This window comes from Epinephelus lanceolatus, chromosome 23 (assembly GCF_041903045.1).
Source record: "Epinephelus lanceolatus isolate andai-2023 chromosome 23, ASM4190304v1, whole genome shotgun sequence".
NCBI lineage: Eukaryota > Metazoa > Chordata > Actinopteri > Perciformes > Serranidae > Epinephelus > Epinephelus lanceolatus.
The window spans coordinates 8,592-152,770 of record NC_135756.1 but is presented as its reverse complement, the minus strand read 5'-3'; the positions used below and the strand labels follow the sequence as shown (position 1 = coordinate 152,770).

General features: G+C 43.1%; 5 protein-coding genes across 8 annotated transcripts; 2 read left to right on the top strand and 3 right to left on the bottom strand.

The window, feature by feature from the left end:
- Nucleotides 1–529: 529 nt before the first annotated feature.
- cdhr5-rs (cadherin-related family member 5, related sequence) lies at nucleotides 530–20,258 on the top strand. 3 transcript variants are annotated; one of them, XM_078165274.1, is made up of 16 exons: nucleotides 530–627; nucleotides 4,100–4,182; nucleotides 4,507–4,715; nucleotides 5,120–5,176; nucleotides 5,250–5,342; nucleotides 7,302–7,388; nucleotides 10,901–11,011; nucleotides 11,106–11,270; nucleotides 11,392–11,482; nucleotides 11,820–11,926; nucleotides 12,008–12,208; nucleotides 12,285–12,407; nucleotides 12,659–12,737; nucleotides 13,911–14,107; nucleotides 15,968–15,988; nucleotides 18,148–20,258. In XM_078165274.1, exons 2-16 carry the CDS (start codon nucleotides 4,116–4,118, stop codon nucleotides 18,595–18,597), a joined length of 2,058 nt encoding a protein of 685 aa, XP_078021400.1. In that variant the 5' UTR covers nucleotides 530–627; nucleotides 4,100–4,115; the 3' UTR covers nucleotides 18,598–20,258. The 3 variants fall into 3 exon arrangements, with proteins under 3 accessions (XP_078021400.1, XP_078021398.1, XP_078021399.1); XM_078165272.1 differs by lacking the exon at nucleotides 530–627 and having other exon boundaries at nucleotides 1,165–4,182; XM_078165273.1 differs by lacking the exons at nucleotides 530–627; nucleotides 15,968–15,988 and having other exon boundaries at nucleotides 1,165–4,182.
- A 12,136-nt stretch (nucleotides 20,259–32,394) lies between these two features.
- Nucleotides 32,395–47,169, bottom strand: irf5 (interferon regulatory factor 5). 2 transcript variants are annotated; one of them, XM_033615342.2, is made up of 10 exons: nucleotides 46,953–47,169; nucleotides 46,713–46,776; nucleotides 46,432–46,622; nucleotides 43,190–43,376; nucleotides 41,309–41,334; nucleotides 41,198–41,225; nucleotides 34,950–35,318; nucleotides 34,279–34,668; nucleotides 34,078–34,196; nucleotides 32,395–33,089 (listed from the first exon to the last, which is right to left on the bottom strand). In XM_033615342.2, the coding sequence occupies exons 3-10, from the start codon at nucleotides 46,603–46,605 to the stop codon at nucleotides 32,901–32,903; spliced, it is 1,482 nt and encodes a 493-aa protein (XP_033471233.1). In that variant the 5' UTR covers nucleotides 46,606–46,622; nucleotides 46,713–46,776; nucleotides 46,953–47,169; the 3' UTR covers nucleotides 32,395–32,900. The 2 variants fall into 2 exon arrangements, with proteins under 2 accessions (XP_033471233.1, XP_033471234.1); XM_033615343.2 differs by lacking the exon at nucleotides 46,713–46,776.
- Nucleotides 47,170–53,203: 6,034 nt separating this feature from the next.
- On the bottom strand, nucleotides 53,204–90,225 carry tnpo3 (transportin 3). The gene is made up of 23 exons (XM_078165104.1): nucleotides 89,970–90,225; nucleotides 72,330–72,530; nucleotides 68,749–68,822; nucleotides 68,204–68,360; nucleotides 67,782–67,925; nucleotides 67,481–67,656; nucleotides 67,253–67,391; nucleotides 63,894–64,040; nucleotides 63,605–63,712; nucleotides 62,191–62,282; nucleotides 61,884–62,023; nucleotides 61,210–61,401; nucleotides 60,941–61,032; nucleotides 60,697–60,773; nucleotides 60,529–60,589; nucleotides 60,209–60,349; nucleotides 59,053–59,169; nucleotides 57,781–57,875; nucleotides 57,483–57,639; nucleotides 57,070–57,237; nucleotides 56,762–56,874; nucleotides 55,323–55,406; nucleotides 53,204–53,832 (listed from the first exon to the last, which is right to left on the bottom strand). The coding sequence occupies exons 1-22, from the start codon at nucleotides 90,087–90,089 to the stop codon at nucleotides 55,346–55,348; spliced, it is 2,772 nt and encodes a 923-aa protein (XP_078021230.1). The 5' UTR covers nucleotides 90,090–90,225; the 3' UTR covers nucleotides 53,204–53,832; nucleotides 55,323–55,345.
- Nucleotides 90,226–96,438: 6,213 nt separating this feature from the next.
- On the top strand, nucleotides 96,439–101,853 carry opn1sw1 (opsin 1 (cone pigments), short-wave-sensitive 1). Its single transcript, XM_033615108.2, has 5 exons — nucleotides 96,439–96,786; nucleotides 97,873–98,041; nucleotides 98,113–98,278; nucleotides 98,449–98,688; nucleotides 101,592–101,853. Exons 1-5 carry the CDS (start codon nucleotides 96,447–96,449, stop codon nucleotides 101,694–101,696), a joined length of 1,020 nt encoding a protein of 339 aa, XP_033470999.1. The 5' UTR covers nucleotides 96,439–96,446; the 3' UTR covers nucleotides 101,697–101,853.
- Nucleotides 101,854–101,944: 91 nt separating this feature from the next.
- Nucleotides 101,945–115,322, bottom strand: calua (calumenin a). Its single transcript, XM_033615109.2, has 7 exons — nucleotides 115,174–115,322; nucleotides 113,319–113,545; nucleotides 108,648–108,841; nucleotides 108,389–108,555; nucleotides 108,243–108,303; nucleotides 107,793–107,995; nucleotides 101,945–103,019 (listed from the first exon to the last, which is right to left on the bottom strand). Exons 2-7 carry the CDS (start codon nucleotides 113,534–113,536, stop codon nucleotides 102,915–102,917), a joined length of 948 nt encoding a protein of 315 aa, XP_033471000.1. The 5' UTR covers nucleotides 113,537–113,545; nucleotides 115,174–115,322; the 3' UTR covers nucleotides 101,945–102,914.
- Between the last annotated feature and the right edge of the window lie 28,857 nt (nucleotides 115,323–144,179).

Sequence of the window (144,179 nt, the reverse complement as noted above, 5' to 3'; positions counted from 1 at the left end):
TGTCACACAGTCGGTCACAGCAGAAACAATATTTGAATAAAAAGTAGTTGAAACTTTATAAAATGTGACGAACAGAATCACAAACGTCTGTTTAACATCTGACTGAATAAAAACATTTACAGTTTACTGAAGCCGCTCTGGTGGATTTATCTTTACATGTTCAGTCAGTGAGGGACACTGTGACACCCCCTGCTGGAGCCTGGTGTTATTACATCATCACTAAGCCACAGAAACCACATCAGGTGTGTTCACACTGTGCAGGACACGTGTTTACTGGGTGGATTTAATGTTTATATTCACTAATACTTAACTAAATATTTTAGTAATATCTGAATAGATATGACTGAATACAGAAACAGTATCTGTTGCTCAGACCAACAGTGAACTAACAGTGAACAGAGGTTCAGCAGGTTTTAATCTCTGCAGCCTGTTGTCCTACTTATCCTGCTGATTAATGCCCTGTAAGCCCTCAGCTAATACGCTCTCACACACACACACACACACACACACACACACAGAGTAACAGGCTGTTCTCTGTTCTCAGAGAACAATACACCGAGACTGCTGAAAACATGATGCCGTGACGAGGACGAGAGACACCGACCGCCTGTAGACCAACAGAGAGAGGTGAGTGTTCATGTGTTCATCATCATGTAAACATGTCAACATGTCAACAGTTTGTTCGTCGGAACAAGAAGAACAGTCTGTTGTGTTTGAAATGAACTTCCTGTGGCAGCGACACGTTCAGAGCACAGAGACACTGAAGTTCAGACTGAGTCTGAGTCACTGATCGATCGATTGATTCAAGTGTGAGGAGGTGAAGAGTGTGGAGCTCCTCCTGATGTCATGTGACTCCGACACTGTGTGAGCTTTGTGAATCAGGTTTGGCGTGTTAGTGTGTAACGTTCAGAGTCAGAGACGTTCTGGTGTTTTAAACAAGCTCGTTCTCATCTCGTCAAAGGCAGACGCCTCGTCAGTGGACGTACACGTCTAAACATGACGCTCTGGTTCCTTCCTGTGTTTGATATTTCCATTCAGGGATGGCGTGTTGATCACTGCTCGGTACGTGATGTGTCTTCTCAAAATAAACTTCTGTTTTCACAGGAAGTGTTCAGTTTCTGCTTATTACAGTCTCTTTCACAATAAAGTTACAGCGTTAGTTAATCACTGCATGTTGAGTTTGGCTTCCTGAAGTTAACCAGCTGACACAAGCAGCTGGTTAGGCTTAGAACAAAAAACCCATCATGGTTTGACATGAGATAAGTCGATTCTCACTGACGTCACATCACATCATGTGACGTCACATCATGTGACATCCGTCTCTACTGTAGCATGCTACACATTAGCACACTGTGATATTAATAAAAAAACTGGACTGACCTCTGATGTTTGATGTGGGAATTAAACAGCGGGCTCTCAGGTGACAGTCCAGAGTTTGATGGACCATCCATTGCCCTTGCTGACGCTCTGTACGACCTTCTTGCACTTTAGACGTCAGTGGTCACTGGCAGTATCAGAAACAACTGTCAGCTGTTGCGTTTCATTGGTGCCTTTGTGTGTCGGTATCGTACAATGATGTCCTCTGACACAGCAGTGGTATCTGATGACTTCGCTCGTTGGACCCTGCATCAACAGCTGGTGCATATTATAACATCATGAAGGCGCTCAGATCAGTGAAATGGCGGCAGTATTTGATAAGATGAGAATGAGGACAGGCGGCTCAGAGAGTTTCTATCAGCTTGTCTCGTTCGGCACTGTTTAAATCCAACTGACGTGAAACAGTAAATCTGTTTCTGAGGAAACGTTCAGCTAAGTGAACGACGAACGTTCTCTGTGAACATCAGGAGGAAGTGATGTTAATTAATGCATCTGACATGTCGCTGAAATGTTGTCAGTGAATCTTTCAGCTGAACTTTCAGTGACATCATGTTTCAGGTGTGCTCTGCAGGAAACAGTCTGACCCTGCTGACCACAGTGTCATGATTTATTAAACTGTATCGTCTGAAAACAAACCTACAAACAGGTTGATCTCTGGAGGTGAACCCTGATTAAACTTCAGCTCTGGAGGAGCTTCATTAGAACCACCGCTGACCTGCTGAACATTAATGATGACATCACAGACGCTGCTGTGAGGTTGAACAGATCGGTACATTAGTGAGGTCACTGTAGCTGCTGTCAGAGTTAAAAAATGTGACAGATCAACATCATGAGAGTCCTGACAGTCGGACTCTGGACGTCTCTGAGGGCGTTCACAAACTGTTTCATCAATTTTAGATCTTTACAACATTTCATCACCAGGACTCTAATCCTAACCCTGAATCATCAGTGTGACGCTGTTGCTTGAAGGTTGTTGTGGTTTCCTGTAGACAAGGACAAGAGAACGCAGGCTGAAATCTGCTCAATAACCACGGTCAACACCAGGTGAGTCAGACTGCAGGTTCACAGGTGAACAACGTTAACAATGAAGTGAACTCTGCTCAGAGAGAGCGTCCCGTTCACCTGAGACCACCTCAACTGACCCACCTGGACCCTGTACCTAACCCAACTGACCCACCTGGACCCTGAACCTAACCCAACTGACTCATCTGGAAAACACCAAATTTTTCAACTGGCTTTAGACTGACCGACCAAACAACCGACTGACCAACCCCACCCACCATCAGGGGCTGTGGGTCCATGTTGGGGGTCAGTGGGCTATAAAATGGTTCCTGCATGTGACGGTCCACTGGTTCATAATGGCTCCACACAAAGTGCCCATGTGGGCGTGTTTACCTTAGTGGGCTGCAGATCAGATGCCCTTTTTGGGGCCACACCCACCTGGTACAGAGGTAGCCAGTTTGTTTCCTGTTCATTGTTCTGTTCTGTTGTCACGTTTGTTCAGGATCAACTGACGTTTTCACACAAACTACATGTTTTACTGATGTTGTCCCGTCTGATCTTCCATCTTATTGTCACTGATCTAATGTATCATTCTCTCCTCCTGTTCATTTCACCCACATACGATCGATAAGATTATGGTCAGGGTTGCTGAGTCTCATTAGAAAACTCCACTGACTGACCCTTTAATGAGGATGGATACAGACAGGAAGTAGCGGCGTGTTGTGTTTCAGACTGATCCTCAGTTTGTTCACGTCCAACTTGTCCTGACTCACTGTTTGTTTGTTTCTTTGTTTCTTTGTTGTTGACCTCCACATGTTCCTGCTGGACAACAACAAACTACAACATCTCAGTGTCTCAGAGTCCAGAGAGACGTCGGTCCATCCAACAGAGAGACTCAGTCCACTAAGAGGACGAACTGTAGAGACGATCTCTGACAATCCATCAGCTGTTTGATTTTCGTGAATGTGACAATGAAACACTGAAGTTAGTTTGTGAGTTCGACTGTGTGAATATGAATCAGCTGGTTGTCTCGGGGGGCTTCCATGAGTCACGACGAGACGAAGTCTGATTTTAGATTTCAGAGTAAAAACAAAGCAGCAGGTCAGGGACGTGTTGCATTCACTGTCTGTGGGGCATGTTAGTATTATTAAACCCGCTGTCTAACTCTGTGTGAATTTAAACAGACTGCAGTGATCTGTACCTGACCTTCAGTCACCTGAACCCACAGAGATATTCACTGTTCAAACTGATTCCATACATCCCATAACATCATCAACAGACTCAGAGACTCTGCAGAAATCTCTGCATGTCGGTGACCTTTGACCCCTCAGACATCATTGCATTACAAACTGAGTTTATAAAAGATGTTACTACATGGGCTCAGGAACAATATGGAAACCTTCGCTCAGGCACAGGTGGCATTCACCTGGTCCCGTCTGAGAGGTGTCAGTGAGTCGCCTCGAGCCATTGTCTCATGCTGATGACGCGTGACAATGATTTTACAGTGACGCTGATTTGAAATGAAGCTGAGGTGTGTTTGATTCTCTGCGGTCACACATTTGATTCATTCCTGCTGAGACACGTTAGCAACACGCTAACCTCAGAATGATAACAGTCACATGACCTCTGACATTATGGTCAAACATCACAGCCTGCAGGGGCTTAACTCTGATGATGATGATGACGATGACGATGACAATGATGATGATGTGCTCTGCAGGAGGAGGAGGAGGAAGATGTTGCAGGGCTGCAGGCTGCTGCTTTGGCAGGTGGCTCTCAGGTTGTCGTATCACGTGGTAACAGGTGAGAACTCTTCAGTCATCACGAGTCACTGCTGATTGGTTAGTACTGAACACCTGCCATTCAATCAGAAAACAGTGAGGGATGACAGGAAGTGAGGTTACCTGAGTTTGGTCAGTCAGTAACAGATCAGGTTCAGAGGAGAGTCAGAGGTTAACTGATTATTGAACCTGTGATCAATCAAATGTTCAATCAGCTGACTCCTAACCTTAACCCATTCATCAGATCAGGTGTTCAGCTCAGGTGTTGGGGTTAGGGGTTCAGGTGTCATGTGAACGCAGCAGCAGTTTGTCTGACTGACACCTTGTGGTGGTTCCTGATCCTCAGCCAGTCTGTGTCTGGGGGGGTCAGACATCTTTGCCTCGGTCAGAGAGAACAGTCCGATGGGTCAGTTCATCTCCAACCTGAGCGTCACCGCAGAACCTGGAGCCAACACCATCCGCCTCTGTCTGACCGGAGACAACGCCGACTGGTTCTACTTAGAGGGTCGGACCATCCGCCTGAACACGTCTGCCTCCAGAGTCCTGGACAGAGAGGTACACCTGAACCTGACCTGGACCTGTATCTGACCTGGACCTGTATCTGACCTGGACCTATATCTGACCTGGACCTGTATTTGACCTGGACCTTTATCTGACCTGGACCTTTATCTGACCAGGACCTATATCTGACTTGGACCTTTATCTGACCTGGACCTGTATCTGACCTGGACCTTTATCTGACCTGGACCTGTATCTGACCTGGGCCTTTATCTGACCTGGACCTTTATCTGACCTGGACCTGTATCTGACCTGGACCTGTATCTGACCTGGACCTTTATCTGACCTGGACATGTATCTGACCTGGACCTGCATCTGACCAGGACCTTTATCTCACCTGGACCTTTATCTCACCTGGATCATGTGCACTAAAGTTTACCTCAGAGATGTTTGTGTCTCAGGTTCAGGGATCAGTGCTGATTGCGGAGCTCACCTGTTATGAGGATGATGTCATACAGGTAGGTCACCTGTCCAACATTAACAGCAGCAGATAAGCAAAGTGTCTGATTGGATATAAACGTGTGTCGTCAGACTCAGTACAGGATCCTGGTGGAGATCATCAACGAGAACGACAACACACCAAACTTCCTGAAGGAGACCATTCAGCCGTTCACCATCAGTGAGGTATTTCATCTGTTTACCATCAGTGAGGTAATTCAGCCGTTCACCATCAGTGAGGTATTTCATCTGTTTACCATCAGTGAGGTAATTCAGCCGTTCACCATCAGTGAGGTAATTCATCTGTTTACCATCAGTGAGGTAATTCATCTGTTTACCATCAGTGAGGTAATTCATCTGTTTACCATCAGTGAGGTAATTCAGCCGTTCACCATCAGTGAGGTAATTCATCTGTTTACCATCACTGAGGTAATTCATCTGTTTACCATCAGTGAGGTAATTCAGCCGTTCACCATCACTGAGGTAATTCATCACCATCAGTGAGGTAATTCATCTGTTTACCATCAGTGAGGTAATTCAGCCGTTCACCATCACTGAGGTAATTCATCTGTTCACCATCAGTGAGGTAATTCAGCTGTTTACCATCAGTGAGGTAATTCAGCCGTTCACCATCACTGAGGTAATTCATCTGTTCACCATCAGTGAGGTAATTCAGCTGTTCACCATCAGTGAGGTAATTCAGCCATTCACCATCAGTGAGGTAATTCATCTGTTCACCATCAGTGAGGTAATTCAGCCGTTCACCATCAGTGAGGTAATTCAATTGTTCACCAAACAGTACCTGACAGTATCCACCTTATTTTTCACGGAAACACAGAGGCAAAACAGAACGCAGCCAGCTTCCGTTTTTTTGTGTGACACTTCCGGTCCAGCACTCTTACCACTGTGTAAATGGGAATCGCCTTGTTGTTTACCTTGCTGAGTTTAGCTATATATATGTATATATCACATTTTTCATGTCACTATATCACCGTTTAGACTAATCTGATGTTTGTAAAGTCTATAAACACAATGACTGAACAAACATTAGTATTTTCTCTGTGTGTAATTAATAACATGGTTATCGTAGATTAGCTGGGCTAACCGTTAGCTGTTAGCCGTTAGGCGTGTCTGTAATAACTCACTAAACTCACAAAGTGGCCCGTGAAAAAAATATTTTCTTGTTTTAGTTACATCATGATTGAGCTAACTGGAGTAGTTTCATGTCGTATCCGACAACGGGAGGCTTTTAACAGATGACGATCCTGATGTTAGCTTTGCTGCTAGTGTTAACGTTAGCTGTCCCTGTCAGCTGCAGCCACTGATGCTTTCTAGACATCGTGATTTCCCAAAACTGAATAAATACCACACATAGCAACACAAAACTGCTTTGCTAGCTCAATTATGTTGTAACGGCTGGATGGTTGATGCGTACATGCTGATTCAGGTGCTATCAGAGCCGATCCCAGCATCACTATGGCTTAATGATCAACTCAGTCAATTAAAACAACCCGTCCTGTGTTAGGAGTGTATGTCGCTGACAGAAGAAAGAAAGAAAGAAAAGGGAAAAAAGATAGAAAAGCAGCGTACACCTCACATATTTATTTCTCACAGTTGCGCACACGTGTGGCTGGCATGCAGAAGCACCGTCTGTGTGTCTGTGTGTCGAGGGTGTGAGCCGCAGCTTCAGCTGCTCAGGTAGAGAGGCTGTGTAGCCCGCTGTGTTTTTTCACTGATTCGGTTCTGCAGGTTCTCTGCTGGTACACTGGAGACGGGGATCAAGCAGTTTGTCTCACTCGGGATAGATTGTGCTTTTTTGGTTCATAGGTTATGACTGACGTGTGATTTATTCGCGTTTAGAGGGAATAAATTTCCGTTATAACGGAAACGTGGGCACAGTTATCTATACAAAATATACAGACTAACTAACTAATTAACTAACTAACTGATTGACTAACATAAACAACTGAAAATTGAAAAAAAATTAGCTTGCACCATTAGCTCCGGTAAGGGAAAGCATGAGGGAAAGCGGCTGACCGGAAGTCATGCACAAAAAAACGGAAGTTGATCACTATTTACTTCCGTGTTTGAAAATAAGGTGGATACACTGTATAAAAGTTGACATGTTTTTTTGTGTGTTTTCAGCTGACAGGGGTGAATTCGGTCATTTTCACGGTAAAGGCCGTCGATGCAGACGGAGACATCATCAGTTACATCATCGATGAGTCATCGGTGAGTCAAAGTCCATCCACATACTTCTGTCCACGTCCTGTGGATGTCTCAGTAAAATGTGTCCTGTTTCCTGTGGACTGTAAAGTGCTTCCTGTTTCCTGTGGACTGTAAACAAAGAGCATGGATACCAAGAGGCGAAGCTCAATAAAACGCCCCATAGCAACAGACTGGCCCATGGTTTTGTCCTACCGCCGCCATTTTGGACTGTCAGCAGACCCGCTTGCATACAAAAACACACAGACAAACTGAAGTATATCGCTATTAATTATGCTTACAATGCTACTCACCTCATGATAACTTGGTCACAGCTGCTTTTTCATGTTTTTGTAAAGCAAAATATAGACTTTAAAAAAAAACAAAACTAAGAAAAACGGCCTAGATGTCATATCTACATATTACATCCACTTATGAGAAGATTAACTTAATTACTCCTTCAAAATCACCCCATAAGCCAATCTACCAAAAATATATATACTGCACAGGCCAAAAGTTTGGACACACCTTCTCATTCAATGCGTTTTCTTTATTTTCATGACTATTTACATTGTAGATTCTCATTGAAGGCATCAAAACTATGAATGAACACATGTGGAGTTATGTACTTAACAAAAAAGGTGAAATAACTGAAAACATGTTTTATATTCTAGTTTCTTCAAAATAGCCACCCTTTGCTCGGATTACTGCTTTGCACACTCTTGGCATTCTCTCCATGAGCTTCAAGAGGTAGTCACCTGAAATGGTTTCCACTTCACAGGTGTGCCTTATCAGGGTTAATTAGTGGAATTTCTTGCTTTATCAATGGGGTTGGGACCATCAGTTGTGTTGTGCAGAAGTCAGGTTAATACACAGCCGACAGCCCTATTGAACAACTGTTAAAATTCATATTATGGCAAGAACCAATCAGCTAACTAAAGAAAAACGAGTGGCCATCATTACTTTAAGAAATGAAGGTCAGTCAGTCCGGAAAATTGCAAAAACTTTAAATGTGTCCCCAAGTGGAGTCGCAAAAACCATCAAGCGCTACAACGAAACTGGCACACATGAGGACCGACCCAGGAAAGGAAGACCAAGAGTCACCTCTGCTTCTGAGGATAAGTTCATCCGAGTCACCAGCCTCAGAAATGGCAAGTTAACAGCAGCTCAGATCAGAGACCAGATGAATGCCACACAGAGTTCTAGCAGCAGACCCATCTCTAGAACAACTGTTAAGAGGAGACTGCGCCAATCAGGCCTTCATGGTCAAATAGCTGCTAGGAAACCACTGCTAAGGAGAGGCAACAAGCAGAAGAGATTTGTTTGGGCCAAGAAACACAAGGAATGGACATTAGACCAGTGGAAATCTGTGCTTTGGTCTGATGAGTCCAAATTTGAGATCTTTGGTTCCAACCGCCGTGTCTTTGTGAGACGCAGAAAAGGTGAACGGATGGATTCCACATGCCTGGTTCCCACTGTGAAGCATGGAGGAGGAGGTGTGATGGTGTGGGGGTGTTTTGCTGGTGACACTGTTGGGGATTTATTCAAAATTGAAGGCACACTGAACCAGCATGGCTACCACAGCATCCTGCAGCGACATGCCATCCCATCCGGTTTGCGTTTAGTTGGACGATCATTTATTTTTCAACAGGACAATGACCCCAAACACACCTCCAGGCTGTGTAAGGGCTATTTGACCAAGAAGGAGAGTGATGGAGTGCTGCAGCAGATGACCTGGCCTCCACAGTCACCGGACCTGAACCCAATCCAGATGGTTTGGGGTGAGCTGGACCGCAGAGTGAAGGCAAAGGGGCCAACAAGTGCTAAACACCTCTGGGAACTCCTTCAAGACTGTTGGAAAACCATTTCAGGTGACTACCTCTTGAAGCTCATGGAGAGAATGCCAAGAGTGTGCAAAGCAGTAATCAGAGCAAAGGGTGGCTATTTTGAAGAAACTAGAATATCAAACATGTTTTCAGTTATTTCACCTTTTTTTGTTAAGTACATAACTCCACATGTGTTCATTCATAGTTTTGATGCCTTCAGTGAGAATCTACAATGTAAATAGTCATGAAAATACAGAAAACGCATTGAATGAGAAGGTGTGTCCAAACTTTTGGCCTGTACTGTATATATTTTAACTAGAAACACATTAATGGCGACGTCACATAGTCAGGAATAAAGATTTATTTACAGTTTGTACAGTAAGGGGACAGTAATAATAATAATAATAATAATGATAATGATATATAGACTATTTTAACATGATATATTTTAATCCTCCTCCGAGAACCGTCACCTTATCGTGGTGGAGGAGTTTGAGTGCCCTAATGACCCTAGGAGCTATGCTGTCGGGGGCATTTTGCCCCTGGTAGGGTTTCCCATGGCAGATTGGTTCTGGGCGAAGGGTCAGACGAAGAATGGTTCAAAAGACCCTTCATGATGGATACAAACAAGGACACGTGTACCCGGCCCGGAGGGTTACCAGGGCCCCGCCCTGGAGCCAGGCCTGGGGTTGGGGCCCGTGGGTGAGCGCCTGGTAGTTGGGCCTTCACCCATGGGGTCTGGCCGGGCCCTACATGGGCTCGTCCCTCTGCAGGCCCACCACCCGCAGAGAGATCCAGAAGGGTTCGGTGCAATGTGGATTGGGCAGCAGACCAAGGCGGGGGCCTTGGCGGTCCGATCCTCGGTTACAGAAGTTGGTTCTTGGGACATGGAATGTCACCTCTCTGGCGGGGAAGGAGCCGGAGCTTGTGGAAGAGGTTGAGCGCTACCGGCTAGATATAGTCGACCTCACCTCGACACATAGTTCCGGCTCTGGAACCCAAGTCCTTGAGAGGGGTTGGACTCTCTCCTTCGCTGGAGTTGCTCCAGGTGAGAGGCGGAGGGCCGGGGTGGGCTTTCTGATAGCCCCCAGACTCTCTGCCTGTACGTTGGGGTTTACCCCGGTAGACGAAAGGGTTGCTTCCCTGCGCCTTCAGGTCGGGGAATGGGTCCTGACTGTTGTCTGTGCTTATGCACAGAACAACAGTTCAGAGTACCCGCCCTCTTTGGAGTATATATATATATATATATATATATATATATATATATATATGTAGAACAAAACAAAACTGGCATAATAAATTGATATTAAAACACTTTAAAACTTACACCTCAGGAGTTCTTACCTGTCGGGATCCTTCGGGAAACCAGGTGCGGGGTGTTCAACTGATAGTTGTTGCAGTTAATTGCACCACACTGTTTTCTTTTACTTTTTTTTCTCCTCTCTCCTTGACATCTTCCATGTTGTCTGGGCACAACAGTCCAAACTCAACAGTCCAAAATGGCGGCAGCACCCCTAGTGGCTGTTGGCAAAAATTCAACAGAGCTTCACCCTTTGGTATCCATGCTCTTTGGTAAAGTGATTCCTGTTTCCTGTGGACTGTAAAGTGTTTCCTGTTTCCTGTGGAAGTAAAGTGTTTCATGTCTCCTGTGGATGTCTCTGTAAAGTGTTTCCTGTTTCCTGTGGAGAGTAAAGTACTTCCTGTTTCCCGCAGGGCGACGCAGCGTTCTTCAGGGTGGATCTTCCAAACAGTGGGGACGTGGTTCTGAACAAACCTCTGGATTACGAGAGCAGGACTCAGCTGCAGGTGACCATCTGGGCTCAGGTAACTCTGTGATGTCATCAACCGCCATCACACCATCAATGCTTCAGTAAACACCAATAAACAAATAAATAAACAAGTTTGTCCTGACAAACAGGAAGCGAACACTGCAGAGAAGTTCAATACGTCCACTGTCCTCATCGTCAACATCGAGGACGGAGACGACCAGTACCCTCACTTCCTGCCCTGCACACCTGTGTCTCCAGGTGTTCCTGTCTGCATGAACCCCACCTACACCGCCAACATCACACACAAACACCAGGTAAAACAAACACCAGGTAAACAATCAAACACCACGTAAACAAACAAACAAACCAAAGACGTTTACTGTAGCAGACATGTTTATTTGTCTACACCTTTATTATTGTTGTTTCCTGTTTCAGGACGGTGTGGTGGAGTTTTCTCCTGGACCTATCAGAGCAGAGGATGGAGACCGAGGAATCAACACCTCTCTGATCTACAACATCCTGTCAGGTCAGTGAGGATGATGATGATGATGATGATGATGACGATGTGTGTATACAGGTGTGTTCAGGAGTGTGTTCAGGTGTGTATCCAAGTGTGTCAGCAGGTGTGCTCAGGTGTGTGTTTGTGTGTGTTCAGGTGTTTACAGGTATATATCCAGGTGTGTGTTTGTGTGTTTCAGCAGGTGTATGAGTGTATTCAGGTGTGTTTAGATGTATCCAGGTGTGTGTACAGGTGTGCTCAGGTGTGTTTGTGTGTGTCAGCAGGTGTATGAGTGTATTCAGGTGTGTGTGTGTGTGTGTGTGTGTATACAGGTGTGCTCAGGTGTGTTTGTGTGTGTCAGCAGGTGACGACCGGGGCAGGTTTGTGATCAACAACAGGACAGGTGAGCTCAGGTTAACTAGAGCGGTGAACGACCGACGACTGGAGACGAACTTCACACTCAGCATCATGGTAACAGCACCACTTCCTGTTTACTGTTATATTTATAACAGTGATGACAGAACCAAAGGCCCTGCCCCCCTGTCCTTGCAGGTGTATCAGGAGGATGACCGGCTGAAGTACAGCGTGGCGTCAGTTCTGATCCGGGTTCTCAGTGAGAATGCGTTCCCGCCGGTCTTCAACAGAACCACCTTCAAAGGTTTCATCATCCAGAGCTCTAGCCCCGCCTCCATCGTCTCCACCTACGGGAACCAGGTGTTACAGATCCAGGTGTTGGATCGTGACTTCCCTGACGTAAGACCTCCTGTTGCTACACCTGTATCATTACCTGTCTGACACCTGGTGAGTCATCACTGCTGTCCAATCACAGGGCCTGAATCCAAACATCCACTACTCCCTCCACCCCCCGTCCGGACTGTACCAAGTCACCCAGGGCGGGGTCCTGATTGCCAGGACGGACCGCCTGCACGCCTTTGACAGACACATACTGCAGGTAACAGAGTATACTGACAGGACGCGGTGTCACACAGGTGACGACACAGGTGAGACTGAAGCTTCATCAGATCTGAACTGGAGGATTGTCACCTGACGGTTTAAATTTTATATTCAGACTCTGATCATCCTGTAGGTCGGCACCAGAGATGCAGAATCAACAGATCACTATTATACATGTATATATACACACCTGTACAGGTGTACACGTGTAAACATTACAGATACAGTAACTGTACGTGTCGACTGCAGGTCGTCGCCAGAGACGAAGAATCAGGAGAAGAAGCTTCAGCTTCAGTTGACATTGAAGTTCTGCAGAGAGGACAGACAGGTGAGAACAACAGCAGGACCACCTGAGGGTCACCTCACACCTGTCAACACACCTGTCAATGCGCTTCTTTTTTTTCTTTTTATGTTTAACTGTTTAAGGTTTGGCGTCTGAGTTTTTTTTCTCCATTGATCTCTGATGGATCACAAACTGATCAGTTCAACTGAACAGACATGAAAATGTTTCTTCAATGAAATAACAGTTGTTAACTGACAGTTTGTAAACATTCACTTAGATCCACCTGAGACTCAGTCCGACCAACTGAACCTGAACAGGTACCTGTAACCAAAGCTGTGCCTAAACCACACTCAGTGTGCAGAGGCCTTAACTCTGCTCTCTCCTCTCCTCTGCAGTCCCTCGTGGTGCGTTCGCTAACATTATCTCTCTCTCCTGGTGGTGCAATTACTGACATTATCTCTCCTCTCTCCTCTGTCCAGTCCCCCGTGGTGCGTTCGTTGACATTATCTCTCCTCTCTCCTCTCTCCTCTGTCCAGTCCCTCTTGATGCGTTCGCTGACATTATCTCTCTCCTGGTGGTGCATTCACTGACATTATCTTCCTCCTGGTGGTGCATTCACTGACCTTATCTCTCCTCTCTCCTCTACAGTCCCTCGTGGTGTGTTCGCTGACATTATCTCTCCTGGTGGTGCATTCACTGACATCATCTTCCTCCGGGTGGTTCATTCACTGACATTAACTCTCCTCTCTCCTCTACAGTCCCTCGTGGTGCGTTCGCTGATATTATCTCACTCCTGGTGGTGCATTCACTGACATTAACTCTCCTCTCTCCTCTACAGTCCCTCGTGGTGCATTCACTGACATTATCTCCTCTCTCCTCTGTGCAGTCCCTTGTGGTACGTTCACTGACATTATCTCCTCTCTCCTCTGTGCAGTCCCTCGTGGTGCGTTCACTGACATTATCTCACTCTTGGTGGTTCATTCACTGACATTAACTGTCTTCTCTCCTCTCTCCTCTACAGTCCCTTGTGGCGCAGTGTGTGCACTAACATTAACTGTCCTCTGTCCTCTGTGCAGTCCCTTGTGGTGCATTCATTGACATTATCTCCTCTCTCCTCTGTGCAGTCCCTTGTGGTGCATTCACTGACATTATCTCCTCTCTCCTCTGTGCAGTCCCTTGTGGTACGTTCAATGACATTATCTCCTCTCTCCTCCATAGTCCCTCGTGGTGCGTTCACGGAGCAGCAGTTGTTCGGAGACGTGGACAGCAGACTGGCTGGAGGCATTGCAGTGATGATGGTGCTCCTGTTTCTCTCGGCTCTTCTGTTGGTGCTGCTGCGCACCGTGAGGAGAAGGCGACTACAACCAACCTCTGGCGATCCCGCCAGTGTTGCCCTCGGGAAACATCCCAATGTGGTATGAACTACATCACTGACACTTTTACACACCTGACGACATGTAAACACCTGATGTCACACCTAACATGTATACATTCAAACACCTTACCATATTATATAGATTATATATAATGTTTGTTTATAAGTTTGTCACTGTAGAGTTTATATAATATATTCATCTACAGTACAGGCCAAAAGTTTGGACCCACCTTCTCATTCAATGCGTTTTCTTTATTTTCATGACTATTTACATTGTAGATTCTCACTGAAGGCATCAAAACAATGAATGAACACATGTGGAGTTATGTACTTAACAAAAAAAGGTGAAATAACTGAAAACATGTTTTATATTCTAGTTTCTTCAAAATAGCCACCCTTTGCTCTGATTACTGCTTTGCACACTCTTGGCATTCTCTCCATGAGCTTCAAGAGGTAGTCACCTGAAATGGTTTCCACTTCACAGGTGTGCCTTCTCAGGGTTAATTAGTGGAATTTCTTGCTTTATCAATGGGGTTGGGACCATCAGTTGTGTTGTGCAGAAGTCAGGTTAATACACAGCCGACAGCCCTATTGGACAACTGTTAAAATTCTTATTATGGCAAGAACCAATCAGCTAACTAAAGAAAAACGAGTGGCCATCATTACTTTAAGAAATGAAGGTCAGTCAGTCCGGAAAATTGCAAAAACTTTAAATGTGTCCCCAAGTGGAGTCGCAAAAACCATCAAGCGCTACAACGAAACTGGCACACATGAGGACCGACCCAGGAAAGGAAGACCAAGAGTCACCTCTGCTTCTGAGGATAAGTTCATCCGAGTCACCAGCCTCAGAAATGGCAAGTTAACAGCAGCTCAGATCAGAGACCAGATGAATGCCACACAGAGTTCTAGCAGCAGACCCATCTCTAGAACAACTGTTAAGAGGAGACTGCGCCAATCAGGCCTTCATGGTCAAATAGCTGCTAGGAAACCACTGCTAAGGAGAGGCAACAAGCAGAAGAGATTTGTTTGGGCCAAGAAACACAAGGAATGGACATTAGACCAGTGGAAATCTGTGCTTTGGTCTGATGAGTCCAAATTTGAGATCTTTGGTTCCAACCGCCGTGTCTTTGTGAGACGCAGAAAAGGTGAACGGATGGATTCCACATGCCTGGTTCCCACTGTGAAGCATGGAGGAGGAGGTGTGATGGTGTGGGGGTGTTTTGCTGGTGACACTGTTGGGGATTTATTCAAAATTGAAGGCACACTGAACCAGCATGGCTACCACAGCATCCTGCAGCGACATGCCATCCCATCCGGTTTGCGTTTAGTTGGACGATCATTTATTTTTCAACAGGACAATGACCCCAAACACACCTCCAGGCTGTGTAAGGGCTATTTGACCAAGAAGGAGAGTGATGGAGTGCTGTGGCAGATGACCTGGCCTCCACAGTCACCGGACCTGAACCCAATCGAGATGGTTTGGGGCGAGCTGGACCGCAGAGTGAAGGCAAAGGGGCCAACAAGTGCTAAACACCTCTGGGAACTCCTTCAAGACTGTTGGAAAACCATTTCAGGTGACTACCTCTTGAAGCTCATGGAGAGAATGCCAAGAGTGTGCAAAGCAGTAATCAGAGCAAAGGGTGGCTATTTTGAAGAAACTAGAATATAAAACATGTTTTCAGTTATTTCACCTTTTTTTGTTAAGTACATAACTCCACATGTGTTCATTCATAGTTTTGATGCCTTCAGTGAGAATCTACAATGTAAATAGTCATGAAAATAAAGAAAACGCATTGAATGAGAAGGTGTGTCCAAACTTTTGGCCTGTACTGTATGTCTGTAGAAGTTACTGTGGTTTTAATACATACAGATGATATGTTTACATGTTTGTGTTCCTCAGAAGTTACTTTGGTTTCACTCGGTGAGTTTAAAGCTGCTCTACAGTCCTGTGATGTTGTGATGATGTTACTGTGGACTTCCTGTCATGTGATTGTGTTTAAAGCCTCCATCAGTGGTGATTACATATGATGGACTGTCCTTCTGTATGTGTTGTCCTTCAATATGTGTTGTCCTTCGGTATGATGTGCTGTCCTTCAGTATGATGTGTTGTCCTTCAGCATGATGGACTGTCCTTCTGTATGGTGTGTTGTCCTTTAGTATGATGTGTTGTCCTTTAGTATGATGTGTTGTCCTTCATTATGATGTGTTGTCCTTTAGTGTGATGTGTTGTCCTTCAGTATGATGTGTTGTACTTCAGTATGATGTGTTGTCCTTCAGTCCTTCAGTATGATGTATTGTGCTTCAGTATGATGTGTTGTCCTTCAGTATGATGTGTTGTCTTTCAGTATGATGTGTTGTCTTTCAGTATGATGTGTGTTGTCCTTCGGTATGGTGTGTTGTCCTTTGGTATGATGTGTTGTCCTTCAGTATGATGGACTGTCCTTCTGTATGATGTGTTGTCCTTCAGTATGATGTGTTGTCCTTCAGTATGATGTGTTGTCCTTAAGTATGATGTGTTGTCTTTTAGTTTGATGTGTTGTCCTTCAGTATGATGTGTTGTCCGTCAGTATGATGGACTGTCCTTCAGGTCAATATACTGTCCCTTACTATCGTGGTCTGTCCCTCAGTATGATGTGTCGTACTTCAGTATGATGGACTGTCCCTCAGTATGATGTGTTGTCCTTCAGTATGATGGACTGTCCTTCTGTATGATGTGTTGTGCTTCAGTATGATGTGTTGTCCTTCAGTATGATGTGTTGTCCTTCAGTATGATGGACTGTCTTTCATGTCAATATACTGTCCCTTACTATCGTGGTCTGTCCCTCAGTATGATGTGTCGTACTTCAGTATGATGGACTGTCCCTAAGTATGATGTGTTGTCCTTCAGTATGATGGACTGTCCTTCAGGTTGATATGCTGTCCCTTAGTATGATGGACTGTCCCTCAGTATGATGTGTCGTACTTCAGTATTATGGACTGTCCCTCAGTACTATGTCCTGTCAGTCGGTATGATGGACCGTCGTTCAGTATGATGTGTTGTCCTCTAGTATGATGGAGTGTCTCTCAGTATGATGTGTTGTCCTTCACTTTGATCTGTTTTCCTTCAGTATGATGTGTTGTCCTTCAGTATGATGTGTTGTCCTTCAGTTTGATCTGTTCTCCTTCAGTATGATGTGTTGTCCTTCAGTATGATGTGTTGTCCCTCAGTATGATGCGTTGTCCTTCAGTATGATGTGTTGTCCCTCAGTATGATGTGTTGTCCTTCAGTATGATGTACTGTACTGTACTGTACTGTACTGTGTGCAGTTATGGATGAAGACCACCACAGTATGTATATATACATACAGTCAGGTCCATAATTATTTGGACAATGATACAGTTGTCGTCATTTTGGCTCTGTACACCACCACAATGGGTTTTAAATGAAACAATGAATACCTGCTTAAAGTGCAGACTCTTTCAGACGCTTTCATTTAAGGCTTTTTTCAAAAATGTAGTATGAACCGTGTAGGAATTACAACCATTTCTTCACACAGTCCCCCGACTTTAAGGGCTCATAAGTATTTGGACAAACTAACATAATCATCAATTAAACAGTCAGTTTTAATACTTGGTTGCAAATCCTTTACAGTCAATGACTGCCTGAAGTGTTGGACACATAGGCATCATCAGATGCTGGGTTTCTTCCCTGGTGATGCTCTGCCAGCCCTTTACTGCAGCTGTCTGCACTTCCTGCTTGTGTTTTGGGTGTTTTGCCCTCAGTTTTGGCTTCAGCAAGAGAAACGCATGCTCAGTTGGATTCAGGTCAGATGATATGACTTGGCCATTGCAGAACATTCCACTTCTTTGCCAATGTCTTTGGTTGCTTTTGCAATATGCTTCAGGTCATTGTCCATCTGCACTGTGAAGCATCGTCTAATGAGTTTTGAAGCATTTAGTTGAATCTGAGCAGGTAATGGTGCCCCAAACACTTCAGCTTTCATCCTGGGTTAGGGTTAGGGTTAGGGGGTGATGATGATGATGGTGATGGTGTTGATAATGATGATGTGATACTAAGTGTGAAATCTTTGTGACCGACAGGGGTCCGACGAGTCGTCATTCAGCAACAGAGCTTTCAGTCATCACTATGAGTCTTCATCACAGTCACAGAGTCTTCACGGCCGACAGGGTGTCTACACCAGGAAACACTCTCTGCCTCCTCTTCCTCCTCCTTCATCATCATCGAACATCATCAGGCGTCCCACAGGAAGACTCACGTTTCACTCTGACCTGTTTCCTGTCTCAGAGAGTCCACCTGCAGCTGTCCTCACTCTACCTGTCCAGTCCACAGGTGTTCACACTGATGACATCACACTACCTGTTCAGTTCACAGGTGTTCACAGTGATGACATCATCACAGCAGAGACTCTTCCAACAGACCACAACATCAAAACAGACCAATCAGAGGACCCGTACAGGACCATCTGTCCATCTGAGGACATCTCAGAGGACATGGACACATCACTGCAGCCAATCACAGAACAGATCTGACACATCTCACAGCCAATCACAGAACAGATCTGACACAACTCACAGCCAATCACAGAACAGATCTGACACATGTCACAGCCAATCACAGAACAGATCTGACATAACTCACAGCCAATCACAGAACAGATCTGACACATCTCACAGCCAATCACAGAACAGATCTGACACAACTCACAACCAATCACAGAACAGATCTGACACATCTCACAGCCAATCACAGAACAGAGCTGACACAATTCACAGCCAATCACAGAACAGATCTGACACATCTCTGCAGCCAATCACAAAACAGGAACACAGTTCCAACCAATCACCATGCAGTTGAATAAATGACTTCTGATTTCAGTTTCAGGGTTGTTTAGGATCATGTGTGTGTGTGTGTGTGTGTGTGAGTGTGAGTGAGAGAGAGAGAGAAAGAGGCAGCCCCATCCATCCTTAAGAAAGTCTGAAGCAAAAGATGCTTGAGCCAATGACTACCACACACACTTTTGATTGACACCCTCTCAATTTAGAGGGGGGGGGGGGTCTGTGTGTGTGTGTGTGTGTGTACCCCACAGCTGGCACTTCATTGCCAGTTGGGTTCCTAAAACTGTCAATCATTCTAACACACCTACCGGTGTGTCTTTCTCACACACACACACACACACACACACAACAGCGCACATAAGCCAACACTCAGACACACACACACACATACCAGCACATGCAAGCACACACCCTCACACACACTCACACACACTCACACACACAGAGACAAAGCTGCAGCGTCTCTTCCTGTTATTGCTGAATCCCAGCAATTACCTTAAAATTACACCAGCCTAATTTAATGTAACACCTGTGTGTGTGTGTGTGTGTGTGTGTGTGTGTGTGTGAGTGGATCGTGTGTGTGTGTGTGTGTGTGTGTGTGTGTGAGTGGATTGTGTGTGTGTGTGTGTGTGTGTGTGTGTGTGTGTGAGTGGATCAAGTGTGTGTGTGTGTGTGTGTGTGTGTGTGTGAGTGGATCATGTGTGTGTGTGTGTGTGTGTGTGTGAGTGGATCATGTGTGTGTGTGTCAATCAATCAATCAATTCAATCAATTTTATTTATAAAGCCCAATATCACAAATCACAATTTGCCTCACAGGGCTTTACAGCATACGACATCCCTCTGTCCTTATGACCCTCACAGCTGATCAGGAAAAACTCCCCAAAAAACCCTTTAACGGGGAAAAAAAACGGTAGAAACCTCAGGAAGAGCAACTGAGGAGGGATCCCTCTTCCAGGACGGACAGACGTGCAATAGATGTCGTACAGAACAGATCAGCATAATAAATTAACAGTAATCCGTGTGTGTGTGTGTGACTGGATCGTGTGTGTGTGTGTGTGACTGGATCGTGTGTGTGTGTGTGTGTGTGTGTGTGAACAGATCATGTGTGTGTGAACAGATCGTGCATGTGTGTGCACGGATCATGTGTGTGTGCACGGATCATGTGTGTGTGTGTGTGTGTGTGTGTGAACGTATCGTGACATCACTGTTACTCTCTGATCTGTAAACATGAAACAATCTGATCAAAGAACAAAACAATCAGCTGATCAGTCTGTGATCTGACACTGCTGTTATAAGGTCTCATTATTTAGTGATGGTTTATTGATCACGTGTAAATAAACTGAAAACAGATTAAAGTTGTGTCGATGATGTCACTTCCTGCACCACGTTTTCTCAGCTTCTGTGTTAAAGTGGTTTGTTAGAAAGCTTTACCCCTGACTGTTCCATTAATGACGGTCATTTAAAGATACAAACACGTCAGGCTTAATAAACAACCAAACAAACAACCAAACAAACAGTTGTAACTCACCTGTGAGGTGTTACAATGATAGATCATTCACAGAGTCACAGCTGATCAACATCCAATCAAACATTCAGTCCAAACACATGATAACATTCATACCCTCCACAGCTCTTCCTCCGTTATCACGTAAACATGATGACTCCTCAGAACTCAGAGTGGAGGTGAACTCCTGACCTTTGGATTGACACCTCACCTCAGCCAATAGGATGTTCTATACCTGCCCCACAGCCAACGACGCCCCACCTCCCCTCTCAGGCTACAGAGGGAGCGTTACGAGACACAGACTTCTTACCTTTCACTACGTAATGGCTGCGGCCCTTAAACAGTTCGTACTGTTGGACGCAGTCTACACCCAATCAGGACAGACGGCTGTCTCATGACATCACACCCTAACCTTTGACCCTCTGGATCACATATCTGTTACCATGGAGATAAAACAAAACACTGTTCACTGAACTCTCCAGAGATAGAGGTTGACCCGCAGAGATCTGAGATTGTTATTTTACAATAAGAAATAAGAGCGTATGTCATAGATTCGTGTTATATTAACCATGGCGACATCATAGAGAGCAAACGTTTATCTGTCACTTTGTTGTTTATATTTATGTTTATTTTATTCAGTTAAACAGTTCATATTCTGTTATTACTAATCAACTCGTCATCAGTCAGCTGGATGTGATGTCATCTGTCACCTCTCACGACAGACAGACAGACGAACAGACAGACAGACAGACAGACGGACGGAAGAACAGACAGACAGACAGACATTAAAGGTTCAATGTTGGGCGTTCAGGGACGTCTGTAGAAAATCACATTAATAAAGTTGATGATGAGAATCACTGTGTTAACGTTCCCTCACAGCGAGCCGTTAGTTGAACGTTGACATTAAATCCTCCTGATGACTGTGTTCATGTCTCAGCACAGAAAATAAATGACATCATATAAATTAAATATATCCATTAAATATGAAACATCAAACTGATGATGATCTGAAATAAGAAGAAAACGTTTCCTCCCGACGTCTGTGAACAGAAAATGTTTGACTTTATGAATTTAAATGATGAACATGAAATGACAGAAAGTTAATCAAAGGAAGGAGACACCCCCTCTGTTTTATTTTGTTTATTTATTTTACTTTATTTCATTTTCATGACCATGACGAGGTAAAAACACAGGAGACCTTCAGAGGACGAGGTAAAAACACAGGAGACATTCAGTGGATGAGGTAAAAACGAGAGACGTTCAGAGGACGAGGTAAAAACACGTGAGACGTTCAGTGGATGAGGTAAAAACACAAGAGACATTCAGTGGATGAGGTAAAAACACAAGAGACGTTCAGTGGATGAGGTAAAAACACAGGAGACGTTCAGAGGACGAGGTAAAAACACAGGAGACATTCAGAGGACGAGGTCAAAACAGGAGACATTCAGAGGAAGAGGTAAAAACACAGGAGACATTCAGTGGATGAGGTAAAAACGAGAGACGTTCAGTGGATGAGGTAAAAATGAGAGATGTTCAGTGGATGAGGTAAAAACACGAGAGACGTTCAGTGGATGAGGTAAAAACACAGGAGACATTCAGTGGATGAGGTAAAAACACAGGAGACGTTCAGAGGACGAGGTAAAAACAGGAGACATTCAGAGGACGAGGTAAAAACACAGGAGACATTCAGAGGACGAGGTCAAAACAGGAGACATTCAGTGGATGAGGTAAAAACACAGGAGACGTTCAGAGGACGAGGTAAAAACAGGAGACATTCAGTGGATGAGGTAAAAACACAGGAGACGTTCAGAGGACGAGGTAAAAACAGGAGACATTCAGAGGAAGAGGTAAAAACACAGGAGACATTCAGTGGATGAGGTAAAAACGAGAGACGTTCAGTGGATGAGGTAAAAATGAGAGACGTTCAGTGGATGAGGTAAAAACACGAGAGACGTTCAGTGGATGAGGTAAAAACACAGGAGACGTTCAGTGGATGAGGTAAAAACACAGGAGACATTCAGTGGATGAGGTAAAAACACAGGAGACGTTCAGAGGACGAGGTAAAAACAGGAGACATTCAGAGGACGAGGTAAAAACACAGGAGACATTCAGAGGATGAGGTAAAAACACAGGAGACGTTCAGAGGACGAGGTAAAAACACAGGAGACATTCAGAGGAAGAGGTAAAAACACAGGAGACATTCAGAGGACGAGGTAAAAACACAAGAGACATTCAGAGGAAGAGGTAAAAACACAGGAGACATTCAGAGGACGAGGTAAAAACACAAGAGACATTCAGAGGACGAGGTAAAAACAGGAGACATTCAGAGGAAGAGATAAAAACAGGAGACATTCAGAGGAAGAGGTAAAAACACAGGAGACATTCAGAGGACGAGGTAAAAACACAAGAGACATTCAGAGGACGAGGTAAAAACAGGAGACATTCAGAGGACGAGGTAAAAACACAGGAGACATTCAGAGGATGAGGTAAAAACAGGAGACATTCAGAGGAAGAGGTAAAAACAGGAGACATTCAGAGGACAAGGTAAAAACAGGAGACATTCAGAGGACGAGGTAAAAACACAGGAGACATTCAGAGGACAAGGTAAAAACAGGAGACATTCAGAGGACGAGGTAAAAACACAGGAGACATTCAGAGGACGAGGTAAAAACACAGGAGACATTCAGAGGACGAGGTAAAAACAGGAGACATTCAGAGGACGAGGTAAAAACACAGGAGACATTCAGAGGACGAGGTAAAAACAGGAGACATTCGGAGGACGAGGTAAAAACACAGGAGACATTCGGAGGACGAGGTAAAAACACAGGAGACATTCAGAGGACGAGGTAAAAACAGGAGACATTCAGAGGACGAGGTAAAAACAGGAGACATTCAGAGGACGAGGTAAAAACACAGGAGACATTCAGAGGAAGAAGTAAAAACACAGGAGACATTCAGAGGACGAGGTAAAAACACAGGAGACATTCAGAGGAAGAAGTAAAAACACAGGAGACATTCAGAGGAAGAAGTAAAAACACAGGAGACATTCAGAGGACGAGGTAAAAACAGGAGACATTCAGAGGACGAGGTAAAAACAGGAGACATTCAGAGGAAGAGGTAAAAACACAGGAGACATTCAGAGGACGAGGTAAAAACACAAGAGACATTCAGAGGAAGAGGTAAAAACACAGGAGACATTCAGAGGACGAGGTAAAAACACAAGAGACATTCAGAGGACGAGGTAAAAACAGGAGACATTCAGAGGACGAGGTAAAAACACAGGAGACATTCAGAGGATGAGGTAAAAACAGGAGACATTCAGAGGAAGAGGTAAAAACAGGAGACATTCAGAGGACAAGGTAAAAACAGGAGACATTCAGAGGACGAGGTAAAAACACAGGAGACATTCAGAGGACAAGGTAAAAACAGGAGACATTCAGAGGACGAGGTAAAAACACAGGAGACATTCAGAGGACGAGGTAAAAACACAGGAGACATTCAGAGGACGAGGTAAAAACGGGACAGTCAGAGGAAGAGGTAAAAACACAGGAGACATTCAGAGGACGAGGTAAAAACAGGAGACATTCAGAGGACGAGGTAAAAACACAGGAGACATTCAGAGGACGAGGTAAAAACAGGAGACATTCGGAGGACGAGGTAAAAACACAGGAGACATTCGGAGGACGAGGTAAAAACACAGGAGACATTTAGAGGACGAGGTAAAAACACAGGAGACATTCAGAGGACGAGGTAAAAACAGGAGACATTCAGAGGACGAGGTAAAAACAGGAGACATTCAGAGGACGAGGTAAAAACACAGGAGACATTCAGAGGAAGAAGTAAAAACACAGGAGACATTCAGAGGACGAGGTAAAAACACAGGAGACATTCAGAGGAAGAAGTAAAAACACAGGAGACATTCAGAGGAAGAAGTAAAAACACAGGAGACATTCAGAGGACGAGGTAAAAACAGGAGACATTCGGAGGACGAGGTAAAAACACAGGAGACATTCAGAGGACGAGGTAAAAACAGGAGACATTCAGAGGACGAGGTAAAAACAGGAGACATTCAGAGGACGAGGTAAAAACACAGGAGACATTCAGAGGAAGAAGTAAAAACACAGGAGACATTCAGAGGACGAGGTAAAAACACAGGAGACATTCAGAGGAAGAAGTAAAAACACAGGAGACATTCAGAGGAAGAAGTAAAAACACAGGAGACATTCAGAGGACGAGGTAAAAACAGGAGACATTCGGAGGACGAGGTAAAAACACAGGAGACATTCAGAGGACGAGGTAAAAACACAGGAGACATTCAGAGGACGAGGTAAAAACAGGAGACATTCAGAGGACGAGGTAAAAACAGGAGACATTCAGAGGACGAGGTAAAAACACAGGAGACATTCAGAGGACGAGGTAAAAACACAGGAGACATTCAGAGGAAGAAGTAAAAACACAGGAGACATTCAGAGGAAGAAGTAAAAACACAGGAGACATTCAGAGGACGAGGTAAAAACAGGAGACATTCGGAGGACGAGGTAAAAACACAGGAGACATTCAGAGGACGAGGTAAAAACACAGGAGACATTCAGAGGACGAGGTAAAAACAGGAGACATTCAGAGGACGAGGTAAAAACAGGAGACATTCAGAGGACGAGGTAAAAACACAGGAGACATTCAGAGGAAGAAGTAAAAACACAGGAGACATTCAGAGGACGAGGTAAAAACACAGGAGACATTCAGAGGAAGAAGTAAAAACACAGGAGACATTCAGAGGAAGAAGTAAAAACAGGAGACATTCAGAGGACGAGGTAAAAACACAGGAGACATTCAGAGGACGAGGTAAAAACAGGAGACATTCAGAGGACGAGGTAAAAACAGGAGACATTCAGAGGACGAGGTAAAAACACAGGAGACATTCAGAGGACGAGGTAAAAACACAGGAGACATTCAGAGGAAGAAGTAAAAACACAGGAGACATTCAGAGGACGAGGTAAAAACACAGGAGACATTCAGAGGAAGAAGTAAAAACACAGGAGACATTCAGAGGAAGAAGTAAAAACACAGGAGACATTCAGAGGAAGAAGTAAAAACACAGGAGACATTCAGAGGACGAGGTAAAAACAGGAGACATTCGGAGGACGAGGTAAAAACACAGGAGACATTCAGAGGACGAGGTAAAAACAGGAGACATTCAGAGGACGAGGTAAAAACACAGGAGACATTCAGAGGAAGAAGTAAAAACACAGGAGACATTCAGAGGACGAGGTAAAAACACAGGAGACATTCAGAGGAAGAAGTAAAAACACAGGAGACATTCAGAGGAAGAAGTAAAAACACAGGAGACATTCAGAGGACGAGGTAAAAACAGGAGACATTCGGAGGACGAGGTAAAAACACAGGAGACATTCAGAGGACGAGGTAAAAACACAGGAGACATTCAGAGGACGAGGTAAAAACAGGAGACATTCAGAGGACGAGGTAAAAACAGGAGACATTCAGAGGACGAGGTAAAAACACAGGAGACATTCAGAGGACGAGGTAAAAACACAGGAGACATTCAGAGGAAGAAGTAAAAACACAGGAGACATTCAGAGGAAGAAGTAAAAACACAGGAGACATTCAGAGGACGAGGTAAAAACAGGAGACATTCGGAGGACGAGGTAAAAACACAGGAGACATTCAGAGGACGAGGTAAAAACACAGGAGACATTCAGAGGACGAGGTAAAAACAGGAGACATTCAGAGGACGAGGTAAAAACAGGAGACATTCAGAGGACGAGGTAAAAACAGGAGACATTCAGAGGACGAGGTAAAAACACAGGAGACATTCAGAGGAAGAAGTAAAAACACAGGAGACATTCAGAGGACGAGGTAAAAACACAGGAGACATTCAGAGGAAGAAGTAAAAACACAGGAGACATTCAGAGGAAGAAGTAAAAACAGGAGACATTCAGAGGACGAGGTAAAAACACAGGAGACATTCAGAGGACGAGGTAAAAACAGGAGACATTCAGAGGACGAGGTAAAAAGAGGAGACATTCAGAGGACGAGGTAAAAACAGGAGACATTCAGAGGACGAGGTAAAAACAGGAGACATTCAGAGGACGAGGTAAAAACACAGGAGACATTCAGAGGACGAGGTAAAAACACAGGAGACATTCAGAGGAAGAAGTAAAAACACAGGAGACATTCAGAGGACGAGGTAAAAACACAGGAGACATTCAGAGGACGAGGTAAAAACAGGAGACATTCAGAGGACGAGGTAAAAACAGGAGACATTCAGAGGACGAGGTAAAAACACAGGAGACATTCAGAGGACGAGGTAAAAACACAGGAGATGTTAAGTCTGTCTGTCTGAGGAGTAAACAAAGGTGAGGAGTAAACAAAAGTGAGGAGTAAACAAAGGTGAGGAGTAAACAAAGATAATACACCTTGGGGGTATGTTAATCCTGAGATGAGAGAAACTCACCACGGCAACTGACTCTGTGAACCTAACCTGCTCGCTGACAGGTTTTCTTTAATTAAACTATGGGGGTGTTCAGCCACGCATATCAAATCTGACACACAGCAGACGTGCGCTCTCATCAGAGCAAATGTTTTTTTTGCCAATGGTAGCTTTTTATATGATACTGGTGATGTTTTGTGGCCTCTGCCTTCTTTCTGCTGGCTGAGTAGAACTCAAAAGTTACTCAGCAGGATATTAGGCAAGACGACACACAAGTTGAAACAGTATTTTTTGGGGGGTTTAAATTACTAGTGACCTACAGTACATAATGACATAGCCACTGAATGAGGTTATCGAAGCTACTTTGTTTAATAAATCAAATATGAATCAAACTAAAGAAAGGTACAGTCATGGCCAAGTCAAATATGTCTTACCTGCTGAGTCATAGGTTTGCTTCATGTCAGCCTGAGGCTGAGCGTGTAGCAGAAAGTAGAAACATGGCGTGTCCTTTAGTGAATGAAGTGGTGGAGGTTGAGGCCCAGTGTATTCAGAGGCTGTTGTGTAAGGAGAAGGTGATTAGAGCCTGTTTGGATGTCTCCCTGGAGGAGTGTCTATATGAAAGATACTGTTGGACCTCACACTATCATTTATCTAACAATCTGTTCCACCCACATATATCACATATTACACATCCTGGATTTACATTATCATCACAGCACATTTTATGCATTGTCCTTTGATTCTTTTCTTTATAACATCAGAGACACTGAACACATCAGAGAGACAGCGGTTTGTCGGCCCGTAAGAAAAGTGTCTCTGGCTCTGAAAAGACTTTGGACCCTTGTTGTGGTTTTGCCTGGACATAAATCACAATCCATTATTAAAGTAATTACCACGGAGCATCGGTGGCTCAGTAGATGGAGCGGACGCCCCGTGATCAGACGCCCAGTGCCTGATGCCGCAGGTTCAAACCCAGCCTGCAGCCTCCCGTGCGATTCAAAGACTCCGCGGTGTAACTGGCTCATTGATGGGACTCAACATCCCATAATAGCTCCATGTGAGAATAAAGGAGATTACATGAAGTCATTTCACAGCAGTTAAATGAACCTCAGCCTAATATTGACAGAATGAAGTCAGTAGAAACAAAACTTTTACCAGTCTGTTTAATATCTGTGTGTTTGATGTTGAGTTTGTGCCCAGTGTGTTTGGGCTCCATCACATTACAGCTGAATAACTTATATTCAAATATATGAACACTGTTAAGATAGAAACATGTTTCTGTATGTTAGACACATGACCTCATCACATGACATCACCTCACATTACCTATTAACTCTGCAGTCTGTTCCCATCACACCTCATGATGTTCAGCTGCAGCTGATGGAAAAAAATGTTCATGTCTTCATTCACGTCATTAAGATCTCAGATTCAGTTGGGATGAAACAAGTTCTGCTTCCTGTCTCTGAGAATCATGTTATCTGCACTCTACTGATGATGTCTGTTGGTGCTCGCCGTGAAGCTCAGGATCAGTCAACCTGGGGCCTATTGCACAAAACTAGGATAAGGGATTAAGCCGGGATGTCTTGGTTATCCTGGCTCAACTTTTCCGTGATCCGGTTGCACAAATGCGGGATAGTGGAAAGCGTGATATGTTATGACATAAGCAGAGCATGTGAGCGGAGCGGGAGGATTTTGTGTTGAGCGAGGAGCAGCTATTTTTTTAAAAAGGTGGAGCACAGCCTTATCTCTCCCTGCAATTTCGCTCCAGTCGCTCATGCCCCACCCAGAATGCATATTTGCACCTGCGCACGCCCACACTATTTTCGGGGACTGCCCATTTTTCCGACAGCCTATTGGTCCAACATCCCATTGTTCCGACCATATTAAACCCATTGTTCCGAAGTCCCGTTGTTCCGAAATCATCATGATGCCCTGTGGTTAAGGTCTGGTTAGGTTTAGGCACAAAAACCACTTGGTTAGGGTTAGGAAAAGATCATGGTGTGGGTTAAAATGAAAAAGAAAGTGGCAAACACATAAGCTGTGAGCCTGCTTTGCCTCAAGCCTTTCCCAGCTGACCCAGAGTCGGTCGCGGCGCACCATCAAAGCAGAAATACGCCCACCGGGAGCCATTCAGCACCGCTGAGAGCTCCCCACACAACCCCGACCCCAGAGTTAATAACAAGAGGATTATGGTGTTTCACTCTCTCCTCTCTATGGCACTTGTATCTCAACCAGTAGCCTACTTTTGTTGCGTTGCTGATCCTCTATGGTACACAAATACAGTAATAATCACCTATCGGAACAACGGGACGTCGAAACAATGAGAGGTCGAAACAATGCTACGGCACTCATATTTTCTTTCAAAACTATGGAGTTTACTGTGTAGCTACTTCAGAAAAGAAACTGAGAAGAGAAGCAGTGGTACCTTGGAGAACGGTCCCTAACTGCGGGGAGAGGCGTGAGAGCTTCCCCGGAGGTCAGCCGCTTAACCCGGTCCGTTTCCTCCACACTTTGACTTATTTCCATCCTGCCAACGGTACCGTGTAGAACGGTCCCTAACTGCGGGGAGAGGACTTCCCCGGAGAATCTACCAAGCTCATGTTTTATTTGTGAATAGAAGATTACAGGTTAGGGTAGTACGACGCAGTTTTTTTGAGCAGAGTGGTGAGAGAGTGGAGCGGGATAAAATTTATGATGGAGCGGAGCGAAGAATGCGCAGAACCAAGCGGAGCGGACGAGCGGCACAAAGTGACAGGTCTGCAAGCGAGGAGCGGAAATTTTCACCCGCTCTGCTCCGCTCACCTGCTCTGGTCTCTGCCACTGCAGGACATATTTAACTGAAATTTAAAGCATGCATTCTAACTAAAATAATTTAACACATATTGGTCCCTGACCAGCCGACCACTGCCGTCATCAGGGAAGATGGCAGGATTGTCCCAGTCCATGTGTGATGGCACTCTGGGGGCCTGTCCTTCCTCAGGCAGGCCACATTGTGGAGGACAGCAGAGGCCACAGTGATGTCACATGCCCTCAAAGGGCTGACCCTTAAGTGGTTAAGACAGTGAAAGCATGCCTTCAGGAAGCCAAAGGTCATTTTGATCCTGGCCCTTGTCCTGGCATGGGCATGATTATAGGCCTGCTGTGCTTCCTGAGGGTCTGTGTATGGTGTGAGGAGAAAAGGCTGGCAGGATACCCCCTGTCCCCCAGCAACACACCAGAGAATTCACCTGTCAATACAAAATCTCATGATCACATCTTCATAAATAGAGTGACATTCTTGACACAGCCATGATGTGTGTTGGTGGCTCCAGCAGTGTGACAGTGCTGCCAGAAACTGCAAGGCAAACCAAAGTCAGATAGTCCAAATGGATTCGATATGAATGTGGTTATGTCCCATGTAGAGATGGAAGAATGTACCTTGTATGAAGCGGGTGGCATCTTGGGAGGCGGAAAACCAGGGGGGGACAGGGGGGACATGACTCCCCCTTCAGTAAAGCTGTCCCCCCCTAGAATAATTTGAGACACAATTAATAATTTTTGAACAATGCAGTAGTATTTATTGAAGGCACAATGTAAGCGGTGCTCATTATAATCGCGCAATAATGTGCTATCTAAATCTTAAGATTTAGTCCCCCCCTCCCATTCCTAGTAGTGGTATATCCTACACTCTTTCCAACGGGCGGGGCTGCTTGGCAGCAGCAGCAGTGTGTGGCTGGACCCGGCTGTCCACATCGCGCATCGCAGGGTAAGATGTTCACTCACACAGACACAGTTTAACTTACACAAGTTACAACACATCCCATTTACTGTTACAACAAGCCCCAGGCCCAGGCTGATGATATAAACTGTCTGCAACACTTCTCCTGCATTGTTCAGAAGCCTACTCAATTACGAGTGCTGCTAAGCTAAAAGCTAATGATTAAGTTCAGAGTTTAGTGATAGAGAGGACAGGAGAGAAAGAAGAGGGAGAGGACAGGACAAGGGCAGTCAGTGGCGGAGCAATGGGTACCTGTCTGTAGGCTCTCCACCTGTCAGTGAGACAAACATGAGAGACGTGCAGTCTAACTGACAAGGAACGGTCATTATGAGCGACTATTACGCACGGTTGTGGCGGAGCGACTTGTAGCTAATGGGTACCTGTCTGTAGGCTCTCCACCTGTCAGTGAGACAAACGTCAAAGACGTGCAGACGAGGAGCGGTCATTACGCGCGACTATTACACACGGTTGTGAGGTGCGCAGAGGCAGATCTCACAGCACACTGTTTATAAACCAGTTTACCAGTTTAATTGCAGGAAATGTTTAGTTGTTAAGCCATTTCTCATAAGTATAGATATTCACTCTGCCTGTTGGAGAGATAGAGAGAAGATTAAAGCGTCAAACTGCGGTAAAAGATGCTGTATAAAAGACAGGCTACAACTATTTTTCCTTGTCCCCCCCTGGAATTATTCTCTAAAATTTTACTGTTTATTGTCCCCCCCAACTATGAAATGGGATTTTCGCCCCTGTTTGTGTCTGTCCCCCCAGGGATCCCCTCCAACACAGGCCTGCCTTTGTTTTGTGCAAAGGCTATGTCCTCTGCTGGGGTGAGGTCAGCTGATGGTGACCCACCACCTGTGCCTTGCTTGTGGGTTTTTTTTTTGACAGCTAAAACAGTACAGACAATGTGTGAGCAGGCACCTTCTGGGTACAATGTACACTTGTGCATTGTTAAGTATTAGTCAGGGCACTTACCATTCTGCAGGATGTTCTTATATTTAATCTTGACTTGCTGCCATGTCCGTTTTGGCCCAGTCATGTTTAATCTGTACACACATACACAAATATATATATATTCTTATGATCAATCAGCATACACACACACACACACACACACACACACACACTTGCATACATATAATGAAACAGCAGAGGAGCATGGAGAATGAGGAGCAAACATAAGATAAGATAAGAGGAACTTTATTTATCCCAAAGGGAAATTCAATTAGGCTAAGTCAGTGAGCTCATCTCGTTGTTTTATAACTGCGGCGGTGTTGCCTTTCTTTTTGATTTGATCCTTTACCTCTTCGTGAGCCTCCATGAGGATTTCTGCCTCTGACGGGGAAAAGTACGCCGCTCTTGTTGCCATGGTGAATCAGTGAATCTGTGCTCGATGGCGGGGTCTATTTGAGGAAGCCGCATGCGCGCACTGATCCAGGATTGGTTTCACCTGGCTTGATGAAACCGTGTCTGCTCATCCTGGCTTGGTCTTTGTGCAACCAATTAAGCCTGGACGCTCTTTTTTGGATTCATTGAACCCAGCTCAGTCATTTATCCTGGATGTCTGAATCATACTTTTGTGCAACAGGCCCCTGGAGATCAGGATCAGGCTCAGAGTTTGTTGAGCCTGCTCTATGAAATAGGGCCCTGAAGTGTGCTTAAAGAAACCCTGGATTGAAGTGTTTGTGTATTTTTGTCTAATACTGTGTAACAGTGTGTACTTCTTGGTGTGTAATTCCTGTTAGAGATGTAAGGACGACAGCACACATATGAATGAATGAATGAATGAATGAATACTGCAGTGGTGTTTATTGACATCCTAAAAACAGAGTCACTGAAATGTTCTACAGCAGTTTGTGGTCACTGATCGTTTCACAGGTTTGTTTGTTTTGATCAAAGAAGTATTAATAACGGCCAGGTAAACGTTGTCCAGGTGGTCACATGACATCGACAAAATACCAAACATGCAGTAGACATTCAGGTCAAAGTTGCCCACTCAATCAGTGGTAGTAATTTTTTACAGTGTGGGTGTGGACAGTTTGGTTCTTTATTTTTTAGAGTGTGCTTGTGGACAGTTTACATGGACATGAGTCAAATTGAAAAAAGGGAAGTTGTCCTTTTTCACTTCCTGTTAAACTGAGCTCAGGTCAGTTTTCTGACCAGAGATCAGTCTGACAGGGCGAAATGTTCTGACGTGAGCTGGTTTAAATGATGATGATGATGATGATGATGAGGATGAGGCAGGACAGCCTTCCACTGTCCATCCCCCCTGTCCGTCTCCCGGGTTTTCAGGGGACGTTAGGGGTCCAGGGCCCCTGGATGTGTTGGCTCTGCAGGAGCCTCTGAAGCTCTTTGAACTGCTCCACCGTCTGGTCCTTCACATCCGGGTTCGAGATCTGCAGACGGATGCTGTCGGTAGACCAGCTGAGTTCTCCTGAGAACATCTCTGTCAGGATCCGAGCCACCACGGGGACCACCTGAGGAATACCAGGACCACAAGTACCACGTTACAACCAGACGACCAGAATCACAAAGAGAACCAGGTCAGAACTGGACAGCAGGAGTTTGGGGACAGAACGGTTCTGTCAGTTCTCCTGAGAACAAACAAACACTTAAAGTCACCACTTTGTTTTTCGTTACCAGTTGTCTGTCTGTTGTTTACATGGTTGACAAGTTTTTAAAAATGACGGTTGGTGGAGCTGCGTTGGTTCACGTGTTGGACCAATCACTGCACGCTTACATCACTCAGGGAGAGAACCCGCTCTGAGAGACGAGTTGAAACCATCCTCTGACCTCCATTTCTGGTTCCAGCAGGTTGGACACAATAAAGAAAAGATTCTGAGAACATGAGCCGGTTACTGAAACAGCTGATGAGAACCAGGTCCCAAGAACCAGGTCATGAGAGCCAGGACAGGAACCTGCCGGACCTTCAGAACATGGACGTAACCTGAATCCAGATTCAGTTAAAATTCCAGGGTCTGTGAAAAGTTTAACTGATGACCTCACACTGTGCCAGCTTCATACTGGACCCTGACTGGCTCCAGACTAGCTGTGATGTCATAAATCCTGCAGGTATGTCCTAAGGCTTGAACTACGAACTGATCAAGGATCTGATGGTTCTGATGTGTCACTGATGACTGACTGTCACACCGTCCGTCTGAACGCTGTCACAGAGCTTCAGTCACCTCTGTTAATGCTCCGCTTACATGACAGTATCTGTAATCTGATTACAGCAGGTCAGCGTCAGTCAACACAGTGATTTATCCCTGAGTTCACCTTTAAGTTACCTCCTAACCCCACATCCTGATCATAGTCCAGATCTCAGACCTCACATCTCAGTCCTCAGACCTCAGATCTCAGACCTCTAATGTAGTAGAAGGTAAAAATAAACATCACAGTGAATCTGGACAGCGGATCAGTTTGGGCGCCCTCTAGTGGACGACTGTCACATGACATCACACTGACCTGGACGATGATGAGCTTCTTCTCTTTGGGTTTCTTGTCGGGCCAGTCCTCCCCGAAGCAGAAGTAGACCTCGAAGGGTGGAGGGTTTTGAGCTTCACCTTTCTGGAACGAAATCAGACCTGTGGACAGAGAGACAGAATTTAACACCTGACTCCACCTGTCAGAAACAAGACAGTTCTCGTATTGCTCGGGATTGGTCACCTTGCAGGAAGTTGTTGAGGCTGAACACTTTGATCTTCTTCTCCCTCTCCATGGGGTTAGGCGGACCTTGTTCGGGCATGCCCAGTCCAGACCAGAAAACCTTGCACTGACAGAGGCGGACGGCGTAGATGTCCTGCTCCCAGATCTCTAGGATCAGGCCGCGGTCCATCACATCCAGCAGGGCCTCAGTGTAGAACCTTTGCTTCTGGTTCTGGATCTCAGATGTCCCCGGGAACCGGACCTGCTGCAGGGTGACGGGTCCGAACAGGTCCACCTGCTCCGGGGTTGGCTCCAGGTGTCCGTAGTACAACCGGCAGCCCTGAGGGTTACTGACGGTGAGGGAGCCCATCGTCCGGCCCCGGTACTGGAACTTCAGGTCCAGATCTGTTACTATGGCAACACACAATTATTACATGAGTTACCACAGTGACACAAAGTTATTCTATGTGTTACTATGGTGATACAAAGTTCATACTGTTGGTCTAAAGTTCAGTTCAGATTGGTTCTTCCGCTCCACTGCAGCTCAGCGACAGAACACGGTGAAAGACCACAGAGCACAAACTGCACTCCTGGTCTACTGGTCTCTTGGTCTACTGGACCGCTGGCTCTGATTGACTTCCTGTTTTCTTGCTGGTAAAACCAGAACCTCAGAGGTCGGAGGTCATACTCACGTGGGACGCTGCTCAGCAGGTCGTACTTGCAGGGTTGGTGGTTCTGAGGGTCCCCCTGGTTCTGGACGTCCCCCATGCTGCTGGCCTCCATTGAAGCCGGCTGGGGGGGACCAGAGGCAGCTGAAGGGGGGAGAGAACTCAGGTCCTGGAGTCCATTAGGGTGTCCTACAGGATGGACGAAGCTCCCCTGATCCACCATCCCACTCTGAGCCTGGAGGTCAGAGTTCATGGGGAGGCCTCTGTCGGGGAGGAGAGGTACTGGGATCACATGTGGAAGTCCAAATGACCCGTTGGAGGACATACTGAAGTGGTCCACATCTGAATGAGGTGGAAAGGAGTTGAAGGAGGCGGAGTCACTGGTCCTGGGGTCTGAAGAGAGATGACATCATCATATTACATCATCACATGACATCATCTCCATCAGCCTTGTCTACTCCTTCACATCGACACACACTCCCATTTCTGCAATACAACTCACATTGCCATCTGCCTGCTGAACTACCATTGGCTCTAAGTCATTCAGAGTACCATGGGTTCTAGATCCTTCAGACTACAATGGGTTCTAGAGCCTTCAGACTACCATGGGTTCTAGATACTTCAGACCACTATGGGTTCTAAGGCCATCAGACTACAATGGATTCTAGAGCCTTCAGACTGTCATGGGTTCTAGATCTGTCAGACTACTAGAGTCTTCAGACAACAAAGGGTTCTCGATCCTTCAGACTACCATGGCGTCTACATCCTTCAGAGTACAATGAGTTCTGGAGCCTTCTCACTACAATGAGTTCTAGATCCTTCAGACTACAGTGGCCTCTAGGTCCTTCAGACTACCATGGGTTCTATAGCCTTCAGACTAGTACAGGCTCTAGATCCTTCAGACTACCATGAGTTCTACATCCTTCAGACTACAATGGGTTTCTGGAACTTACAGACTACCATGGGTTTTAGATCCTTCAGCCACAATGGGTTCTAGGCAGAGCGTAAAATTAACACCCGCCAAGCGCCAATGGCGGGTAAAAAATTAGTTTGGCGTGTAAAACAAAAACACACGCCCGCCAGTGGCCGATGGAAAATTTTGAATTGCATGTGAGTTTTTGTTTTCATACTTTCGACCATTTCTGCTGACTGTCAGGCTATTTTGACCCTCGCGGCACGCTGTACTTGTGTTGTGATTTGGTACGCCGGGAACGGCGTGACGTCAGCTGGAGTTCCATTCATTCCCTTTGTTTGAAGAAGCACAGCGGGAAAAGCGTATTGAGGAAGATGTGGCGACACATTCCCGGCGTGAAGCCACCACAAACAAAAAGGATAAACAAAGAGGTAGGAGACGATCAAGAAGAGGAACAGACAGCAAAACGGAGTAATGTCACTACACGACATTTCAAAGAAAACTGGAAAGTTGATGAGGCTGGCCAACCTCGGTCCTGGCTGACTTACGACCCGAAAAACCACAACATGAGCTGCAGGCTTTGCTACAAATACATGAAGGATAAACAGAAGCAAAACCCATTCGTTCTTGGCACAACAAACATGAAATTGGAAAGTATTAAGGACCATGAAAAGTCAAAATGCCACAGTGACAGCTTAAAAACCTCGCAGCCTGTGAGCACAACCCGTGTCATCAAGTCAGTGACAGCTATACCAGACCCAACAAAACGAAAACTTTTCACCATGTTCAGGACCATACACGCATTGGCAAAGAAGGGAAGGCCGATGGCCGACTTCAAGTGGATCTGCGAGTAAGTGTTTTAACTCTTAAGTCACTGTAAAATTTGTGGGAACTGTTGTATATTAGTTAACGTAACGTAAACGTCAATGACGCTTTTCGTCGGCTACTGTCTCCTGTTTACGTTACCTTATGAACGCTAACGTTCAGTAATATGCAACGTTACACTCAGTCGCACACAGTAGCAGTCCTGAGCTACAGTTTGAGCAATGTTTGTGTAACCGGCACCAGATCTGGGGTATCTGGACCGGTCCATGTGATACATGTGATTTTAGACCGCATCATTTGCATTAGATATTCAGGTGACATTCACTTTGTCCACTCTAATTATAATATTTTTCTCTTCTTATCTTTTTAGGCTGGATGAGATGAAAGAGCTGCCAGTAGGGAAAACCTATAGGAATAAAGTAGAGGCAAGAGTGTTCCTCCATTATATAGCAGACATGGAAAGAAAAAAAATTGAAGACAGATTGGGGAGGGTGAAATTTATTAGTATAATGAGTGATGACTCAACAGATAGTGCTGTGAAGGAGCAGGAGATGGTCTATGTTAGAAGCAGTGTGGGGGGAAAAATTGAGTCCAAATTTGTTGGGATTGATGCAGTTGACAAGGCAGATGCAGAAAACATAACAAAGGCCATCAAAGATGTCATGGATAAAGTCAGTCAACAGTGGGAAGTTAAGCTTGTGGCAGTAGCCACTGATGGAGCTGCAGTGATGGTTGGAGCGAGGACAGGGGTGGTCCAGCATCTGAGGAGAGACAGACCATATCTAGTTGGAGTACACTGTATGGCGCACAGGTTGGAGCTAAGCTTTAAAGATTCGGTAAAAAACATAGTCCTTTTCAAAAAAGTAGAAGAGCTCCTCACAGGCCTGTACACTTTCTACCATGTTAGTCCCTTAAATCGCTCTCACCTCAAGAACAGCTTTGCAGCACTGGAATTGGCACCTATCATGCCCACAAGAGTCGGTGGCACAAGGTGGGTGGCCCACCTCCTACGTGCCATTGACCACTTCCTGAGAGGCTACCCTGCCATAATGCATCACTTAAACCAGGTAAGGCTCATATTTCAAAATGTTGATGAAAACCTCTCTCTGTCACACTCTCTCTCTCTCTCTCTCTCACACACAAACACACTCACTCACTCACACTGGCATATTAACATTTACACAAAGTATTGAATAACTAGTTACTCTGTAGTTGTGTGATATTTTCATTAGCAACAAAATAACAAAGATAAACAAACAAAATCACATTTTGCCATGGGATTTGAACTCATTAGACTGACCATTTGTGTGTGCCTGCACATCTGCAATTTCAGATCACATCCCCAGATGTTCAAGGTGTTAAGTGCTGTGCAGCAGTGCAAAGCGAAGAGCTTCAGTGCAACTGCCAAGGAAGCTGTTGTGCTTAGATTCAGTGGGTTCCTACATGACACACTGAGCCATCTCAGCAGAGTATCAGAGACTCTGCAGAAGTCGGACATCTCCATCGCTGACGCCCACAGTTGTCTGAGCTCCACACATGCTGTATTGGAGAATTACAAGACCAGGTATGGCTTTTTTTATGATAATGTTTTGCTCAGTGTGCAAATAAATACTAGATACATTTGTGTAGTGTAGTAAGGAAAAAGTGTAGTATAGTGAAGTGGGATTTTGAATCATCAGAGCAGGACCAATGATGAAAGCCACCCAGGACGGAGTGTTCAAGGGAGTTTCCCTGAGAAGTGGAAGGGCCAGGTCCAGGGGTCAGGAAGGTGAAGATAGGTTCCTCATCTCATGTCAGGAGCAGCTGCTGGACAGGCTTATTGAGAGCATCAGGGACAGGTTCAAGGATGGCAGCTCAGATGTTTTGATGGCAACAAAGCTGGTCAATTTCAGGAACTGGCCACAGTCAAGAGAGGGTGAAGCAGGTGGGTTCATCAGATCAAGCTCAGTGGACAGAACAACTAAGTCTATTAAGACATCACTGCCAGTATGTAACAAAGTTCTAAAACATTACCTTTTCATATCTTTCAGATTTTGGTGATGCACAAATTGATGTGCTCGCTGACCCCTTCTCCCCTGTTCTATCGTCTCCTGAACACATCCCCGATGAGTGGACCCTGCTCAAAGCCAGACTTTACCTTGAGCCACAGCTGCTGACAACCCTGACCTGGGAGGATGTCAACCAGCTTCATAGGGACACCTGTCCTAACGTCCTGGAACCGACAGACCTCATCCTCACCATCCCTGCATCAACCACCGACTGCGAGAGGGGCTTTAACATCATGAAAATGGTGAAATCAGACTGGCGGTCAAGCTTAAAGGCAGACACACTGTCTGACCTTCTGCTTATGCAGCTCTCATCTCCATCCATTTCTGAGTTTGATCCCAGTGCTGCTCTCGAGTTGTGGCACACTGACTGCATAAGAGGTCGGAGGCCTAATTTTAAGGATTGTTCTAAGCAGGGTGCTGACACAGACTCAGACATGTCTGACTCTGAGACTGATGATGTGGTGATTACCTGAGCCACAAGGACAGTAGAGTTGAGGAGGCCTACCTTAAAAAAAAAAGGCAGATGCAAATGCACTTGTATTCATATAGCATTCTAGAAAAATATCTATGGTCTGTGGAGTTCATTTCATTTAGATTCAATCCCAGTTGTTTGTTTTTTTCATTCTTTTCCCTTTTCCTGCGGGTTAAACGGAACGTTCCTGTTAAAGCTGTGGGACAGACATTTGGCTTACTCAGTCAATGTAAAAGCTTGCACTTTTGAATATTTTTAATACATGATGATGCAGCAGTCACCTTGAAATTAAATATAACATAATAAAATAGCAATAATCTAATTGTATCTGTACATAACTGTATTTTTTAAGTGATGCTTAAGTTGGATTTTCATAATAAAAACTTATAGTAATTATTTTAAATCAAATAAGGCATGATTTTTTTATTTGGCCGGTGAAAAATATTTTTGGCTGGTAAATTTTTGGAGGTCACTAGTCAATGGCAGGTGAGGTAAAAAGATAATTTTAAGCCCTGGTTCTAGGTCCTTTAGATTACCATGGGTTCTAGATCCTTCAGACCACCATGGGTTCTAGATCCTTCAGACCACCATGGGTTCTGGACCCTTCAGATTAAAGTGGCCTCTAGATCCTTCAGACTACAACGGATTCTAGGTCCTTCAGACTACCAAGGCGTCTAGATCCTTTCAGACCACCATAGCCACGATTTAATTTAATTTAATTTAATTTAAATTTATATACTTTATTAATCCCCGAGGGGAAATTCAATTTTTCACTCTGTTTGTCAATTACACACAGGTCCAAACACACGCACAAACTGGACCTATACATGCACTAAGTGGAGAGATGTCAGAGTGGGCTGCCCATGACAGGCGCTCCGAGCGGTTGGGGGGTTCGGTGCCTTGCTCAAGGGCACCTCGGCAGTGCCCAGGATGTGAACTGGCACCTCTCCAGCTACCAGTCCACGCTCCATATTTTGGTCCAGACGGGGACTTGAACAGGCGACCCTCTGGTTCCCAACCCAAGTCCCTATGGACTGAGCTACTATCCTTCAGACTACCATGGGTTGGAGATCCTTCAGACAACCAGGGGTCTAGATCCTTCAGACCATCATGGGTTCTATACCCTTCAGACCACCATGGGTTCTAGATCCCTCAGACTACCATGGGTTCTAGATCCTTCAGACCACCATGGCGACTACATCCTCAGGACCACCATGGGTTCTAGATCCTTCAGACTATGATGGCCTCTAGGTACTTCAGACTACAATAGGTTCTAAAGCCTTCACACCACAATGGGTTCTCGATCCTTCAGACTGCAATGGGTTCTAGATCTTTCAGACTACCATGGGTTCTAGATCCTTCAGACTACCATAGGTTCTAGATCCTTCAAACTACCATGGCCTCTAGATCGTAGACTCTAGACTACAATGGGTTCTGGAATTTACAGATTACCATGGGCTCTAAAGCCCTAAGACTATAATGGGTTCTAGAGCCTTAAGACTACCATGGGTTCTAGATCCTTGACACTTCTGGATTCTAGTTCCTTCAGATTACCATTGCTTCTAGATCCTTCAGACTTTAATGGGTTCTAGATCCTTCAGACTTTAATAGGTTCTGAATCCTTCAGACCACCATGGGTTCTAGATCCCTCAGACTACCAGGGGTTCTAGATCCTTCAGCCCACCATGGGTTCTAGATCCTTCAGACCACCATGGGTTCTAGAACCTTCAGACTACAATGGGTACTAGATCCTTCACACTACAATGGGATCTAGAGCCTTCAGACTACAATGGGTTTTAGTTCTTTCAGACCACCATGGATTCTAGATCCTTCAAACTACAATGGGTTCTAGTTCTTTTCAGACCACCATGGGTTCTAAATCCTTTCAGACCACCATGGGTTCTAGATCCTTCAGACTATAGTGTATGTGTGTGTGTGTTTGTGTGCGTCGTGTCTCTGATGAGCAGAATTTTTTGGATGCTATGGTGTTTCCATGGAGACGATGAAGACTTACTAATGCTGAGGTCCATCAGGTTCGGCATCTGAGAAAAGAACAGATTGTTGTTGTCAGTCAGCTGATCGACGAGTGAAGTGTGTTTGTACCTGTGACACATTTGTTCCTCACCTCTTCATCATCATCATCACCAGCGTCTGAAACAGGAAGCAAAACATTAAAGATAGAAACCTTTAGTAAATACATATCATCATTGTCATCGTCATCATCATCAGTATTTCCCCATGGTTTACAGCCTTGGGGGTGGGGTGGGGGGGGGGTGGGGGGTGGTGGTGTTATTATTTAAGTGACAACGCCTGATGCAACACAGGCTCCGCTCCAATTACTGGTGCCAGAAAATGTATCAAAATAAAATACATGTATTTTGTATTTTCAAATACAAAAAATACTTTTTTCTTTTTCTTTTTAGCAGCAACCCGCAGCTCTATAGGTCATTCTGTCAGTCGGTTGGTCCACAAAGCTTTTCGTGAATAACTCAAAAAGTCCTTGACCAAAAATGCTCAACATTTGCATACTGCAATTAGAGACCATGAGTAACTATACAAGGAAGAATGCCCATGATTCGTCCATAGGTGGCGCTATACTAACCGATTCAAATCTTTTTGTGAATAACTCAAAAAGTCCTCGACCAAGAATGCTCAAAATTGACATGCTGCAATTAGAGACCACAAGTAACTATGCCAGAAAGAACAACCATGATTCATCTATTAATGGTGTGACAGTAGCAAATTTGGTCGCAGCAATTGCAAATTTGTGCTTGTTTTCTCATAATTTGGTGTAGCAGAGTATTCAGGTTTGGGCTATAGGATATACACAGTTAATAAGACAGTTAACATAAGCAGCGCTAGCTTGATATTATAACTATCATCGCCATGTATTTATACAATAGGCTATGTAGCCAGACCCAGACATAAATCATACATCAAGCCAGTTGACATCTGCCGCACTCAGATAAAATATGTACCTTGACAGACAACATGTTGAACTTGGAAGACGTGAGCAGCAAGGTAGTCTACTGGTAGTGTGGGTCCATCCACGTGAGCAGCATGCCTGGCAAGTCTAGTCTAGCTGTGCTGTGAACTGTCCACCAACGGTCGAGCTAAACAGCAACAAGATACTGTAGCTACTGTAGCTAGTTCACTTGTTTGCTGTCTAACTTGGAGCCATGTGTTCAACTTTTTTCAAATGAAGAAGAGAAAAAAAGCTAGGGACATGTAGGCTACCCTAAAATATTATTTACTGATTCAGATTTAGATTCAGACAACTTCATTGATCCCACGTGAGACAATTCATTTGTAGCATACTCATCCCAAGCATCAACCACAACAACATACAATTTCCTATGTTATGCACAGTCCAGTGAAACAAAAAAAAAGATAAGTAAAAAATACTGTTACATCCAATATTATAAGAATATGTAGCCTGCTATTTTTGTTTTTTGATTCGTGGAGAAACTCAAAAGTATTTTGTTACAAATTAGATTTGCTTTTTATCGGCCATTTCAAATACAAATTACAAAATACTCAAATGTAATTTAAATACAAATTTTACATACAAGTAATAGAAATACTGCCCATCCCTGTGTACAGTGCCATGCTACGCTGCTGTGCGAGTGCCGTTTTTGACTGTGAGTAACAGCAGTGTTTTAATGGTCATTTACACACTGTCCATAACAATAACTGTCAGGTAACAAACTGCGTTGGGCTCGGGTCGAGTTCGGACTTAAAAATCAGAAAGTCTGTCGGGTTTGGGTGGGGTTCGGTTATAATTGTCTCGGACTTGGGTCAGGTTTGGTCACGAAAAAGTGTGTGTGCGCGCGCATCGGGACCAAACTCCACCGTGCACGATACAGAGAGCAGAGGAGAATTGTAAAGGTGCGACATAAGATAAATGACATCAGACACCTGACACACCTAGACTCAGGTTTCATCTGGTTCTTTATTCTATGATGACAACATGATGACATCATTACCTCAGAGTGAGCATGCTCACCTATGTTCCCGCTCTGCTCACACACCTCGTAGATTTTGTACGGCTGCACCGGAGTTTCTTTGGTGCCGTCGTACTTTAGCTGAAACTCTCGACTTTTGTTTAGAGCGCAGCGAAGGTTTGCTTTCCACTTGGCAGGGTCGGGTTCGTCCACGCCTTCCTGATATTTACCTGTCTCCAGAGCCCACGCCTGTAAGACACATGGAAGGGTTTACACACACCTTTTACATTACAAACTGCCTGTAAGACGCAGAGAAGGGTTTACATTCACGACCTTACACTACAAACTGCCTGTAAGACACAGAGAAGGGTTTACATTCCCCGCCTTACACTACAAACTGCCTGTAAGACACAGAGAAGGGTTTACATTCCCCGTCTTACACTACAAACTGCCTGTACGACACAGAGAAGGGTTTACATTCCCCGTCTTACACTACAAACTGCCTGTACGACACAGAGAAGGGTTTACATTCCCCGTCTTACACTACAAACTGCCTGTACGACACAGAGAAGGGTTTACATGCACCTGTAGTTTGTTTATGCTAAGCTGAGCTAACAGCTGCTGTTCGGAGATGATGTCATGTGACTCAGGGAGGAAGAAGAGAAGAAGAAGAAGTGAAGATGATCAAACAAGTGAAGAAGAGTTCGTTAAAACTTTTTACAGTGTGGAGTCGGACGCTGCTGTGATGTCACTAACAGGAAACACTGAAGCAGAAGCAGTGACCACTGAAAGAGGAAGTGACATCAGCAGGTCATGTTTTACACTGGAGAAACTCGTCTGAACAAAAAGACTGTCAGGCGGCGTGTTGTGTTCAGGTGTCTGATGATGGTGTGCTGTGTTCAGGTGTCTGATGATGCCGTGTTGTGTTCAGGTGTCTGATGGCGGTGTGTTGTGTTCAGGTGTCTGATGATGGCATGTTGTGTTCAGGTGTCTGATGGCGATGTGTTGTGTTCAGGTGTCTGATGGCGGTGTGTTGTGTTCAGGTGTCTGATGATGGCATGTTGTGTTCAGGTGTCTGATGATGGCATGTTGTGTTCAGGTGTCTGATGATGGTGTGTTGTGTTCAGGTGTCTGATGATGGTGTGTTGTGTTCAGGTGTCTGATGATGGTGTGTTGTGTTCAGGTGTCTGAAAATAGCGTGTTGTGTTCTGGTGTCTGATGATGGCATGTTGTGTTCAGGTGTCTGATGATGGCATGTTGTGTTCAGGTGTCTGATGATGGTGTGTTGTGTTCAGGTGTCTGAAAATAGCGTGTTGTGTTCTGGTGTCTGATGATGACGTGTTGTGTTCAGGTGTCTGATGATGACGTGTTGTGTTCTGGTGTCTGATGATGGTGTGTTGTGTTCAGGTGTCTGATGATGGCACTTTGTGTTCAGGTGTCTGATGATGGCATTTTGTGTTCAGGTGTCTGATGATGGTGTGTTGTGTTCAGGTGTCTGATGATGGCACTTTGTGTTCAGGTGTCTGATGATGGCGTGTTGTGTTCAGGTGTCTGATGATGGCATTTTGTGTTCAGGTGTCTGATGATGGCACTTTGTGTTCAGGTGTCTGATGATGGCATTTTGTGTTCAGGTGTCTGATGATGGTGTGTTGTGTTCAGGTGTCTGATGATGGCATGTTGTGTTCAGGTGTCTGATGATGGTGTGTTGTGTTCAGGTGTCTGATGATGGTGTGTTGTGTTCAGGTGTCTGATGATGGCATGTTGTGTTCAGGTGTCTGATGATGGCGTGTTGTGTTCAGGTGTCTGATGATGGTGTGTTGTGTTCAGGTGTCTGATGATGGCGTGTTGTGTTCAGGTGTCTGATGATGGCGTGTTGTGTTCAGGTGTCTGATGATGGCGTGTTGTGTTCAGGTGTCTGATGATGGCATGTTGTGTTCAGGTGTCTGATGATGGTGTGTTGTGTTCAGGTGTCTGAAAATAGCGTGTTGTGTTCTGGTGTCTGATGATGACGTGTTGTGTTCTGGTGTCTGATGATGACGTGTTGTGTTCAGATGTCTGATGATGGTGTGTTGTGTTCAGGTGTCTGATGATGACGTGTTGTGTTCAGGTGTCTGATGATGGCATTTTGTGTTCAGGTGTCTGATGATGGCATTTTGTGTTCAGGTGTCTGATGATGGCATGTTGTGTTCAGGTGTCTGATGATGGCGTGTTGTGTTCAGGTGTCTGATGATGGCGTGTTGTGTTCAGATGTCTGATGATGGTGTGTTGTGTTCAGGTGTCTGATGATGGTGTGTTGTGTTCTGGTGTCTGATGATGACGTGTTGTGTTCAGGTGTCTGATGATGACGTGTTGTGTTCAGGTGTCTGATGATGACGTGTTGTGTTCAGGTGTCTGATGATGGTGTGTTGTGTTCAGGTGTCTGAAGATAGCGTGTTGTGTTCTGGTGTCTGATGATGATGTGTTGTGTTCAGGTGTCTGATGATGGTGTGTTGTGTTCAGTTGTCTGATGATGACGTGTTGTGTTCAGGTGTCTGATGATGGTGTGTTGTGTTCAGGTGTCTGATGATGGCATTTTGTGTTCAGGTGTCTGATGATGGCGTGTTGTGTTCAGGTGTCTGATGATGACGTGTTGTGTTCAGGTGTCTGATGATGGCGTGTTGTGTTCAGATGTCTGATGATGACGTGTTGTGTTCAGGTGTCTGATGATGGTGTGTTGTGTTCAGCTGTCTGATGATGGTGTGTTGTGTTCAGGTGTCTGAAGATAGCGTGTTGTGTTCTGGTGTCTGATGATGACGTGTTGTGTTCAGGTGTCTGATGATGGTGTGTTGTGTTCAGTTGTCTGATGATGACGTGTTGTGTTCAGTTGTCTGATGATGACGTGTTGTGTTCAGGTGTCTGATGATGGTGTGTTGTGTTCAGTTGTCTGATGATGACGTGTTGTGTTCAGGTGTCTGATGATGACGTGTTGTGTTCAGTTGTCTGATGATGGTGTGTTGTGTTCAGGTGTCTGAAGATAACGTGATGTGTTCAGGTGTCTGATGATGGCGTGTTGTGTTCTGGTGTCTGAAGATAACGTGATGTGTTCAGGTGTCTGATGATGGCGTGTTGTGTTCTGGTGTCTGAAGATAACGTGATGTGTTCAGGTGTCTGATGATGACGTGTTGTGTTCAGTTGTCTGATGATGACGTGTTGTGTTCAGTTGTCTGATGATGACGTGTTGTGTTCAGTTGTCTGATGATGGTGTGTTGTGTTCAGGTGTCTGAAGATAGCGTGTTGTGTTCAGCTGTCTGTGGTGTATTCAGACCTTAAAGATGGTGTTTTCCTCATCTGATGATGGTGTGTGGCGTGTGGCATGTTTCCAGGGGATCTGGAAGAGGCGGTGATCCGGACTGAGCCACTGGAGACCAGGATACCTGCCACTGTTCACCTGAGCCAACAACCAGGGCTTCAGACGGATCCTGCGGGGCTGGACGCTCATACTGGGAGCACTGGGAGCTGTGGGAGGAGGAAACTATGTGACTTCACCTGGAAGTGATGACACACGTTGTCACAGAATCTTTGATCTTTTCAAAGTAAAAGTTTAACCTGAGTCGACAAGCCGACAGTGAAGTGATCGTTGGTCAGCTGACCTCAGATCAGATTTCTGTTCCTGAAACGATACAGGAAGTGACAGAGTCTGAGTCATGTGATCAGAGCTCAGATTTAAACACTTTCTACAAACTTTATTTAATAAAACCTTCATTAACGTTTTCATGACGTCAAAGACGTGACCGTCCGAACACTAACGTGTGTATGTGTGTGTGTGTGTGTTGGTGACGGACTCACTTGGTCCCGGTTCCGGTCGTGTTTCCGGTCCCGCTGGTGTCTTTCCGCTCCGTCAGTCGTTATACAGCCGCGTGCTCACCGTTAATCCTCCGCGGCGCCGCAATGACGTTAACAAACAAACAAACAAACCAAGAATCGGCGGCCGAAACAAACAATTACCCGCTGCTCACAAAACTTCAAACTGAACTCAGATCATAATCAATACCACACAGTGACGACGACTACTTCCGGTCGACCGTCAAAATAAAAGTCAGCCGTGACTGAAGAAATAAAATCTATTAGAAACAAACAAACAAACAAACAAACAAACTGTGTTTACCTTCGTGTTGATGTAAACAAACACAGGATAGCAAGAAGTTCTTGCAGTTAAACTTCCTGTTTGCACCCACAATAATTAATATTTTTACTGTGATATTTTATGTTTATTTCACATTAAAAGCAGCTCAATGAAATGTTTCTTTATATTATGGGATGTTTTAATGTTGTTACAGATCGCAGCTTTTATTTTGTAGTAAATAATAAAAATCGGTTTATTAAATAAATAAATAAATAAATAAATAAAAGCGACCTCTCCAGTCTTTTATTGTGAAGGTGAGTCAGGAAGTTTCCGGTTTGTTCTGTCTGAGTGCAGGCGTTTACAGGAGGTTCCGCCCTGACTTCCGCCCAAACCCGGAAATCACACACTTTCATTTTCACAGAGAAAAAAAACAAAACACCAAACACTCAAAACAATGTTCTGATCTGATAATTAATATTTATTGATTATTACTATTTATTGATTATTATTGATCATTGATTTACCTCTGCCTCACTGTTTATTAACTAGAGATTTACATGGTTAACTACTGGCTGATGAGATGAACTGATGAAGTGATGAAGTGTCTCTAACTTGTAACTTTGTTCTTTGTCAGTTTGAATCAGTGAAACTTTATTAATTAACAGATCAGTGACTGAGTTTGTGAGGACTGAGCTATGATAAGAGGACATGGGGACATTTGGACGTGGGGGACATGTGACAGGATGAGTCTGTAGGTTTGGTGGTGGCGCCCTCATGTGGTCACAAACTGTGATGATCAGAGGACATTTCTGTCTGGCTCCTCCTGAGACATCTGTCCCCCCCCGTCTCCGTCCTCCAGCTCCTCCTGAGACATCTGTCCCCCCGTCTCCGTCCTCCAGCTCCTCCTGAGACATCTGTCCCCCCGTCTCCATCTTCCAGCTCCTCCTGAGACATCTGTCCCCCCGTCTCCGTCCTCCAGCTCCTCCTGAGACATCTGTCCCCCCCGTCTCCGTCCTCCAGCTCCTCCTGAGACATCTGTCCCCCCGTCTCCATCTTCCAGCTCCTCCTGAGACATCTGTCCCCTCAACTCCGTCCTCCAGCTCCTCCTGGTGGATCCTGATCACATGTTGAAGGAGCTTCCATCCTTGTCTGCGCCTCAGCAGAACGTCTTCATCATAGTCGTCTTCATCACAGCCGTCCTCATCACAGTTGTCTTCATCACAGCCATCCTCATCACAGTTGTCCTCATCACAGTTGTCCTCATCACAGCTGTCTTCATCACAGGTGTCTCCATCACAGGTGTCTTCATCACAGCCATCTTCATCACAGCTGTCCTCTTCATCACAGTCGTCTTCATCACAGTTGTCCTCAGCACAGTTGTCTCCATCACAGTTGTCTCCATCACAGGTGTCTCCATCACAGCCATCTTCATCACAGCCATCTTCATCACAGCTGTCCTCTTCATCACAGTCGTCTTCATCATACAGACATGAAATGATGTAAATGTCTCTGCCTCCTGATGTTGCTCCTCTGTGTTTATTCTGTCATATCTAACAAAAGACAAACTGTCTTCAGTCTCTCTGAGTTTCACTCTGTCCGTCAACATTTGTCATTAATCCAATAAACTCATCAATCAATTGATTCAGAATCTGATTGATCAATAATGAAAAAAATCAACAGTTAAACTTTAAAAGAATCAAAATAAAAACTGATCGATTATTTATTGATTTATAAATATTAACAGTGTCATGATAGAATCTGTGAGGACATGATCCGAGGACAGTGAGGACATGTTCAGAGGACATGTTCAGAGGACAGTGAGGACATGTTAAGAGGACATGTTCAGAGGACATGTACAGAGGACAGTGAGGACATGTTCAGAGGGCATGTTCAGAGGACAGTGACAACATGTTCAGAGGACACTGAGGACATGTTCAGAGGACAGTGAGGACATGTTCAGAGGGCATGTTCAGAGGACAGTGAGGACATGTTCAGAGGACACTGAGGGCATGTTCAGAGGACATGTTCAGAGGACAGTGAGGACATGTTAAGAGGACATGTACAGAGGGCATGTTCAGAGGACATGTACAGAGGACAGTGAGGACATGTTCAGAGGACATGTTCAGAGGACAGTGACAACATGTTCAGAGGACACTGAGGACATGTTCAGAGGACAGTGAGGACATGTTCAGAGGGCATGTTCAGAGGACAGTGACAACATGTTCAGAGGACACTGAGGACATGTTCAGAGGACAGTGAGGACATGTTCAGAGGGCATGTTCAGAGGACAGTGAGGACATGTTCAGAGGACATGTTCAGAGGACAGTGAGGACATGTTCAGAGGGCATGTTCAGAGGACAGTGACGACATGTTCAGAGGACACTGAGGACATGTTCAGAGGACATGTTCAGAGGACAGTGAGGGCATGTTCAGAGGACAGTGAGGACATGTTCAGAGGACATGTACAGAGGGCATGTTCAGAGGACAGTGAGGACGTGTTCAGAGGACAGTGAGAGCGTGTTCAGAGGACAGTGAGGACGTGTTCAGAGGACAGTGAGAGCGCGTTCAGAGGACAGTGAGGGCGTGTTCAGAGGACAGTGAGAGCGTGTTCAGAGGACAGTGAGGGCGTGTTCAGAGGACAGTGAGGACGTGTTCAGAGGACAGTGAGGGCGTGTTCAGAGGACAGTGAGGGCGTGTTCAGAGGACAGTGAGGGCGTGTTCAGAGGACATGTACAGAGGGCATGTTCAGAGGTCATGTTCAGAGGACACTGAGGACATGTTCAGAGGACATGTACAGAGGGCATGTTCAGAGGACAGTGAGGACATGTTCAGAGGACAGTGAGGACATGTTCAGAGGGCATGTTCAGAGGACAGTGAGGGCATGTTCAGAGGACAGTGAGGACATGTTCAGAGGACATGTTCAAAGGACAGTGAGGACATGTTCAGAGGGCATGTTCAGAGGACAGTGAGGGCATGTTCAGAGGACATGTACAGAGGACATGTTTAGAGGACATGTTCAGGGGGCATGTTCAGAGGACAGTGAGGGCATGTTCAGAGGACATGTACAGAGGACATGTACAGAGGGCATGTACAGAGGGCATGTTCAGAGGACAGTGAAGGCATGTTCAGAGGACACTGAGGACATGTTCAGAGGACACTGAGGACATGTTCAGAGGGCATGTTCAGAGGACACTGAGGACATGTTCAGAGGGCATGTACAGAGGGCATGTTCAGAGGACAGTGAGGACATGTTCAGAGAATGTCCTCTGAACATGTCCTCACTGTCTGCAGAACATGCCTTATGTTCAGAGGACAGTGAGGGCATGTTCAGAGGACATGTACAGAGGACATGTTCAGAGGACATGTTCAGAGGACATGTTCAGAGGGCATGTTCAAAGGACAATGAGGGCATGTTCAGAGGACATGTACAGAGGGCATGTTCAGAGGGCATGTACAGAGGACAGTGAGGGCATGTTCAGAGGACATGTACAGAGGACATGTACAGAGGGCATGTACAGAGGGCATGTTCAGAGGACATGTACAGAGGACAGTGAGGGCATGTTCAGAGGACATGTACAGAGGACATGTACAGAGGACATGTACAGAGGGCATGTACAGAGGGCATGTTCAGAGGACAGTGAAGGCATGTTCAGAGGACACTGAGGACATGTTCAGAGGACACTGAGGACATGTTCAGAGGGCATGTTCAGAGGACACTGAGGACATGTTCAGAGGGCATGTACAGAGGGCATGTTCAGAGGACAGTGAGGACATGTTCAGAGAATGTCCTCTGAACATGTCCTCACTGTCTGCAGAACATGCCCTATGTTCAGAGGACAGTGAGGGCATGTTCAGAGGACATGTACAGAGGACATGTTCAGAGGACATGTTCAGAGGGCATGTTCAAAGGACAATGAGGGCATGTTCAGAGGACATGTACAGAGGGCATGTTCAGAGGGCATGTTCAGAGGACATGTACAGAGGGCATGTTCAGAGGACATGTACAGAGGGCATGTTCAGAGGGCATGTTCAGAGGGCATGTTCAGAGGACATGTACAGAGGACATGTACAGAGGGCATGTACAGAGGGCATGTTCAGAGGACATGTACAGAGGACAGTGAGGGCATGTTCAGAGGACATGTTCAGAGGACATGTACAGAGGGCATGTTCAGAGGACAGTGAAGGCATGTTCAGAGGACACTGAGGACATGTTCAGAGGACACTGAGGACATGTTCAGAGGGCATGTTCAGAGGACACTGAGGACATGTTCAGAGGGCATGTACAGAGGGCATGTTCAGAGGACAGTGAGGACATGTTCAGAGAATGTCCTCTGAACATGTCCTCACTGTCTGCAGAACATGCCCTATGTTCAGAGGACAGTGAGGACATGTTCAGAGGGCATGTTCAGAATGCATGTTCAGAGGACAGTGAGGGCATGTTCAGAGGACACTGAGGACATGTTCAGAGGACATGTACAGAGGACATGTACAGAGGGCATGTTCAGAGGACAGTGAGGGCGTGTTCAGAGGACAGTGAGGACGTGTTCAGAGGACAGTGAGGACGTGTTCAGAGAACAGTGAGGGCGTGTTCAGAGGACAGTGAGGGCGTGTTCAGAGGACAGTGAGGACGTGTTCAGAGGACATGTACAGAGGGCATGTTCAGAGGACAGTGAGGACATGTTCAGAGGACAGTGAGGACATGTTCAGAGGGCATGTTCAGAGGACAGTGAGGGCATGTTCAGAGGACAGTGAGGACATGTTCAGAGGACATGTTCAAAGGACAGTGAGGACATGTTCAGAGGGCATGTTCAGAGGACAGTGAGGGCATGTTCAGAGGACATGTACAGAGGACATGTTTAGAGGACATGTTCAGGGGGCATGTTCAGAGGACAGTGAGGGCATGTTCAGAGGACATGTACAGAGGACATGTTCAGAGGACATGTTCAGAGGGCATGTTCAAAGGACAATGAGGGCATGTTCAGAGGACATATACAGAGGGCATGTACAGAGGGCATGTACAGAGGGCATGTTCAGAGGACATGTACAGAGGGCATGTACAGAGGACATGTACAGAGGGCATGTACAGAGGGCATGTTCAGAGGGCATGTACAAAGGGCATGTTCAGAGGACATGTACAGAGGACATGTACAGAGGACATATACAGAGGGCATGTACAGAGGACATATACAGAGGGCATGTACAGAGGGCATGTACAGAGGGCATGTTCAGAGGACATGTACAGAGGACATGTACAGAGGACATGTACAGAGGGCATGTTCAGAGGACATGTACAGAGGACAGTGAGGGCATGTTCAGAGGACATGTTCAGAGGACATGTACAGAGGGCATGTTCAGAGGACAGTGAAGGCATGTTCAGAGGACACTGAGGACATGTTCAGAGGGCATGTTCAGAGGACACTGAGGACATGTTCAGAGGGCATGTTCAGAGGACACTGAGGACATGTTCAGAGGGCATGTACAGAGGGCATGTTCAGAGGACAGTGAGGACATGTTCAGAGAATGTCCTCTGAACATGTCCTCACTGTCTGCAGAACATGCCCTATGTTCAGAGGACAGTGAGGACATGTTCAGAGGGCATGTTCAGAATGCATGTTCAGAGGACAGTGAGGGCATGTTCAGAGGACACTGAGGACATGTTCAGAGGACATGTACAGAGGACATGTACAGAGGGCATGTTCAGAGGACAGTGAGGACATGTTCAGTGGACAAAGCAGAACAGCTGTCATCATGCTATCTGACATCGCACACTGGAGCCACATGATGTTATTATTTGGTCCTGTATAAACATGTAAAGGCGGAGTAAAGGTGTGATGTCATAGCGTCAGCCTCAGAAACTCACCTGGAAACAAAGGTGAGACAACTGACAGGAACCCTCACAGCTCCTCCTCTACCACACACACACACACACACACACACACACTAACACATTGACACACTGACGCGCACACACGTGTTTGTTGTTTCAGTTGTTTTTGTTTTTATTGTTTACAACAAGGCTACATCACCGATGATGTCATGGTGTCAGTCCCTCTGTCTCATTACCCAGAGTTCACTCTGTCTCACTTTGTGGAAAAACAACTAAAAGTCAACCAAAGTTAAAAAGGTCAAAGGTGACGCCAAATCCTCCAGCACGCCGCCTCTACGGGCCGCCGCTCAGCCAAGAGCATCATGGGAAATCTTCTGGCTCTTCATTTGGCACGGACAAAAAACATCACGACCAAAGTCCCAAAAATAAATCTTCTCTTAAAAACTGTTGGCCAGGCGCATCCTACGATTGGTTACTGATGAAGATCAGTTCACTTCTGACTCCGCCCACCGGCCGGACCCGACCCCGCCCACCTGACACCTGCTGCAGGTGAGGTCAGGTGTGGTCGGGGGTCGGGCTAGAGGACTCAGTCTGTCCAATCAGTCCTCACTCTGTCAGTCCTTCAGAGCGATTCGTCCCGCGTCACATTCAAAGTCCCGCCCCCACCTTCATTATCATCATCATCATCATCATCACCACCTCGTCCCTTTGGATCCTCGTCCGCCGTCACAGCTTTTTGCCGTCACCTCTGAAAGTTGGTCAACAAAAGATTTAACCTGCAGAAGAAGAAAACACATGATGATGTCACATACCGAGGATCTGACCAATCAGATCAAAGTCACGTTCACACGCTGCTTGTTTTCACCACTCATCATGTTCACCCGCTGCTCATCTTCACTACGCATCATGTTCACACCATGCTCGTCTTCACTACGCATCATGTTCACACCATGCTCATCTTCACTACGCATCATGTTCACACCATGCTCATCTTCACTACGCATCATGTTCACACCATGCTCGTCTTCACTACGCATCATGTTCACACCATGCTCTTCTTCACTACGCATCATGTTCACACCATGCTCGTCTTCACTACGCATCATGTTCACACCATGCTCGTCTTCACTACGCATCATGTTCACACCATGCTCTTCTTCACTACGCATCATGTTCACACCATGCTCGTCTTCACTACGCATCATGTTCACACCATGCTCGTCTTCACTACGCATCATGTTCACACCATGCTCGTCTTCACTACGCATCATGTTCACACCATGCTCGTCTTCACTACGCGTCATGTTCACACCATGCTCTTCTTCACTACGCGTCATGTTCACACACTGCTCATCTTCACTACGCGTCATGTTCACATCATGCTCGTCTTCCCTACGTGTCACGTTCGCACAATGTTCGTCTTCACTACGCGTCATGTTCCCACACTGCTGGTCTCTATAAACAGATTTGTGTTTACAGTTGCAGAGTGTGCGGAGTGGGCGGGACAAGATTCAGGAATCCTTCTGTGCTTCAAACACATAATTTATTTTTTATCATCGACCTCTGAAGAGGGCCGATTTATAACGAGCAGATCAATAATGAGCCGATCAATAACGAGCCGATCGAAAACAAGCCGACTGATAACGAGATGATCGATAATGAGTCGATTTAACATTAAAGAAAAGATGAACTATGACAGAGACACAAAGTTTCAGTGATGAATTTTTATCAGATGTTAAATTCACTCCAAGTTTTTACTGAAGCTGCATCAAAGACGTCTGGTTCAACAAACACGTGTGAAAAGTTACCTGTGCATGTATAGTCACCTTGTGTTGTGTGAACAGTTATCTGGTGTGATGTGAACAATTACCTTCTGTTTTGTGAATACTTACCTTCTGTTGTGTGAATACTTACCTTCTGGTTTGTGAATAGTTACCTGGTGTGGTGTGAATAGTTACCTGGTGTGGTGTGAACAATTACCTTCTGTTGTGTGAATAGTTACCTTCTGTTGTGTGAATAGTTACCTTCTGGTTTGTGAATAGTTACCTTCTGGTTTGTGAATAGTTACCTTGTGTTGTGTGAACAGTTACCTGGTGTGGTGTGAACAATTACCTTCTGTTGTGTGAATACTTACCTTCTGTTGTGTGAATAGTTACCTTCTGGTTTGTGAATAGTTACCTGGTCTGGTGTGAATAGTTACCTTGTGTTGTGTGAACAGTTACCTGGTGTGGTGTGAATAGTTACCTGGTGTGGTGTGAATAGTTACCTGGTGTGGTGTGAAGGTTGCAGCTATCGGAACAGTCTGGTGAACTCTCTGATGGCCCAACACACCTGTTTACACTCCTCAGCACTGAAGAGATGAAGAAGACACATGTTACGTTACGTTATTGTGACCGTTCTCTTCTTCTTTGGTGTGAGAGACATTGTTACCATGGTTATACAGGCCCCGTTGATTGTGTCATGTTTATATGCTGTATGTTGTTGCTTTTTGTGTGCTGCTCGCTAGTGTGATGTGTTCTGATGGTGTTGGTGTTTGTGTGTCATTGTTTTTCATGCTGAGTCCAACAAGTACAGTGCTGTGGAAAAGAATGTTCCCTCGGGGACAATAAAACCTAACCTAACCTATAGACAGCTGAAACATTTAACTTGTCAGTTTAAACTCCAGCATGTGTAAAACCTTTCACACCTGTCCAGGTGTTCACTCTGAAGCTGTAACCCTACTAAGTTCAGGTACACTCAGAGCTCAGGTGTGGTCGGACGTGTCTTAACTCGCTGTGAGGATGCCAGTTTTTCTACATTCCAAATTTAGATCGAGTCTGAACAAAAACCCGTCAGACGCCTCGGGCAGCTATTACAAATCATCCCATAATGCCAACATGTCCCTGAATGCCTCATGTCAAAGAACACCTCACTGTCAGCTCTGTGCGTCCCTGAAAGCCTCTCTGCCAGCTCTGTGCGTCCCTGAATGCCTCACTGTCAGCTCTGTGCGTCCCTGAATGCCTCACTGTCGGCTCTGTGCGTCCCTGAACGCTTTACTGTCAGCTCTGTGTCCCTGAACGTCTCACTGTCAGTTCTGTGTGTCCCTGAATGCCTCAGTGTCAGCTCTGTGTGTCCCTGAACGCTTTACTGTCAGCTCTGTGCGTCCCTGAACGCCTCACTGTCAGCTCTGTGTGTCCCTGAACGCTTTACTGTTAGCTCTGTGCGTCCCTGAACGCCTCACTGTCAGTTCTGTGTGTCCCTGAATGCCTCAGTGTCAACTCAGTGCGTCCCTGAACGCCTCACTGTCAGCTCTATGGGTCTATGAACCCCTCACTGTCAGCTCCGTGCGTCCCTGAACACCTCTCTGTCAGCTCTGTGCGTCCCTGAAAGCCTGAGTGTCAGCTCTGTGCGTCCCTGAACACCTCTCTGTCAGCTCTGTGCGTCCCTGAACACCTCACTGTCAGCTCTGTGCGTCCCTGAAAGCCTCAGTGTCAGCTCTGTGCGTCCCTGAAAGCCTCACTGTCAGCTGTGTGCATCCCTGAACACCTCACTGTCAGCTCTGTGCATCCCTGAACACCTCACTGTCAGCTCTGTGCATCCCTGAACACCTCATGGTCAGCTCCACATGTCCTTGAACGCCTCACTGTCATGTTCATGTTGCTGTTGTTGATCATGTTACCTGTGATGATGGTTTTAATGGTGTTGACAGTGATGATGGAGTCTCACCTGGTGACCTGTTTGTGGAAATCCGTCAGCTGTTTGTGGGTGACGGTCACGGCTCCTCCGGACGTCTCCTTCGGTAAACCCTTCAGAGCGTTTTCTAACCAGCGGCAGAACGTCTGGAACAGAAGACAGAGTGTAAACACACCTGAGGAACAGCAGGTGACACACCTGAGGAACAACAGGTGACACACCCGAGGAACAACAGGTGACACACCTGAGGAACCGCAGGTGACACACCTGTGAGATAGCAGGTGACACCCTTGAGGGACAGCAGGTGACACACCTGAGCAGGTGTTACTCCTCATACTCACAGGTCTGTTGAACACCATGACCTCCCACAGCACCTCCGCGACGTCGGGCAGTGTGTATGGTGGCAGACAGAAACAACACGAGTGCATCAGCTGAGTGACGAGCTGCTGACCGTGCTGCTCCATGGCCTGACCAATCAGCTGCTTCCTCACCTCAAAGTCCTCCTCATGCTGCAGAGGACAGAGGTCAGAGGACACACGACAGGTAACAGAGGACAGAGGATGACAGAGGACACACGACAGTTAACAGAGGACAGAGGTCAGAGGACAGAGGTAACAGAGGAGGACAGAGGTCGGAGGACAGAAGAAGACAGCGGTTACAGAGGAGGACAGAGGACAGGGGTCAGAGGTCAGAGACAACCTTGTCATCAGAAACGTTTTCATCTTTACGTCCCTGTGTCTTTCTGCTGACTCACGTCATTGGCAACTCCGGTGTGGATCAGGTCTCGGACAAACTTCATGACGCTGCAGTTGGCGTCCCGGTGGTCCAATGAGGTTGCAGCAATGGCACACTGGATGATGTGAACAATGATGCTGCTGCTGAGTAAAGTGACGGGACTCCTCTGGACAAACCTGAACGCAAGAGACAGCCATGAAGATATCATGTAAAAATACAGGTAGTTATACAAGTAGTTGTACAGGTAGATATCAGAGACTTTCCTGAACATAATCTCAGTAGACATTGGATCTTTTCTGGTGAACCTGCAGACTCACCTGGTGGCCAGTCTGAACAGGTCGTCCACAGTGTCAGGATGATTCCTCAGACCATTCGGCTGCTCCAACAACTGGAAAGTTGGCATACACAAAGCCTGGAGGAGGAGGAGGTCATTATCATCATCATCATCAGTCTGCCTCAAACAGTCAGAGTGAATCAGTGCAGCTCAGATTCTCAACTGAACAAACGTGTCTTGTTAGTGGGTCAAAACTGGATTCTTTTATCAAGGCTTCATACACCAGGGCCCTGTGTCAGAAAGCAGGATTAGTGAAAACTCTGAGTTTGTTCAGTTTGAGATGAAACTCTTGAGTTTTCCGTTTCACAAAGCCAGCTCAGCGAAACCCTGAGACAGTTTCTATGGCAACATACTCCATGAAGCAAACCTGCTGAGTCACAGGTTTGCTTCATCTCAGCCTGAGGCTGAGCGTGTAGCAGAAAGTAGAAACATGGCGTGTCCTTTAGTGAATGAAGTGGTGGAGGTTGAGGCCCAGTGTATTCAGAGGCTGTTGTGTAAGGAGAAGGTGATTAGAGCCTGTTTGGATGTCTCCCTGGAGGAGTGTCTATATGAAAGATACTGTTTGACCTCACACTCTATCATTTATCTAACAATCTGTTCCACCCACATATATCACATATTACACATCCTGGATTTACATTATCATCACAGCACATTTTATGCATTGTCCTTTGATTCTTTTCTTTATAACATCAGAGACACTGAACACATCAGAGAGACGGCGGTTTGTCGGCCCGTAAGAAAAGTGTCTCTGGCTCTGAAAAGACGTTTGCCCGTTTTTTGTGGTTTTCCCTGGAAGGCAACAAAAGCCCCGAAAATAATCTTAAAAAAGAGGAATTCCAAAGAACTGCATCCAAACAGGCTCTAAGCACCTTCTCCTTACACAACAGCCTCTGAATACACTGGGCCTCAACCTCCACCACTTCATTCACTAAAGGACACGCCATGTTTCTACTTCCTGCTACACGCTCAGCCTCAGGCTCAGATGAAGCAAACCTGTGACTCAGCAGGTTTGCTTCATGGAGTATGTTGCCATAGTAACTGACTCAGGGTTACACTGAGCTGGCTTTGTGAAACGGAAAACTCAGAGTTTCCCTCATCTCAGGCTGAACAAACTCAGAGTTTCACTGATCCTGCTTTCTGAAATAGGGCCCTGATCTGCAGGTGTGTTGGTGTGTTTCCCTGGACTACAGGTGTGTTTACCTGGTCTTCAGGTGTGCTCGTGTGTTTACCTGGTCGACAGGTGTGTATTTACCTGTAACATGTCAAGCAGGCCCTGCCTGCAGCCCTCCTCCATGCCGTACTCGTCTACCAGAATGCTGCCCAGGTACAGGAAGCAGGAGTGTGGATACACCTGGTACACGCTAACCATCTGAAGACAACAAACATCCAATCAGAGAAGTCAGTTAACATGTGTCACAACTAACATGTGAACAGATGTTAAACTAACATGTGAAAAGGTGTTAAACTAACATGTGAACAGGTGTTTAATTAACATGTGAGCAGGTGTAAAACTAACGTGAAAAGGTGTTAAACTAACATGTGAACAGGTGTTTAACTAGCATGTGAAAAGGTGTTAAACTAACATGTGAACAGGTGTTTAATTAACATGTGAGCAGGTGTAAAACTAACATGTGAAAAGGTGTTAAACTAACACGTGAACAGGTGTTAAACTAACACGTGAACAGGTGTTAAACTAACATGTGAACAGATGTCAAACTAACATGTGAACAGGTGTCAAACTAACATGTGAACAGGTGTTAAACTAACATGTGAACAGGTGTTTAATTAACATGTGAGCAGGTGTAAAACTAACATGTGAAAAGGTGTTAAACTAACACGTGAACAGGTGTTAAACTAACACGTGAACAGGTGTTAAACTAACACGTGAACAGGTGTTAAACTAACATGTGAACAGATGTCAAACTAACATGTGAACAGGTGTTTAACTAACATGTGAACAGGTGTTAAACTAACATGTGAACAGATGTCAAACTAACATGTGAACAGGTGTTAAACTAACGTGAACAGGTGTTTAACTAACATGTGAAAAGGTGTTTAACTAACATATGAACAAGTTTTTAACTAACATGTGAACAGATGTTAAACTAATATGTGAACAGGTGTTTAACTAACATGTGAACAGGTGTTTAACTAACATGTGAACAGGTGTTTAACTAACATGTGAACAGGTGTTAAACTGACGTGAACAGGTGTTTAACTAACATGTGAACAGGTGTTAAACTAACATGTGAACAGGTGTTTAACTAACGTGAACAGGTGTTTAACTAACATGTGAACAGGTGTTAAACTAACATGGTGTGCTGTGTTTTCGATTGTGAAATCCAAACTGTCCTCTTTAACCCTTTTAATTTAACATCAGAAACATAACCTGTCCAGATGTGTCTCACCTGAGTGACGAGTGGCTGCAGCAGGGAGGCGGAGCCTTTCCCGACACATCGTACAGCGAACCTGAGACAACGACAGCATCGCTCCACGATCCTGTTATCAGCCTGATGAGTGTTCAGAGTCTCTGACAGTACAGGCCAGATCTACAGGTGAGTCACATGACACAGGTAAAACATATGACACCTTACAGGTAGGTCACATGATGAAGGTTATTTGTTAATAAAATACTTTTCATGTGTAAATATTCAAAGAACCCTTCCAGGAAAAAAGTCAGATAGATGAGATGAGTTCAGGTGAACTCAGGTGAGTCCAGGTGTTTTACCTCCTGAATGACTTTCTGACAGGGGTGAGTCTGTCCGTTCTCTACAATGGGGTTTGTGTGTCTGACAGAAAAACAAAGAGACAGCATCAACGTGTTTACTTTCCACTGCTTCATGTATTCAAATACAGCCTGAAATTTGACTACAGGTAAATCAAAAGGTAAACTCACCTGAAGATAACAGCCAGTCTGTCGAGCCAGACGGTGGGATCAGCTGATTTACCATTTGTCGATTCTTCAGCCAAAAGCTGAAAGACAAAAATTTAAACTCTGGTTTTAATTTGAATGTTTGTTTTTATTCAAAGACTCTGATCATTTTGTCCTCCAGACAGGTGAGTGTATCAGACAGGTGAGGGGAACACACAGGTGATGGGGACAGACATGTGAGTTACAGACAGGTCAAACATAGACTGACCTTTTTTAGAGCCAGGACCTGTACAGCACAGAGATCACTGAGACATTCTGCAATCTTCTCCAGAGGAAGACGAGCCAGGACTAGAGCTGTACCTGTACAGGTAAACAAACAGACTGTGACATCACAGTGACAGACCTGAGGACCAGAGCCGTACATGTACAGGTAAACAAACAGACTGTGACATCACAGTGACAGACCTGAGGACCAGAGCTGTACCTGTACAGGTAAACAAACAGAATGTGACTGTGATCAAAGGTGTTCTCAAGTACCTTTCAGCAGTCCTACAGCGGCCTCGGTGGAGAGGGCGAAGGAGTCGAGGGCGCGAGCAATGTCCAGCAGACCCTGGAAGTGTTGAGCCATATGATCTCTGCACACCGAACAGATGTTGTGGATCGCCTTGGCTGCTGCTGACGCCAGAGGTTTTTCCCTCAGGCCTTTCATCAGGTAGTTCAATACTGGGTCTGACAGGAAAAGGAAATACACACAGTCAGGGTTTACAAAATAAATGTTCACCTCTGAGCATCAATAAAATATTTACAAGAAAAATGACGGATGTCTCAGATTTCTGTCTCCAATCTCCAGATGATCCTTTAAGTGTTTTTATCATCTCAGTTTGATCACTGCTATGTAAAACTCTCCAGTAAAATACCAGTATAATACCAGTATGACAACAATACGATACCAGTATAATACCAGTTAATACCTGTATAATACCAGTATGATAACAGTATGATACCAGTATAATACCAGTGTGATACCAGTATAATACCAGTATGATAACAGTATGATACAGTATAATACCAGTGTGATACCAGTATAATACCAGTATGATACCAGTGTCATATCAGCCATGTTTCTCTTCACTGGTTACCAGTATAAAACCAGTATGATACCAGTATAATGTCGGCCCTGTTTCAGCGCAGATTGAAGTTTTAATTCGTACCGAGGAATCTTGGGTTTCTGTCGACGACCTCGCTCATCTCTCCGACCAGCTCGATGCTCGTATAACGAACTGCCATATGGACGCTCTCTGGAAGTAGAACCACCTGCTGCAGAACCTCCGACAGCGTTGGGTTGTTCTCTCTGAAAGATAAACACAAACCATTTAAATTTACATTTATTCACAAACGGTTTTCCTGACAGGTCGGGTTGTTTTCTCTCAAGTCAGGACTGATGAAAACTGATATCTCATGTTCCTACGTTCTGAAGGAAGAAGCTGTTTGACATGAAGTGAATTTTCAGATACTCACGGATCAACACTTTTAGCGATCGCAGCCATGATGAAAAGAACAGCCTCTGTCACCTCCCAGGAAGGGCTCCCTTCTTTTAACGTAGAATATAACTGACAACAGACAGAGAACGTCTTTAAATGTGAAATATAACTGACAACAGAGAACATCTTTTAACGTAGAATATAACTGACAACAGACAGAGGACGTCTTTAAATGTGAAATATAACTGACAACAGAGAACATCTTTTAACATAGAATATAACTGACAACAGACAGAGGACGTCTTTAAATGTGAAATATAACTGACAACAGAGAACATCTTTTAACGTAGAACATAACTGACAACAGACAGAGAACGTCTTTAAACGCGGAATATAACTGACAACAGAGAACATCTTTTAACGTAGAATATAACTGACAACAGACAGAGAACGTCTTTAAACGCGGAATATAACTGACAACAGAGAACATCTTTTAACGTAGAATATAACTGACAACAGACAGAGAACATCTTTAAATGTGAAATATAAGTGACAACAAAGAACATCTTTTAACGTAGAACATAACTGACAACAGACAGAGAACGTCTTTAAACGCGGAATATAACTGACAACAGAGAACATCTTTGAACGTAGAATATAACTGACAACAGACAGAGAACGTCTTTAAACGCGGAATATAACTGACAACAGAGAACATCTTTTAACGTAGAATATAACTGACAACAGACAGAGAACGTCTTTAAACGCAGAATATAACTGACAACAGAGAACATCTTTTAACGTAGAACATAACTGAAAACAGACAGAGAACGTCTTTAAACGCGGAATACAACTGACAACAGAGAACATCTTCTAACGTAGAATATAACTGACAACAGAGAACATCTTCTAACGTAGAATATAACTGACAACAGACAGAGAACGTCTTTAAACGCGGAATACAACTGACAACAGAGAACATCTTCTAACGTAGAATACAACTGACAACAGAGAACATCTTCTAACGTAGAATATAACGGACAACAGACAGAGAACATCTTTAAACGCGGAATACAACTGACAACAGAGAACATCTTCTAACGTAGAATATAACTGACAACAGAGAACATCTTCTAACGTAGAATATAACTGACAACAGACAGAACGTCTTTAAACGCGGAATACAACTGACAACAGAGAACATCTTCTAACGTAGAATATAACTGACAACAGAGAACATCTTCTAACGTAGAATATAACTGACAACAGACAGAGAACGTCTTTAAACGTGGAATATAACTGACAACAGAGAACATCTTTGAACGTAGAATATAACTGACAACAGAATGAGAACGTCTTTAAACATTTAACGTACGGTAACTAAGAACATGTTCACCAAACAGATTAGAAGCCTTTCATTGTTTAGAACTTGTGGATTTAACCTGAGGTACCTGAGAGAAACACTCCATGGATCCAACAAGAAAAATGACATCTTTAACCAGGTCAGATACTCTCATCCTGAACTCCCCAAAGTCATCAGTGTCCTCAGGGATCCCCTCCTGTTGAGTCCAAAGTCATTTATATTAAATCTGATGATGTACAGGAAACAGTTTTTAACTACAACTGAAATCAAACCAAGAGAATTGTGTTTGTCTGATGGTGTTTTCCGATCAGTACAGTTCAGGTTGTGGATTTTATCTGTCACAGGTAGTTCTGTGTGGACTGGATCAAGTGACTTACATGGTCTGGGTCCAGTTGACAGTGTCGAGCCAAACAGTGCAGAAGTCTCTGGATGTACGGTCTGAAGATGGAGTGAAGAGCTGCATCATTGATTTTATACAGATGTTCTCCAAGACGGTACCAGAAGTTAAAGGAGATCTCCACGACCTGGATCAGAACAAGAACCAGAACACAGACAGAGAATGATTATCACCCTAACCCACAGGAAGATCTTGTCGTAGGTGTGGTAGTGTAGTGTTATTACTGTTATGGTAAAATGGACTGCACTTGTGTAGCAACTTCCCGGTGTTCTTGACCACTCAATGCGCTTTTACACTCCTGAGTCACAAACACACATTCACATTCACACATTCACACACTGGTGGCCGAGGCTATCATACAAGGGGCCACCTGCTCCTCAGAAACCATTCACACACACTCACACACTGATGGAACAGCCATAAGGGGCAATTCTGGGTTCACTATCTTTCCCAAGTATACATCAACATGCGGACTGGAAGAGCCGGGGATTAAACCCCCAATCCTCTGATTAGTGACGACCTGCTCTACCTTTGATCCACAGCCAGCCCACTGAGGGTGTGGGGGTCATTACTGTGACTGTACTGAGGGTGTGGTGGTCATTACTGTAACTGTACTGAGGGTGTGGGGGTTATTACTGTAACTGTACTGAGGGTGTGGGGGTCATTACTGTGACTGTACTGAGGGTGTGGTGGTCATTACTGTAACTGTACTGAGGGTGTGGGGGTCATTACTGTGACTGTACTGAGGGTGTGGGGGTTATTACTGTGACCGTACGAAGGGTGTGGGGGTCATTACTGTAACTGTACTGAGGGTGTGGTGGTTATTACTGTAACTGTACTGAGGGTGTGGTGGTCATTACTGTGACTGTACTGAGGGTGTGGTGGTCATTACTGTGACTGTACTGAGGGTGTGGTGGTTATTACTGTAACTGTACTGAGGGTGTGGGGGTCATTACTGTGACTGTACTGAGGGTGTGGTGGTCATTACTGTGACTGTACTGAGGGTGTGGGGGTCATTACTGTGACTGTACTGAGGGTGTGGGGGTTATTACTGTGACCGTACGAAGGGTGTGGGGGTCATTACTGTAACTGTACTGAGGGTGTGGGGGTCATTACTGTAACTGTACTGAGGGTGTGGGGGTCATTACTGTGACTGTACTGAGGGTGTGGGGGTTATTACTGTAACTGTACTGAGGGTGTGGTGGTCATTACTGTAACTGTACTGAGGGTGTGGGGGTCATTACTGTGACCGTACGAAGGGTGTGGTGGTCATTACTGTAACTGTACTGAGGGTGTGGTGGTCATTACTGTAACTGTACGGAGGGTGTGGTGGTCATTACTGTAACTGTACGGAGGGTGTGGTGGTCATTACTGTAACTGTACTGAGGGTGTGGTGGTTATTACTGTAACTGTACTGAGGGTGTGGTGGTCATTACTGTAACTGTACGGAGGGTGTGGTGGTCATTACTGTGACTGTACTGAGGGTGTGGGGGTCATTACTGTGACTGTACTGAGGGTGTGGTGGTCATTACTGTAACTGTACTGAGGGTGTGGGGGTTATTACTGTAACTGTACTGAGGGTGTGGGGGTCATTACTGTGACTGTACTGAGAGTGTGGTGGTTATTACTGTAACTGTACTGAGGGTGTGGGGGTCATTACTGTGACTGTACTGAGGGTGTGGTGGTCATTACTGTAACTGTACGGAGGGTGTGGTGGTCATTACTGTAACTGTACTGAGGGTGTGGTAGTCATTACTGTGACTGTACGGAGGGTGTGGTGGTTATTACTGTAACTGTACTGAGGGTGTGGTGGTCATTACTGTAACTGTACGGAGGGTGTGGTGGTCATTACTGTAACTGTACGGAGGGTGTGGTGGTCATTACTGTAACTGTACTGAGGGTGTGGTAGTCATTACTGTAACTGTACGGAGGGTGTGGTGGTCATTACTGTAACTGTACGGAGGGTGTGGTGGTTATTACTGTAACTGTACTGAGGGTGTGGTGGTCATTACTGTAACTGTACTGAGGGTGTGGTGGTCATTACTGTAACTGTACGGAGGGTGTGGTGGTCATTACTGTGACTGTACTGAGGGTGTGGTGGTCATTACTGTGACTGTACTGAGGGTGTGGGGGTCATTACTGTGACTGTACTGAGGGTGTGGTGGTCATTACTGTGACTGTACTGAGGGTGTGGGGGTTATTACTGTAACTGTACTGAGGGTGTGGTGGTTATTACCGTGACCGTACGAAGGGTGTGGGGGTCATTACTGTAACTGTACTGAGGGTGTGGTAGTCATTACTGTGACTGTACGGAGGGTGTGGTGGTTATTACTGTAACTGTACTGAGGGTGTGGTGGTCATTACTGTAACTGTACGGAGGGTGTGGTGGTCATTACTGTAACTGTACGGAGGGTGTGGTGGTTATTACTGTAACTGTACTGAGGGTGTGGTGGTTATTACCGTGACCGTACGAAGGGTGTGGGGGTCATTACTGTAACTGTACTGAGGGTGTGGTAGTCATTACTGTGACTGTACGGAGGGTGTGGTGGTTATTACTGTAACTGTACTGAGGGTGTGGTGGTCATTACTGTAACTGTACGGAGGGTGTGGTGGTCATTACTGTAACTGTACGGAGGGTGTGGTGGTCATTACTGTAACTGTACTGAGGGTGTGGTGGTCATTACTGTAACTGTACTGAGGGTGTGGTGGTCATTACTGTAACTGTACTGAGGGTGTGGGGGTCATTACTGTGACTGTACTGAGGGTGTGGGGGTTATTACTGTAACTGTACTGAGGGTGTGGTGGTCATTACTGTAACTGTACTGAGGGTGTGATGGTCATTACTGTGACTGTACTGAGGGTGTGGTGGTTATTACTGTGACTGTACTGTACTGAGGGTGTGGGGGTCATTACTCTAACTGTACTGAGGGTGTGGTGGTTATTACTGTGACTGTACTGTACTGAGGGTGTGGGGGTCATTACTGTAACTGTACTGAGGGTGTGGTGGTCATTACTGTAACTGTACTGAGGGTGTGGGGGTCATTACTGTAATTGTACTGAGGGTGTGGTGGTCATTACTGTAACTGTACTGAGGGTGTGGTGGTCATTACTGTGACTGTACTGAGAGTGTGGTGGTTATTACTGTGACTGTACTGAGAGTGTGGTGGTTATTACTGTAACTGTACTGAGGGTGTGGTGGTTATTACTGTGACTGTACCGAGGGTGTGGTGGTTATTACTGTAACTGTACTGAGGGTGTGGTGGTTATTACTGTGACTGTACTGAGGGTGTGGTAGTTATTACTGTAACTGTACTGAGGGTGTGGTGGTCATTAATGTACCTCATACTGAGGATGTCCTGCACAGATCAGCAGCAGCTCCAGTGTCCTCAAGTCTCCCATACCCTGACCAGGACTCCTGACCGTGGTCTCTAAAAATGTCTCGCAGAGTTCGGTGAAGATCCTGCAGTAGTTCAGCACTCTGAGGACACAATGTCCAACATAAATGTGACTGATACCACTGACCGTACAGTTGACAATAATCACAACTAGTTTCCTATGTGTACTCACTTATCAAGGTCTTCTCGGGCCACAGCCATGTGATACGCCGTCTCCAGCGTCAGGACGCCCTGGAAGAGCTGCAGCGCTAACGCCATGTTGGTGTCTACGTTTTCTATGGCATAGAGAGCCGAGCAGACGCAGTCGGACGCCGCCTCGTGTAGGTTGGTTGAGGTTTCATCCCTCTGCTGTTGAGACAAAATGAAACATTAGATAGCTCTGATAGATCCAGCAACATCATTATGTAAACAGGAAGAGGCTGTTCCTGTAAACCTGTCAGACCAGTAGTAGACCAGTAAAGTATGAATCTCACCAAGACTTGGAAGAGGACCATGAGCAGCTGGTTACTGGCCATGAAGTTACTGTCGAGGACTCCCAGGTTGAACCAGCTGCCCAAACAGCGAAACACCTTAATGAGCATCTTCTCATCACTGCCCGTCTTCTCCACACACGATGTCTAAAATAAAACACAAACCAAAGAGCATGATGATATTATGTTTGAAGTCAGGATGATCATTGTGTTAAAAGGTCTGATAAATGTTAGTGTGGCTTTAATACGCCTATATAAATCCTACATTCTACATTCAGAGTTTGTCAGCCTCAGATCCATCACTGTCCCTGTTGTTTCCTACAGTCGATGTCTGACAACAAACTAAAAACTAGGTTGTGTTTATTTGTTTTTATTTATATTTATTTGTTAAACAGCTGATGAAGAGTGAAACTGATGTTTCTAACCAGCAGAGTGACGACAGTGCTGGAGTAATACGCCAGATCCTCAATGATTTCTGTCCTACGATTGGCTCCGATTCGTAGAGATCGACTGTGAACTTCCTCTGGCAGCACAGTGAGAATCTCTATGAGGAAGGGCATCGAGCTGATGTCATTGTTGTACCTGAGAGGGGGCGGAGACATGGACAGGTGAGACAGGATGTCAGAGGGCAGAAGAAAAGCAGCTGGCTTCAGAAAATTTAAGGATGAATCCATTCATGTCATCAGAAAAACAAAACCTCACTGAAACATCACAGGTACAACTCAGATGTCCTGCAGGTGTGAAACATCGCAGGTACGACTGAGACGTCCTGCAGGTGTGAAACATCCCGCAGGTGTGAAGCATCACAGGTACGACTGTGAAACGTGTCTACCACCATCAAGGACTGAAACTTTGTGTCTACAATGAATTTAAACTTGATGTTACCATTTCCTGCTAACTGGCAGGCGGCCATATTTGTAGTCCCTGTCTATAGTCAACACAAGTCACAGATGATCCTGTGAATTCTTACTTTTCTATGAGCGTGTGAACGCATCCTTTCCACGAGGCCATTTGTAGAGCGAGATCTGCGATGGCTAACGCCAGCTGAGAAAAAAAAAATAACAGGGTTAAAAACAGAATCAACAGAGTGACGTCAGAACAGAACGCTGAATAAACTTTAAGACAATGGACATCAGAGATCTTAAATCAGTGATCAGAGGACAGAGATCAGAGGACAGAGGTCAGAGGACAGAGATCAGAGGTCAGAGATCAAAGGACAGAGGTCAGAGGTCAGAGGACAGAGATCAAAGGTCAGAGGACAGAGATCAGAGGACAGAGGTCAAAGATCAGAGGACAAACATCAGAGGACAGAGGACAGAGATCAGAGGACAGAGGTCAGAGATCAGAGGTCAGAGTACAGAGATCAGAGGACAGAGGTCAGAGATCAGAGGACCGAGATCAGAGGTCCGAGGACAGAGATCAGAGGAAAGAGATCAGAGGAAAGAGGTCAGAGGACAGAGATCAGAGGTCAGAGGAAAGAGGTCAGAGGACAGAGATCAAAGGACAGAGGTCAGAGGATAGAGATCAAAGGACAGAGGTCAGCGATCAGAGGAAAGAGATCAGAGGACAGAGATCAGAGGACAGAGGTCAGAGGACAGAGGTCAGAGGTCAGAGGTCAGAGATCAGAGGACAGAGATCAGAGGACAGAGATCAGGTCAGAGGACAGAGACCAGAGGACAGAGATCAGAGGAAAGAGATCAGAGGACAGAGATCAGAGGAAAGAGGTCAGAGGACAGAGGTCCGAGGACAGAGATCAGAGGAAAGAGATCAGAGGTCAGAGGAAAGAGGTCAGAGGATAGAGATCAAAGGACAGAGGTCAGAGGATAGAGATCAAAGGACAGAGGTCAGAGGACAGAGATCAGAGGAAAGAGGTCAGAGGACAGAGGTCAGAGGACAGAGATCAGAGGAAAGAGGTCAGAGGAAAGAGGTCAGAGGACAGAGATCAGAGGAAAGAGGTCAGAGGAAAGAGGTCAGAGGACAGAGATCAGAGGAAAGAGGTCAGAGGACAGAGGTCAGAGGACAGAGATCAGAGGAAAGAGGTCAGAGGAAAGAGGTCAGAGGACAGAGATCAGAGGAAAGAGGTCAGAGGACAGAGATCAAAGGACAGAGGTCAGAGGATAGAGATCAAAGGACAGAGGTCAGAGGACAGAGATCAGAGGAAAGAGGTCAGAGGACAGAGGTCAGAGGACAGAGATCAGAGGAAAGAGATCAGAGGAAAGAGGTCAGAGGACAGAGATCAGAGGACAGAGGACAGAGATCCGAGGACAGAGATCAGAGGTCAGAGGACAGAGATCAGAGGACAGAGATCAGAGGTCAGAGGACAGAGATCCGAGGACAGAGATCAGAGGTCAGAGGACAGAGATCAGAAAACATAGGTGATGGTGTTTGGTCCAAATGGCTCTTGTGACCCCCCCCCCGTTGATTTGGACCCCTTGGCACTATATGTGAAGCCAACAGTGTCTAACTTGGGTTTTAAGATGGACAGTGATTTTAAATTGGAGTGTCAAATTGGTGCAGTAGTTAAGTCCAGCTTCTTTCACCTTAGGCAGCTGGCAAAGGCGAAGCCTTTTCTTGCACAACAGCACTCTGAAATAGTAATCCATGCCTTCATCATGTCCCGGCACGATTACTGTAATGCACTTTATTTTGGAGTCAGCCAGTCTTCCCTCGCACGTCTTCAGTTGGTTCAGAACGCTGCTGCTCGGCTCTTAACTGGAGCACGTAAGAGGGGAACACATTACGCCCATTCTGGCCTCCCTCCACTGGCTGCCCGTGCACTTTAGAGTTCATTTTAAGATTCTTTTATTTGTTTTTAAATCTTTAAATGGTCTTCCCCCGCCTTACCGCTCCCTCCCTACGCTCCTGCTCTGTGCCTCAGGTCAGCTGATCAGCTGTTCCTGGATGTACCGAGGTCTAAGCGGAAGCTCAGAAGGGATAGAGCCTTTACTGTAGCGGCTCCCAGATTGTGGAACTATTTACCTCTCCACATTAGACTGGCCCCCTCACTGTCTGTTTTTAAAACCAGTCTTAAAACCCATTTTTACTCCTTAGCTTTTAACCCAGTGTGAGACTCTGCTCTTGTTTTACTGTTTCATTGTTTCTATTGTTTGTCTTATGTTTTTTTTGTATAGCATTTTGTTTCAGCTGTGGTTGTTTTTAAAGTGCTGTATAAATAAAGTTGAGTTGAGCTGAGTTGAGTTGAGTCAAAGGACAGAGATCAGAGATCAGTGGACAGAGGTCAAAGGACAGAGATCAGAGATCAGTGGACAGAGATCAGAGGACAGAGGTCAGAGGAAAGAGGTCAGAGGACAGAGATCAGAGGAAAGAGGTCAGAGGAAAGAGGTCAGAGGACAGAGATCAGAGGAAAGAGGTCAGAGGACAGAGGTCAGAGGACAGAGATCAAAGGACAGAGGTCAGAGGACATAGATCAGAGATCAGAGGACAGAGAACAGACTGTCTCTGCCGTCTCAGTTTTAATGTTCCTGTCTGATGAAACAAAGAAACAACAGAGATCCTGACGGTTGTAAAACCAGAAGCTGATGAAACAAATGTCCTCCTGTGATGTCATCATGTTGCAGTATTGAGTTACAGTCTGTCGTTGTGTCAGATTAAAGATGTTACTGATCAGAACCAATCAGATCAATCAGAACCAATCAGATCAATCAGATCAATGATAATGTTAATGTAACCTAGGGCTGGGCGGTATGACAAAATTGTCATATCACGTTTTTTTGAAAATCATATCGGTTTCGCGGTATTTGACTGTATTTTGCTCGGGTTCAGCCCACTTGACATACTGCTGTGTTGTGCTACGGCCTGTTCAAGTGCTGCAAATTGTTATTTACGTGACAACGCCTGAATGCAACACAGGCTCCGCTCCATTAGTGCCATGTTCAGTTATAATTGTCTCGCACTCGGGTCGTCTTCGGTCAGGAAAATGCGGCCAGAGCCGTGCTCCTTTTGTTGTTGTTGTTTTTTTTTATCAATTTAGCTTTGCTAAGGGACTACAAAACCCATTCAGAAACAATTCTATTATAACTTTTACACTTAAATTTGTACCGCGATATATACCATAACCGTGAAGGGATTCGATTTATACCGTGATATGAATTTTAGGTCATACCGCCCAGTAACCTTAATTTACCGTTAATGTAACCTTAATGTAAGCTTAATGTACCATTAATGTAACCTTAATGTAACCTAAATGTACCGTTAATGTAATCTTAATGTACCGTTAATGTAATCTTAATGTACTGTTAATGTAACCTTAATGTAACCTAAATGTACCGTTAATGTAAGCTTAATGTACCGGTGATGTAACCTTAATGTAACCTAAATGTACTGTTAATGTAAGCTTAATGTACCGTTAATGTTCCGTTAATGTAACCTTAATGTAACCTCTGTGATCAGGTCATACCGACAATTCACAGAACTCGACCCTGATTGGTCAAAAAGGTTTGTTCCGCTGACCAGTTTGTTCTGGTTCAAGCAGAGACCTTGACTCAGAAGGAACCTGAAGGTCAGACATGTCACCTGTAAAACCCATGTTACCTGTGTGACAATGATGGGCGACAGGTCTTTGAGGTTCTGGATGTGAGTCAGGAGTGAGTCTCGCAGTGCATTGTGGGTCTCAGGGGGAAGCTCGTAGAACGACGTCTGGATCTTCATCTTCATCGTCTGAGCAGCGAAGTAACACGACTCCACATCCTGTTTGAGCTGCAGCAGCTGGTCTGAGATCTCCCACGCATACATCTGTGGGACAGGAAGTGATGTCATTACACCTGTTTACACCTGAGCTGCAGCAGGTTTTATAATAGGCTCGTTCGAGATGAACTGCTCCTCGCCTGGAAAGTAGACGAGAGCAGGCGGCCACAGCGGGGGCGGTGACAAAAAGCTGCAGTGAAGTCGGACAGTTTCCCGACAGTTTCCAGCAGCCTTCAGTCCGTACAGGAAGTCACAGATACACTTACATCCTGTCTGGAATGATGTCAATTCATTAAAAAAGTGATCAGACCCATCAGTTTGTTTTCAGTCTCCAGTTGTTTTAATTATGATAGATTAATTTATTAAAATGCTTTACAGGTGATCTGTATGTTCATGGTTCATGAACTCTGCTGTAAATCAGCATCATATCAGTTTGACCTGTCCCCTCAACTACACAGGTTGAATAAAGTGTGTTTGAATATAAGGTTAATATTTTCAGAGGAAAAAAAATACAAGACAACAGCTTTCATTAAGGCTCAGTCAGACACAGTCAGGGCTTCACATCTGTACACATTATTTTAAGAATCCTCACATCTCACTGACCACCAGTCTCTGTGTTGCTAAATACTTCAATAATTAAAGCGTCCAGTGTTAATACACAGTAGACTGTATAGTTTATGATGAATGTATTTAGTCTGTGACAACTAAACTTCACCATCAGTCACACAACATGTTTTCTGTTACAGAATAAACCTTCAAATCAGACAAATACAATCTTAATCTCTAAAATTCAACAAAAATGAAAAGTTTATCTAAAACGTCATATTGTTGAGTCAACATCTGAACCAATCAGCTTTTAGATCAGGTGAGAGCCAGGCGGTGCAGTCTGTGGAGAGCCATTCTTGGATCCCATCGGCTGTATTCGGCGTCTGACTTCCGGCAGACGGTGATACAGCCTCTGGGGGCAGACCCCCGATTTTTTGGCATTTGGGCAGAGGAGGCGAATTTCTGTTTCCGACCTCCGTTAATATATAAGTAAATATCAGATATTAATATATACTTTCAACATATTGTACCACAGTAGCCAGAACTATAATTATAATATTATTACTTTCATTAATGTTGTTGTAAGCTACTGTCATTACCGTCTGTCCTGCATCTCTCTCTCTCTCTCTCTCTCTCTCTCTCTCTCATTGTGTCATATGGATTACTGTTAATGTATTATGCTGATCTGTTCTGTACGACATCTATTGCACGTCTGTCCGTCCTGGAAGAGGGATCCCTCCTCAGTTGCTCTTCCTGAGGTTTCTACCGTTTTTCCCCGTTAAAGGGTTTTTTTGGGGAGTTTTTCCTGATCAGCTGTGAGGGTCATAAGGACAGAGGGATGTTGTATGCTATAAAGCCCTGTGAGGCAAATTGTGATTTGTGATATTGGGCTTTATAAATAAAATTGATTGATTGATTGAATATGCTGATCCATTGCGATGGATTCAGAGTTTGCAGTGACGCCAATTATGTTCCGCCTCGTTAATTCACCGCACGGACCGTTTAACCTGTTAAAAACTGTAACCGGCTCAAACGTGATTGATCAATATCACGCGGACTACAAACAGCCTAGCACCGGACTCATTCACTGAATGTAGAGTCTGTATCCACCATATTTTCAAACACCGAAGTAAATAGTGATCAACTTCCATGTTCCGGTCAGCCGCTTTCCCTCATGCTTTCCCTTACCGGAGCTAACGGTGCAAGCTAATTTTTTTCAATTTTCAATTGTTTATGTTAGTCAATCAGTTAGTTAGTTAGTTAGTTAGTTAGTCTGTGTATTTTGTATAGATAACTGTGCCCACGTTTCCGTTACAACGGAAATTTATTCCCTCTAAACGCGAATAAATCGCATGTCAATCATAAACTATGAACCAAAAAAGCAAAAAGCAAAAAAATCTATCCCGAGTGAGACAAACTGCTTGATCCCCGTCTCCAGTGTACCAGCAGAGAACCCGCAGAACCGAATCAGTGAAAAAACACACCGGGCTACACAGCCTCTCTACCTGAGCAGCTGAAGCTGCGGCTCGCACCCTCGACACACAGACACACAGACGGTGCTTCTGCATGCCAGCCACACGTGTGCTCACCTGTGAGAAATAAATATGTGAGGTGTACGCTGCTTTTCTATCTTTTTTTCCCTTTTCTTTCTTTCTTTCTTCTGTCAGCGACATACACTCCTAACACAGGACAGGTTGTTTTAATTGACTGAGTTGATCATTAAGCCATAGTGATGCTGGGATCGGCTCTGATAGCACCTGAATCAGCATGTATGCATCAACCACCCAGCCGTTACAACATAATTGAGCTAGCAAAGCAGTTTTGTGTTGCTATGTGTGGTATTTATTCAGTTTTGGGAAATCACGATGTCTAGAAAGCATCAGTGGCTGCAGCTGACAGGGACAGCTAACGTTAACACTAGCAGCAAAGCTAACATCAGAACGTCATCTGTTAAAAGCCTCCCGTTGTCGGATACAACATGAAACTGTTCCAGTTAGCTCAATCATGTTGTAATTAAGACATCCGCTGGAAAAAATAATTTTTTCATGGACCGTTTATTGAGTTATTGAGTTATTACAGACACCGCTAACGGCTAACAGCTAATGGTTAGCCCAGCTAATCTATAATAACCATGTTATTAATTATAAAACGTGCACACAGAAATAGTAATGTTTGTTCAATCATTGTGTTTATAGACTTTACAAACATCAGATTAGTCTTAACGGTGATATAGTAATGTGAAAAATGTGTTCAATTTGAACCCGAGTGACAAGCTAGCGAGGAGGACAACACAGAAAATATACAGGAAGAACATGAAGATGTAGTAGACGAACAGAGACATGAGGTGCGAGTGGGACAAAACAGCTGGTGTCAGTGCGGAAACTGCATCTCCATGACAACCAAGCGAGAGAGTGTGTGTTGTCAGGAGCTTCAATTTTTCTCTGCAGCTGTTCAAGGTACCGTAAAATGTCATCCAATATCAATGATCTCAGAGATTAGCATCCACCACTGTCGTATGCTTTATACGTTGTGATACACAGTAAAACACACTGACAAGATGCTTACGAGTTTGATCATTGTTGAAGATATCCCGTGCATCACAGCACATGACTCGCTGCATCCGACGTGTCTTTAACATTATCCGTCTGAGTCTCTGCATCGGACTTACTTGGAGAACACTGTACACTTACACTTACAGATTGAACAGGTTGAACGGGTGGACTGTCAGCTTCCTCCATAACCAGTGGTGTGGCCGACGGTTCACCTTCAGAAGCTACAGCAGCAGCAGCGGGTTCTTTGCGGCACAAGAGAGCATCCAGCGTCTCCTGTTTTTGCCGTTTTTTTTGCACGCATTTCACTCCCCTCCTGAGGGCGTTTAGACTCCTTATGTGAGAAAATTGTCGGCACGGCATTTTGTTTAAGTCGACATTTATACCCAGCAGTACACGTTAGCTCCTTTAGCAGCTCTGGTCGACTAAAGGCCTCAAAATCATCTAGGGAGAAGTGGCGAGAACAGAGTCGCGGGTCTTTAGGAAGTTCTGTTCGTCCACAAGCACTTTTCCACTGCTTTCTCCTCTTCTTATCACTAGGAAACGTGTAAACTTACATCAGTTCCCTTGTTGTCTGTAGACTGGAAATTACATCCGAATGCAGCGCAAGGTGTCATTTTCTCTGGTAATAGCGTCAGGTAGCAGCAGCCGTCAGGTAAACAACTCACAGAGCAACCATTCTATGTCATCACCCCGGCATGCATTGCGCGAGTAAAATAATGGCGGCCTCCTGTGGTAAAAATACGTTGTAAACATTGAAGAATTTTAAAGCAATGACAACATTTCATGTCTTTCTAACAACATATTTTAGTACAATAGAAAAATTGTGGCTTATTGAGCCCTACATGTCTAACTAGTCGGGGTTCCTTTTTAGAACATATTATTATTCAGACATCTTGTCAGAGTTTTTGTCTCCTTCTTAGGAGACACATTATGTTAGATTACAGTCACAGATTTCAAGCCAGGAAAACCGATTTGTCAACTTTATATGGCTTAAGAGTAACCCTTTGGCAAATTACTATGTTTCCACCTGTGCTGAAGACTCGTTCTGAGGGAGCACTTGTTGCTGGAATACACAGATACTTGCAAGGTTCGTTGTGTTGCCATCTGACGTGCAAACCGTGTCTGTGCAATCACCGTTGTTTGCGCCTTGTCGTTTGGGGAAAAGCCAAACTAATTCCATACGATGGAGGTGGAGTTCTTTTTAGGGACTAACTCCTCCGTTTTGCTTTCATTTTCAGCCATGGCTTGCCGCTACACAACCAAACTTGGAGGCTACAGCTAGTAGCTAGTAAGAAATCCACTGCACTGCTCGTAGTTCTCTATGATTGGTTGGTCAGGTGCCAGTGAAACTTCTGATGCGTCTGTGCGCCCGCATAGAACTGCAATGCATAGAATGTGCCCTATAGACGATTCTACGATCTCTCTGCTTTGTCAGATTGTCAACACATTCTAATCCTTCAAATCCTTCTAATATCGTCATATCGCACACCCCTACGTCAGAGCAAGTCGGGATGAAGTCGGACACAAAACTAACCGGCATGCATTGTGCGCCGATCGCCAGTGATCGAATCTGCGCAGGCCTGGCTCATCTCAAACGAACCTATTAGCTCCTGCTGCAGGTTCCACATGAAGCAAAGACCCTCTGATGTGACACGTGTGCGCCCTTTAAATCCCATAGACATATATACATAGACGGTGCATTGACTGCCGCTGCCTATCAGAGCCGACGTCCTCGCCGGCCGCCATCTTGGATGGGTCTCGCTTCGCCTCCACAGTGCATTCACTTCTATTGAGGAAGGATCTGGAAGGAACTACATGTGTGCCATTTGTAACAAACCAAACCTCGTGAAAATCAGTTGAAAATTCAGTGAGTTATTCTATTTTACTTGTGCATACAGCTTCTTCCTCAATAGAAGTGAATGCACTGTGGAGGCGAAGCGAGACCCATCCAGGATGGTGGCCGGCGAGGACACGCTCAGGCACTTGATGCGGCGTCTATGTATATATGTCTATGTTTAAATCCTTCCTGAAAACATCCTGTTATTAAAGTTATTTCAATGTTCTTCCTGTTTACTCTGATTTTATCTTTTTATCAGTAAATAAAAACTTTTTGATAAAGTTCTGAATAAATTAAGTGTTTCCTGTTTTTATAAACAGTGAGAGATGATAGGGTTAGTGTAATTATACAACACTTCATGTGTTCACATTGATGATAACAACACAACACTTCATGTGTTCATATTGATGATAACAACACAACACTTCATGTGTTCACACTAATGATAACAACAACAACATAACACTTCATGTTTTCACACTGATGATAACAACACAACACTTAATGTGTTCACACTGATGATAACAACAACGTAACACTACATGTTTTCACACTGATGATACCAACACCACAACACTTCATGTGTTCACACTAATGATAACAACATAACACTTCATGTTTTCACACTGATAACAACACAACACTTCATGTGTTCACACTGATAACAACACAACACTTCATGTGTTCACACTGATGAGAATAACACAACACTTCATGTGTTCACACTGATGATAACAACAACAACATAACACGTCATGTGTTCACACTGATGATAACACAACACTTCATGTGTTCACACTGAAGATAGCAACACAACACTTCATGTGTTCACACTGATAACAACAACACTTAATGTGTTCACACTGATAACAACATAACACTTGTTTTTACACTGATGATAACAACAACACTTCATGTGTTCACACTGAAGATAGCAACACAACACTTCATGTGTTCATACTGATGATAACAACACAACACTTCATGTGTTCACACTAATGATAACAACAACAACATAACACTTCATGTTTTCACACTGATGATAACAACACAACACTTAATGTGTTCACACTGATGATAACAACAACGTAACACTACATGTTTTCACACTGATGATACCAACACCACAACACTTCATGTGTTCACACTAATGATAACAACATAACACTTCATGTTTTCACACTGATAACAACACAACACTTCATGTGTTCACACTGATAACAACACAACACTTCATGTGTTCACACTGATGAGAATAACACAACACTTCATGTGTTCACACTGATGATAACAACAACAACATAACACGTCATGTGTTCACACTGATGATAACACAACACTTCATGTGTTCACACTGAAGATAGCAACACAACACTTCATGTGTTCACACTGATAACAACAACACTTAATGTGTTCACACTGATAACAACATAACACTTGTTTTTACACTGATGATAACAACAACACTTCATGTGTTCACACTGAAGATAGCAACACAACACTTCATGTGTTCATACTGATGATAACAACACAACACTTCATGTTTTCACACTGATAACACAACACTTCATGTTTTCACACTAATGATAACAACACAACACTTCATGTGTTCACACTGATGATAACAACACAACACTTCATGTGTTCACACTGATGATAACAACACTTCATGTGTACACACTGATGATAACACAACACTTCACAGGGCTCAACAATAAGGATTGCCCGATTGCCCGGGGCAAGTAAAACTCACGGTCGGGCATGTAAACTAACAACTCACTTGCCCGATTGGGCAAGTTGCCAAAAATAGTAAAAGTTAATAACTAATTGATAAAATAAATGTATTTTAAACCGTGCTCTTCGGCTCTGATGCAGCGGTCTCTCTGCCTGAAGTCACAGGCACAGCTGTGTAACAATGTCCTGCCCACAGCCTCCATTGATATTATTTTGCGCGACAGACGCTTCATATAATAACATAACAATATACTATTTATGGTGTTATGCCGTCGTGTCATTTCTGTCTCTACATGGTCACGCGTTAACAATTCTCCTCTGCTCTCTGTATCGCGCACAGCAGAGTTCCGCCACTCACACAGGTGAGCACGCTAGTTACTGAAATGGACAGTGTGTAAATAACCAACAGACTGCTGTTACGCACAAACACGCTGCTCGCACAGCAGCGCGGCACTCATGGTGAGCTTGTGTTGCGTTCAGGCGTTGTCACGTAAATAACAACTTCCAACACTTAAATAGGTCATAGCACAAAACAGCATGTCAAGTGACTTTTTACTTTATTATATTCAATAAAATTGTATGTTCCTAAATCTTGAGACACCTCATATGTAAGCTAGACAGACATTTCACCTGCTCATACTGTGCACACATGTACTGTATGTACTTAGTCCTAAAGAGCCCTTCTGGTGCCAGTAGATACACAGAAACACCCCAGCAGGCTGTGCTTTGCAAGCATACAAAAAAGTTTCACGCATGTGAAAATTATTTTTCATGCGTGTGCTTCACCTCCACTGCTACAACTCCATCCTAGGGGAAACACTGCTGTGTGCGTTTTGTGCAACAGGTGGATGTGGTAGTCTACTGGTAGAATAGAGAGAGAGCTAAGTAGCGTTGAAGTACAGTAGAGCAGGGCAGAGAGATGGAAGCAAAATATATTAAACCCGGTGTTAATACAACAGAACTGGAGAGAGGGGTGAAAAATAAATAGAGGTGGGCATGGCTCAAGTAGGGCGCAAAATTATAGACGGAGAATGATTGACAAATTTTTCACTTTAAGCCCTGACACTGTCATATTTGTGTAGGAATTAAGCTACAATACATGACATATGTTGTTTTAATTAATAAATACAGTGTGAATAAAGATTACATAACATAAAAACAACTGCAGTCTTTGTTATTTGATAGCCGTTTAATTAAACAATTTTTATAGGGCAAGTAAAAACTGACTTCGGGCAAGTAGATCTCTGACCAACTTGAAAAAAAACCTTAGCGTTGAACCCTGCCTGTCTGGTAACTACAGACTAACTTTAGCTGTACGATGGTTCATGTTAACATCATGTTGTCTCTGACAGCAGACTGTCTATAGCTGAGCTAACCTGTCTGGTAACTACAGACTACTTTTAGCTGTGTGATGGTTCATCTTAGCATCATGTTGTCTCTGACAGCAGACCGTCTATAGCTGAGCTAACCTGTCTGGTAACTACAGACTAACTTTAGCTGTGCGATGGTTTATGTCAGCATCATGTTGTCTCTGACAGCAGACCGTCTATAGCTGAGCTAACCTGTCTGGTAACTACAGACTAACTTTAGCTGTGCGATGGTTTATGTCAGCATCATGTTGTCTCTGACAGCAGACCGTCTATACCTGAGCTAACCTGTCTGGTAACTACAGACTACCTTTAGCTGTGTGATGGTTCATCTTAGCATCATGTTGTCTCTGACAGCAGACCGTCTATAGTTGAGCTAACCTGTCTGGTAACTACAGACTAACTTTAGCTGCGTGATGGTTCATGTTAACATCATGTTGCCTCTGACAGCAGACTGTCTATAGCTGAGCTAACCTGTCTGGTAACTACAGACTAACTTTAGCTGTACGATGGTTCATGTTAACATCATGTTGTTTCTGACAGCAGACCGTCTATAGCTGAGCTAACCTGTCTGGTAACTACAGACTAACTTTAGCTGTGCGATGGTTTATGTCAGCATCATGTTGTCTCTGACAGCAGACTGTCTGTAGCTGAGCTAACCTGTCTGGTAACTACAGACTAACTTTAGCTGTACGATGGTTCATGTTAACATCATGTTGTCTCTGACAGCAGACCGTCTATAGCTGAGCTAACCTGTCTGGTAACTACAGACTAACTTTAGCTGCGTGATGGTTCATGTTAGCATCATGTTGTCTCTGACAGCAGACCGTCTATAGCTGAGCTAACCTGTCTGGTAACTACAGACTAACTTTAGCTGTGTGATGGTTCATGTTAGCATCATGTTGTCTCTGACAGCAGACCGTCTATAGCTGAGCTAACCTGTCTGGTAACTACAGACTAACTTTAGCTGCGTGATGGTTCATGTTAGCATCATGTTGTCTCTGACAGCAGACCGTCTATAGCTGAGCTAACCTGTCTGGTAACTACAGACTAACTTAAGCTGCGTGATGGTTCATGTTAACATCATGTTGTCTCTGACAGCAGACCGTCTATAGCTGAGCTAACCTGTCTGGTAACTACAGACTAACTTTAGCTGCGTGATGGTTCATGTTAACATCATGTTGTCTCTGACAGCAGACCGTCTATAGCTGAGCTAACCTGTCTGGTAACTACAGACTAACTTTAGCTGTACGATGGTTCATGTTAACATCATGTTGTCTCTGACAGCAGACCTTCTATACCTGAGCTAACCTGTCTGGTAACTACAGACTAAGTTTAGCTGTGCGATGGTTCATGTTAGCATCATGTTGTCTCTGACAGCAGACCGTCTATAGCTGAGCTAACCTGTCTGGTAACTACAGACTAACTTTAGCTGTGTGATGGTTCATGTTAGCATCATGTTGTCTCTGACAGCAGACCGTCTATAGCTGAGCTAACCTGTCTGGTAACTACAGACTAACTTTAGCTGCGTGATGGTCCATGTTAACATCATGTTGTCTCTGACAGCAGACCGTCTATACCTGAGCTAACCTGTCTGGTAACTACAGACTAACTTAAGCTGCGTGATGGTTCATGTTAACATCATGTTGTCTCTGACAGCAGACCGTCTATAGTTGAGCTAACCTGTCTGGTAACTACAGACTAACTTTAGCTGCGTGATGGTTCATGTTAACATCATGTTGCCTCTGACAGCAGACCGTCTATAGCTGAGCTAACCTGTCTGGTAACTACAGACTAACTTTAGCTGTACGATGGTTCATGTTAACATCATGTTGTCTCTGACAGCAGACCTTCTATAGCTGAGCTAACCTATCTGGTAACTACAGACTAACTTTAGCTGTGCGATGGTTCATGTTAACATCATGTTGTCTCTGACAGCAGACCGTCTATAGCTGAGCTAACCTATCTGGTAACTACAGACTAACTTTAGCTGTGCGATGGCTCATGTTAACATCATGTTGTCTCTGACAGCAGACCGTCTATAGCTGAGCTAACCTGTCTGGTAACTACAGACTAACTTTAGCTGCATGATGGTTCATGTTAACATCATGTTGCCTCTGACAGCAGACCGTCTATAGCTGAGCTAACCTGTCTGGTAACTACAGACTAACTTTAGCTGTACGATGGTTCATGTTAACATCATGTTGTCTCTGACAGCAGACCGTCTATAGCTGAGCTAACCTGTCTGGTAACTACAGACTAACTTTAGCTGTACGATGGTTCATGTTAACATCATGTTGTCTCTGACAGCAGACCGTCTATAGCTGAGCTAACCTGTCTGGTAACTACAGACTAACTTTAGCTGTACGATGGTTCATGTTAACATCATGTTGTCTCTGACAGCAGACCTTCTATACCTGAGCTAACCTGTCTGGTAACTACAGACTAACTTTAGCTGTGCGATGGTTCATCTTAGCATCATGTTGTCTCTGACAGCAGACCGTCTATAGCTGAGCTAACCTGTCTGGTAACTACAGACTAACTTTAGCTGTGTGATGGTTCATGTTAGCATCATGTTGTCTCTGACAGCAGACCGTCTATAGCTGAGCTAACCTGTCTGGTAACTACAGACTAACTTTAGCTGCGTGATGGTCCATGTTAACATCATGTTGTCTCTGACAGCAGACCGTCTATACCTGAGCTAACCTGTCTGGTAACTACAGACTAACTTAAGCTGCGTGATGGTTCATGTTAACATCATGTTGTCTCTGACAGCAGACCGTCTATAGTTGAGCTAACCTGTCTGGTAACTACAGACTAACTTTAGCTGCGTGATGGTTCATGTTAACATCATGTTGTCTCTGACAGCAGACCGTCTATAGTTGAGCTAACCTGTCTGGTAACTACAGACTAACTTTAGCTGCGTGATGGTTCATGTTAACATCATGTTGTCTCTGACAGCAGACCGTCTATAGCTGAGCTAACCTGTCTGGTAACTACAGACTAACTTTAGCTGTACGATGGTTCATGTTAACATCATGTTGTCTCTGACAGCAGACCTTCTATAGCTGAGCTAACCTATCTGGTAACTACAGACTAACTTTAGCTGTGCGATGGTTCATGTTAACATCATGTTGTCTCTGACAGCAGACCGTCTATAGCTGAGCTAACCTATCTGGTAACTACAGACTAACTTTAGCTGTGCGATGGTTCATGTTAACATCATGTTGTCTCTGACAGCAGACCGTCTATAGCTGAGCTAACCTGTCTGGTAACTACAGACTAACTTTAGCTGTACGATGGTTCATGTTAACATCATGTTGTCTCTGACAGCAGACCGTCTATAGCTGAGCTAACCTATCTGGTAACTACAGACTAACTTTAGCTGTGCGATGGTTCATGTTAGCATCATGTTGTCTCTGACAGCAGACCGTCTATAGCTGAGCTAACCTGTCTGGTAACTACAGACTAACCTTAGCTGTGTGATGGTTCATGTTAACATCATGTTGTCTCTGACAGCAGACCTTCTATAGCTGAGCTAACCTATCTGGTAACTACAGACTAACTTTAGCTGTGCGATGGTTCATGTTAACATCATGTTGTCTCTGACAGCAGACCTTCTATACCTGAGCTAACCTGTCTGGTAACTACAGACTAACTTTAGCTGTGCGATGGTTCATGTTAGCATCATGTTGTCTCTGACAGCAGACCGTCTATAGCTGAGCTAACCTGTCTGGTAACTACAGACTAACTTTAGCTGTGCGATGGTTCATGTTAGCATCATGTTGTCTCTGACAGCAGACCGTCTATAGCTGAGCTAACCTGTCTGGTAACTACAGACTAACTTTAGCTGCGTGATGGTCCATGTTAACATCATGTTGTCTCTGACAGCAGACCGTCTATACCTGAGCTAACCTGTCTGGTAACTACAGACTAACTTAAGCTGCGTGATGGTTCATGTTAACATCATGTTGTCTCTGACAGCAGACCGTCTATAGTTGAGCTAACCTGTCTGGTAACTACAGACTAACTTTAGCTGCGTGATGGTTCATGTTAACATCATGTTGTCTCTGACAGCAGACCGTCTATAGCTGAGCTAACCTGTCTGGTAACTACAGACTAACTTTAGCTGTACGATGGTTCATGTTAACATCATGTTGTCTCTGACAGCAGACCTTCTATAGCTGAGCTAACCTATCTGGTAACTACAGACTAACTTTAGCTGTGCGATGGTTCATGTTAACATCATGTTGTCTCTGACAGCAGACCGTCTATAGCTGAGCTAACCTATCTGGTAACTACAGACTAACTTTAGCTGTGCGATGGTTCATGTTAACATCATGTTGTCTCTGACAGCAGACCGTCTATAGCTGAGCTAACCTGTCTGGTAACTACAGACTAACTTTAGCTGTACGATGGTTCATGTTAACATCATGTTGTCTCTGACAGCAGACCGTCTATAGCTGAGCTAACCTATCTGGTAACTACAGACTAACTTTAGCTGTGCGATGGTTCATGTTAGCATCATGTTGTCTCTGACAGCAGACCGTCTATAGCTGAGCTAACCTGTCTGGTAACTACAGACTAACCTTAGCTGTGTGATGGTTCATGTTAACATCATGTTGTCTCTGACAGCAGACCTTCTATAGCTGAGCTAACCTATCTGGTAACTACAGACTAACTTTAGCTGTGCGATGGTTCATGTTAACATCATGTTGTCTCTGACAGCAGACCTTCTATACCTGAGCTAACCTGTCTGGTAACTACAGACTAAGTTTAGCTGTGCGATGGTTCATGTTAGCATCATGTTGTCTCTGACAGCAGACCGTCTATAGCTGAGCTAACCTGTCTGGTAACTACAGACTAACTTTAGCTGTGTGATGGTTCATGTTAGCATCATGTTGTCTCTGACAGCAGACCGTCTATAGCTGAGCTAACCTGTCTGGTAACTACAGACTAACTTTAGCTGCGTGATGGTCCATGTTAACATCATGTTGTCTCTGACAGCAGACCGTCTATACCTGAGCTAACCTGTCTGGTAACTACAGACTAACTTAAGCTGCGTGATGGTTCATGTTAACATCATGTTGTCTCTGACAGCAGACCATCTATAGTTGAGCTAACCTGTCTGGTAACTACAGACTAACTTTAGCTGCGTGATGGTTCATGTTAACATCATGTTGCCTCTGACAGCAGACCGTCTATAGCTGAGCTAACCTGTCTGGTAACTACAGACTAACTTTAGCTGTACGATGGTTCATGTTAACATCATGTTGTCTCTGACAGCAGACCTTCTATAGCTGAGCTAACCTATCTGGTAACTACAGACTAACTTTAGCTGTGCGATGGTTCATGTTAACATCATGTTGTCTCTGACAGCAGACCGTCTATAGCTGAGCTAACCTATCTGGTAACTACAGACTAACTTTAGCTGTGCGATGGTTCATGTTAACATCATGTTGTCTCTGACAGCAGACCGTCTATAGCTGAGCTAACCTGTCTGGTAACTACAGACTAACTTTAGCTGCGTGATGGTTCATGTTAACATCATGTTGCCTCTGACAGCAGACTGTCTATAGCTGAGCTAACCTGTCTGGTAACTACAGACTAACTTTAGCTGTACGATGGTTCATGTTAACATCATGTTGTCTCTGACAGCAGACCGTCTATAGCTGAGCTAACCTGTCTGGTAACTACAGACTAACTTTAGCTGTACGATGGTTCATGTTAACATCATGTTGTCTCTGACAGCAGACCGTCTATAGCTGAGCTAACCTATCTGGTAACTACAGACTTAACTTTAGCTGTGCGATGGTTCATGTTAGCATCATGTTGTCTCTGACAGCAGACCGTCTATAGCTGAGCTAACCTGTCTGGTAACTACAGACTAACCTTAGCTGTGTGATGGTTCATGTTAACATCATGTTGTCTCTGACAGCAGACCGTCTATAGCTGAGCTAACCTGTCTGGTAACTACAGACTAACTTTAGCTGTGCGATGGTTTATGTCAGCATCATGTTGTCTCTGACAGCAGACTGTCTGTAGCTGAGCTAACCTGTCTGGTAACTACAGACTAACTTTAGCTGTGTGATGGTTCATGTTAACATCATGTTGTCTCTGACAGCAGACCGTCTATAGCTGAGCTAACCTGTCTGGTAACTACAGACTAACTTTAGCTGCATGATGGTTCATGTTAGCATCATGTTGTCTCTGACAGCAGACCGTCTATAGCTGAGCTAACCTGTCTGGTAACTACAGAATAACTTTAGCTGCGTGATGGTTCATGTTAACATCATGTTGTCTCTGACAGCAGACCGTCTATAGCTGAGCTAACCTGTCTGGTAACTGCAGACTAATGTTAGCTGTGCGATGGTTCATGTTAACATCATGTTGTCTCTGACAGCAGACCGTCTATAGCTGAGCTAACCTGTCTGGTAACTACAGACTAACGTTAGCTGTGCGATGGTTCATGTTAACATCATGTTGTCTCTGACAGCAGACCGTCTATAGCTGAGCTAACCTGTCTGGTAACTACAGACTAACGTTAGCTGTGTGATGTTCATGTTAGCATCATGTTGCCTCTAACAGCAGACCGTCTATAGCTGAGCTAACCTGTCTGGTAACTGCAGACTAACTTTAGCTGTGCGATGGTTCATGTTAACATCATGTTGTCTCTGACAGCAGACCGTCTATAGCTGAGCTAACCTGTCTGGTAACTGCAGACTAACGTTAGCTGTGCGATGGTTCATGTTAACATCATGTTGTCTCTGACAGCAGACCGTCTATAGCTGAGCTAACCTGTCTGGTAACTGCAGACTAACGTTAGCTGTGCGATGGTTCATGTTAACATCATGTTGTCTCTGACAGCAGACCGTCTATAGCTGAGCTAACCTGTCTGGTAACTACAGACTAACGTTAGCTGTGCGATGGTTCATGTTAACATCATGTTGTCTCTGACAGCAGACCGTCTATAGCTGAGCTAACCTGTCTGGTAACTACAGACTAACGTTAGCTGTGTGATGTTCATGTTAGCATCATGTTGCCTCTAACAGCAGACCGTCTATAGCTGAGCTAACCTGTCTGGTAACTGCAGACTAACTTTAGCTGTGCGATGGTTCATGTTAACATCATGTTGTCTCTGACAGCAGACCGTCTATAGCTGAGCTAACCTGTCTGGTAACTGCAGACTAACGTTAGCTGTGCGATGGTTCATGTTAACATCATGTTGTCTCTGACAGCAGACTGTCTATAGCTGAGCTAACCTGTCTGGTAACTGCAGACTAACTTTAGCTGTGCGATGGTTCATGTTAACATCATGTTGTCTCTGACAGCAGACCGTCTATAGCTGAGCTAACCTGTCTGGTAACTACAGACTAACGTTAGCTGTGCGATGGTTCATGTTAACATCATGTTGTCTCTGACAGCAGACCGTCTATAGCTGAGCTAACCTGTCTGGTAACTACAGACTAACTTTAGCTGTGTGATGGTTCATGTTAACATCATGTTGTCTCTGACAGCAGACCGTCTATAGCTGAGCTAACCTGTCTGGTAACTACAGACTAACTTTAGCTGTGTGATGTTCATGTTAACATCATGTTGTCTCTGACAGCAGACCGTCTATAGCTGAGCTAACCTGTCTGGTAACTACAGACTAACTTTAGCTGTGTGATGTTCATGTTAACATCATGTTATCTCTGACAGCAGACCGTCTATAGCTGAGCTAACCTGTCTGGTAACTACAGACTAACTTTAGCTGTGTGATGTTCATGTTAACATCATGTTGTCTCTGACAGCAGACCGTCTATAGCTGAGCTAACCTGTCTGGTAACTACAGACTAACGTTAGCTGTGCGATGGTTCATGTTAACATCATGTTGTCTCTGACAGCAGACCGTCTATAGCTGAGCTAACCTGTCTGGTAACTACAGACTAACGTTAGCTGTGTGATGTTCATGTTAGCATCATGTTGCCTCTAACAGCAGACCGTCTATAGCTGAGCTAACCTGTCTGGTAACTGCAGACTAACTTTAGCTGTGCGATGGTTCATGTTAACATCATGTTGTCTCTGACAGCAGACCGTCTATAGCTGAGCTAACCTGTCTGGTAACTGCAGACTAACGTTAGCTGTGCGATGGTTCATGTTAACATCATGTTGTCTCTGACAGCAGACTGTCTATAGCTGAGCTAACCTGTCTGGTAACTGCAGACTAACTTTAGCTGTGCGATGGTTCATGTTAACATCATGTTGTCTCTGACAGCAGACCGTCTATAGCTGAGCTAACCTGTCTGGTAACTACAGACTAACGTTAGCTGTGCGATGGTTCATGTTAACATCATGTTGTCTCTGACAGCAGACCGTCTATAGCTGAGCTAACCTGTCTGGTAACTACAGACTAACTTTAGCTGTGTGATGGTTCATGTTAACATCATGTTGTCTCTGACAGCAGACCGTCTATAGCTGAGCTAACCTGTCTGGTAACTACAGACTAACTTTAGCTGTGTGATGTTCATGTTAACATCATGTTGTCTCTGACAGCAGACCGTCTATAGCTGAGCTAACCTGTCTGGTAACTACAGACTAACTTTAGCTGTGTGATGTTCATGTTAACATCATGTTATCTCTGACAGCAGACCGTCTATAGCTGAGCTAACCTGTCTGGTAACTACAGACTAACTTTAGCTGTGTGATGTTCATGTTAACATCATGTTGTCTCTGACAGCAGACCGTCTATAGCTGAGCTAACCTGTCTGGTAACTACAGACTAACGTTAGCTGTGCGATGGTTCATGTTAACATCATGTTGTCTCTGACAGCAGACCGTCTATAGCTGAGCTAACCTGTCTGGTAACTACAGACTAACTTTAGCTGTGTGATGTTCATGTTAGCATCATGTTGTCTCTGACAGCAGATAACCAATAACTGATAGATTTATGAACAGAGTTTGGTTGAGAGATCACATGTCTGTTAACGAGAGACAGACTAACTTTAGCTGTGTGTTTGTCTCATGGAGTCGGAAACATTAGCCATGCTACATGCTAAGAGAGCTAGCAACACGGGCCTGTTGAACTCCTCTGAGAATTAAAAACATTCACATTCTCCGTCTGATGAAACACTGACAAACGTCACAGCATTAAATCCTCTGACTTCATGGTGAACTCATTAATCATGACGTCACACACACACACACACACACACACACACACACACACACACACACCTATTTACAGTTTGTGTTTTCATCCATTCATTTAGCTAGCCTAGCTTAGCTACCATGCTAACGTAAACCTCCGGTTCCTCTGAGCCTGCGCAGTTAGGCTCACCTGTCCTTTATTAAACAGGTAAAACATTAAAACCCGGTCCACGCAGGTACATTAACTTCCAACCACACACACCCCTCCGTCCCCCTAACCGCCTCCCCCGCTCCCCCGGCACGGCCTCTCCCATTTTCTTACCGATCTCTGGAGCTCTCCGAGCCACACCGAGGCTCGCTCCTTCCCGGACGGGTCCGGGTCGTGGTACAGGGCCTGGACCGCCTGGTAGACCAGGGCCAGGTTCGGTTTGCCCCCCTCCATGGCTCGGTCCGAATCAGGGATGAGATAAGGCAGAAAGTTCACGGGCAGCACGGCGGAGCTGACAGAGTCCTACACGGTCTGTGTGTCGACCGCCATCTCGCACAGAGTTCCCTCTGCCGACCGGAAACACGGGCACAAACATTAGTTCCGCTCTGTCAGGATGGGACGACACCGCACACAGATCCCCATTCAAAAAAACTTTATTTAAAAAAACCTTCAATTCATTCTGTGTTTATAGATAAAGACAAAACTTTATTTAAAACTTTTATTTAATTTGACTGTGTTCATAAACAGACACAAAACTTTATTTAAAAACTTTAATTTACACTGACTGTGTTTATAAACAGACACAAAACTTTATTTATCACCTTTCATTTAATCTGACCCTGTTTATAAACATACAAAAAACGTTATTTAAAACTTTTATTTAATCTGACCATGTTTATAAACAGACACAAAACTTTATTTAAAACCTTTAATTTAATCTGACTGTGTTTATAAACATACAAAACACTTTGTTTAAACACACACAAAACAGACACAAAACTTTAACACCTTTAATTTAATCTGACCCTGTTTATAAACAGACACAAAACTATATTTAAAACCTTTAATTTAATATGACCATGTTTATAAACAGACACAAAATTTTATTTAAAACCTTTAATTTAAACTGACCGTGTTTATAAACAGACACAAAACTTTATTTAAAACCTTTAATTTAAACTGACCGTGTTTATAAACAGACACAAAATTTTATTTAAAACCTTTAATTTAAACTGACTGTGTTTATAAACAGACACAAAACTTTATTTAACACCTTTAATTTAATCTGACCCTGTTTATAAACAGACAAAAAACGTTATTTAAAACTTTTAATTTAATCTGACCGTGTTTATAAACAGACACAAAACTTTATTTAAAAACCTTTAATTTAATCTGACTGTGTTTATAAACAGACACAAAACTTTATTTAACAACTTTTATTTAATCTGACCCTGTTCATAAACAGACACAAAACGTTATTTAAAACTTTTATTTAATCTGACCATGTTTATAAACAGACACAAAACTTTATTTAAAACCTTTAATTTAATCTGACCGTGTTTATAATCAGACACAAAACTTTATTTAAAACCTTTAATTTAATCTGACTGTGTTTATAAACATACAAAACACTTTATTTAAACACACACAAAACAGACACAAAACTTTATTTAAAACCTTTAATTTAAGCTGACCGTGTTTATAAACAGACACAAAACTTTATTTAAAAATTTTAATTTAAACTGACTGTGTTTATAAACAGACACAAAAATTTATTTAAAACCTTTAATTTAATCTGACCGTGTTTATAAACATACAAACACTTTATTTAAACACACACAAAACAGACACAAAACTTTATTTAAAACCTTTAATTTAATCTGACCGTGTTTATAAACATACAAACACTTTATTTAAACACACACAAAACAGACACAAAACTTTATTTAAAACCTTTAATTTAATCTGACCGTGTTTATAAACATACAAACACTTTATTTAAACACACACAAAACAGACACAAAACTTTATTTAAAACCTTTAATTTAATCTGACCGTGTTTATAAACAGACACAAAACTTTGTTTGAAAACTTTAATTTAAACTGACTGTGTTTATAAACAGACACAAACTTTATTTAGCACCTTTAATTTAATCTGACCCTGTTTAGAAATAGAATAGAATAGAAAACTTCATTGTCTGGAACCAAAAGGCAACAGAAATTTGTCTTCAACAGGGCTCAACACTAGATTTACACACACACAGAAGACATTTAAAGCACATCCAAGACATTTACATGATCTAAAAAAACACGCAAAAAAGGTACATATACAAAACATTGACATTTAAAAGAAAAGGATCAGCAGCAAGTCATGATCAAAGCACTGTAATTCCTCTGCTGTTGAGGGCTGTTATTGCAGTTGGAATGAATGATTTTTTGTAAATTGTTTTTCTGGCCAGTGGGACTTTGTATCTCCTGCCTAATGGGAGGAGACTGAATGAGTGATGGAGGGGATGAGAGGGTTCATCTGTGATCAGGGTGGCTTTCCTGATCACAGAGCGCTCATACAGATGGAGCAGTGGAGTTTGTGGTGAACCGATTATTTTGCTGGCTTGATTTGTGATCCTTGAGAGTTTTGTTTTCTGTTTGTTGGTGAGAAAGTTGTACCAGGAGGTGATATTGAAGGTGAGAATGGATTCTATGAGTGACCGGTAGACCATCATTAAGATCTTTTTACTGACATTGAAGTTTCTCAGTTTCCTGAGAAGATGGAGGCTGTATTGCTTTATTGTAAATTGTGTCTGAGTGTGTTTGAAAAGACAGGCAGGTGTCCATCTGTGTCCCCAGATATTTGTGGCACTCCACCTGTTCCACCGGCTCTCCCTGAATGTGCAGAGGTTTAAAAAGCTGAGGTGAGATTACTGCTTTGTTTCTGCCCCCACAGCACAACTCCTTAGTCTTTAGGATGTTTAGTTCTAGTGATTTCTCACTGAAGGTTGTGACCAGGTCATCAACTGCCAGTTGGTACTGGGTGAGAGCCTCCAAATTGTCCACCGTTTATAAACAGACACAAAACTTTATTTAAAACCTTTTATTTAAACTGACTGTGTTTATAAACAGACACAAAACTTTATTTAAAACCTTTCATTTAATCTGACCGTGTTTATAATCAGACAAAAACCTTTATTTAAAACCTTTAATTTAATCTGACCGTGTTTATAAACATACAACAACCTTTATTTAAAAACTTTAATTTAATCTGACCGTGTTTATAATCATACAAAAAACTTTATTTAAAACCTTTAATTTAATCTGACCGTGTTTATAAACATACAAAAACCTTTATTTAAAAACTTTAATTTAAATTGACCATGTTTATAAACAGACACAAAACTTTATTTAAAACCTTTAATTTAGTCTGACCGTGTTTATAAACAGACACAAACTTTATTTAAAAATCTTAGCGTTGTCGCCTCACAGAGGGTTCCTGGTTTGAACCCAGGGTGGGGGAGTCCTTCTGTGCGGAGCTGACGTTCTCCCCGTGTCAGCGTGGGTTTCCTCCAGGTGCTCTGACATGTTCTCCCTGTGTCAGTGTGGATTTCCTCCAGGTGCTCTGACATGTTCTCCCTGTGTCAGCGTGGGTTTCCTCCAGGTGCTCTGACATGTTCTCCCCGTGTCAGCGTGGGTTTCCTCCAGGTGCTCTGACATGTTCTCCCCGTGTCAGTGTGGATTTCCTCCAGGTGCTCTGACATGTTCTCCCCGTGTCAGTGTGGGTTTCCTCCAGGTGCTCTGTGTATAAAGTTGTGAATACTGAGTGAATTCAAACTGAAAATGTTCCTCGTCATTCTCCACATGCTGGTTGATGAACTCGCTTACAGCTTCACATCATGATTTAAACACCCTGTTTAAATTCTCACAGTGTACAGAGAGATGATGTCATGATGCTGATGGTGGCAACGGCGGTAAATCACCTCCTAACTGAGGTCGTATCATACCCATACTTCATCTGAAACTCTCAGTCTGGTCATGATACGACCTCGGCTCTGTAGGTGAACTTCATCCACTCAGAGTCAGACGGACAGGAACTGAGTTCAAAACAAACGTGACAACAAACAACTGACACAAATGATGACTCAGCAACTCGAAGACCTCACGACTCGACATAAGGAGGAAGTCTCTGTATCTGATTAAAACATGTGAAGTCAAACTAACACAATGACTGGAAATCAAAAACACACCTTTGTTGATGTGACTCTTCGTCCTTTGAAGGTGAGACGATGTAGTGATGAAGAGATGAGGGGTGTTTCTGAGCCTTTTCTCCAGGCTGTAAAGATGATGAAGTCAGGATGAAGGGAAGATGAAGTGAGGATGAGGAGTGAGGATGAGGAGCGGAGGCAGAAACTGATGTCTTTATGTTGCTCCCCAGATTAACCAGTTAAACCAGTTTAAACCAGTTTACTGGTCTTTCTGTCTCTAATCTGATGATCTGAGGACGTTTGGAGGATTTGGAGGATCGAAGACAACGACCTGCTCGGGGAAATCTCAAACATCCGGATTAGACGTGAGGTCATACGGATTGAAAACGTAAAGGTCCTTATTGGATTTTAACAGAGAGACCACCTGCTGCTGCAGACAATCATCATCATCATCATCATCATCATGAAAACCATCATCATCATAAACATTTCCCTGAGGAAGTGTTCCCAAGGGATTAATAAAGTTACACCTAACCTAATCTAATCTAATCTAAACACAATCATCATCATCATGAACACCATCATCATCATAAACATTTCCCTGAGGAAGTGTTCCCAAGGGATTAACAAAGTTACATCTAATCTAATCTAATCTAATCTAATCTAAACACAATCATCATCATCATGAACACCATCATCATCATAAACATTTCCCTGAGGAAGTGTTCCCAAGGGATTAATAAAGTTACATCTAATCTAATCTAATCTAATCTAAACACAATCATCATCATCATGAACACCATCATCATCATAAACATTTCCCTGAGGAAGTGTTCCCAAGGGATTAACAAAGTTACATCTAATCTAATCTAATCTAATCTAAACACAATCATCATCATCATGAACACCATCATTATCATAAACATTTCCCTGAGGAAGTGTTCCCAAGGGATTAATAAAGTTACATCTAATCTAATCTAATCTAAACGCCATCATCATCATCATCATCATCATGAATACCATCATTATCATAAACACCATCATCATAAACACCATCATCATCATCATAAACACCATCATCATGAACACCATCATCATAAACACCATCATCATCAAGAAAACCATCATCATCATCATCATCATAAACACCATCATCATCATCATCATCATCATAAACACCATCATCATGAACACCATCATCATCATCATCATCATCATCATAAACACCATCATCATCATCATAAACAACATCATCATGAACACCATCATCATCACAAACACCATCATCATAAACACCATCATCATCATCATGAACACCATCATCATCATCATCATAAACACCATCATCATGAACACCATCATCATCATCATGAACACCATCATCATCATAAACACCATCATCATGAACACCATCATCATCATCATAAACACCATCATCATCATCATGAACACCATCATCATCATGAACACCATCATCATCATGAACACCATCATCATCATAAACACCATCATCATGAACACTATCATCATCATAAACACCATCATCATCATCATCATGAACACCATCATCATCATCATGAACACCATCATCATCATCATCATCATCATAAACACCATCATCATGACCACAATCATCATCATCATAAACACCAACATCATCATGAATACCATCATCATCATCATAAACACCATCATCATCATCATCATGAACACCATCATCATCATCATGAACACCAACATCATCATGAATACCATCATCATCATCATAAACACCATCATCATCATCATCATGAACACCATCATCATCATCATCATGAACACCATCATCATCATCATCATAAACACCATCATCATCATCATCATGAACACCATCATCATCATCATGAACACCAACATCATCATGAATACCATCATCATCATCATAAACACCATCATCATCATCATCATGAACACCATCATCATCATCATAAACACCATCATCATCATCATCATGAACACCATCATCATCATCATCATGAACACCATCATCATCATCATCATAAACACCATCATCATCATCATGAACACCATCATCATCATGAACACCATCATCATCATCATCATAAACACCATCATCATCATCATGAACACCATCATCATCATCATCATAAACACCATCATCATCATCATGAACACCATCATCATCATCATCATCATCATCCATCATCATGAACACCATCATCATCATAAACACCGACATATATATATACACATACTGTCATAAATATCAATCTGTAATTTCTTTAATATAAACTGTTTCAACATGTAATTTCTTTAATATAAACTGTTTCAACGTGTATTTTCTTGAACATAAACTCTTTTAAAGTGTATTTTAAACTTTAATTATTATTTTATTAACTCTGATGAGCATGGGGCGGCTCCTCGCTCTGTCTGATTTCAGCCTGTTTGGCGTTAAACCTCGTCAGTAAGCAGATTAACGTGTCGTGCAGAACCATTTGAGGATGTTAATACTTTAGGAAAATTAAAGCGGGGTTAGGGTTCACAGTAAGTGGTTTATGAGCATATATATAAAGAGGATGAGGTCGTCAGGTGTGGTAGAAAGCTCAGGGTCATCATGGGGAAGCACTTCCACCTGTACGAGAACATCTCTAAGGTCAGTCCCTTCGAGGGGCCGCAGTATTACCTGGCCCCTCAGTGGGTGTTTCACCTGCAGACCCTCTTCATGGGCATCGTCCTGTTCGCTGGAACTCCTCTAAACTTCATCGTCCTCTTCGTGATGCTCAAGTACAAGAAGCTGCGAGTCCCTCTGAACTACATCCTGGTCAACATCTCCATCGCAGGATTCATCTTCGTCACCTTCTCCGTCAGTCAGGTGTTCGTCTCCACCATGAAGGGATACTTCTTCCTGGGTCACACCATGTGCGCTCTGGAGTCAGCCATGGGCTCCATAGCAGGTAAAAGACATCAGCTCTGATTGAACCACAGAAGACGTGTCGTTAAGCTTCAGGTGGTTACATCTGCTGAAACTGTCTCTGTGTCCACACGGGACAGCAGGAGACAGACAGTCTGTCCATCCTCCTGTTATTGTCTGTGATTCATTGGAACCTGCCACGGCTCAACCAATCAGAGCCGAGGAGTCTCTGACGCAGCCGCCGGTCACATCACTCTCTACTGCTGTCAAACGAAGCTGATCAGATTTGACCCAAGATTCTGTCACTGCGTTTTCTGTCCTCAGACTTGTTTCTACCTGTAACATGTTAGTGAAGCGGTGGCCATGTTGGATTCAGTTACACTGAGCACCAAGCCCTGAAATAAAATCTGTGTGTGGAGACGTTTTATAATGATGTAACGTCTCTGTCCTCTGTTCCCTCTGTCCTCTCTGTCTTCTCTCTCCCCTCTGTCTCCTCTGTCCTCTCTGTCCCCTCTTTTCTCTCTGTCTCCTCTGTCCTCTCTGTCCCCTCTGTTCTCCCTGTCTCCTCTCTCCCCTCTGTCTCCTCTGTCCTCTCTGTCCCCTCTGTTCTCCCTGTCTCCTCTCTCGTCTCTGTCCCCTCTGTTCTCCCTGTCTCCTCTCTCCCCTCTGTCCTCTCTGTCCCCTCTGCCCCCTCTGCCCCCTCTGTCCTCTCTGTTCCCTCTGTCCCCTCTGTCTCCTCTGTCCTCTCTGTCCCCTCCGTCCCCTCTGTTCACTCTGTCCTCTCTGTCCCCTCTTTTCTCTCTGTCCGCTCTGTCCTCTCTGTCCCCCCTTTTCTCTCTGTCCGCTCTGTTCTCTCTGTTCCCTCTGTCCTCTCTGTCTCCTCTGTCCTCTCTGTCCCCTCCGTCCCCTCTGTTCGCTCTGTCCTCTCTGTCCCCTCTTTTCTCTCTGTCCGCTCTGTTCTCTCTGTCCCCTCTGTCCTCTCTGTCTCCTCTCTCCCCTCTGTCCCCTCTGTCCTCTCTGTCCGCTCTTTCCTCTCTGTATGCTCTGCCCCCTCTGTCTTCTCTGTCCCCTCTGTCCGCTCTGTTCCCTCTGCCCCCTCTGTCCTCTCTGTTCCCTCTGTCATCCTCAGGACTGGTGATGGCCTGGTCTCTGGCTGTCTTGTCCTTTGAGAGGTACCTGGTCATCTGTAAACCATTTGGAGCCTTTAAGTTTGGCAGTGACCACGCACTGGCTGCTGTCGCCTTCACCTGGTTCATGGGGGTCGGCTGTGCCATCCCACCTTTCTTTGGGTGGAGCAGGTAGATGACACACCTGTAGGTGCTGCCCTTTACAGAGTTCACCTGATGTTTTAAACACAACATGTCCTCAGGTACATCCCGGAGGGTCTGGGTTGCTCCTGCGGACCTGACTGGTACACTCACAACGAGGAGTTCAACTGCAGCAGCTACACGAACTTCCTGATGGTGACCTGCTTCATCGCTCCGCTCGCCATCATAATCTTCTCCTACTCTCAGTTACTGGGCGCTCTGAGGGCGGTGAGTTTGACCCCAACAAATCTGATCCATAATTTTACCGAACATTGTTTAAGGTTCTAGTGAAAGATCCTGGTTTAAGGTCCTGGTTCATGGTCCTGGTTTAAGGGTCTGGTTTAAGGTCCTTGTTGAAGGTCCTGGTTTAAGGGTCTGGTCTTGTGTCTTTTGTTCAGGTAGCAGCCCAGCAGACAGAGTCAGTCTCCACTCAGAAGGCGGAGAAGGAAGTATCGAGGATGATCATTGTCATGGTGGGATCCTTCGTCACGTGTTACGGTCCGTATGCCCTCGCCGCTCTGTACTTCGCCTACTCTTCAGACGAAAACAAAGATTATCGACTCGTCACCATACCAGCCTTTTTCTCCAAGAGCTCCTGTGTCTATAACCCTCTGATCTATGCCTTCATGAACAAACAAGTGAGTTGATGCATAGGTATTATATACAGTAGACACCTCGTTGATGGCTTCGGCCCATTTCAGCGATGCGTCAACGTTGCTGCCATCTTGGGGAGGTCACTGCAGGCTGGCTAGTACTGTTGTGTATGGAGATAAGTCTTCAGCAAACTTGGCGTGCTCACTCAAAAGTCTCAAAGTGTAATTGGGTGCCGGTCCAAAATATTACAGCAAAGCAGAAGAACCCGACAGCACTCACTAATAAGTATAATACTTTTTAATATAGAGGACTGCACAGCAGCAGGCGAACGGCCGCGTTTCAGCTCATAGCCGTCGTACTCGTACTCGTCGTCCTCCGCTTATCCAGGTCCGGGTCACGGGGGCAGCATCCTCAGCAAAGAAGCCCAGACAGTCCTCTCCCCAGCCACTTCCGTCAGCTCTTCCGCGGGAACCCCGAGGCGTTCCCAGGCCAGCCGAGTGATGGGTCATAGCCGTCCTCAGCGTTAAATGGCTTGTGATAGTGATGTTACGTGCTGTGCCGATGCTTCGAAGCGTGCATCGAGTAATCCAGAAAGTGTTTCTGCGATGCGCGTATTGAGGCTTGTATTGTTTCAGACGAGTGACGTCATTGATGACGTCCGAAGCCTCGCTGCCAGGCTGTACCATGTGACTGGTTTGGGAAGCTGTTCAGATCTTGGTGTGAGGTTTGCACAGAAGTGACACAGAACACGAATATTACCCCTTTTGCCATTGTTATATTATATGACACTACACCACAATACAATTTTTAGCCAAATGATTGGTTTATACATACAGGATGCATTCACAAAACAAAACAACAAAACAGTTTATTGTAGATGCATTTGATACAATATAGTCATAATATACTCACTAGAAAATACACTATATTGATAAAAAGAAAGTTATAATATTATTATTATTATCATTATTATTATTAATAGTTATTCCCAACACCCATTACTGACACAAAATACCGTGTATCACAGATTACATGGTAAAGGTCACAGCTGCCTGTTTTACACACTTTGGCCAACAGGTGGTTTCGTGTGCACATGAAGCCTCAAGAAATGAACCCTTTTCTGAACCAATTTGCTGGAAAGCTTCAATGCTTCATGAGGCTTCATCTCACCATCACTAGCTCTGAATCTGAATATTCTACCCATTAATATGTTTATACAAGTGTATAATTGCTATAAAATGAAATTCGTTTGGTTTTCGTAGCCTTATAATTATGCTTTTATATATTTATATATAGCAAGGGCCTTGCTTTAGAGAGGTCGCCATCTTGTATGTAAGGCAGCCCAAGTGGACAATCCAGCCAGCCAGAGAACGCGTTTCGCGTGTATAAATAAACCAACGAAGACGGCGGAAGGAAGGAAGAAGGAGGAGGAAACAGCAGAGAGTGTTAGTAGTTCGTCGATAGAGAGTAGTGAAAAGTTTTTTTAGTTATAAAGTTTGCGAATGGACCACACTTACCACACAACAGGAGAGAATGAACCCAAACCGTCATCTGCGAGGAAAAGAAGACGCAGCTTCACTCCTTGTGATGCACTCTCTGTGGCGCTTTTCCTCCTGATGATATATATCTCCCCAACGATGGTAGCAGTAGCACCGAATCCCATTCTATGCAGCAAAATGGGAGCGGAGGATTCAGCCTCTCTTCTCGCCCGCTCAGCATCAAACACATGGAGTTCCTCATCTGTATGCTCCGGCTCAAACAGGTATGGCTCTGGGTCTGTGTCCGCTACAAGAAACTCTTCAAAATCGCGTTCAAAGTCGTCCATTGCAGCTACTATAGTCTGGAGATATTGCTAGGCTAAATAAACAGCTGAGCTCTGTTTACAGGCTACGCTGTCAGTCAGTGTGCGGGCTGGAGATTGGCAGAGCAGAGAGGGGTGGGGGTACCCACTTGGTAATGTAAATGAGAATGTGTGTATGGAGTGTGTGTGTTATGCTAGAAGAGTCAGAGTTTGGGACGGAGTCTTTTACCCCCTGGAGTGTTACCGGAGTTTTTGGAGTGCTCAAATAAACTGGCCTTTTTCCTGAACGCTCCTCTGGTCTTCTGCTCGTGAGGGATTCATTACAATATAGTAACATGGTTTAGATTTCTAAATAAACATTCACCTCGTCGCTAGATAGACCTACTCCAGAAAAACTCGTGTCTACGCAAGGCTTTTTGTCCCTACGAGGCCACCGTCACTTACCCGACGGGAGGGGTGAGTGAGTGAGCCCTGCAATCTAGAATTTGACCACTGATGTCACTGTTTTCAACCCATTTTACACACTGGCCCTTTAACAGAAACCAGCTGGTTCAGATTAACATTAAATCAATACAAATATGGATCATTCATAAATGCAAACTCAGTGATCCATTGAACAGTCTAAATATAATAAAAAAATAGAATAATAGAAAATCTTGAAGCACAAAATACAATATCAAAAGATAGTCCAATATATATATATAAAACATGAAAAATATATAATAAACTTTGTAAATATATTTTTTCATGGCAAGTTTGCTGAAGACTTATCTCCATACACAACAGTACTAGCTAGCAGGCCATGACCTCCCCAAGACGGCGGCGACGTTGACGCACAGTAGCCACAGGAATGAGTCATCTAATGATTATATATATCTATGAGTTGATATGTGGTGGTGACATCACACAGGAAGTGGTAGACATAAATACAAACAGGAAATGACCTGTGTTCCATCATGTTTATAATCTGATGATATTTAATATAAATACAAAACAGAAACTAGACGAACACTTGGAGAGTTCCGAGAGAGACAGACAGGAGGACAGAGGGACAGGAGGACAGACAGAAGGACAGACAGGAGGACAGACAGAAGGACAGACAGACAGGTTTAATAATCCCCTGACGATGGTTGTTTTCCTTGGCAGTTTAATGGCTGCATCATGGAGACGGTGTTTGGAAAGAAAATGGACGAATCATCTGAAGTTTCCTCAAAGACTGAAGTGTCCTCAGTGTCCACGTCTTCTTCATAAAACTGAACTTGACAAACAGAGAAAATATTCTCTGAAGGTTTCTGACAAACATGTAAATAAAACAAAGTTTTTTAGATTCTTCTTTATTTTACTGTAGAACATCTGTGTTTAGATAAAAGGCATCAAAATAATAAAGAAATAAAATATTAATAAAGAGTTTGTTTGTTCTCCGTTACTTTTAAACTCAAAGATTCAACAGAAATGTGGACTTAAAGGATCTGTTCACTCAAACAAACACAAACAAAAGCTTCACACTTTGGATGTTTATTGACAAACAGGCTGTAAAAGTTTGAGAGAACAAAAACTGATGATGGCGAATATTCTGAAGACATTTACACATCCTTTGACTTTATTCTCTTTCAACACTTTACCACCTGATCTGATCTGATATACTTCTGGTTCTTAAACTGGTTCTGGTTCAGTTCAGGATTCTTTGGACCCTTGGTGCTATGAGGTGAACCAGCCCACGTTTCCACCAGTTTGGAGCAGAACCATAAAATCAAAGACGTGTCATCGACCAAGGCGCTGAACACAAGTCGACAGTCGAAGTAAAACCACCAATCACACCCTCTAACTTTTGTTCTGTCACTAACGATGTTTGTTTTTATCCGCAAAAAACCCAAAACCAGCAGGAATCAATGATTAAAAAACTCCAAGACTCTGCCCTCTCTTTCTAACATGTAGAACAGGACACACCCACTGATGATGTCACACTTTTCACTTCAGGTCAAGAAAAAAATGGTGATTTTACAGGTAGAAACCAACTTTAGGTTCTGATCAAATTAACGTTTGATCAAACAGTTTAATGTGAGGTGAAGGAACCAGAACAGAACCTGATCCATGTTGGTGGAGAAGAGTTTCATTAAAGATCTGGACTATCTTTACCTGTTGGTACTGGACTGAGAGTGCTGATCAGAAATCAGTCAGCGATGAACACAAACAGAAGAACAGAAGAAAAACTGGAAACTGATCACAGCAGCAGAAAAGTGAAAACTCTAACATCAACCACAGTGAAGAGCAGAAACAACCCGACAAGGACAAACTATATGGTCCAAAGAAATGTAAAAAAATTGTGTAAAATACTTAAAAAAGATCAAAGTGACCTGTCAAAGCAGTTTTTAAAGTCCAAACGTGAACACACACAGTTGTGAAAAGCTTCTGTATAAAATAAATTATTCTTCAAAAACAGGAGTAAATATTTAAAAATCTGCTACGTCTCTAAAACTCGTCGTGTCGTAGTAACGCCTCTCCGAAGTCCGTCACCTGACTCCCAACAAATATGTCGTAGTTGTTGAGGATTTCATCTTTGGTGAGTTTTCCATCCTGAACAAAGGCAGAAAAAAAATGGTGTTAAACAAGTAAGTATACATCAGTAATTAAAGCGTTAAACAGGTGAGTATACGTCAGTGATTAAAGGGTTAAACAGGTCAGTATACGTCAGTGATTAAAGAGTTAAACAGGTGAGTATGCGTCAGTAATTAAAGCGTTAAACAGGTGAGTATACGTCAGTGATTAAAGAGTTAAACAAGTGAGTATAGGTCAGTGATTAAAGAGTTAAACAGGTGAGTCACATCAGTGATTACAGAGTTAAACAGGTGAGTATACGTCAGTGATTAAAGAGTTAAACAGGTGAGTATATGTCAGTGACTAAAGAGTTAAACAAGTGAGTATACATCAGTGATTAAAGAGTTAAACAGGCGAGTATACGTCAGTGATTAAAGAGTTAAACAGGTGAGTCACGTCAGTGATTAAAGAGTTAAACAAGTGAGTATAGGTCAGTGATTAAAGAGTTAAACAGGTGAGTATACGTCAGTGATTAAAGCGTTAAACAGGTGAGTATACGTCAGTGATTAAAGCGTTAAACAGGTGAGTATATGTCAGTGACTAAAGAGTTAAACAGGTAAGTATACGTCAGTGATTAAAGGGTTAAACAGGTGAGTATACGTCAGTGATTAAAGAGTTAAACAGGTGAGTATACGTCAGTGATTAAAGAGTTAAACAGGTGAGTATACGTCAGTGATTAAAGGGTTAAACAGGTGAGTATACGTCAGTGATTAAAGAGTTGAAAACAGGTGAGTATACGTCAGTGATTAAAGAGTTAAACAGGCGAGTATATGTCAGTGATTAAAGAGTTAAACAGGTGAGTATACGTCAGTGATTAAAGAGTTAAACAGGTGAGTACACATCAGTGATTAAAGAGTTAAACAGGCGAGTATACGTCAGTGATTAAAGAGTTAAACAGGTGAGTCACGTCAGTGATTAAAGAGTTAAACAAGTGAGTATAGGTCAGTGATTAAAGAGTTAAACAGGTGAGTATAGGTCAGTGATTAAAGAGTTAAACAGGTGAGTATATGTCAGTGATTAAAGAGTTAAACAAGTGAGTATATGTCAGTGATTACAGGCGAGTATAAGTCAGTGATTAAAGAGTTAAACAGGTGAGTATAGGTCAGTGATTAAAGAGTTAAACAGGTGAGTCACATCAGTGATTAAAGAGTTAAACAGGTGAGTCACATCAGTGATTAAAGAGTTAAACAGGTGAATCACATCAGTGATTAAAGAGTTAAACAGGTGAGTATAGGTCAGTGATTAAAGAGTTAAACAGGTGAGTAACATCAGTGATTAAAGAGTTAAACAGGCGAGTATACGTCAGTGATTAAAGAGTTAAACAGGTGAGTCACGTCAGTGATTAAAGAGTTAAACAAGTGAGTATAGGTCAGTGATTAAAGAGTTAAACAGGTGAGTCACATCAGTGATTACAGAGTTAAACAGGTGAGTATACGTCAGTGATTAAAGAGTTAAACAGGTGAGTATATGTCAGTGACTAAAGAGTTAAACAAGTGAGTATACATCAGTGATTAAAGAGTTAAACAGGCGAGTATACGTCAGTGATTAAAGAGTTAAACAGGTGAGTCACGTCAGTGATTAAAGAGTTAAACAAGTGAGTATAGGTCAGTGATTAAAGAGTTAAACAGGTGAGTATAGGTCAGTGATTAAAGCGTTAAACAGGTGAGTATAAGTCAGTGATTAAAGAGTTAAACAGGTGAGTATACGTCAGTGATTAAAGCGTTAAACAGGTGAGTATATGTCAGTGACTAAAGGGTTAAACAGGTAAGTATACGTCAGTGATTAAAGGGTTAAACAGGTGAGTATACGTCAGTGATTAAAGAGTTAAACAGGCAAGTATATGTCAGTGATTAAAGAGTTAAACAGGTGAGTATACGTCAGTGATTAAAGAGTTAAACAGGTGAGTACACATCAGTGATTAAAGAGTTAAACAGGCGAGTATACGTCAGTGATTAAAGAGTTAAACAGGTGAGTCACGTCAGTGATTGAAGAGTTAAACAAGTGAGTATAGGTCAGTGATTAAAGAGTTAAACAGGTGAGTATAGGTCAGTGATTAAAGAGTTAAACAGGTGAGTATATGTCAGTGATTAAAGAGTTAAACAAGTGAGTATATGTCAGTGATTACAGGCGAGTATAAGTCAGTGATTAAAGAGTTAAACAGGTGAGTATAGGTCAGTGATTAAAGAGTTAAACAGGTGAGTCACATCAGTGATTAAAGAGTTAAACAGGTGAATCACATCAGTGATTAAAGAGTTAAACAGGTGAGTATAGGTCAGTGATTAAAGAGTTAAACAGGTGAGTAACATCAGTGATTAAAGAGTTAAACAGGCGAGTATACGTCAGTGATTAAAGAGTTAAACAGGTGAGTCACGTCAGTGATTAAAGAGTTAAACAAGTGAGTATAGGTCAGTGATTAAAGAGTTAAACAGGTGAGTCACATCAGTGATTACAGAGTTAAACAGGTGAGTATACGTCAGTGATTAAAGCGTTAAACAGGTGAGTATATGTCAGTGACTAAAGGGTTAAACAGGTAAGTATACGTCAGTGATTAAAGGGTTAAACAGGTGAGTATATGTCAGTGACTAAAGAGTTAAACAAGTGAGTATACATCAGTGATTAAAGAGTTAAACAGGCGAGTATACGTCAGTGATTAAAGAGTTAAACAGGTGAGTCACGTCAGTGATTAAAGAGTTAAACAAGTGAGTATAGGTCAGTGATTAAAAAGTTAAACAGGTGAGTATACGTCAGTGATTAAAGCGTTAAACAGGTGAGTATACGTCAGTGATTAAAGGGTTAAACAGGTGAGTATACGTCAGTGATTAAAGGGTTAAACAGGTGAGTATACGTCAGTGATTAAAGGGTTAAACAGGTGAGTATACGTCAGTGATTAAAGCGTTAAACAGGCGAGTATATGTCAGTGATTAAAGAGTTAAACAGGTGAGTATACATCAGTGATTAAAGAGTTAAACAAGTGAGTATAGGTCAGTGATTAAAAAGTTAAACAGGTGAGTATACGTCAGTGATTAAAGCGTTAAACAGGTGAGTATACGTCAGTGATTAAAGGGTTAAACAGGTGAGTATACGTCAGTGATTAAAGGGTTAAACAGGTGAGTATACGTCAGTGATTAAAGGGTTAAACAGGTGAGTATACGTCAGTGATTAAAGCGTTAAACAGGCGAGTATATGTCAGTGATTAAAGAGTTAAACAGGTGAGTATACATCAGTGATTAAAGAGTTAAACAGGTGAGTACACATCAGTGATTAAAGAGTTAAACAGGCGAGTATACGTCAGTGATTAAAGAGTTAAACAGGTGAGTCACGTCAGTGATTAAAGAGTTAAACAAGTGAGTATAGGTCAGTGATTAAAGAGTTAAACAGGTGAGTCACATCAGTGATTAAAGAGTTAAACAGGTGAGTATACGTCAGTGATTAAAGAGTTAAACAGGTGAGTATAGGTCAGTGATTAAAGAGTTAAACAGGTGAGTATATGTCAGTGATTAAAGAGTTAAACAAGTGAGTATATGTCAGTGATTACAGGCGAGTATAAGTCAGTGATTAAAGAGTTAAACAGGTGAGTATAGGTCAGTGATTAAAGAGTTAAACAGGTGAGTCACATCAGTGATTAAAGAGTTAAACAGGTGAATCACATCAGTGATTAAAGAGTTAAACAGGTGAGTATAGGTTAGTGATTAAAGAGTTAAACAGGTGAGTAACATCAGTGATTAAAGAGTTAAACAGGCGAGTATACGTCAGTGATTAAAAAGTTAAACAGGTGAGTCACGTCAGTGATTAAAGAGTTAAACAAGTGAGTATAGGTCAGTGATTAAAGAGTTAAACAGGTGAGTCACATCAGTGATTAAAGAGTTAAACAGGTGAGTATACGTCAGTGATTAAAGAGTTAAACAGGTGAGTATAGGTCAGTGATTAAAGAGTTAAACAGGTGAGTATATGTCAGTGATTAAAGAGTTAAACAAGTGAGTATATGTCAGTGATTACAGGCGAGTATAAGTCAGTGATTAAAGAGTTAAACAGGTGAGTATAGGTCAGTGATTAAAGAGTTAAACAGGTGAGTCACATCAGTGATTAAAGAGTTAAACAGGTGAGTCACATCAGTGATTAAAGAGTTAAACAGGTGAATCACATCAGTGATTAAAGAGTTAAACAGGTGAGTATAGGTCAGTGATTAAAGAGTTAAACAGGTGAGTAACATCAGTGATTAAAGAGTTAAACAGGTGAGTTTATGTCAGTGATTAAAGAGTTAAACAGGTGAGTATACGTCAGTGATTAAAGAATTAAACAGGTGAGTCACGTCAGTGATTAAAGAGTTAAACAGGTGAGTATACGTCAGTGATTAAAGAATTAAACAGGTGAGTCACGTTAGTGATTAAAGAGTTAAACAGGTGAGTATATGTCAGTGATTACAGGCGAGTATACGTCAGTGATTAAAGAGTTAAACAGGCGAGTTTATGTCAGTGATTAAAGAGTTAAACAGGTGAGTATATGTCAGTGATTAAAGAATTAAACAGGTGAGTCACGTCAGTGATTAAAGAGTTAAACAGGTGAGTATATGTCAGTGATTACAGGCGAGTATACGTCAGTGATTAAAGAGTTAAACAGGCGAGTTTACGTCAGTGATTAAAGAGTTAAACAGGTGAGTATATGTCAGTGATTACAGGCGAGTGTACGTCAGTGATTAAAGAGTTCAACAGGGGAGTTTACGTCAGTGATTAAAGGGTTAAACAGGTGTCTCACCTGGTTGGCATCCGACTCGTGCAGCAGGTGTTTGGCCTCGGCCTCGGCATGGTCGTAGTCCGATGGGAGGATCCAGTCCAGAGTTTCTTCTTTGTCCATTTTTCCGTCTTTGTTTTTGTCTCTGAACTCGGAGAACTGCTGACGTTCGGTCGCCACCCACTCTGGTTCTTCATCGTCCTCTTCCTCGGCGGCGTACATGTCTCCTACGACCACGAGATAAAGAGACAAACGAGTTCTTCACACTGCGTGACCTTTAAACACGAACATACGATGACATCACCGTTCTGTTTAGGAATCAATAATGAAATATTTCAAACAGTCAGCAGAGTTTCTATTGGCTGACTGAGCACTTCCTGTCATGTGACCTCCACCTCCTCCACCTGTGTCAGAGGGGGGAGACGCTCAAGCTAAACTCCTGTCACTTCCTGACAGAAAGAGATGATAACTCACCAATGTACTCCTTCAGGTCGATGAAACCATCGCCGTTCTTGTCGATGTCTTCCATCGTTTCCTGTGACAGTGAGCAAACACGCCATCAGTGACATCATGCCAGTGACATCATGCCAGTGACATCACATCTGTGACACCACTCTCACCTGCACCACGATGTCCTTCATGTGATCATGATCCTCAGGATGAAGAAAAGCTGTGAACTCCTGCTTGTCTGCGATCATGTCTCCATTTCTGTCTGCCACTTTGAAACGTCTCTCGTCCCTCGCCATCATGTGAGTGTAGTTGTACTCTGTGTCTGTCTTAGGGTCCTCTGTAAGGGATAATCAATCAATCAAACAATCAATCAATCAATCAATCAGAGAATTCATCAGAGCATCAATAACTGCTGCTGACACTTCTTACCCAGGTAACTGCCGTATGTGATGTTCTTGTACTCGTCCCAGCTGATCAGACCGTCGTCGTTCATGTCGAAGTCTTTCCACTGATGCTCCACGCTGTCCAACACGTGTCTCTTCTGAGCCAGTTTGATCCAGTTCTTCAGCTCGTCCTCAGAAATTAATCCATCTTTGTTGGTGTCGATTTTGTCCACGATGATGCTGCAAAAACACAAACACAGTATTTTATTACTGATCACATCAATTTCACTGATGGTCGGTGTCCCACTGATGGAGTTGCATCAGTCCTGATGACGACGTCCATGAGACTAAAATGTCTCTGATACAGGCGCTTCATCTGTTGTCTCACTGATGTCTCACTGACGCCCCACTGTTGTCTCACTGTTGTCTTACTGATGTCTCACTGATGTCTCACTGTTGTCCCACTGTTGTCCCACTGTTGTCTCACTGATGGCCCACTGTTGTCCCACTGTAGTCTCACTGATGTCTCACTGTTGTCTCACTGTTGTCCCACTGATGTCTCACTGTTGTCCCACTGATGTCTCACTGTTGTCCCACTGATGGCTCACTGTTGTCTTACTGTTGTCTCACTGACACCCCGCTGTTGTCCCACTGTTGTCTCACTGTTGTCTTACTGATGTCTCACTGTTGTCCCACTGATGTCTCACTGTTGTCCCACTGATGGCCCACTGTTGTCTCACTGTTGTCTCACTGTTGTCCCACTGTTGTTTCACTGATGTCTCAGTGTTGTCTCACTGATGGCCCACTGTTGTCTCACTGTTGTCCCACTGATGTCTCACTGTTGTCCCACTGATGGCCCACTGTTGTCTCACTGTTGTCTCACTGTTGTCCCACTGTTGTTTCACTGATGTCTCAGTGTTGTCTCACTGATGGCCCACTGATGTCTCACTGATGTCTCACTGATGGCCCACTGCTGTCTCACTGATGTCTCACTGATGGCCCACTGTTGTCTCACTGTTGTCTCACTGATGGCCCACTGTTGTCTCACTGTTGTCTCACTGATGGCCCACTGTTGTCTCACTGATGACCCACTGTTGTCTCACTGGTGTCTCACTGATGTCTCACTGTTGTTTTACTGTTGTCTCACTGTTGTCTCACTGATGTCTCAGTGTTGTCTCACTGATGGCCCACTGTTGTCTCACTGATGTCTCACTGTTGTCTTACTGTTGTCTCACTGATGCCCCACTGTTGTCTCGCTGATGGCCCAATGATGTCTCACTGTTGTTTCACTGTTGTCTTAGTGTTGTCTCACTGATGTCTCAGTGTTGTCTCACTGATGGCCCACTGTTGTCTCACTGATGTCTCACTGTTGTCTTGCTGTTGTCTCACTGTTGTCTCACTGATGGCCCACTGTTGTCTCACTGATGTCTCACTGTTGTCTTACTGTTGTCTCAATGATGCCCCACTGTTGTCTCGCTGATGGCCCACTGATGTCTCACTGTTGTCTCACTGATGTCTCAGTGTTGTCTCACTGATGGCCCACTGTTGTCTCACTGGTGTCTCACTGATGTCTCACTGTTGTTTTACTGTTGTCTCACTGTTGTCTCACTGATGTCTTACTGTTGTCTCACTGATGTCTCAGTGTTGTCTCACTGATGTCTCAGTGTTGTCTCAGTGTTGTCTCACTGATGTGTCAGTGTTGTCTCATTGATGGCCCACTGTTGTCTTACTGTTGTCTCACTGATGTCTCAGTGTTGTCTCACTGATGGCCCACTGTTGTCTCACTCACTGCTGTCTCAGTGTTGTCTCACTGATGGCCCACTGTTGTCCCACTGATGTCTCAGTGTTGTCCCACTGATGTCTCAGTGTTGTCTCACTGATGTTTCATTGTTGTGTCACTGATGGCCCACTGTTGTCTCACTGATGGCCCACTGTTGTCTCAGTGTTGTCTCACTGATGTCTCAGTGTTGTCTCACTGATGTCTCATTGTTGTCTCACTGATGGCCCACTGTTGTCTCACTGATGTCTCACTGATGTCTCAGTGTTGTCTCAGTGATGGCCCACTGTTGTCTCACTGATGTCTCAGTGTTGTCTCACTGTTGTCTTGCTGATGGCCTACTGTTGTCTCGCTGATGTATCACTGTTGTTTCAGTGTTGTCTCACTGATGTCTCACTGATGTCTCAGTGTTGTCTCACTGTTGTCTCGCTGATGGCCCACTGCTGTCTCACTGATGGCCCACTGTTGTCTCACTGATGGCCCACTGTTGTCTCACTGTTGTCTCACTGATGGCCCACTGTTGTCTCACTGATGTCTCACTGTTGTCTTACTGTTGTCTCACTGATGCCCCACTGTTGTCTCGCTGATGGCCCACTGATGTCTCACTGTTATTTCACTGTTGTCTCACTGATGTCTCAGTGTTGTCTCACTGATGGCCCACTGTTGTCTCACTGATGTCTCACTGTTGTCTCACTGTTGTCTCACTGATGGCCCACTGTTGTCTCACTGATGTCTCAGTGTTGTCTCACTGATGTCTAGTGTTGTCTCACTGATGGCCCACTGTTGTCTCACTGTTGTCTCACTGATGTCTCAATGATGGCCCACTGTTGTCTCACTGTTGTCTCACTCACTGCTGTCTCAGTGTTGTCTCACTGATGGCCCACTGTTGTCTCACTCACTGCTGTCTCAGTGTTGTCTCACTGATGGCCCACTGTTGTCTCACTGTTGTCTCATTGATGGCCCACTGTTGTCTCACTGATGTCTCACTGTTGTCTTACTGTTGTCTCACTGATGGCCCACTGTTGTCTCACTGATGACCCACTGTTGTCTTACTGATGGCCCACTGTTGTCTCACTGATGTCTCACTGTTGTCTTACTGTTGTCTCACTGATGGCCCACTGTTGTCTCACTGATGACCCACTGTTGTCTTACTGATGGCCCACTGTTGTCTCACTGATGACCCACTGTTGTCTCACTGATGACCCACTGTTGTCTCACTGATGACCCACTGTTGTCTTACTGTTGTTTCACTGTTGTCTCACTGATGTCTCACTGATGTCTCAGTGTTGTCTCACTGATGTCTCACTGTTGTCTCACTCACTGCTGTCTCAGTGTTGTCTCACTGTTGGCCCACTGATGTCTCACTGTTGTCTCACTGATGTCTCAGTGTTGTCTCACTGTTGTCTCACTGTTGTCTCACTCACTGCTGTCTCAGTGTTGTCTCACTGTTGGCCCACTGATGTCTCAGTGTTGTCTCACTGATGGCCCACTGTTGTCCCACTGATGTCTTACTGATGTCTCACTGATGTCTCAGTGTTGTCTCACTGATGTCTCAGTGTTGTCTCAGTGTTGTCTCACTGATGTTTCAGTGTTGTCTCATTGATGGCCCACTGTTGTCTCACTGTTGTCTCACTGTTGTCTTACTGTTGTCTCACTGATGGCCCACTGTTGTCTCACTGTTGTCTCACTGATGTCTCACTGATGTCTCACTGTTGTCTCACTGATGTCTCAGTGTTGTCTCACTGATGGCCCACTGTTGTCTCACTGATGACCCACTGTTGTCTTACTGATGGCCCACTGTTGTCTCACTGATGACCCACTGTTGTCTCACTGATGACCCACTGTTGTCTCACTGATGACCCACTGTTGTCTTACTGTTGTTTCACTGTTGTCTCACTGATGTCTCACTGATGTCTCAGTGTTGTCTCACTGATGTCTCACTGTTGTCTCACTCACTGCTGTCTCAGTGTTGTCTCACTGTTGGCCCACTGATGTCTCACTGTTGTCTCACTGATGTCTCAGTGTTGTCTCACTGTTGTCTCACTGTTGTCTCACTCACTGCTGTCTCAGTGTTGTCTCACTGTTGGCCCACTGATGTCTCAGTGTTGTCTCACTGATGGCCCACTGTTGTCCCACTGATGTCTTACTGATGTCTCACTGATGTCTCAGTGTTGTCTCACTGATGTCTCAGTGTTGTCTCAGTGTTGTCTCACTGATGTTTCAGTGTTGCCTCATTGATGGCCCACTGTTGTCTCACTGTTGTCTTACTGTTGTCTCACTGATGGCCCACTGTTGTCTCACTGTTGTCTCACTGATGTCTCACTGTTGTCTCACTGATGTCTCAGTGTTGTCTCACTGATGGCCCACTGTTGTCTCACTCACTGCTGTCTCAGTGTTGTCCCACTGATGTCTCAGTGTTGTCCCACTGATGTCTCAGTGTTGTCTCACTGATGTCTCATTGTTGTCTCACTGATGGCCCACTGTTGTCTCACTGATGTCTCAGTGTTGTCTCACTGATGTCTCATTGTTGTCTCACTGATGGCCCACTGTTGTCTCACTGTTGTCTCACTGATGTCTCAGTGTTGTCTCACTGATGGCCCACTGTTGTCTCACTGATGTCTCAGTGTTGTCTCACTGATGTCTCACTGATGTCTCAGTGTTGTCTCACTGATGTCTCAGGTGTCTCACTGATGTCTCAGGTGTTTCAGTCACTGAAATACACTTGTGTGTAAACAAATAAAACCTGAGTGAACTTGTCGAACCAGTTTGGGGCGTTTCTACCAGGAACCAGGAAATTAAATCCAGTTTGTCTGCTTATAAAAATGAACCTGACTGAAGATGTTAAGAGGAAGACACATCTGCAGCTCAGGTGATGTTGGAGGACACGTGTGTTCTGATTTAAAGTCTTTCTACGTTAAAGACACAAAGACAGGAACTCACCCGAGCCTGCGTTTGCTCTCCTCTGGTGGGAGGTGGTCGAAGGTTTTGGCTTCGTCCTGACCCAGAAAGGCTTCGTGGTCATAGTCATAGTTTTTGTGGTCATCATGTTCGAGGTGGCTGAGGGGTTCTTCCTCATGAACACGACTCTTCTTCTCTGTTGGTTTACTGCTGCCGGAGACGACGCAGAGGACGAAACACATCAGCAACGGACGGATCATCCTGACAGACTGACGGACAGGAAACAGCCTCAAGTTAACTATTGTGACGTCCAAACAAAGATTTATTGATTAATAAACATCAATAACTTCACTGAAAAAAAAAAATCAAGTTTCACATGTTAAAGATGTGCGACTGCTTTTATTCTCTAAGTAGATCATCATCATCATCATCATCATCCGTTCACCTGACACAGGTGAGTCTGATTAATGAGTGTAATGACTACAGGTGTGTTTTGGGATGGCGGCAGTAAAATGTGACTGACTCATTATTGAGCCAACAGCAGCTCTTTCACTGTTTGGAGCTTCCTGTATTTGACTTTATTAAAATTAGGGAGAAGTTTTGTAGTTTTTTTTAAAAAAACAATTTTCTGAAACTTTAGTTGCTTTAAGATTTTACAAAGAAAATAAAAGAGCAGTTTTGTGATGATGATTAAAAATTTAAATACCTGATAATAAAGAGTCTTTAAACTCGGCTCGACGACTTAGACCATAAAAAAACTGCTCAGATATTAATAAATCAACAAAATCTAAATTTACAACAACACGCTGACAGAAGTGATTTTAGATTTAGATTTTATTCACAGACTGAAACTTTAACTTCTAATACTTCAAAATAAAAGAAACTCGTCCTGAAGGAAATTTGTTTTCAGCAAAGAAAAAGCTGGACACAGACGATACATTCCCACAGGACAAACGATGGACAGTGGACAGTGAGGACAATGAGGACAATGAGGACAGTGAGGACAAAGGATTTTTTGGGGGGAGTTTTTCCTGATCAGCTGTGAGGGTCATAAGGACAGAGGGGTGTCGTATGCTGTAAAGCCTCTGAGGCAAATTGTGATTTGTGATATTGGGCTTTATAAATAAAATTGATTGATTGATTGACAGCAAGGTGTCACATGACATTAAGATGAAATATTGGACATATCCCATAATAACCATCCCAAAGGACAGGACAAAGTTCAGCTGAGTCTCATGAGCATCCTCAGAGAGACGTCCCGCTGTTAACGAGTCCTCTGTTCAGTGATGTCACAGATTTTAGGAGTCTGTGACATCACAAAAACATGTTTTATCTAACAGAGTATTTTTCACTGAAGTAACTGAGTACTGCTGAGTTACATCTGTGATGCAGATGAGACAGGAAGTGAAGCAGAAACTTATGCTACAAACACAGATGATGATGATGATGATGAGAGTAACAACAGGAGCATGATCACGTGATCAGAGGCAGGAAGCTTATTAAAGAAGATGAGGATGAAGATGAAGATGAAGATGACTCAGAGTCAGTCTGTAATAAATGACGTTAATAGAAAGGAAGCAGAAACATGATCAGACACGCCAAACTTATTAGAGATGAAGATGAAGAAGATGATGACGAGAGTAACAACAGGAGTATGATCACATGATCAAAGGCATGAAGCTTATTAAAGAAGATGAAGATGAAGATGAGGATGAAGATGACTCAGAGTCAGTCTGTAATAAATGACGTTAATAGAAAGGAAGCAGAAACATGATCAGACACGTCAAACTTATTAGAGATGAAGATGAAGGAGATGATGTCAGTGACAGAAACAGTGCGCAGCTGTGAGCCGACACCGTCACGTCTCCTCCGCCTGAACAAACAGCTGATGTCTTACCTGTTGGTGTGGAGCTCGTGCACCTGTCCGTCTCACCTGGACTCTGTTCGTGTCTTTTTACCGTCCTTCTCTTTTCTTGTCTCCGATCATTTCACACTCCGGACCCGCTCCGCCGCTTCCGTCCTGCCGCAGCCAATCCGGAGCCGCCTGCAACACTTCTCGCGCTGCCATTGGTCCACTTCAGCAAGGGCTCGCGTGGGGCTGATGACGTCATGGGACTCAGTCATCACACTCGCTCGTCATTGGCTGCAGGCCTCACGTGGACCAATAGCAGCTGCAGCTGAGACTCAGCGGAGAGAAAAGTGATCCGCGTCCTGCCACGTCCTCAAACAGCCCAGAGACACAAACTGGTTCCCATCAAAGAACCAGTCCGACCGGAAACTGGGAGAGAGAGGACAATATTTACTCTGTTAGCCTGATCTGCTGTGAGGACAGAGGGACAGAAGACAGAGGGACAGAGGACTGAGGGAGAAGGGACAGAGGAACAGAAGACAGGAGAGAGAGACAGGGACAAAGGACAGAGGGACAGAGGGACAGAAGGACAGGAGACAGAGGGACAGAAGGACAGATGGAGAGAAGGACAGAGGGACAGGACTGAGGAACAAGGGACAGAAGGACAGAAGACAGAGAGACAGATGACAGAGAGACAGAGGGACAAGGGACAGAGGAAAGGGAGACAGAGGGACAGAAGGCTGAGGGACAGAGGACAGAGGGACAGGGAGACAGAGGAACAGAGGACAGAGGGACAGGGAGACAGCGGCAGAGAGATTGAGGGTCAGAGATACACAAGGACAGAGGGACAGAGGATGGAAGGACACAGGGAGAGAGGACACATGGACAGAAGACTGAGGGACAGAAGACAGAGGGACAGGACTGAGGAACAAGGGACAGAAGACAGAGAGACAGAGGACAGGGAGACAGAGGGACAAGGGACAGAGGACAGGGAGACAGAGCAGCAGAGAGATTGAGGGTCAGAGAGACACAAGGACAGAGGGACAGAAGACTGAGGGACAGAGGACAGAGGGACAGGGAGACAGAGCGGCAGAGAGATTGAGGGTCAGAGAGACACAAGGACAGAGGGACAGAAGACTGAGGGACAGAGGGACAGGGAGACAGAGCGGCAGAGAGATTGAGGGTCAGAGAGACACAAGGACAGAGGGACAGAGGACGGAAGGACACAGGGAGAGAGGACACATGGACAGAAGACTGAGGGACAGAAGACAGATGGGCAGAGGACAGGAGAGAGAGAGAGACAGATGGACAGAGAGACAGGGGGGCAGGAGGACAGAGGGACAGAAGGACAGGGAGACAGACAGAGGGTCTGAGTCCTCTGAGACAAAGTTAATCAATCAATCAATTTTATTTATAAAGCCCAATATCACAAATCATAATTTGCCTCACAGGGCTTTACAGCATACGACATCCCTCTGTCCTTATGACCCTCACAGCTGATCAGGAAAAACTCCCCAAAAAAAACAAAAAACAAAACCCTTTAACGGGAAAAAATCGGTAGAAACCTCAGGAAGAGCAGCTGAGGAGGGATCCCTCTTCCAGGACGGACAGACGTGCAATAGATGTCGTACAGAACAGATCAGCATAATAAATTAACAGTAATCCGTATGACACAATGAGACAGAGAGAGAGACAGAGAGAGAGAGAGAGAGATTTGATTTTAAAAAATCCCTTTATTTACATTTAGCAATTACAAATCAAATCACTGTTTTATCGTCTCTTCAGAGCAACGAAAACCAAAAACAAAGAGAGAGAGAGAGACAGAGAGAGAGAGAGAAAGACAGAGAGAGAGAGGGAGACAGAGACAGAGAGAGAGAGAGAGACAGAGAGAGAGAGAGAGAGAGAGAGAGAGAGAGAGAGAGAACCCCCAACAATGGATGCTGAGCTGAATTAGGACAATTTCCCCTTTTGATCAGGATACAAAAAAGAGCCATCAAATTTGACCAACACCTAAAAGCAAGTGAGCCCAATTCTTATCATCACAAAGCTCTCCATAGTCAAGAGGAGAGCATGGAGAAGAGCCCCCTCAGCCAGCTGGTCCTGAGGCTCAGCTCCTCTAACAGCACAAGGCCTCAGCACAGCCCTCACACAATCTGGACCCACCAATTATAGCTAAAGAAAAAGACAATTACATTAACTATTGGACATCCACCACAAAAACTCAAAGCAAACTTCAATGCTATTTGGCTCTAAATAGACAGTATACGATGGCAAACTATCTGTCCACCGTGACTGATCAGAAATCAAAAAGACATTGACCATGTACAGACTCAGTGATCACAGCTTGGCCATAGAGACGGGCAGACACAGGCAGACCTGGCAGCCCAGAGAAGACCGGCTGTGTCAGCTCTGTCCACAGAGACAGGTGGAGACAGACAGAGACAGAGACAGGTGGAGACAGACAGAGACAGAGACAGGTGGAGACAGACAGAGACAGAGACAGGTGGAGACAGAGCAACATTTCCTGCTCAAATGTAACACATATGAAGAACTTAGAACCAAGTTCTTTTCAAAAATGAAACATAAACTCCAAGATTTTGATCCCCTCTGTGATCAGGAGAACATGCATCATCTACTTGGAGAAAACAGTGTCAGTGCCATAGAAGCAGCAAAATATGTCAGTGCATGTCACAGCCTGAGAGAGACACAACAACACAACAACATAGTCTCCTTATAACACTCTGCCTATTTAATGTAAAATGTACTTAATGTATTTGTATCTGCCTATTTAATATGAAATGTACTTAATGTAAAACATTTAATGTATGTGTATCTGCCTATTCAATATGAAATGCATTTAATGTAAAATATTTAATGTATTGTATTAATTGTATTGTAATTGAATTGTATGTCTGCATGTACATTCTGCTTTCTGCAACAACGGTTGATACCATTCATACCAATAAAGCTACTTTGAAATTTGAAATTTGAGAGAGAGAGAGAGAGAGAGAGAGAGAGACAGAGAGAGAGAGAGAGAGAGAGAGAGACAGAGAGAGAGACAGAGAGAGAGAGACAGAGAGAGAGACCATAAATTAAAATTGGCTATACTCAAACTTTTTAATATAATTCTAGCAGTTGGCACTTTTCCTGACACATGGAATAAAGGTTTAATAACACCCCTTTATAAAAATGGAGATAAATATGATCTTCCAGAAGCAGTCCAGAAGTCAGGAAAACACACACAATTTCTATTTGGACACCACTAAATTACAACATACAAAAAACTGCACATACCTTGGCCTCAACATAAGCTCCACAGGAAGCTTCAACTTGGCTGTAAAAGATCTGACAGACAAAGCAAGGAGAGCTTTCTATGCAATTAGAAGAAATATTAAACTGGACATTCCAATTAACATCTGGCTAAAAATTTTCCAATTTGTATTAGAACCGATAATTCTCTATGGCAGTGAAATTTGGGGACCAAAATTAAATCATGAATTTGAAAAATGGGACAGAACAATAATAGAATCTTTCCACACAGAGTTCTGTAAGAGCATCATGCACGTCCAGAGAAAGACACCAAACAACACATGTAGAGCAGAACTCGGCCAATTCCCCCTCATATTGAAAATACAAAAAACAGCAATTAAATTTTACAATCACCTAAAAACTAGTGACCCCCAGACATACCATCACAAAGCCCTAACCTGCCAAGAGCTGAAGCCAGAGAAGAGCCCCCTCAGCCAGCCGGTCCTGAGGCTCTGTCCAGACAACCTAACATGCCCCGGACAGCCTCGGGACCACAACACCAAGCCAATCAGACCAAACCAAATTATCAACCAATCTAACCAGAAACCTATATCACATACTGGAAGGAAACAACTAAAACACAGAGTAAATTAAAATGTTATCTGACCCTAAAAAGAAACTTCACATTAGCAAATTATCTGAGCACAGTAAAAGATCCTAAAGTAAGAAAAGCCTTGACTATGTACAGACTCAGTGAACACAGCGTAGCTATAGAGAAGGGTCTGCACAGGCCAAAGTTTTGGATGAACTTCATGCTGTGACAATGGACCTGAACCTGCGTCTGTGTGTGGTGGAGCAACGTGGTTCGGGCAGAGGGTGCCCACCCACTCCCTCCCGGACTGACAGGGGAATCCCCGACCGAGTTAAATTTGATGATCGAGTTGCTGAGCCGGGGCCCAGAGTGATGTCTCCGCGATTGCTGAGTGTGAGCACACCGGACACTGAGGAATGCTCCAGGGATGCGGAAAGAGCAGCGGAGGAGAGTAGAAGCGCTGCACCTGTGTCACTGACATGGAGCACTGTGGCTAAGCGGGGTGGACGCCGACTTCAGGCTGCTGGTGTACCTATGCAGCCCAAGCCCAGGCTGAATTCTCGGCGTGATAAGAGAAGTGGTGTTGTTGGGACCAGCTCTGGAGGTAAGATCTGGACTGTGAAGACTAAGTTGGTGAGTGTGTTTGCCACAAAGTTCACGCCTGATCTAGAAGCTGACACTTTAACGAACTATCTTAAAGACAAGCTCCACCGAGAGGTTACCTGTTTAAAGATAAACTCTGCACATGGCCGATTCAGCTCCTTCAAAATTTCGGCAGAGTGTAATGATGTGCATGAACTGTATGATCCCGATTTGTGGCCAGAGGGTGCTTTTGTTCGACGCTTTTACGAGGTGTGTAAACCCAGGGCCACTGTGACTGCTGGCTCAGCTGGGGTCATTGTGAATGAGCCTGGGGTGACGGTCACAAAGTAGATATGACTATGTTTATTTCTCATGAGAGTCGTGTCATATAACACACGCGGTCTGCGTCTCGGACATAATGCAGCGGACAAGGCATGGCGACTTGTCGTTGACAAACTCTTTGAGGAAACTGACATTCTTTGTATGCAAGAAACTTTTCTTGGTAAACAAAATCTGGACAAGCTCAACTCTGTTCATAGTAACTTCCATGGGGTGGGGGAGTCCACCACAGATTTGAGCTTGGGGTTGGTTCATGGCAGAATACCTGGCGGTGTGGCCATAATGTGGCATAAAAAATATGACCCTCTGATCTGTGTGATTAGATTGAGTGTAGAGTGGTGTATTGCAATAAAAGTTTCTTATAATAATAATGTGTTTATAATTTTAAATGTTTACACACCCTATGAATGCCCCAGTAAAGAGGACGAATATCTTCAAAAGCTTGCTTTTATTGGCTCTTTTATTGAGGAAAATGAATGTACCTGTATTTATGTAATGGGTGATATGAATGCTGATATCTCTGATAGGAAGTCTGTGTTTGGCCAATACTTAATTGAGTTTTGTCATGATAATAAGCTTTTTTTAACTAGTAAGATCCTCTTGCCGACGGATAGCTATACATATGTCAGTGAGGCTTGGAATACAACATCTTGGCTAGATCATTGTATTAGTACAGCTGATGCCCACGAATGTGTAGATAAAGTTGAGATTTTGCATGGGCTTGCAACAACAGATCACATGCCTGTGTCCATTATGCTGAATGTAGAAAACATACTTACATTGACCACTAATGACAATCAGGTTAATCATGGTGAGAAAATTGAGTGGGCTAAACTCTCAGAGAATGACCTATTATATTATCATGACTTGACCAAGAAGAGCATAGGGATCATTGAAATTCCATATGATGTGGTAATATTAACTGTGGTATGTCAAATCACAAAGAAGAACTATGTGTACTGTATGACAGAATTGTGCAGGGTCTGAATGAGGCTAGTAAACCATTCATTCAGAGAAGGCCAAAACAGCATAATTTCAGGCCAGGCTGGTATGAGTATGTGGATGAACTTCACCAGCAAGCCAGAGAAGCTTTTAAAAATTGGATTATTGCAGGTAAATCAAGGCATGGACCTGAGTGTGAAATTAAAAAGCAGGCTGTCACTCGGTTCAAATATGCAGTACGTTTTGTTAAAAGGAATGAACTGACTCTGAGAGTAAATGCACTGGCTAGGAAGATGCAACAAAATGATGTTAAAGATTTCTGGAAAGAAGTCAAGATTATGAATCATAGTAAAATACCTTTGCCCTCTAGTATGGAGGGGGTGACTGGCAGAGTAAATATCACAGAATTATGGAGAAGACATTACATGGAGCTTTTTAACTGTGTCAAAAGTGATGTTTTTATTGTTGGTGATGTTTCCCATGATAATGTGGTCATTAGGCCTGATCATGTCAGTTATGCCATCGGGAAATTGGCTTTAAATAAATCCTGTGGCCTTGATCAGATCTCTGCAGAACATTTGAAATTTTCATGTCACAGAGTTTCTGTATTACTTGCTTTGTGCTTCATGGCAATGCTGATGCATGGTATACTACCTGACTCCATGCTCTCAGTCCTGCTGGTGCCAGTAGTTAAAGATAAAACAGGGAAGATGTCCAGTACTGACAACTATAGGCCCATTGCTCTGGCTAGTGTATTATCAAAAGTGATAGAAAGAATCTTGCTGGATAGGTTGGATGAATATATTGTCACCACAGATGATCAGTTTGGATTTAAAAATAAACATGGCACTGACATGTGTATATATGCTCTGAAAGAGGCTGTCAGTAGCTATAGTAAACATAACTCTACCATGTTTATGTGCTTCTTGGATGCTTCTAAAGCTTTTGACCGCATTAATCATGGGAAATTGTTTAAAAAGTTACAAGCGCGAGGGGCCCCTTCTTATTTAATACAGATTCTACATTATTGGTACTCACATCAAACCATGCAAGTAAGATGGGGTAATGTCATATCTGAGCCCTTCCTGGTGACTAATGGGGTTAGGCAGGGTGGGATTCTTTCACCTATTCTTTTTCATCTATACATGGATGAGCTCTCTAAAAGGCTTAAAGGGTGTAGGACTGGCTGTATGGTAGGAGAAAAGCTTGTAAATAATTTACTGTATGCTGATGATTTGGTCATCATGTCTCCCTATTCTGCTGGTTTGCAGCAACTGCTTAGAATCTGCTCAGATTATGGAAAGCAGTTTGATGTTAAATTTAACTCTAAAAAGAGTGTGATCATGATTGTAAAGACTAAAGAGGACCAGAAAAGAACATTCCCTACTTTTTTCATGGCAGACAGAGAGTTGAATGTTGTTGATAAGGTCAAATATCTTGATCACATCATCAGGGATGACCTTTGTGATGATGATATTCAAAGGCAATATTGTAAACTGTATGCACAAGCTAACATGTTGGCATGTAAATTTTTATGTGTACTGATGATGTTAAAATTGCTTTGTTTAAAGCCTATTGTACTCCACTGTACACTGCCCACCTGTGGTGCAGCTACAGTAGGGCTAAATATCGTAAGCTACGGGTGGCATACAATGATGCACTTCGGATTTTACTGAAGGTCCCTCGGTGGACGAGTGCCAGTCAGCTGTTTGTGTGTAGTGGTGTTCCCACCTTAGATGCTGTCTTCAGGAATTTTATGTTTAATTTTATGGCAAGGCTGGATGATTCTAAAAATGAAATTATTATGGCTTTAACCATGCCTAAAAAGAGCAGTACCAGATATTATTCTAGTTTCTGGAGACACTGGCGAGCGTGTTTGTATGTGTTTTAGGTGTGTTTTTTACCCTGTCTTGTATGTTGTGTGTATGTCGTCTATTTTATTTTATTTTTTTTAAATTATATTTTATATGGACTTATTTTTGAGTCTGAAATAAAGATTGATTGATTGATATTATTATTATTGTTATTACTGAGATTGATTGAATGTGACTATGACTGTGATTGAGTCAATCATAGTTATACATATTATACATACAGTATTACCAACAGTATAGATTATAATTAATTTATTGTAAATACTGTTTTCCTTTATTGTTATTATTATTTTGAATTCCAAACGCTTGCTTTGGCAATATGTACAGTGTTACCTCATGCCAATAAAGCCATTTGAATTGAATTGAATTGAACTGAATTGAGAGAGAGACAGAGAGAGAGAGAGAGAGAGATAGAGACAGAGAGAGATGCAGGACAGACGGTAATGACAGTAGCTTACAACAACATTAACCCTATGGGCCCTAGGCGTTTTTGGGGTATTTTTACTGCCTTTACTTTTAAGCTCATATCACAGTCATTATAAAGGCTACATACACATGCTATATCTTGTTTTTTTTTTTCAGGACAATCTGGGCTAACCAGATTTGCCATCATTCCATGTCCTTCTATGTGCCTGTATTTTATATTAATTTTTAGATCAATGAAAAAAACAAATCTGTGTTACTAAATTCTTACATTTTTACATGTATCTCGGCATAGCAAGTTGGAAAATGACATATTCTGCCATATGTGAAGAGGGGAGACTCTCTGGAATCTGGCAATATAAGAACCATGATGGTGGGACATTCTGTCAGTTCACAGTTGTCCAAAACGTGTGGTTTGTGCCAGGCGGACATGATTGCCAGTATTTTTTCATTATTGCAAGAAATTCCATTGAATCATTGACAAGTCAAAAATGTGTTTTATTTGAAAGAAACATGCAATATTTACATCCAAGATCATAGAAAAATAGTCAACCAAGTGCAATGATGTCCTCCAAGATAATATTTGCCACTTTGTTTGCAGTAAACAGTTTGTTGTTGTTTTTCAGTTTCAGTTATATATTGAGGGGGCATTTTGGGCATTGGGGGGACACATGTCCCCCTCAATGTATATGGTGACTATGGCCCTGTCAGCATGCATAATTAGGCCTGAGTTGTCTGGGTGTGCAAAGGTGAAGTGGCTGGTCTTGTCATACAAAGTTTGATGGAGTGTCAACTGGACAATATGGAGATATTTGCATCTTGAAAGCTGGACTACAAATGTGGATAGACAGGGAGAAACACACGCAAGCCTAAGACATGGTAAGATATGATATTCCTCACTATATGAAGTGACTGATAACAAGATCTGTATAATGGATTGTAAAGAAATTCACCAGGTTTTTATTTTGTAGACAATTGATCTAGATTTATAGCATGATGGGATGACAGCACAATGATGTGTGTGGTATCAGCTCTGCTCCTGCACTTTCACGTGATATGCGTGGCATTTCTGTGCGACCCTGCGTTCACGAGTAATCCATTCAAAAGTAATGTGTGTGCAAAGCTGTATGAAAGCTCTGTTATACATCATTTTCGTGTAAGTTTATCATTTTTTTTCGCCGTGAAAACATTCGACTAACGACTTGTTGGAAAGCTACAATTTTGCTGTTTCATGTGATATGCATGGCTTCTCGCTATGACGCACGGTCGCGGAGAAAATCAATAGAGAAGAACAGGTGTGAATTTGGATGCATTATGCGTCGCTCGGGCCCATAGGATCAATGAAATTCAATTCAAATAAACAAGAAGTTTGTGCTCTAAAAAAAAAAAAAAAAAAAAAAAAAAAGGATCAGCACTCAGTGAATAACCTCCTAAGCCCTACGATAAGCTATTATGGCAAGGCTTAACTATACAGACCAGTGAGCAGTGATAACTAACATGTCTTTGGGGTCATCGGGTGGGAACCTCCTTTCACCAGTGTTTCGTCTAGTTGGTCCCACGACACCTCCAGGAGGCTAGACAGTGATCTCTGGCATCCCAGAGACACTCCCCTAATGCCAGGTCTCACTGCTCCCCACACTAACCGAACAACCTCCTTTACCTTACCTATACTACCACAGAGGAGGTAGACCCAGGGAAGGAAGCCTTGTTAGGCTATCACACTCCCCCGCCGGGTTAGGCTGTACAGTCTACCTCCCCAAGACGAGCCCTCACAACAATGACACCTCCAGGAGGCTAGACAGTGATCTCAGCCCAAACAGCACTGCCACCTTCAACCAAACCCAGGCTCCGTTTATGCGAGCTCCAGGTAGAAGCAATGCTGATACTACCTTTACTAGCACATTCACCATACTCTATTTCACACGCTACATAGCATGACTACAATGTAAGCTAAAGTTAAAGGAGATAAATGAACTCACAGGATCAGCAAACACACTCACTTTGCAGCATGGTCTCAAACAAAATGGATTCAAATAGGCCACTCCCACACTTAAATAACCTTCCTCTTCCTGGATTTCCTCCTTACTTACACATGGCTTTCTCAGCCTAAACAGCACTGCCATCTTCAACCAAACCCAGGCTCCATACATGCGAGCTCCAGGCAGAAGCAATGCTGATACTAGCTTTCCTGTCACATTCACCATACTCTATTTCACACACTACATAGCATAACTACAATATAAGCTAAAGTTAAAGGAGCTAACTGGACTTACAGGATCAGCAAGCACACTCACCTTGCTGCATGGCCTCAAACAAAATGGATTCCAATAGGCCACTCCCACACTTAAATACTTCCTCTTCCTGGATTTCTCCTGACAGGAAGTGGATCTCTCCACCTGATCTCAAGGAGTTATGTGCCCTGCTTAGTAGTTCCCCCTGCTGGCCCCCAGCTGACATTATTTCTTCTGTAATAGATAAACTGGCTGCATTTAATTGCTTCATCTGACATTTCCCTCACTGTCTTCCTCAAACTCTGTCCCCGCACTCCGAGTTCCCCCAGGAGTCAGACAGTTGATCTTGCTATGAATCCCCTACACCCCACTTCCACTGGATAAATCCTAGTCTTCCATCCTCGCTGCTCAGCTTCTGCTCCTAAGTCTGCATATCTAAGCTTTTTTCTTTCATAGGCTTCTTCCACTGAGTCTTCCCAAGGAACTGTCAACTCAATGAAATAAACTATCTGTTGACTCACTGACCACAACACTAAGTCAGGCCTCTGCCTGGTACAGACTATTTCCTGAGGAACAACAAGCTTTCCCCCTAAATCTACTTGCATTTCCCAATCACGAGCACCTTCTAGGCGGCCACACCCTTGCCTCCTCACTAACTTATCCCTTCTGTATTTCTCTCCCTCACGGACAAACTGAATTACTAAGCCCCTATCCTTAACACCTTCTGAATTCACCTGTCTTCGTTTCCCTTCGATGCCTGCAGCTAAACATTTCAACACCTGATTATGTCGCCATGTATATCGGTCTTGTGACAAGCTAACTTTACAGCCTGACAAAATATGCTTTAAAGTTGCGGTACGTGAACACAATGGGCATGATGGGTCCTCATTTACCCACAGTTTTAGGTTCTGGGGGGTTGGTAAGACATCGTATGTAGCCCCTACCAGGAATCTAATACGATTCTCCTCCATACTCCACAGGTCCCTCCAACTAAGCTTCCTCTTCTGTACACTTTCCCAATTCAACCACTGTCCCTGTTTAGCCTGGGCCACTACCTTTGCACCCCTTACTATCTCTTCCTGTCTGCGTATCTGTTCTACAACCAGCTTTCTTTTATCTTTGAGGCCTGCTGTATTCCATACCTGTTTACCTGAGCCAAGGCCCAGGCCTCCCAGGCCAAACTGAACATTACCTACAATCTCTGCATGTCTAAGAGCTGTCTCTGCCTCCTGAACTGCCGATCTTGGGTTCCACTTCCTCCCCTTGGTTGGATTTGGAACCACACTCCTAACTACCACGTCCTTACTCCCAGATAACAAGAGCTCTGTCCTGACCTTGATACATTTAAATTCCTCTGTTAAAAAAAAAAAAGTAATAATATTATAATTATAGTTCTGGCTACTGTGGTACAATATGTTGAATGTATATATTAATATCTGATAGTATACCTATGTGACAATAATCATATGTGTATAATAACAGTAGAAGTATGACTAATGATAACAGCAGCAGCAGGAGGCATCTGGCAGGACCACGGCAGCAGCACAACCGCACACGTCACGCTGTCCAGTCACCGCTGTGATATGAGTTAACCTGAGAGACAGTGGAGCACAAAGGCTCCGGAGAAGAAGCCGAGTTAGTGACATCCAGAATGGCCGAGTTAGCAAGATGCAGTAATAAGATACGAGAGAGACAGAGAGAGAGAGAGAGAGAGAGAGAGAAGGTGAGAAGGTGCCTGGTGTATTACAGGGGGTCCTCCAGCAGACTAGGCCTAAGTCAGCCTAACTAGGGGCTGGTACAGGGCAAGCCTGAGCCGGCCCTGACTATAAGCTTAATCAAAGAGGAAAGTCTTAAGTCTAGTCTTAAATGTGGAGACGGTGTCTGCCTCCCGGACCACAACAGGAAGATGATTCCACAGGAGAGGAGCCTGATAGCTGACGGCTCTGGCTCCTGATCTACTTTTGGAGACTTTAGGGACCACGAGTAACCATGCATTCTCAGAGCGCAGTGTTCTGGTGGGATTATATGGCACTATGAGCTCTCTAAGATATGACGGAGCTTGACCATTTAGAGCTTTATAAGTTAACAGTAGGATTTTAAATTCAATTCTGGATTTTACAGGGAGCCAGTGCAGAGAACCTGAACAGGAGAAATATGATCTCGTTTATTAGTTTCTATTAGTACACGTGCTGCTGCATTCTGAATTAGCTGGAGAGTTTTTAAGGACTTACTAGAGCTACCTGATAATAGAGAGTTACAGTAATCCAGCCTAGAGGTAACAAAAGCTTGGACCAATTTTTCTGCATCTTTTCAGGTCAGGATAGGCCTAATTTTCACAAAGTGTAAATCTGTTGTTTTGTTTAGTTTCATCATCATCTGCAAAATGACGTCATTAATTAATGACCAGAGAGGACTTAATTAAGACTTTATTTAAGATAAGATCTAACATAACATAGAACAAGACTTTATTAATTGTAAGGTAAGATAAGATAAAACAAGACTTTATTAATTATAAGATAAGATATGATAAGATATGGTAAGGTAGGATAAGATAACACAAGACTATTATTTATAAGATAAGATATGATAAGATAACACAACACTTTATTAATTATAAGATAAGGTAAGATAAGACTATTATTTATAAGATAAGATATGATAAGCTAAGATAGGATAAGATAACACAAGACTATTAATTATAAGATAAGATAAGACAAGACTATTATTTATAAGATAAGTTAAGATAAGCTAAGATAGGATAAGATAACACAAGACTATTATTTATAAGATAAGATAGGATAAGATAACACAACACTTTATTAATTATAAGATAAGATAACACAAGACTATTATTTATAAGATAAGATATGATAAGCTAAGATAGGATAAGATAACACAAGACTATTAATTATAAGATAAGATAAGACAAGACTATTATTTATAAGATAAGTTAAGATAAGCTAAGATAGGATAAGATAACACAAGACTTTATTAATTATAAGATAACACAAGACTATTAGTTTTAAGATGAGATAACACAAGACTATTATTTATAAGATAAGATAAGATAGGATACGATAACACAAGGCTATTATTTATAAGATGAGATAAGATAAGATAGGATAAGATAACACAAGACTTTATTAATTATAAGATAAGATAAGATAAGATAAGGTAAGAGGATAAGATAACACAAGACTTTATTATTTTTAAGATAAGATAACACAAGACTATTACCTATAAGATAAGATAAGCTAAGATAGGATAAGATAACACAAGACTATTAATTATAAGATAAGACAAGACTAATATTTATAAGATAAGATAAGACAAGCTAAGATAGGATAAGATAACACAAGACTTTATTAATTATAAGATAATATAAGATAACATGACTATAATTTATAAGATAAGATATGATAAGATAAGATAGGATAAGATAACACAAGACTATTATTTATAAGATAAGATAAGATAAAATAGGATAAGATAACACAAGACTATTATTTATAAGATAAGATATGATAAGATAAGATAAGGTAAGATGGGATAAGATAACAAGACTTTATTAATTATAAGATAACACAAGACTATTAATTATAAGATAAGACAAGACTATTATTTATAAGATAAAATATGATAAGATAAGATAGGATAAGATAACACAAGACTTTATTAATTATAAGATAAGACAAGACTATTATTTATAAGATAAGATATGATAAGATAGGATAAGATAACACAAGATTATTAATTTTAAGATAAGATAACACGACTATTATTTATAAGATAAGATAAGACAAGATAGGATAAGATAACAAGACTTCATTAATTATAAGATAACACAAGACTATTATTTATAAGATAAGATAAGATAGGATAAGATTACATAAGACTTTATTAATTATAAGACAAGATAAGATATGATAAGATAAGGTAAGAGGATAAGATAACACAAGACTTTATTATTTATAAGATAAGATATGATAAGCTAAGATAGGATAAGATAACACAAGACTTCATTAATTATAAAATAAGATAAGACTACTATTTATAAGATAGGATAACACAAGATCATTATTTATAAGATAAGATAAGATAAGATAAGCTAAGATAGGATAAGATAAGCTAAGATAGGATAAGCTAACACAAGACTTTATTAATTATAAGATAACACAAGACTATTATTTATAAGATATGATAAGATAAGATAAGCTAAGATAGGAAAAGATAACACAAGACTTTATTAGTTATAAGATCAGATAACAGAAGACTAATATTTACAAGATATGATAAGAGAAACTAAGATAAGATAACACAAGACTATTAATTATAAGATAACACAAGACTATTATTTATAAGAAAAGATAAGCTAAGATAAGCTAAGATAGGATAAGATAACACAAGACTATTAATTATAAGATAGGATAACACAAGATCATTATTTATAAGATAAGATAAGCTAAGATAGGATAAGATAACACAAGACTTTATTAATTATAAGATGAGATATGATAAGATAAGATAAAATAACATAAGATAAGATAAGGTAAGGTAAGATAGGGTAAGATAACACAAGACTTTATTAATTATAAGATAAGATATGATAAGGTAAGAAGATAAGATAACACAAGACTATTAATTAAAAGATAAGATAATACAAGATTTTATTAATTATAAGGTAAGATATGATATAATAAGATAAGATGAGCTAAGATAGGATAAGATAACACAAGACTTTATTAGTTATAAGATCAGATAACAGAAGACTAACACTATTAATTATAAGATAAGATAAGATAGGATAAGATAACAAGATTTTATTAATTATAAGATAAGATAACACAAGACTTTTATAAGATAAGATAAGATATGATAAGATAAGATACGATAGGATAAGATAACACAAGACATCATTAATTTTAAGATAATATAATATTTTATTAATTATAAGGTAAGATATGATATAAGAAGAGAAGATAAGCTAAGATAGGGTAAGATAACACAAGACTTTATTAATTATAAGATAAGATAAGATATGATAAGATAAGGAAAGAAGATAACACAACACTATTAATTATAAGATAAGATAATAAAAGATTTTATCAATTATAAGGTAAGATATGATATAATAAGATGAGTTAAGATAGGATAAGATAACACAACACTATTAATTATAAGATAAGATAACACTAGAATATTATTTATAAGATAAGATAAGCTAAGATAAGTTAAGATAGGATAAGATAACAGAAGACTATTATTTATAAGGTAAGATAAGATAAGCCAACATAGGATAATATAACACAAGACTTTATTATTTATAAGATAAGATAACACAAGACTACACAAGACTATAATTTATAAGATAAGATAACACAAGACTATTATTTATAAGATAAGATACAATAAGATAAGATAATCTAAGATAGGATAAGATAACACAAGACTATTAATTATAATATAAGATAACACAACACTATTATTTATAAGATAAAATAAGATAAGATAAGCTAAGATAGGATAAGATAACACAAGACTATTAATTATAAGATAAGATAACACAAGACTAATATTTATAAGATATGATAAGATAAACTAATATAGGATAAGAAAACACAAGACTATTATTTATAAGAAAAGATAAGCTAAGATAAGCTAAGATAGAATAAGATAACACAAGACTATTAATTATAAGATAAGATAAGACAAGACTATTATTTATTAGATAAGATAAGATAAGCTAAGATAGGATAAGTTAACACAAGACTTTATTAATTATAAGATAAGATAACACAAGACTATTAATTATAAGATAAGAGTATTATTTATAAGATAAGATAAGATAAGCTAAGATAGGATAAGATAACACAAGACACTATTATTTATAAGATAAGATAAGGTAAGATAGGATAAGATAACACAAGACTATTATTTATAAGATAAGATATGATAAGCTAAGCTAAGATAGGATAAGATAACACAAGAGTATTAATTTTAGGATAAGATAACACAAGACTATTATTTACAAGATAAGCTAAGATAGGATAAGATAACATAAGACTATTAATTATAAGATAAGATAACACAAGACTATTATTTATAAGATAAGCTAAGATAGGATAAGATAAGATAACACAAGACTATTATTTATAAGATAAGATAAGATAAGCTAAGAGAGGATAAGATAACACAAGACTTTATTAATAATAAGATAAGACAAGACTATTATTTATAAGATAAGATATGATAAGATAAGCTAAGATAGGATAAGATAACACAAGAGTATTAATTTTAAGATAAGATAACACAAGACTATTAATTATAAGATAATACAAGATTTTATTAATCATAAGGTAAGATATGATATAATAAGATAAGATAAGATAAGATAAGGCAAGAGGATAAGATAACACAAGACTATTAATTATAAGATCAGAAAAATGATATAACATAAGGTAAGATATGATAACACAACACTTTATTAATTATAAGACAAAATAAAATGAGATAAGTGTTGTGGTCTTGGTTTGTGTTAGGTTTGTTTTGCTTTTTTCTGTCTCTCTCCTTCCCCTCCCCATTCTTTTACTCTCCCTGCAGTGTGTGTGTGGCAGGAGGCGTGGCTGATTTTCCTCTCTCTCCCCCGGAGATTCGGCAGACGAGGCACACCTGGCTGCAATCTCCACTAATCAACCCTCCACATAAGCCTGGTCATGACTCCACTCCTGTGCCAGATAATTCCATCCTGCTTGGTAGTGTCACACGGCTCTTGTAGTTTATTCTCCAGTGTTTTTTGAAGAGTTTTGCTGTCAGAAATTTTTCAGTTCCTTATCCGTGTTTCTCTTGTGTTTTTTCAGTGTGTGCTTCACTGCCTGCGTCAGCCAGCAGTGCCTCTGCTCTCCAGTGCTTTTCCTGTGTGAAGCTGGATATTTTGCAAGCTCAGACATTTTCCCAGCTCCCAAGCCGGCCTGTCTCCTGTCGCCACCACTTGTGCCTTTTGCCTACCTTTTTCATTCAATACCCTTAAACTTCATACCTGTGTTTGTGTCTGCCTGAGTTGGTCCAGGGGCCTGTATCATGAAGCAGGATTAATGTCTTAGCGAGGTAACTTCAGGGTTAACCCTGGGTTTTCAGTCTCATGAAGCCGGTTCAGTTCTTATCGGGGTAGATCACCATGGTAACTTACTCTGAACGGCTATCCTGCTCTGGAGCATGTTAAGTTCAGGGTTGAATCTGATCCTATAAAAAGCACCACCCACTGCCCAACCAGCTGTTCGGAAAAAAAAATGACTCCGCTGACAGAAATGCAGCCCAGTCATGACGGCAAGTTTAATTAATTTGATTTTGATTTGAAAGTTATTTTGAACATTAAAAAAGAAAAGAAAGCAGCAGCAACAACAACAACAGACATTGAAAAGATTGTTCAAAAAGGAATGGAAGTCGAAATTTCATCCCACCCCTTCATAAGAAAGAAACTGATCATTTGCAGACACTTAATAGCACCATTAATTAGTGCCAACATTTTGTTTTGTTGGAGGAAATGATCCCTATTAAAGATAATGGGCGTAATTGACAGCTTTGCTACTGGAAATGTGGAAAGTAGCCTGTCATGTCTACACTTCATGGTGTTTGAGGGATTTTCCTTTTTTGTTTTTTAAAGAGGGACACTAGGTATATTTTTGCACAGCTGTTAATTTCTAACACAGCTCAATATCAGGATGATTTTATTCAGACTATCAATTTGGTGTTGATATGCATATATAACGTTATGACAAAGAAGACCAATTTATCAGATGCAATGATGTTAGACGATAACTGTAATACACGCAATTCATCTGCGCAGCATTGGGAGGGGTAAATCCATTCACGCACCGCCGTCCCCTCCTGCCATCATGTGCATATGATAGGACTGTTAAAAGCACCATGAAATTGAGTTTGAATATTTTCAAATTAATTTAGTAGAGTTCGAGTAATATTAGAATTTTATTATTATTATTATTATTATTATTATTATTATTATTATTATTGTTGTTATTATTACTTTTTTGGTTAAAAAACAAAACAAAACAAAAAAAACACAAAAAATAAGATGCTTATTGCTGACGCAATATGAACATGACACTCGGATGAATACACTCGTTCTGACCTCACTGAAGTGCCAGGTATGACCAACTTCTGCCTCGCTATCTGAGCAATGTTTGGATACTTAAGTGCGTAGTTTTCCACCGTAAGAGTGGATCCTGGTTGGCTCGTAGTGGTGTCTCATTCTGGTAACGTTTCATCTTTTCTTCAAAAAGGGTAGGCAGGGAGGCAGCAGGTGCCATACTCTCCCTGTATGTCTCCCCGAACAGGTCACACATCACGGACAGCGCAGTGGGTGGTGTTGGCGCAGCAGGCTCCTCCGTCAGCGCCTCTCCCTCCATCTCTGCGTCCGGGTTAGGGTTAACCCTTGCCGTGATATACAACTTTATTGATAGTATTAATTAATTATTAATGATATTCGAATAGTCAAATTTGGGTTCGAACTTATAAAAAATATATATATCCAAAAAAATTTCTAACTTCAAATTTTTTTTTGACAGCCCTAACACACATATTTACAGCTGGTCCATTCGCACGGGATTAGTATTACCTGAGGTAATTGTCTGGGATCCTTTTACAGAAGGTAAAAGTCGCTGTAATGTTTACTGACATCGTGCGGTAATGATTACTGACATGGGACATTCAGACGGGACTAAAATGTCTGGTAATTATTACTTTACCCCACGTATCTACGTAAAACTAATCCTGTCCAAATAGATTTTCCTCCAGGTTCTCTGAGTACCTGATGCAGCCTGTGGTGACATGACCCCCAGGTTTAAAAGGGCAAACCACACCTCTCTCTCTCTCTCTCTCTCTCTCTCTCTCTCTCTCCAGCTGCAGGCCATGCTGCAGCACTCCAGGCTGTTTGTCCCTTTGTTTTGGTTTTCTTACTGCTACCTTACCTAATAAACAGTCTTGCATTCAGTTTTTGGTCCCACCATTTTCATTGTGTTGCTTCACGTGAGCCAGGATTGTAACATAATGGGGGCTCGTCCATTTCTGATCATTTTCCCCTAAATTTTTCTTGGTTCCTTGGTGTTCCTTTGTTGCTTAGTGGAGTGTGGTGGCTGTGTGCTTCTCTCCTTTCTGGTTTGGTTTTGATTTGGTGAGTATGGTTGTCATCTGTAGGCCACATATTTCAGTGCTAGAGCTCCCTGGTTATGTAGGGTGAGTGTTCCAGCTGGACTTTGGTCCTTCCAATGGTTCACTTTTTTGTTGTTTTTCCTTTTTTTTTGTTTTTTGAGGGTATTTTGGGTAGGGGCATGCTCCAAGTTTCTGCAGTTGGCTGTGTTTTGGCTTTCTGTGGAGCTTTGGGTTTTGCATTTAAAGCCGCCTCAAGCCTGGTAACCTCAGAAGATACTTAGGTTTTAGTCTGGTTAGGCAGGTGTCCAGGGTTGCTCCACTCTGCTCTGTGTTGCACTGATTTTGTAGTTTGAACTTGACAGCCATGCGCCCTGTTTGTTTGTCTGGAGGGAGGGAAGAGAGAGCATTCGTGTGATGTTGTGCCTGGAGTGGCACTGTGTTGGGTCCATGATCCTAACTTTACACTGTAAGAAAAGTCCGTAAAAATACAGCACAATGTACCGTGTTACTACGAAGGAATTTTCCGTAATGATTTCTTACAGGTGTTTCTTACATATTTTGAAGCCCGCATTGCATTATGGGAACAAGGTCTTCCGCTTGGCACGGAAAGTGGAAAGGGTAGCGGCTATTATCCACTTCGGTTGGACTGCTCCGTGAAAGGATTTCGGGATTGGAGTAACCTTTGTCACACGTCTGTGGTAAAAAAAACATACAAACGAATCTAACTTTACATTGTCTAGTCCCTGGTGAAGCAGATAGTGGTCCCGTTATGTCGCTAATTGGCCAAGAGTGTGCAAAGCAGTAATCAGAGCAAAGGGTGGCTATTTTGAAGAAAGTAGAATATCAAACATGTTTTCAGTTATTTCACCTTTTTTTGTTAAGTACATAACTCCACATGTGTTCATTCATAGTTTTGATGCCTTCAGTGAGAATCTACAATGTAAATAGTCATGAAAATAAAGAAAACGCATTGAATGAGAAGGTGTGTCCAAACTTTTGGCCTGTACTGTGTGTGTGTGTGTGTGTGTGTGTGTGTGTGTGTATATTTATATTTATATTTATATATATATATATATATATATATATAATGTGATGCCGCACCCTGGCTTGTGGGCTGCGTCAGTACCGCTGCCATCTTGTCTAGGTGCTCTGACCAGTTCAGATCCGTGTCAGACTCGGCAACAGAGTTTTCCTCTACGTTTGGGTGTACTAACGAGAGAAGTGTTAAAACCAAGCAGAAAGAGCCGGTTTGACATGCAAGTCATTTTAATTTTCCTTTCTCAAAGACATGCACTGTTCACATGTAACACAAATACAGCAAAGCAGCATGGCCTTTTTCACAATAATGCGCTGCGCTCCAATTCAGGATGTAATGACACTCCAGCTAGTGTGGGCATGTGCAGCTGGTTCATCATGTTGGTTTCTCCTGATTTCTGTCATTCAAAATCATGTGACGAGCTGGGCCTGCATGACTGCTGTTGCAGCTATTTTGGTGTGAAAATCAAGCGCACCTCTCCAGTGGGAACTTGGCATTGGTGCAGCAGTTGTCAATTAACTGATCTGTGGGGGTGTGGTTTCTTTCTAGCTCTACAAATGTTTGTTCCTGAATGAATTCTTAAGTTGAGTAAAGAAAAGTAGAACCTCAATTCTCATCTCTGTCTTAATTCTCACAAAAAAGATGTCATTACAGCTGCTTTGCTGTGTTTGTCAGTGTATCCCAGCTGCCATCTCTTGTCATATATCTCCACCTAGTGGTCCAAAGTCCAAACTACCGCCTCCACAAGCAGGACAGGCCAGAGCAATCACCCTCTAGACCACTGCCCAGAGTGTGTATGTGCATCTTTGTGCTTCCCACAAAAAGCTGCTGCTGCTACTGCTGCTGCTGCATAGAATGGTAGTATCATTTTTATGAACTATATTTCCCAATTGAATGTGTTTGTCATCACAAGTGTCAACACCTTTCCGTAGATTGGTTCTCTGCGCACCAGAGAACCTCTTTAGTCAGGTAATGCATCAAGCATTCTCAACTCTGCATTCATGTACAGTGCACAACTTTTGGAGTCACACTTCAGGGGATCTGACTTTCACCCAAGAGCATAGTTGAATGAATGTGCTTGGTGTTGTATCTCAATTACTATCATAGAACGCCGTCTTTATCTGAATTTGTAATATAATGCAAAAACAAGAACTGGAGAGACGATGGGATTCTGTTGCAAGCCGAGTTGCCATATATGTCTGTGTGCTCTTTCAGATGATGACATGCTTTTAAATTGAAAAGAAAATGATGGTAAACACATTATCATTATTGTCATTATTAATAATAAATAAATGACTGACTATAAGCCACATATTTTGGTAAGTCGGCCAATCTGCATGTCACTAACTCGGCCATTCTTGGTGTCACTAACTTGGCTTCTTCTCCGGAACCTTTGTGCTCCACTGTCTCTCAGATTAACTCATATCACAGTGGTGCCTGGATAGTGTGACGCGTGTGGTTGTGCTGCTGCCGTGGTCCTGCCAGATGCCTCCTGCTGCTGCTGCTGTTATCATTAGTCATACTTTTACTGTTATAAACATAGGTTCATTGTCACATATGTATACTATCAGATATTAATATATTATTATTAATTATTATTACTTTCATTAATGTTGTTGTAAGCTACTGTCATCACCGTCTGTCCTGCACCTCTCTCTCTCTCTCTCTCTCTCTCTCTCTCTCTCTCTCTCTCTCTCTCTCACTCAATTCAATTTCAATTCAAAGTGCTTTATTAGCATGACCGTTAAAATACAGTGTTGCCAAAGCAAATAACAGCAATACAGACAATAAATAAAAACAAACATAAAAAAATGCTGATTGGAGGAGAGGGTCAGTAGGTTTGCGAAATTTGGAGGGAAAGTGTCTGTCAAATTCTGATTTGCTGATTTTGGAGGGAAAGGGTTAGGGATGGGGTTGGGGTTATGGGTTTGTGTGAAATTATTTTGCTCTGGCCTACTGTACTGTGCAAAGAAAAAGAAGAAGGGGGGGGAAAGAAGGGGAAGGAGGGAATAAAGGAAATTGAGATAAATGTAGGAGGGAAAGAAAGAAAGTGAGAGAAAGAGGAAAAAAAAAAAAAAATTTTGTTTTGTCTGGGAATTGAATCCTGGTCCAGTGGGTGATAAGCTGTGATGTTAACCTCTAGGCTAAGGGGCCTGTGCAAAAGAAGGGGAGGAGGGAGTTAAATGTAACTAAAAAGGGCAAAGAACAAAATAAAAAAATGTGGAGATGTATGGTGGGGTAAACTGGGAATTGAACCCTGGTCTATTGGTTGATAGACCGGGGTATTAGCCTCTGGGCTAAGGGGTCTGGACTGAAAAGGGAGGGGGGAGTTATATATAGGGTTAGGGGGTTAGGGTTAGGAGTAGGGGACTGAACGTCCCGTCCCCTGGAATAGGGGACGAGACGAGGTGCACGGTCCATCACCCCGATGGATACCCTGCCAGACCGGACCCCCTTGCCTTCTCTCCCTATTTGTGCTCTTTACTCGCTTGCTTGCTGTATCTGTGCTTCTTTCGTTCTGTTCTTCCTTCATCCTGTTTGTCCCTTTTATACTCTCTGTATGTCTGCTCTATTTGTGCTCTTACTTACTTGCTTGCTGTATTTGTGCTTATTTCATTCTGTTCTTCCTTCCCCCTGTTTGTGCTTTTTATATCCCTTTCTGTCTTTAGTGTTTGTACTTTCTTCTTTCTTGTTTAGTCCCTCTCTATTTGTGCAGCCTTTGTTATATGAAGTATAAAACAGTGTACCTGTTGACAACGTTTCGACCATACATTTTGTCTTCATCAGGTCTGGTACACAGTTATTTTCTCTTTCCCCTGTCTTTCTCTATGTTTCTTCTTATTCTCTTTGTCCTTTATATTTCTATTTGTTCTCTTTATTTGTCTTGTCTTTCTTGACTTCTATCTTTCTCTATGTTTCTGTTTCTTCCCTTTGTCTTTCTTGACTTCTATCTTTGTCTATATCTTGTCTTTCTTGACTTCTCCCTCTTGTGTTATGCTATTGTCCTTTGTCCCATGCTGCCCCCTCACCTTCTCCCTTGTACATGTTGTTGTTCCTGTATTAGTATTATTTTTGTTTACCTTGTTTTAGGTTTTCATTATTTGTCCTTCAGTGTCTTTAATTTAGTGCGCCTTTTTTAGCTTAATTTATAAATGTACAGGGATAGGGCTTAGGGGTCTTTATGGTTAGGGTTTGGATGAATACTGGGTGGGGTTTTTTTGTACCTGTTTCTTGCTCTTGTTTGTCCTTTCTGTGTTCTGTTTCTCTTTCCTACTATCTCCTTCCCGTCTCTTTGCTATTTGTGCTTGTACCATGTTCTGAATTTAGACTATTATGAATTGATGTTTTTTAATCTTTTTAACCCATTTTTTTTAGCTTTAGTATTTTTAGGGTTAGGGTTAGGGGGGTAGGGTTAGGGTTAGGGTTAGGGAAGGGGAACTGAACCCATCCCCCGTGGGGGACAGGAGGTGCACGGGCCTTCCCCCAGGACCGTTCGCCACCCCGGGACCCCCAGATATCTTGACGGGGGCGCTGGCCACGTCTGCCATAACGGACAGTGGTCCAGCCCCCTCCGTCATCCCTAGAACCCATTGGGTTTCTTTTATGAGTGTTATTTATGTGTGTTTAGCTTTGTTATACTAATGAAATATATAAATGTATAAGATTAAGTATGAAATGTATATAATGTTTATAAAATAAAATGTATATGTAAAATGCAATAAAATTGTGAAATTAAAGTGTCCCTAATTCGGGTTTAATAAAATTGTCCCAAAAACGGGCTTTATCCAAATAAAAGTGTCCCTAAAAATGGGTTATTGAAATAAAATAAAATATCCCAAGAATGGGCTATTTAATAAACAAAAAGTGTGTCCAAATGCTGCGACGTTTCGGTCCTATGTGGACCTTCTTCAGGCAGGACACACTGCAAAGAAAAACTCCCTAATCTGGGCTCTCTAAGGAAATGTTTACCCTTCGAAGGTCTGAGCTAAAATGAACTCTCTGGCAGCCTGTCCCTCCCTTTTATAGTCTCCGCCCCCTGTGTCTAAAACCATGAATTCTATTTATCGCCTAAAGCTGTTTGTTGTTTTTAATCTTATATGCACCCCATGAAATAAAACCCCTTTTATTTTAACCCCTTCTGAGTGTATTTAAATGAATTTCGATGTAATATTTATAACTTTTAAATGCCTTGAATACATATTTAAAAGAACATTCCAATTTTTTTAATTTATCAGTCCCCATGTTTTTCATAAAAAAATAATAAAGGTTAAGGTTAGGGTTAGGCATGACATAAATGAATCAAGGCACCCCCCCCAAAAAAAGGTTAGGGTTAGGGCAAAGATATGGTCAGGGCTAGGGGTTGACAGGGTTAGGGTTAAAAAAGTGGTTGGGATTAGGCATATAATCCTGGCCTTAGGGTTAGGATAGGTTAGGGTTAGGCATAGAAGGCGAAATTGATATATGAACTCAAGGAGGTTGGGGGTCAGAGTTAGGGATTAGGGCCAGAGATAAATTCTCTAATTGTATTTCTCATTCATCCCCATTGGTTCCTTAGTTTTTAAGGAAAAAATCCATTTCCTTTCAAATTTCTTCCTTTCTTCATTTGTCCAAATTGAGTTCTTTTGTAGTCCCGCCACTCTGAAAGCATCAAAGCCATGAAATAAAAAATGTTTAACCAATGGAGTATGAATTTTTTTCTTGTTTTTAATATTGTATTTGTGTTGTATCATACGTGTGGAAATAGAATTCCTGGTCTCTCCCACGTATTGTAGACCACATTTTAAACAAAATATTAAATATATACAATTTTCAGAACGTGGACTAAACTGCTGTGTAATCTTAAAGATCCTCTTATCTACTCTACTTCTAACAAAGTTCAAAGTACAAAATTGGTCTTTCCAAGCATGAGGTTTCTGAAATATTACCTGTGGCAATCGTGCCCTTACTAAAAAATCCTTAAGGTTCCTGTGCCTCCTATAGGCTGAAATAACCTTGGAATTTGAAAATACAATTTGATTAATTGCTAATTCCTCAAAATTTGATTTTAATTTCCTAGCAATAATTTGGTTGATGGATGAAAATGAGGTTATAAATGGAATTAAATCTTTATCCCCTTCTTCTCTTTGTACTTGAAAAGTTTTGAAACAATCCCTCAAAAAGGGCCTTGAATAGCCCCTATTTCTTAAGGCTTTAAACAATATTTTAACTGCTTCTTTGAAATCTGATTCCTGCGTACAGATACGATGAAATCTAATCAACTGTGATTTCACAATGCCTCGAAAGGTATGCTTGGGGTGAAAGCTAGTTTTAAATAATAAGGCATGTGTGTCAGTTGGCTTAAAGAAAACTTTAATATCTAATTGTTGATTTTCGTCAAAGTTTGGACCCTTGTACACAGTTGTGTCTAAGAAGTCAATAGAATTTGGATCCACCTCATGCTTGACCTGAATTGAAGAATCATGCGAATTAAGAGTTTTAATAAAATTATCGAATTCCTCTCTTGAATCCGACCAAACCCCCCAAATATCATCTAAATATCTCCAGTATTGAGAGGGCTTCTTTTGGCATTTTGCCAAGGCCTTGTCTTCCCAATCTGCCATAAATATATTGGCATACGCTGGGGCAAACCTTTTGCCCATGGCTGTTCCCTTAATTTGTAGATAATATTCGTTATCAAAAACAAAATCATTTTTAGTCAAATTGATCTCCAATAATTGGAGAACTTCCTCATCTGGCCTCTTGGGGTCTGGGTATTTCTGGAATATATCTCTAACTGATTGAAGCCCTGCCTGGATGTCAATATTGGTGTAAAGACTATCCACGTCCAAAGAAAAGAAAAGGGAGTTTGGTGGAATCTTTAGTCCTTTGACAATTTCAATGAAATGATATGTATCTTTAATATATGCCGGATGTCTAGTTGAAAGGGGGTTTAAATAAAAATCAATATATTCCGCAGTCCTATATGTTTCACTTTCACAATCTGAAACAATTGGCCTCCCCGGCGGAATTTGAAAAGGCACTGTCCATTTATCAGGATCCTTATGCACCTTAGGTAAAATATAGAACCTACGTTCCCTAGGTTGGGCTCCTCCTTCCAAATATCTTCTCTGTTTAGCACTAATGTACTTCTTTTTTTGTAATTTTTTCAAAATTTTAGTCACAATGGGTATGGTGTGCATGTAAATGGGTTCTTTAAGTTTTTTATAATACATAGTATCGCCCAATTGTCTTTTAACCTCAAAAACATATTGCTCCCTATCTAAGACGACAACCGCACTACCTTTGTCTGCGGGCTTAATAACTATTGTTTTGTTTCTTATGAGTTCCCTCAATGCCCTAATTTCTTGTTGTGACAAATTAAATTTCTCTGACATAGGTTTAAAATGTCTTTTAATCATGTCCAAATCTTTTTCAATCAATTGTCTTATCTCCGGTGGCATCTTCTCCAAAGGTGGTTCCCATGTTGAAGTGCTCACAAAAGATGGAGTTTCTTTTCTAGTTGAATTTTTGAAATAAGCCTTTAATTTAAGTTTGCGGTGATAATCCTGAATGTCCAAACCTAATTGGGATCTTTGATCCCGACCTAAATCAATGGAAGGAATAAATGTTAACCCCCTATTTAAAAGATCAAATTGTGGTCCTGAAAGCGCAAAATCTTTTGCCAAAACTAAAACATTTTGGTTCAACCGAGGTCGTGAACCCTCATCCCCCTCCTGTAATAGGCTTACTGGGGGTCCACGTTTAAACACGCCATCCAATGGACAAACATCGCTTTCGCTGTTTCCCTTGTCCAATGGACATTGTCTTTCTCTGTGTGAAACTCCTCTTTATTGAGAGATGGAATATACGGCATATTCCTTGTGATATGCCCATTAAGAACCCGTAGGGTTTCCTGCTGATTTGCGGGCAGAGAGGTCGAGAAATTGATCAAAGGGATCCAAATCTCTGCACTGGGAAACTTTGCTTTTGCGGCTCTGACGGCTGCCTGCATCTGTTTGACTGACGTCTCTTTGGCCCTCTGTGTTCTGCAGTTAATGCCAAATGACAAAACTACCTTCTCCACTGTGACATGGCATGTGGCCTTTGCTATCAAGGCCTGGGCATGGCGGAAGTTGGCCCCCGGGTAACTGTCCACCTGCAGGTCCGGGACTAAATACCCCGGGATCCTAAACAGGTTCGAGTCCCCAATTATGAGCCACTTCTTCCCCACACTCAAACCCCAATCAATCATTTTGCGATCAGAGTTGATATGTCTTGTCACTCTACAAACTTGTTGTTTTGGAGTGGAGGAAAAAAGCGAAACACTGTCCCCTTCGGGACGATTCTGCTGTGAGTCTTCTGCTCTATGAACCTGTATCATTTCGTCCCGCGCTGGCTTCAAAATAGGACTGGTGTCCTTCACCTCAAAATCAAGCAACTCTTTCAGGAAACTCGTCTGTGGGGTAGCCGTCTTCCCTTTTTGGGAATCCACCCCCTGCTCCTCGATGACCAAGAGACCACTGTCTTCTAAAACAACACAGTTGTTAACTCCCCTGACCCTCCTTTGTTCCCTTCGCTCCAATGGGGGATCATCCTGTGGGGAGGAGAGGTCATCTTCTTGGGCCTGCACACCCTGCTCAACTCTAATGGACGCTGCCTGTCCTGGTGTGGTCTGTTGTGCGGTGTGTGTTCGTGTCAGAGGCCTAGTCTGTGCAGCTAAGGTCTGTTGTTCCCTAGCTTCAGCCTGTGGAGGTGGAACTTGTTGTGGAGGTGGAACTTGTTGTTGGTCTGTCCCCTTGTCCACCTCTATGCTGGCCATAATAAGTGCCTGTGCGTGCTCAAGGACATCGTCAGCAAGACGGGGCAAGTTTTTCTTGGCCCATCTTGTGGCCACATCAAATGCCGACTTCCAATCAGGGACCACCTCCTTGGAGAGGTCCTCCAGCATGATCTCCAAGCTAGCACGGTAATGATCTTCAAGAATTACCAAGGTGGTGTAACCCCAATTTTGTGCATTTCCCCTAATCAGATCCATGGTTTCTTCCGTAGGGGATGCGGGCTTGATCATAGAAGTCAATGTACCCACCATCTGCGCAATCATGCGGGGTTCTGGCTTCCCCGGCTTGGGAGCCACGTTCTGAAGATGGTGGACAACTTTAATGACTGAGTGCATTTTCCGCACTAACTGACCAAACTTTGGGTCAGCTTGCTGGTATCTGGCTGGTTGGACCCATCTAAATCGTGATGGGTTCCGGAATGCATTCCCTGCATTTCCTTGTTTAACCACTGCTGCGTATGAACGAGATTGAGGTCCACGGTAGCGGCCCGGACCCGGAGGAGGCGCAGGCCGGTTAGGGAAGGGGAACTGAACCCATCCCCCGTGGGGGACAGGAGGTGCACGGGCCTTCCCCCAGGACCGTTCGCCACCCCGGGACCCCCAGATATCTTGACGGGGGCGCTGGCCACGTCTGCCATAACGGACAGTGGTCCAGCCCCCTCCGTCATCCCTAGAACCCATTGGGTTTCTTTTATGAGTGTTATTTATGTGTGTTTAGCTTTGTTATACTAATGAAATATATAAATGTATAAGATTAAGTATGAAATGTATATAATGTTTATAAAATAAAATGTATATGTAAAAT

Excerpts from the sequence above, each read along its gene's own strand:
- cdhr5-rs (XM_078165272.1), top strand. The coding sequence starts at position 3,999 with ATGACCTCTGACATTATGGTCAAACATCACAGCCTGCAGGGGCTTAAC. Across the intron at positions 4,716-5,119 it reads CCAGAGTCCTGGACAGAGAG|GTTCAGGGATCAGTGCTGAT; the intron begins GTACACCTGAAC and ends TTTGTGTCTCAG. Across the intron at positions 12,408-12,658 it reads TTGACAGACACATACTGCAG|GTCGTCGCCAGAGACGAAGA; the intron begins GTAACAGAGTAT and ends TGTCGACTGCAG.
- irf5 (XM_033615342.2), bottom strand. The coding sequence starts at position 46,605 with ATGAGCGTCCAGCCCCGCAGGATCCGTCTGAAGCCCTGGTTGTTGGCT. Across the intron at positions 34,669-34,949 it reads CCTGCTGAGCAGCGTCCCAC|TAACAGATCTGGACCTGAAG; the intron begins GTGAGTATGACC and ends GTGTTGCCATAG. Across the intron at positions 34,197-34,278 it reads CCTCAACAACTTCCTGCAAG|GTCTGATTTCGTTCCAGAAA; the intron begins GTGACCAATCCC and ends CTCTGTCCACAG.
- tnpo3 (XM_078165104.1), bottom strand. The coding sequence starts at position 90,089 with ATGGAGGGGGGCAAACCGAACCTGGCCCTGGTCTACCAGGCGGTCCAG. Across the intron at positions 68,823-72,329 it reads CGCCCATCATTGTCACACAG|CTGGCGTTAGCCATCGCAGA; the intron begins GTAACATGGGTT and ends TTTTTTTCTCAG. Across the intron at positions 57,876-59,052 it reads GCCTGCTTGACATGTTACAG|GCTTTGTGTATGCCAACTTT; the intron begins GTAAATACACAC and ends CTCCTCCTCCAG.
- opn1sw1 (XM_033615108.2), top strand. The coding sequence starts at position 96,447 with ATGGGGAAGCACTTCCACCTGTACGAGAACATCTCTAAGGTCAGTCCC. Across the intron at positions 98,042-98,112 it reads CCTTTCTTTGGGTGGAGCAG|GTACATCCCGGAGGGTCTGG; the intron begins GTAGATGACACA and ends ACATGTCCTCAG. Across the intron at positions 98,279-98,448 it reads TACTGGGCGCTCTGAGGGCG|GTAGCAGCCCAGCAGACAGA; the intron begins GTGAGTTTGACC and ends TCTTTTGTTCAG.
- calua (XM_033615109.2), bottom strand. The coding sequence starts at position 113,536 with ATGATCCGTCCGTTGCTGATGTGTTTCGTCCTCTGCGTCGTCTCCGGC. Across the intron at positions 108,304-108,388 it reads TGAAGGACATCGTGGTGCAG|GAAACGATGGAAGACATCGA; the intron begins GTGAGAGTGGTG and ends TCACTGTCACAG. Across the intron at positions 107,996-108,242 it reads CGACCTGAAGGAGTACATTG|GAGACATGTACGCCGCCGAG; the intron begins GTGAGTTATCAT and ends TCGTGGTCGTAG.